Consider the following 144,179-nt stretch of genomic DNA (forward strand, 5'->3'; position numbering starts at 1 on the left):
ATATGCCTATTAAACCTAATGCAAATCCACTTAATAGGAATATACCTGTCATTTTACAAGACTTTGCTAAATTTTGGGTTAAAATGAAAAGATAGTATGTATTTTGAATTCTCTTGAATTTATTAAAAAACTTGATTAGGTTGGCATACATTTTTCTTAGTGATCATTTTATTTTTATAAATGTTAATTAACCATATGTTTAATGATTGTTTATAAAATGTTACTAGGGATGGAAGGTGAAAGTCTAGAACCTGTCCTTTTTTAAAAATTGAGATAATGTTAGCTCATGTTTATTTTTCTGTGCTTTTTTTCTTCCATTTTCTCTGATTTTTCAAGTGTCAGTGATTCATCTTGCCAAGATAGTGTGTATGAATGTCATCTTCTATGTATTAGTATATAATTCATTTGGGCCTAGAGGTCTGAGTTTATTTAAAGTGACTAAGAGAATGGAATACCTTTCTACTTCGAAAGCCTTAGCACCTCAGATTGCTAGATCTGAAAGGGACCTGAGAGATCACCTAGTTGAAACCCCTTATTTTATAAAAGCTTTCTATATAATATTTGGGACTAGCTAAGACAGAATCTTCCTGATTCCTAATTCAGTAGTCTATCTGATTTTTTTTTTCTGCCCTCATCTGTATTGGGACCAGAGTTATAGGTTTGTATTTTTTATCCTTTCCATGTTGGTGATTGTTTTCCTTCATAGAGATTATGGAAATAAAAAAAGGGTTAATTTACTATTCATTTTTTTAAAAAGTATATTATTATGTCATTTTTTAAAGCAGTAGGTCTTTCCTATCCCCTTTCAACGCCCCCCCACCATTTAAGACTTTAGTCTTGGCATCTCCCCCGCCCCCACACCAGTTTCAGATAACTTTTCCAATAATGTTATGCTAGAATCATGATACTAGTTTTCATCTGTGAGTTATCTGTTTCCTGCCAGGTCTTAGACAGCAAAATGGAGAGAGTCCAAAAGAAACCAGGACTGAGAGCCTAGCTGCCTGGTGATGTTTTGCTAATGAAGTCATTACCGAAGGTTAGCTCTAGATGGAAGGGTGCACTAGTACTTTCAAAGAGGTGAGAGGAGTTTAGGAGATATGTAGAAGCAGGAAGTGATAACCAGAGTGTTCGTATGAAGAACACTAATTTAAGGTATAGAATCAGTGGTTTAGCAGAGATGAGTAGACATAAACAGGTAGAGCGTTTGAGTTGATGTCATATATTTTGTGTTTGCCTGGCAGATTTTTTTAAACCTCTTTTCAATTATTTTTTAAACTTATAGGAATGAGGCAGAGTAATTCAAAGAATGATTGGTTCTTATCAGAAGAAGAATTTAAATTATGGAACAGACGATATAGATTAAGAGACACTGATGAAATTAAGGAAATAACATTGCCTCAAGTTCAGTTTCTATCTTTACAAAATGAGGAGAACAGACCAGTAAGTTGAACATGTTTTCAGATGCTCTTTATAGCGACTGTGAAATAGCTTTGGAAGTAAAGAGAATGAATGTTCATGATCAGAATGTCAACTTATGTAAAAATTAAGAATGTAAGCAGTGTAAAAAAGAATATTAAAGTCTAACTTGGTAAAACTACTAATTTTCTTGTATTCCTTATTGTATATATATTTCTACATGACTAATATATTTACATAAGTTCTGACTTTTCTTATTACTTTCTGCATATGAACATGTCTGTGTAGGTGTAATTTATCTGATTGTTATGTTACTCTGCAATATACCATAATTTGGCTCTTTCCCTGTCATGTTTTAGAATTATTTTCAGTATATTACTAATATAAAATTAGGCTGTCATGAGCATCTTTGTACAAACTTGTTTTCAATTTTTGTTTTGAAATTACAGTAAAACTTTAAATTGGATCTTAGACTTGTTTATTTTGTTTACTATGAACAAATTATTGATGAACTTAATGAAAGTCAAGAGAATTGAGCAAAGGTTACATATGAACCTAGAGAACTAGAAAAACAACCTCAAGGAAGATTCCTTTGGGAAGATTTATAGGGCTAGAAATATATGGCTCTTGAGAATTTGTATTTTATTCACTAACAGGGAAAGTGAGAAATGGCAGTAGGCATGAAGAGCTGGGATCAGTATCACTGACAGATTATGACTGCCTCTTTATTAGATTATAGAATATAAATCTAGCATAATAGTAATTTTGAAGCCACACATTTTCTTAAATATTTGCTCTTAACATGGGACTATATAAACAGGAATATGGCCAAGTAGTAACTCATATAACATTTATTTATTTGTGTATTTCTTTTTTTTTTTTTTTTTTTGCGGTACGCGGGCCTCTCACACAGGCTCCGGACGCGCAGGCTCAGCGGCCATGGCTCACGGGCCCAGCCGCTCCGCGGCATGTGGGATCTTCCCGGACCGGGGCATGAACCCGTGTCCCCTGCATTGGCAGGTGGACTCTCAACAACTGCGCCACCAGGGAAGCCCTGTATTTCATTTTTAATGACATTTATTGTTTTCTTTCTAATTTTAAAAGCAGTACATGTAACAGTTATTTTAAAAATGTATTTAAAATGGCATCTTTGTACTTTATAAAATTATTTTCTTTTTTCTCCTGAGATTTTAGTTGAAAATACCTAAATGAATTAAAATTATTTATGGTAGGCTATCTGTATATTAAGTATTTTTTAATCAGTATGTGAAATCTGAGTATGTGTGTTTTTATTATGTTAAATTATCATTAATCAAGACTCAAGAACCAACCACTGGAATTCATCAACTCTCTCTCTCTGAATGGAGACTGTGGCAGGATCATCCTTTACCTACATATCAAGTTGACCATTCAGATCGATGTCACCATTTCATAAACATTATGCAAATGATAGAAGGAATGAGACATGAAGAGGTAGGGTTCTACTGTAACTTTCTCTTGCCGGTACGCCAGTGAAACTAGAATACTTAATCTTTATTCTTCTTAATTTGAAGTCTTTATTATAAGAAACAAGTATTTATTATAAATAATCATAGCTAGACTATTTTTGTTTTTCTATATAGCTTCTTGTGATCTCAGTGAGGAACTAGTTTTCTGTCTTAGGAGAAGTAGACCTAGTTAGAAAAATGTCATCTGTGAATTTTTTTTTTTTTTTTTTTTGCGGTACGCGGGCCTCTCACCACCATGGCCTCCCCCATTGCAGAGCACAGGCTCCGGACGCGCAGGCCCAGCGGCCATGGCTCACAGGTCCAGCCACTCCATGGCATGTGGGATCCTCCCGGACTGGGGCACGAACCCATGCCCCCTGCATCGGCAGGCGGACTCTCAACCACTGCGCCACCAGGGAAGCCCCATCTGTGAATATTGATAGACCAGAGTAAAATTTTAATATATTTAATGATTTTTTAAAATTTTCTTTTATTTAAATTTTTTTTTTTGGCCATGCTGCATGGCTTGTAGGATCTTAATTCCCTGACCAGGGATTGAACCTGGGCCCCAGCAGTGAAAGCATCAAGTCCTAACCAATAGACCTCCAGGGAATTCCCATTTAATGATTTATATAAACTGTTTGTAAAGCTAATTTAGGATTATTGTTAGATTGGGATCTGCATAAATGTCCTCTATCATATAGGTCATTTGGTATGTCTCTTTTATCCTGGTGGTAGTTTAGAGATTTAGTGATTTCTTGAGCAGTTTCCTGATTATTCTTCCTTGAGAGAGTCAGAATGATGAACGTATTAAGAGTGTGAAATCCAAAATGCCTGGGTTAGAAGCCCAACTTTACCTCTTACTAATTGTGCATCTGTAAGTTACTTAACCTCTTTGTGCCTCAGTTTTATCTGTAAAATGGGGATAATGATAATACTTTCTTCATAAGATTGTTGTGAGGATTAAGTGGCTTAATACACATAAAACAATTAGAATAGAAACTGGCACATAGTAATTACTCAATAGATTGTAGCGGCTATTTTTATTAGCTGTTGTTCATGAATACATGTAAATAAAGTAATTATTTTTGGATCCCAGCAAAGCCTATGCGTCAAAGTAACACATTTACTTAGTGCCTTCTACATGGCATGGTTTGTTCTAGGCCCTGTGGCTACATTGGTGAAGAAGTCAGATAAAATATTCTATAGGGAGCATATATCCTAGCAGGGAGACAGACATTTTCACATTAATATTTACTGTATTTATTATTCAAAAAGTGGAGAATTAATTGCTTAAGTCTCTGAATAGTAGAAGAATCCGGACTAAAGTGGCATTCTTGGGCAAGAGGGAAGGATGAGTCAGGGATGGTGGGGACTGTAGTTTTAGATTTAGAGATAAGTAAGACTTGGAAATTCACTAGAAGTGTTCTTGGGAAATTGTTAAAAACAGTATATTCTAGCTTACAGCCTAGAAGACATACAGGTACCATTATTTCAGATGTTTCAAAAGCTATTCTTAGTTTACCTTCATCAAGAGAGTAAATTTAACATAGATATGCGTGTTTTTCATTTATATAAATTTCTTAAATATCTATTCTTAGGAAATTAGAATAATTGTTCAATTAAATGTCAGAAGTGAGAAAACAGTGTTTATAATCATATTCTATGTATTAATTTGTACTTTCTACAAATAGTCTCTCATGTACCGGGTACTGGGAATACAAAAATATTAACTGATGAAAGATAATTTATGATAATTTCACAGTAGTGTCATTTCTATTTTGTTTGACTTGGAATAAGTTTTTAAGGTATAAAAAATCATTTGAATAATGTAATATTGTTTAGAAAATATTTTAGCAGAGTAAAACTCATCCTTAGAATTGTTTTTTTTTGTCTTGTTTTCCTGTGACTTTTTCATTTTCCTTCTTTATAGGGAGAATGCAGCTATGAATTGGAAATTAAATCTTATTTACAAACGGAAGATGTTAGCTCAACATCTAGTGCTCCCAGGAATGAATATAATCCTTTTGCCAATGGCACCTTTACTAGTAACAAGAAATCTTCATTTACGAAGAATATAAATCAAGGCAAATCACTCTCAATGACGGAATCTGATGAAGAATGTGCTGAAAACTTTAAACAAATTCGTATCAAACCAACTGAAATTGCTTCTCTAAAAAAAAAAGCTTCCAAAGAACAGAAAAAAGATCAACCTGAAAAAGAACATAAGGAGGTTGTTATGGGGCCTTTAGGTACTGATGGCAGTTCTACTGCTGAAAATATTTTTCAGGTAGACCTACTAAATGATAAAAGGGTATCAGATGCAGATGAAGTTGCTGCCACATGTGCTATCAGTGAAAATGTAGGTAATCGGTCATGTGGATTATTAGCAAATTGTCAGTTTACAAATAAATCTACTAGCTCATTTACTGGAAATTTTTTAGATTCTGGTTATAACAGTTTCAGTGATGAGAAATCTCTTTCATCTAGCTTATTTTTTCCATTTGAGGATGAGCTTTATATAGCTAGAACAGATGACAAATTTTATAATTGTCATTCATTAACAAAAGAGGTGCTAACTAATGTAGAGAGATTTTTATCTCATTCTCCTCCGCCTCTTAGTGCACTCTCAAATGTGGAATATGAAATTTCTAAGGGTTCTGCACTTGAGAACTTGCTTTTTCTACCCTACACAGAGTGTTTACAAAATGATAAATCCACCTGTTTGATGTCACATTCAACTATAAATTCTCAACAGAATTTAGAATTGAGTTCACTTAAATTTATTACTCATCCTTCTGAAAAAAGTTGCCTTTATGGTACAATGAATGATAAGATTTCTGCTGAACCAAGCTTCTGTTACTATGATAAAGTACATAAAGATATTAAAAATGAACATTTAGTATCCAACCATCATATTCAAATAAACACTGGCCCTCCAAAGTATTTTGTTGAAGAAAAGAATCATGATGTTGATAACAGTGGCCTCCCAATATTACATACTGATCAGGATGAGAGTTTGCTATTATTTGAGGATGTTAGTACAGAGTGTAATGATGTGAACCTTCCTCCCTTGAACAGTGAATGCAAATCTTTATGTGTGTCAGACAAAACTGCTCTAAGTGAAATGGCACTGGGCTCTCAGTTCTTAATTTCTGATGAACTTTTGTTAGGCAATAATTCTGAACCCCAAGATCAAATTATCGGTGATACGAATAGTTGGAAATCTCATGAAGATATGAGAGGTGTACATGAGGAAAAACTGAAGAATGATGAATATGGTTTTGACTGCTCTAAGGATTTATTTTCTGTTACCTTTGATTTAGGATTCTGTAGTCCAGATACTGATGATGAAATACTAGAACATGCATCAGATACAAATAAGAATAAAATTTTAGATGATCTTTCTGGAGGGTGTTTAGACATTAAGGAGATAAATGATGCGAATTATGTTTCAAATCAAGCAGTAATATCAAGAGACCCTGTTGATAGTTCTATGGGTGTAACCATTACTAACCCATCAAGTGAAGATAAGCGGAGTCCAACTTTTGCATGTTTTCCAATGAATGCAACAAAAAATAAAGAATTTATGTCTCCTGGTTATTCTCAGTTTTCATTGCCAGTAGGAGAGAAAGTTATGAGTACACCACTTTCTCAGTCAAACACGCCGAACTCATTTTCTAAGAAGAGAATAGAAATGGCTAGGAAGTCAGATTCCAATAAGGGAAAAATAAATCTACAAAGTTTCAAAGAAACATTGAATTCAACTTTTGATGATTCGGGACTTTCTATAGAAAAGGCTAAAAGCAGGGAACAAATCAATCTGCATCAATCCTGCCGTTCTGCTAAAGGTAAGATTCCATCTTTATAAAATACAAATCTTTCTAGAATGATTACTTTGGATCATATTCTATAATTTTTCAAAATGTAGTTTCTCAGTATATGGTGTATTGAATTAGGTAATCGATGTATTATATATTTCTTAAGTTGATGCTTACTGATCCAGTATTTATTTTATCTGCATATACTTATGGCATGTATGCCATAGGAAAGGTATTATGCTAGACACTGTGAAATGTAGAAGTGTAAGATTTGGCTCTAGCCCTTTATTGTAAAACACAAACAACTGTGTGACATGTACATTTGAAAAGATACCAGTAAAACATGGAAATAACTACCAAGTGAATAATAAGATGGCAGACATCTAGGAGGTTCAGAAAATGAAAACATTTTGAACTGGATTAGATTGGAAATGTTGACTTTAAAGGTAGGTTTCCATTTTGGCTCCTCAGGAATATTCATGATTTGGATATGCTGAAAATAACCAGGAGGGAATTTGGATGTTATAAAATGATGAAAACAAAGGGAAAGAAGGAAAGTGTAAGATTTTGGTGGGATAGTATAGAGGATTTATATAGCAAAATTTAGAAATAAGACTGTATTTGGAAGATTGAGATAAGACCATAGCAGATCTATAGGAATCTTTGGATTTCTGTGATCTAATTCTACAGAAAACCCAGAAAATAGATGTTTAGTATTAAAATGATTTAAGTATCCTTTAGATCCTGTTATAGAACCCAACTCTAGTTTGTGTATAGATTATTATAGCAGGCCATTTATGAATTTTATTCTTTATGGCTGAGGAAAAAGAATAGTTGTAGGGTAAAATGAGAATTTCCTTTGTAAATCTTTTTCTTATCTGTTCTCATTAGCATCAAGGGCATGATTAATGAATGTTTTATTTAAGATAAAATCTTATTTAAAATAAGTTCTGGAAATACAGTTGATTTTTAAAAACTGACTATTCTGCATAGTTCTGGAGGTACTCTGACATGTGTATTTTTACTAAGTATGTTGCCTGTGATCCTTTAATATTTGCTTTAACACCTTTAAATTAAGTCTGTGTTAATGGGTGAGATAATTTTTCTTTGTGTCATATTTGCATTAAAACTTTTTTTCTAGCATTGTACTTAACTACTAGCCATGGGCAATATAATTCTGAATACATATACATTAAGGAACAATTTATTAGGGAATATTTACTTAGTATTTATTATTCCACTTAACTGAAATAGAAGACTTAGGATAATTTGCCATGTTATATATGTATACAATAATAGTTGATTAAAACACCACTAAAGCAGTTAAAAGGAAAACCTCCTGGAGTGATTTGCTTATTGTAGCTGAGCCCTGCATTTAACTGTGGCTTCCATAAAAGATAATGAAAAAAGGAAAATGAGTTGGATTATATAGTGATCATCTACAAAAGGGATTTATTCAAGTTTATCTGTCTGGGTAGATGTTTTATTAGTATAGAGTGTGAGGAGAAATTTACTCTGTGAGTTTGTATTAGTTTTTTATTGCTGTGTAAAAAATTACTCCCCTTAAATTAGTGGCTTAAAATAACATCTCACAGTTTCTGTAGTTTAGGAATTTGAGAGTTGCTTAACTGGGTCGTTCTGGCTTTCTCTTAGGGTTATAGTCAAGATTTCACTTGGGGTTGCAGTCATCTGAAGACTTGACTGGGCATGTAGAATCTGCTTCCAAGATGGCTTATTTGAAAGTGGGGGAGGGTGATGGGAGGCACACAGGAATCTCTGGTCCATAGCAATTCTAAAATCTAGCAGAGCTGAGATTGGAAGTTTCTTGATTAGTACTCAAAGTCTGCTAATAATTCTCCATGGTTCTTGGCTTTGTCCTCTGGATGCTCGGTTCAATTTCGTAACAGGTAGCACCTGTGGAGTTTTCTCAGCCTGCTTCCTTTTAGTGAAAATTTGGGGATCCAAAGGCCTCTTTTCATTTTGTACTGTCTCTGCCCCTTTTAGTTGTAGCTGGCTGTGTTTCTTCGCATATAATTCCTCATAAATCTTTGTGGATCTCTTGTGAATCTTATTTGAGGTTCATTCCATTAGACACTAGCTGTGCCCACAAATCTTTTGGAGGCAAGTCCTTCTCTACCTTTGGCTTCTCCAAAGCCAAAGATGTCTAGAGATAGTTCCTTAATCTTCTTAGAAGGCCTGTTATTTGAGAGGAAAAGTAAGAGACATCTTTCAAATGTTTGGAGGGCCTTTTATCTGACTGAATGGTACTCTAAGGTACCACCTTTGATCTTTCTGAGGTCTTAAAGCATTTACAGTTACACCTTCAGCACCATTTGCACAATAGCTTCTTAGCAGTCTTCTAGATTAGATCTTTGCCTGGAACATTTCTTAACTTAATATTGTTTGCCAGCTGGAGAAGCTGTTAATCTTCAAAACCAGCAAGTCTCAACTGTTTTCTGTTTAACAGTACTTTCTTTAGTTCCTCTCTCTCCTTTCACATTTTACTTAAATAGGAAGAAGCATAGGTACTACCTTAAACATTTTGTCTGGAAAAATTCTTACTTAGATCACCTCATTCATTAGGTATATTTTCATTTTTGGGTTTTTTTTTTTTTGGCCATGAGGCATGTGGGATCTTAGCTCCCAGACAGGGATCGAACCCGAACCCCCTGCATTGGAAGGCAAAGTCTTAACCACTGGACCGCCAGGGAAGTCCCATTAGGTACATTTGCTACTTTCTGTGTTACCACAATGTTGCTAAACTTTCTGGCGCTACATTAAGGATCCTCTTTCCTATAATTTCTAATAAGGTTTTTCTTATTTCTTTCTAAGCCCTCACCAATGGCCTCCTAAATGGCCATTAATCTTCCTACAAACAATTCCTTTGAGGCTCTTCAAGCTTTCACTAAAACTTTCCTCAAAAATCCTTTCAGGGTTTCCCTGGTGGCGCAGTGGTTGAGAGTCCGCCTGCCGATGCAGGGGACGCGGGTTCGTGCCCCGGTCCGGGAAGATCCCACATGCCGCAGAGCGGCTGGGCCCGTGAGCCATGGCTGCTGAGCCTGCGCGTCCGGAGCCTGTGCTCCGCAACGGGAGAGGCCACAACAGTGAGAGGCCCGCATACCGCAAAAAAAAAAAAAAAAATCCTTTCAGCTTCTGCCCACTCTCTAGTTCTAAATTTATGTCCACAGTTTCGGGTTTTGGTATGGTAATTCCCTATTTCTAGGTACCAAAATCTGTGTTATTTATCTCTTGCTGCATAACAGATTTCCTCCACAACTTAATGACTTAAAACAATATATATTATTTCACCATTCCTTTGGACAGCATATATTATTTCACCATTTCTTTGGACTCTTTAGCTGAGAGTTCTGACTACGGATATTTTATGAGGTTGCAGTCAAGACGTTGGCCAGGGCTACAGTTATCTGAAGGCTTGAATAAGCTTAGAGGATCACATTGCCATTGGTTAGGAGGCCTCAGTTTCTTGCCATGTTTGCCTCTCCATTGGGTTACTTCCTCTATTCTTAATATATAGCATTTGGCTTCCTCCAGAGTGAATGAGGCCAGAAAGAGAGCAAGGATGAGACCTCTTATGACCTCGACTCTGAAGTAACACACCTTCACTTCCATTATATTCTTCTGTTAGAAGCAAGTGACCAAGTGTGGCCCACCCTCAAGGGTAGAAGAATTATGATCCAACTCTTGAAAGGCAGGCATATCAGAGGATTTATGAACATATCTTAAAACAACCACAGGGCTTTTACAGAAGGTTTCATAAAAACACATAAGAGGTGTCTTCTGTCAAAATTTTATGAAAGTACGGAAATAGAACTTTCTTTAAGTACCTGAAAACTTGAAGGATTTGATTTCTCATGAGTGTTTTTTTTTTTTTTTTAACATTCTTTCTACCTGCGAATGTCTTGTTCCAATTACAACATTTGGGTGACTACCAATTTTTATTTTACACTTACAAACACATATGTATATGTACACATATGTACATACATACATTAAAAAATCTTTTCATATATTGTTTTGTAGCCTTCAACTAGAAAGAGAATAAGACACAAAGGGCAGAAAGACTATAGTAGATTTTAGAGATGAATTCTAGAACCAATAAGACTAATAAAATTGTATTTTGCACTCTTCTGGACTTTTTTCAGTTAATTTGTAAAACTGAACCTGAGTTAAATATATGTTTATTACCAAGAGTTATCATGTCTTAATTTCTTCACTGGTATTGTTTTTATTTTTCTGTTTTTTCCCATGCTGATTTTTGGGCCAAATTTCTAAAAAACTATCTTGTTTGAGAGTGAATAAATGTTGAGATTGCCAGAAACAATTCTTATTGGACCCATCAATAAAATAGATAGTTGTGGTTGGATAAACTTAAATCTGTTGACCAGATTCATTATTTTTTAATAAGTTATAGATGAACAGTTAACAAGCAGTGAAAGTGAAGATGATGAGATTTTCCGAAGAAAAAGTAAAAAGACAAAAGGAAATGTTTTGGAGTCCCCTGAGGTGAGTCATTCAATAATCACAATAACATGATCACATAAAGTTTTTTGTTACTCTTATTTTTTTTTTTGGCCATGCCGCGTGGCATGTGGGATCTTAGTTCCCCAACCAGGTATCGAACCCACACCCCCGGCCTTGGAAGCATGGAGTCTTAACCACTGGACCGCCAGGGAGGTCCTTCTGTTCCCCTTAAAACTATTTTTTTTTAACTTTTTACTTTATTTATCTACTTTTTCTAGAATCAGAAAAATAGCGAAGTTGATTCTCCACTTCATGCTGTCAAAAAGCACAGGGTTCCTCCAAACAGAGTAAGTAAATAACAAATAATGTATAGTAATTCCTTTTGAAATAAATATTACAAGAGAAATATGTGTATAGATGACCATAGGTATGTTTGATCTTATGGGTATATGTTTAACAGAAAAGTAGATAGTAAATCCTATGTGACTGGAATTTCTATTTTAATTTTAAACCCCTTCAAAAAACTATTCCTATTTTTGTCAGTACACTCCAGCAATTCAGATTAAATACCTACTTTGTATCTACTGTGTAAGATGTTGGGGATACTGTAAAGATTATTTCCTCATACTGTTAAGTCTGCAATCTAATAGGAAGGATAGATAGTAAGTGGATAATTTCCATATAATTTTTTAAGTTAAGTGATAAGAAAAGATAAACCCTTAACCTAGACCTTGGGAGTTCTGGCAAGCTTCTTGAAGATAACACCTTACTTAAATCTTAAAGCATCTGTGGCAGTTAGGGAAGAGAAGGGAGAATGGAAGGCATTACCAACAGCTTAAAGAAGGACACAGAGTGGGGAAACAGCATCTCTTGTGATTGGATTGTAAAGACAAAAAGTACCAGGAAGTAAAATTGGAGACAAATCTGGGTGAGTTTTTGGAAGGCCTTATTCTTTCATTTCCTTACTGAATGGGCTTGAAAGAAGGAAAAGAAGGAGTCCACGATGACTCTCTGGTTTTGGCTTGGCCTAGTTGGCAGATGTGTCACATCTTTAGAGAAAACAAGAAAGAGTGGTAAGTTCAGTGTTGAACAGTGTTGAAGTTCATGTGGGATAGTAAAGTGACAGTGTCTGGCAGGCATTGACAACTATGAGAATGTGAAATCTGGGTCGGCGGGCAGGTCTTAAGGCTAATAGTATTCATTTGTCATCAGTTTATAGCTGATAGCTAAATTTTGAGATTAGGAAATCTTGTCTGTTTTAATTCTCTAATACAAACTAGTATAATTTATGCAAAATTAATTGAAAATGCAGTCAGTCCATATTAACTTTGTATACTCATATAAAACTTCATTAGAAAAATTGCTTTAACTTGCTACTTGAACTAGAATGTCTGATTGACTTATTAGAAGTGAATTAAAATATTGATAATGCTGATGCTCAATCTACTTTAACCTAAAATTATTCCTGTTAATTGAAATTATTTTGATAAATTTCTTTTGATTCTTTTGATTGGTTTTATATTATTCTGTAAGAGATATTATAGTAGGTTTCATAGTTAAAATTTGTTGTTATATTGGTTTCTTAGTTTGAAAGGACTCATGTATGTTTGGACTGATTTTGATAGCTGTATTTACAGACTTAATTTTTTGTGTGTGAGGCCCTTCAGGGTCTTCTAAAGGAAAGAGTTAAACTAAAAACACAAGTTTTCATCAGGTACATTCAATTTCATACAAAATTGAATGAATACTATACTAGTATTATTTATATTACCTAATTTATTATTTTAGTACTTAGAATTACCTAACTTTTAAATTCTTAAGTATTGTGTATTTATAACATGGCTCTGAGTTGTAAGAGCATTTTATTTTTCTAACAAGAAAATGTTAGGTCAACTATTTAAAAAGGAAAAATGAAAACAGAAGCAATAACCCTTGAGAAACACATTGAGATACAACACTCCAATTATATTTTCTCATGTAAGAATTTTATTGAATTTTAGTTAGATTTATCATCTAGCGATGAGAGTGAGAATTTTAGCAAACGAGATCCACAATCAGCAGACTTCAAGGATCATAATAAAAGAGGCATCAAAGTCCAAAAGAGACTGAGTCGCCAAAAGGTAAACTTTTTTCAGTTTCTTATTTTTATATAAATATACTATATATTTTTTTATTAGTAAAGAACAGTAGATTTTACACAGAAGTAGATTTTTCTCTATAATTTCTTATAGGAAAAAATCTCAAAATTAAAAAATATTTTGACACGAATTTTACTTTTTGTATTGGAATTAAAATCTTAAGGTGTGGTATTTTAGTTTCTCTTTGTGTTTTGAAACTATCTTGCAGTGTTGTGTTATTTTGAATGACTAAATGAATAAACTTTAGTGTATTGAGGATTTAATATTCAAATTGAAGAAAATATAGAGACAGAAATCTGAGTTTTAGAATATTTGCTTTTGTAATAATTATATTGTTTTTCTTATCTCTATCCAATATTCACATTCTTGGAAAAGAATTCTCAGCACCTTTTTGTCTGATCAGTCTTTCTGTGGTACTGTATTTTTCCTGGCAAAAATTAATTAGCTGAAAGACTCAGGAGACTTTATGCTTATTAAGAAACATTCAGCAAGCTGACATGCTGACTTGTACTTTATTTTATTCATAACAAAATTAAAAGAAGAAATTTTAAATAAGTATACTACTTTATTATTTCTTCTTGCAGTTTTCTATTTTTATTATTTTTGATCTTAAAAGCACTGGCAAGAAATCCATTTTCCAGAACTGTTTCCAATTATTTGAAGAAATAAAATGATTTTCTTAAAGGCATCATCCTTTTTTCTCATTTATCTTAGCTTGTAGCTAGGAAGTTTTTAGATGATGAAGCAGAACTTTCCCAAGAAGATGCAGAATGTGTTTCATCAGATGAAAATGATGAGTCAGAAAATGAACAGGATTCCTCATTACTTGACTTTTTAAATGATGAGACTCAACTGTCACAGGCTATAAATGGTAAGTGATATAATGATGCTTCTTTTTCTTTTGATTTTCAATGCCTTTAATGTGGTTATACTTAAATATTCTAGTCAGTTTCCAAAGAACTTTGACTTTAAAGGGAATTAAATTTGTTGTGTGTAAAATACTTGGTCATTTTCATTCAAATTCTGTTAATATTTGCTTTATGTGAGAGTTGATTGTTTATAGACGTCTGCTAATTTGATTATGTCTCTCCAGAATGACCTAGTTGGCTCAATGTCAGATGTTCATTTAAACAAGTATTTAGTGCCTACTGTGTGCCCAGTACTATGTAAGGTTCTTGAGAAAGCTGCATCTGTGAGCAAAGCGGACAAAACCCCCTCCCCTTATGAAGCTTACATTTGAATGGAAGAAGACAAGCAATATACATAACTAAATTATTTAGTATAAGATGAAAACTTTACAGAAAAACAAAGAGTTGAGTAAGATGAAGATTTGGATTGGCAGCAGTTAGGGGTATTAACAGATAAGCTGCAAATTTAAGTAAGGTGATTAGGGGTAGCCCTCATTGAGAAGGTGACATTTAATCAAAGACTAGAAGGAGATGAGGAATCCAGCAGTGTGACACAAAGCTAAATTTAAAACCAGCTGAGACACAAAGCTAAATTTATTAAATTTGCTAAGGTAAGGGAGATCTACTTTTAGAAAACAGTCTCACCAAACAATGCTTGAGCAGGTCTTCTATACAGTATATTAAGAGCAGATGATTCAGATTGGCTTTAATAGAAATGGGAAAGATTGTGGTGGGCTCTTCTGTATTCTTATCCTTCACAAATCTTGCCATTATTCTGCTCCTGCAGTGCCTGATATGATTTGAAACAGCAAAGTTTCCCAAGGTCCGTGATTTTAAAGAAAAAAGGCTTTAAATACAAAGTTCTCGGTACCATCTCGCTGATACTGATATGATTTGCAGAATAAGGTTTCTTTTGCAGGTCTGTAGTATTATATAATCTGGTGGGCGAATGTTGATGCAAAGTTGACAACCAGTGTGAAGGCCCTGAAGCAGGAGTGTGCCTGGCTTGTTCAAGGGAACAGCATTGTGACTGGAATTGAATGAGTGAGAAGGGGAGTAGTAGGAAGTGAGACCAGAGAGTAATGAATGAGCAGCCAGCTCATATTATTTAAGTAGTATCACTCTAGCTTCTATGTTGAGAACAGCCTATTTGGGAGCAAAGGTGGAAAAAGACCATTTAGGAGGCCATCGCAGTAATCTAATCAAGGAATGTTAGCAGCTTCTACCAAGGTGGTGGCAGTGAGAGGGTGAGAAAGATTGGATTCTGGCTATGTACAGCTGATGGGATTTTCTGATGGATTAGAGAGAAAAAGAGGGAGTCTGGGCTTGAGCAGCAGGAAGGACTTTAGTTGCTGCAATTGGGAAGGTTGAAGGTGGAGCAGTTGGGATGGAGAGTAGGAAGATCTGAAACTCCATTTAGAAAGAGTATGTTTGAAACATAGGATTTCAAAGCTTTTTTTTTTTTTTAAGAAAATCTCAAAATCCACATTATCTTTTTTTTTAAAGCCTCATTTCTTAGGTACTCTTTGCTATATAACTTTTAAAAATGATAGTCCTATGAATCTCACATGAATTATGCTTTGTGGAAAAAGCCAGATTCAAAAGGTTACATACTATATACTTTGATTTATATGACATTCTGGAAAAGGTAAAACTATAGCGACAGCAAATAGAATAGTGGTTGCCATAACTATGCATTTGTCAAGACTCAGAACTATACCCTAAAGAGGATGAATTTTATTGTATATTCATTATACCAAAAAAAATCTATAAAACAAATGAAAAAAAATCTCTGAAAGCTCCTTGATTGAGTCCTTTTAAACAGTAAACTGGAAATAAAGATCTCACTAAATTTTGTAGGGATTTATCATGAGTAAGAAGTGGGTAGTTAAGTCAGGAGAATATCTAATAGTTGAAGCTAGCTATGGAATGGAGATAAGGGAAATATTATTCAAAGAAAAGCTTATACATCTTGTCCCAAGCATGATAGTCATTAAATTAGCAATGTTATCCCTCAAAATAATGTGTTAATTAATTTAATCACTCCAAAAATATGTAAGGGGAAATGAGAGACAAAAATAAAGTTGCTTTCTGATTACAACCTTAAAAAAAAAAGATAGGCATAAATAAAAACCTGTGTTTCCTAGTTTTTGCTTGACTGAAAATTATGAAACATACTTAGTATTGGCTGTGGCTTTTGATGTTTTTAAGTATAGGGTTTTTTTGCCTGGATTTTTTATGTTTTAGTTTTATAGAATGCTTTCTATAAATCAGATACAGTTCTAAGGTCTTTGTGTACATTTATTTTTAATGAAAAGGCACTCTCCTAATCTTCGTTATCAGAGGAGAGAGATAACTAAGGCAGAGAGCTTAAATAAATTGTCCATGATCACCCAACTAGATGGTCTGTCAAAGGCAAAACTCCTAACTTTGCATTTTTGAATAATTGTTTTTAAACATGTTTCAATATATATTAAATATCTTTTGTGTAAAATAATTCCACAAGTTTTGAATCATGTGACTTTGGGATAGGTCAAAGTTAAATACTTTGTTAGTTTTCATTTAAATAATTTTGCTATTTGAAAATTTTTTTTTATCTCTACACAGATTCTGAAATGAGAGCTATTTACATGAAATCTGTGCGAAGTCCACTTTTGAACAATGGGTACAAAATGGTCCATAAGAAACATAACAACATAAACATTTTCTCACAGGTATGAACTATAGAAATATCGTGGAGAATTTTCTGGTGGTGGTGTTGAAATATATTCCTGTTAATGAAGCCTTCATTTTGTTTCTAAAATTGGACCATCAAAACTATTTGCAATAATTTCTACCCTGAGTAAGGAAGGTGGGCTAAATGAATTCTCAAAATCCCTTTTAGTCCTAATTTGATCAAATTATCCTTTCGTTAACTTGAGCTAATTAGAATATACTCTTTAAAAAATTTTTTTTAAATTTATTTATATTTTGGCTGCATTGGGTCTTCATTGCTGCATGTGGGCTTTCTCTAGTTGCGGCGAGTGGGGGCTACTCTTTGTTGTGGTGTGCTGGCTTCTCATTGTGGTGGCTTCTCTTGTTGCGGAGCACGGGCTCTAGGCGCATTGGCTTCAGGAGTTGTGGCTCGTGGGCTCAGTAGTTGTGGCACACGGGCTTAGTTGCTCTGCGGCATGTGGGATCTTCCTGGACCAGGGCTCAAACCCGTGTCCCCTGCATTGGCAGGCGGATTCTCAACCACTGCGCCACCAGGGAAGCCCTAGAATATACTCTTAAATTGTTTTCCAATTAGGAGAATACTTAAAGGAAGTGAATAGAACTTTATCATCTACTAGTTAAAATTTTAATTCTTCTATGTTGTCATATTTCTCTTGAAAATTAATTTTTTCATAAAAATGGTATATCCTAAAAACCATAGATTATTTTTCATTTATGGATAACAATTTCATATTAGCCTTATTTGTTTATAAATTGCCATATTCACCTTGGAAATATGGTCATTCTTATCTTTGTACTTTCATTGTGTTTATTATATAGCATTTATCACATTGTTTATAAATTACTGTTTATTTTTCTGGCTACTTGCACTAGACTGTAAATTTCTAGAGGGTAAATCATTCTTTTTTTATTCCAAAACTCCCCACTTTCTTCCATAAAGAATATAATCAGAAATAAGATGTGGTATATATGTAAAATGGAATATTACTCAGACATAGAAAAGAATGAAATTTTGCCATTTGTGACAACATGGATGGACCTAGAGGGCATTACGCTAAGTGAAAGAAGTCAGACAGAGAAAGACAAATACTGTATGATTTCACTTATATGTGGAATCTGAAAAACAAATGAGCCAACATAAAAAAGAAACAATCATAGACACAGAGAACAAACAGGTGGTTGCCAGTGGGGAGCTGGGGGAGGAGAGAAATAGGTGAGGGAGATTAAGAGGTACAAATTTCCAGTTGCAAACTAAATGTCATAGGTATAAAATGTACAGTGTGGGGAATATAGTCAATAATTATGTATATATCTTTGTACAGATTGTAACTAGACTTATCCTGGTGATCATTTTGAAATGTATGTTATGTAACAGGAACTAACATTGTATTGTAGGTTAATTATACTTCAAAAACAAACAAACTCATACAAAAAGAGACCAAAGGGGAGTGGTGTAGGGGGAAGGAGAATTGGATGAGGGTAGTCAAAATGTACAAACTTCCAGTTATAAGATAAATAAGTACTTGGGATGTAATGTACAACATGATAAACATAATTAACAGTGCTGTAGGTTAAATATGAAAATTGTCAAGAGAGTAAATCCTAAGAGCTCTCACCCCAAGGAAAAAATTTTTTTTCTATTTCTTTAATTTTGTATCTGTATGAGATGCTGGATGTTCACTAAACTTAATTCATGATGTAATAAGTCAAATCATTATGCTGTACACCTTAGACTTATACAGTGTTGTATGTCAATTATATCTCAATAAAACTGGAAGTAAAAAAAGAATATGCTCAATATATGTTAGTGAGCAAGTGACTGACTTAATAAAGTAAGTGAAATAAATACTCAGAAAGATACCATGAACTTAAAAGAATATGTTAAGGGGCTTCCCTGGTGGCGCAGTGGTTGAGAGTCCGCCTGCCAATGCAGGGGACATGGGTTCGTGCCCCGGTCCAGGAGGATCCCACATGCCGTGAAGCGGCTGGGCCCGTGAGCCATGGCTGCTGAGCCTGCGCGTCTGGAGCCTGTGCTCCGCAACGGGAGAGGCCACAACAGTGAGAGGCCCGCGTACCGCAAAAAAAAAAAAAAAAAAAAAAAAGGATATGTTAAAATATGCTGATTTTATGAAATTTATAATATTCTTATTTTGTATTTGTATTGTAGATTCCTGAGCAAGATGAAACCTATTTAGAAGACAGTTTTTGTGTTGATGAAGAGGAGTCTTGCAAAAGCCAATCAAGTGAAGAAGTCTGTGTTGATTTTAACCTAATAACTGAAGATTGCTTTGCAAGTAGGAGTAAAAAATATAAAACCCGACGTGCAGTAAAGCTAAAAGAAATGAAGATGAGACAAAGCTATGCATCTTCAAAAAAAAAACTATTCAGAGTTATTTTACCAGATGATTCAAGTGAGGAGGAAAACGATGTAAATGATAAACAGGAATCCAGCGCTGTGATTAATCCAAGTGCAGTTACCAAGAGTGAACAACAAAACCACTGTTTGAATTTAGTGCCTTCTGGGTCTTCATTGCAGTCCAGGGACCACTCTAATCCAGTTGTTAATCAGTCGCCAAACCAGAGACAACAGACACCGCTTAATTTAAAGGTTACAGTTTCCGATGTCTCAGACTTCAAACCTCAGAGCCATACTAAAGTTGAATCTACCTCATCATCATTCACTACTGTTGATTCACAGAAAGACTGTAGAAAATTTCCAATTCAGTTGAAGGTATGAATCAGATTAGAGAAAAAAAGCCTTCGTATGTTTACCAAAAGGTTTTCTTTGGTTTTTCTTTCTTTTGTGTTAAATAACTAGGTCAAAGAAAAATTAGCAAGTGATAAAATTCTTCAGACAAGAAACCAGAACACTAAATTTTGTAGCTGATTTGTAGGATGCTTATTTTTAAAATGTGCTAATAGTTTTCTATAAGGAAACCTGCTAATTTTATAAAAAGGATAAAGGAAATGGGCTTTCTACAAGGTAAAATTAACAGAACTGAAAGCTCAGAACTAGTTTCCCCAGATTAACTTTTCTTTCCCCCTCTGAAGGCTTCTGGTATGTAACTCTCATCTGCTTATTGGGGTGAGGAGTTTAGGGGTACCACCTGATTTCCTTCCTTTGAATTTCTTTCCTTCCAGGATGGTTACTATTGATGAAGTAATCCATAAAATCATTTTCAGTTTTTAAGAGTTCATAGTTGCAGTAGTTTTGCTAAAATAGGGGTTAAAGTCATAGTAATAGGAATACCTAGAACTAGACTTAGATTTCTCTTTTATTCCAGGTGTTTCAGCCCATTCCACCTTAGCAACATGCTCCAGTGTCCACACAATGGCCCTCAAATTGGCATTTCTAGTTGTAAATTATCTCCAGGCTTTTTTTGCACAAAGTTATTTCTGGAAGGCATAATTAGATAAAATTGACTAGATTAAGTCTTATAAATAGATTGGAGAACAGCAAAGTACTTAATTTCCCTGAGCCTCGGTATTCTCAGCTGTATTAGAAAGGTAGTAATCCCAAGGGTCATAGTAGGTAATACTTGCACAGTACTTTCAAAACCAGTAAGCACTCTCTACATTTCTACTTTGCCATGCTGTAACTAAAAAAAAAATAGATATAGGCTAGTAATATTTTGAGGACTGTGAAACAGGATAAATAGAGTTTTAACAGAAATGTGTTTAACTTCTACTATCTAATACTATACATATAGTATGATTCTTCTTCAAATTAGGAGGGGAAGGAATTTGAGATAAATTTGAGAAGACAGAAACTAGACTAAATATCCTGTCAAAAACTGTTAGATACTAAAAATGTTAACATTTATTTTGTCATGTGTATTGCAGACAGTATTCCTTGTTTGCCATTTGCCTTTGTTTTTAATAGTGGGTTTTGCCACAGGAAAATTTAACTTTTTTATACAGTTCCAATTTTTTTCTTTATAGTTTCTGACATCAGTGTCATGTTTAAAAAGCCATTTTGTACTCCAAGATAACGAAATATTTCCAATATTTTCTTTTGGTTCTTTAGTGTTCAGTTCTTCCTTCATTACATTTATTCCTTTTCTTAAAAAATTGAATATTAAATATATTTTAAAGATTATTCTGAGTGATTAGGACTTCCTCTTTAGCTTAGAATACAGAAAGCTGGAAAGAGCATTGCTCCCATCCTTGTAACAACAGCAAAAAAAGCCAGATAATCTACAAAATCATAAGTTTACTTGGATCTGAGGTTGCAGGACAGCCAATTAGCCTGATATCTAAGGAGACAGGTGCCTCCAAGGAGAGACTTGCTGATTTGGGACAGTCACTGGGCACTGTATAATCTGGTAAGAAGAATTCAGCTAAAACGTTAATGGATTGCAAAAGGCAATAGGATAGCATGAGCGTTTAGAACCCCTGGGAGTTGCAGAGAAGGGTAATTCACACCCACTCGTGGGCTCTTTTCCACAGAGTCATCAGGTGGTCACAAGAAAGATTGAGAATCAGAGAAAACCTCCTTGCCAGTGCAGGCCTTGGGGAAGTGACCAGAAGCTACTGTGGAAAAGGCACCAAACCCCATCTAGTTCCTTCTCCCCTATTTCCCCTATGGAACAAATAGCATTAAACTACTGGGGGAAGAACAGCAAACCCTACAGCCTCCAGGGCTTAGGTGAAGACCCTTTGCAGATGGAGGAAAGGAATAAGAGAGAAATGCTCTACATCTGAGAAAGGGGCAGGAAAACATCTTGGGCCCAGAGCATTAGAGATCTCTAACCACTGGGGGCAGGGAGGGGGGGAGGATCATTGAGAAGTTCCCATCTCTGAGATCCAGGGACACAAGTCCTGCCCAAGATAGGCTGAACCAGGGCAGTAGAAACCCACCTCCCCCCACGTGTCCCCACACTCCTAGCACTCCCTCCAACCAGGCTAGCAAGCAGTAAGTGAGAAATAAAAGCAATCTACTGCTGAGAGAGAGACAAGAGTATGGGGAGAAAAACTCTCTGAGGCACAGGTTTACAAAGAAAAGTTAGAATATTTAGAAAAATCACCTAGCAAATGAGCCCAGACCTCAGCTCAGTTTGAAAGGACTTTGTGATGTTTTGTCATGGGTCCAAAGCTATTTCTGTACTTTGGTAGAGCTTATATTTACCTCAATGACTACTCTCCTACACAAGATGTTTGGCTTTCAACCAAAAGTTACAAGATACATAGAAGGAAGAAAAAAACACATTCTCAAGAACCAGACTCAGATATGACCCAGACATTGGAACTATCAGACAGGGAATTTAGAATAACCATGATTAACATGTTAAAGGCTCTAGTGGAAAAGTCAAACAAACATGCATGAACAGAAAGGGAATATCATCCAATAAATGGAATATATAAAGAACAATAAAGTGGAAATGCTAGAAATGGAAAACATGGTAAAAAAGATGAAGAATGTCTGCAATAGGCCCATCAGTAGACTCAATGCAGCCATGGAAAGAACCAACAAACTTAAAGCTAGGTCAATAAAATTACCCAATCAGAAATATAAAGAAAGAATGAAAAAACAGAATGGAGCATCCAAGAGCTGTGGGACTGTATGCAGTAGTCTAAGATACATGTAATTGGAATTAAGGAGAAAAGAGAGCGAGTAGAAGATATAGTTGAACAAGCAATGGCTGAGGATTTTCCAAAATTAATCAACATTGGCATACAAGTATCTGAGTCTCTGGTTTCAATTATTATGGGTATGTTACCTAGGAGTGGAATTCCTGGGCCATATGGTAATTCTTTAACTTTGAGAACTCTCCCCACAGTGGCCTCACCATTTTTGATTCCCACCAGCAATGTACATTCCAGTTTTTTCACATTCTCATCAACACATTTTCCTTTTTAAAAAATTCTAGCCATTCTACGAGGTGTTAAGTAGTAGCTTGGTCTTTCATCTACACAGTCACTTTGCTGATGCTGAAGGAAGAAAAAAAAAGTATCAATAAGAAAAATCAGCCTAGGTGTTAGAAGTTTATGGCGCTAACATATGTATAACTGATTGTGATTGATGTTTTCTGCTTTTCAGGATACTAGTGCTCTGGAGGATTCTGGCACTTCAGTGGCATACTGTTCCAACTCACGACCACACTTGGCTGGCACACATGCTTCTCTTAGACTTCCACAGGAAGGCCAAAGAACTTGTATTCTTGTAGATAGTCGTGAAATCACTTCTGGTTCAGAAGTAATTTCTTCCCTAAGAGCAGTTCATGGCTTACAGGTAGAGGTTTGTCCTCTTAATGGTTGTGACTATATTGTGAGTAACCGCATGGTGGTGGAAAGGAGGTCTCAATCTGAGATGTTAAATAGTGTCAATAAGAACAAGCTCATTGACCAGATCCAGCACCTACAGAGCATGTTTGAAAGAATATGTGTGATTGTGGAAAAGGACAGAGAAAAAACAGGTTTGTATTTTTAAATGGTTTTGTTTATAGAGCTGTAAAGGAACCTATTATTTGGTTCATTATCCTACTGTCAGGATGTGGGAAGCTCTTAAAATTTAAATACCTGACTCATGAATGTCATTTCATATTTACATAATGCCATAATGTTTTTAATTAGTCATTGTGTTTAAATGCAGCTTGTGAGAATCGAAGGGTGAGAAATTGAAGGCAAGTGAACCAATCATAAGTCTTTTTCTGGGAGCCCCAGAAAGGGTGAGGGGCCCTAAATAAGGCAGCAGTGGGGGAAAGGAGGAATCAGGAGGTAAGTGAAATCAGGAGGTAGCAGGAGTAAGTGGGAGCAATCAAGAATTACTGTTGAGCTGACCAATCTCTTGATTACTGGGCAGTTAGGTAGTGGTGCTGTTCATTGAAATTATGAATATCAGAGAAACAGCAGATTTGAGGGACAAAGAGGTGCTTAATTTTGAATATGTTGAGTTCTCAGTGGGTCACTAAAATGGATGCTTAGGATGTATTAAAAAATGCAGGCTTGGAGCTTCAGTTAGGGCATTTTTATGGGTAATGTTTAATTGTAATGGGGAGCCCCTGAGAATAGTGAAAAGGTCATAGGATATGGGATCAGAAGATGCAGTGAGTTCTGGTGTCTCTATAGCTATGTGACACTGTATTGACAAATCACTCGCTCTGAGAAGTTAATAATATACTTTTCCTACTCATCCCGGGGTGTTATGAGGATTAAGTGAAATCATGCAGCTGAAAGCCACTATGGAAGAATTCAAGGATTACACAGTCATTATGTAAAAGAAAATAATGTAGTTTACATAAAACACTGGTTCAATTTGAGCAACGTACCTTTCATCACCACTGTCACTACTGAACCATGTCACCTTGGATAAGTCATTCTTTCAGTTACCCAAATTTTTTTTCTTTTTTGATTTGACAAGTGAGGGCTTTAGTTTAAGTGATCTTTTGGGTCTTTCTAGTGTTAAAATTCTATAATTTACTCTTTACTAACATATCCTTTATAAAGGAAATAGATTTGGAATAAAAAGGAAGGTAATGTGGCAAAAGTTATGGAAAAACATCTTTTTTTTAGCTTAAGGAAGAATGCCAAAAAAAGGATGTAGGTAGAACATGGAAAGAAAATGAATGGGAAAAGTAGGGAAGTAAATTAATAGGCAGGAGTTAAAGTTATTATAATGGGTATGCAGGGTATTGAGTTACTCTTGGAATAAATACATAAGATAATTTTATATCAGTTAGAAGTAATACTTAACCCTTCGGCCATGCTACCATTATGAATTTTAGAGATAAGTAATATGGTCTTGGCCTTTAGGAATGAATTATCTAGGTATATAAACTCTCCCCTGCCTACTCACCTTCTTCTGTAGATTCCAATTTAAGACACTCATAAAGACAGTTCTTATTTTCTATTTGAGAATCACTTGAAATTTTTAGCGGTTGGGTTTCTCATTAGCATAATGTGGCACTAGTTTGCTTAATGATGTAGATCTTGGGATTTTAATAATAGTATTAATGGTCCTACTTAATGTAACTTACTAAGGTTTGCATTTTCCTAAATGTAAAATATTTAGGAGACACATCCAGGATGTTTAGGAGAACAAAGAGCTATGACAGCCTGCTGACTACCCTAACTGGTGCTGGAATCCGAATTCTTTTCAGTTCCTGCCAAGAAGAAACTGCAGATTTGCTAAAGGAATTGTCTTTAGTGGAACAAAGAAAGAATGTTGGTATTCATGTTTCAACAGTAGTGAACAGTAATAAATGTGAGGCACTTCCATTTTATCTAAGTATTCCCAATATAAGTTATATAGCTGCACTGAATATGTGTCACCAGTTTTCATCTGTGAAAAAGATGACAAATAGGTATGTGTTTTAATATTTATTTGGTTGTGCAGGGTCTTAGTTATGGCAGGCGGGCTCCTTAGTTGCAGCACGTGGGCTCCTTAGTTGCAGCACGTGGGCTCCTTAATTGTGGCATGCGAACCCTAGTTGTGGCATGCATGTGGGATCTAGTTCCCTGACCAGGGATCGAACCTGGGCCCCCTGCATTGGGAGCACGGAGTCCTATTCACTGCACCACCAGGAAAGTCCCTGATTTAATATTTTTAAATGGTTACTTTAAAATCATCCTTAAAGGCATTTCATGGGAATTTTAATATTTTTAAAAATAAAGAGGTATAGAGCCTGTTAGATTCTTTTATTCAGTAAAGACTTTGCTTGTCAACATGTTATCAGTCACTGCATTAAGCTGAGGACATTAATGGAAGGAAAAAAAAAACCCAAAACGTAGGCACTGTCTTTGAGTGGCTTAGAGCCCTGCGGGGAGGGAGACAGACAGCACTTAATTTGATCTTGCAGTCTCATATTTCTGGGCTGGTTAGTTCTGTAACTAGAAAAGTGTTCAAGTTGAAAATTTTAGTAGGCTCTAATGATTATATTGCTTGAAAATCAAACGAAGCCTTTAGAAAATAGGTTAAAGGCTCAAATAAGATGTTGAAATTACTATTATAAATGATTTTAAATATAGGGAATAGGCTTTTGTTTTATTTAAACTAATGCTAAGACATAATCCACTGAATGTAGAAAACTTGGGAAAAAATGATTTTCTTAAAGGATTTTATGTTTAGTATTCTTTAAGCAAGAATATTGAATTTTATAAGTCAGAAGTTTTAGTACAATGTTTTTGTTTATTTTTCAGCTCACCTCAGGAAATCTCCATGTATGCACAAGTCACTCATCAAAAAGCCGAGGAGATCTATAGATATATTCACTATATATTTGACATGCAAATGTTGCCAAAATGATCTTAACAAAGGTAGTTTTAAATCTGATGCATGATCAGACTGCTCAGCGTGGGTTATCAAAGAACCCTCACAATACTAAATGCACTTCAGTAATCATTGCTGTGGTTTGTGATTATCAGTTTAAAATATATAAATATTTCTATATCTGTTATTTTACACTATGTACATTTTTATTTATATAGAATATATAAATGATTAAAAACATCTGATGTTTAATAATCATTTTGGTTAGATAATGAAACTTTTTTATTGAACAAAAAGCTTATTGAAGGTACTATTAAGTAAAAGCTAGAGTGAAAGATATATTTTAGAATTTTCCCAAAGATTATAGTGCTATCATTGTCATTTGTTAGCATTATAGGTTGATGTGTCTGCTGCCAGCTTAATGGTCATAAACAATTTTTCTCATATATCAACTATATTGAATAGATGTGGGTCGTAGGTGTATTGTGAGATAATGCCCCAGTAACTAGGAAAGTAGAAAATTTAACTGAATCCTAGTAACAGTCTAATCCTAGTAGTATGAACTCTGATCTATACTACTTTTTTTTGGTTGAAGTACCATATTCAAAGAAGTGATATCTTGGAATTGGAAAATTTCAGTATAGATGAGCTATGGAATGTGGACTTTCATCGTGACCCATAACATTGTGTCTATTATGCTACTAATTGTTGGGCATTTGAACCAACCTCACAGCAGAGGGTTTCACTTAGACCTGGCATGGACTTCAAAGCTGATCTAATTCAAATTGCTTTTCTCTTTCCTTTCTTATCAGATGATAAACGTGAGGCCCAGAAACAAGTGACTTACTCAAGTTTAGACTGGGAAATCTAGAACAAGAACCCAGGAACTAGATACAGTTTTCTTTCACTAAAAAAGTTGCTCTGATTGTGAACTTAGCTCCTTTGGGATAGTATAAATTCTGAATTCTTCTAAAGCAGTTAATCTCTTATTTCTGCTGTTTAATAATTCTGTCAAAGCCAGAGAGAAAAGTTCTATAAATTATTGGCTCATGTGCAGTTCTCAGTTTGTTCTCTCTCAGGTTCAAATTCATCCTTCAGTATCTCGCTCCTTTATAATGGACTGGACTTTTTGAGCATTTCTCCCTAGTGAGCATGATTTAAGCTTTGTCAAATAGAAGGAGGAAAGGGGCTTCTTCTTCTGGTTCCAGTGTGTTTTTTTTGCTGCTACTCACTCCTGTTACATGGTGTCAGTGGTGCAGTGGGTAGGGACATCTGGCGGAGCTCTGTGCCCTGGCTGCACACCAGAAGCATGCAGTCCCTCAACAACCTCACATTGCCCTGGACTGATGACCTCCTTGCAGCACATCTCATGCAGACACCAATGTCCTCAGATTCTGTGTGTTCACCCAACAGACAAAATATTTCATAAATTGATATGGTTTGAGGGACATAACCTAGAGGATTTCATTTATTTATGCTTGCTGTGTAGAGACCTCTATCCATATTTAAGCTGCAACAGCCTCTTTCTATACTCTTCACAGGTTGCACTTAACTATCAACCCTATCGTTTATTGATCCATCTTACTGTCTGTCTTGAGCCCTTCAAGGCTTTCTTTTCCACTTTTAAGTCTCCTTTGGAGGTTACCTTAAACCTTACTAGTTTATCTAATGACCCAATGGAAAGAAACGGGAATAACCAGGTACCTGGAAGGTGGGACACAACAATTTTGACAGGACACATGGAATACGGGGAGTGGGGGTACGTTGTGGTTTGTGTCAAGTATATGCTATTTCAAAAATTATCTTTTTGTTTCGTATTACAGAATTTAACTACCTTCTAATTCTTTTTTAAAAAAATTTTTATTGGAGTATAGTTGATTTACAATGTTGTGAATACCTTCTAATTCTTAAAACGCTATCCACTAACATCAAGCAGCATGGTATTACACCAAATATTGGCAACTTAGAGTTCTACAACAGAATTTTTTAGAGCTACTCTAAAATAACCTTTTCATTTGTTTCATCCTTCATCTATCAAAAATCTGTGGCAGAAACTATCATGGTAGTTTAAAGGAGAGTGATCTGTTTGCTTGCACTATTCTTCTTAAATTTTGTGTTTCTACAAATCCTATAGTTCTTTAGCTGCTGATTATTACTGACTAAATTCTTAAGAAACAAGAAAATATACTTTTTCTAACAGTTCTGGTATTTTTCAAGGAAATGAACTGAACCATTAACAAACAAAATGCATTTTTTCTATGATCCAGTAATTAGAAAAACCAACTAAAACATGAATATTATAAAAGCAAATTTACTTTATTTGAACAACCTACCTGGAGAGAAAGTGGGTAAATATGTACTATAACCAGAGGGAAAAAAATTCTATGTCAAATTTTAAAGCATAATGGCATAATATGCTAAAAGAAGTTTATTTCTAAAGAAGCTGTCTGAAAGGAAAACAGTGTTTACTATGACATGACATAGTAACTTGACTCCTTACAATAGAAGAGCTATAACCTGAATGTTTGTCTAATCCAGTCTTTTAAATATTGAGACCAAATTTATGCCATGTCTGCTTAAGAATACAACAAAATCTGTTCTCTTATTCTACCTAATAAAAATACTGAAAAAGCAATAAATTAAATTTACATAGGTTTCATGGATGTGCCAATCACAAGTTTTAAGAAAAACAATCAGGAGAAAGCTTGTCAAATGGTTTAAACAACATGTACTGATAACTGAAACATTAGATCAACTCTGGCTTTTATACCAAGTGGTGACAACTGGTAACCTAAAGTTTTCATGAACTCAGTAGCTACCAATACAATCTATTTTTTAATTCTCCCCCACCTCTCCCCTTAAGGATAGCAACATTTTTTTAATGCTTCTAAAAAACATCTGTATGGAACATGATTTTCTTAAAGAGACTAAGATGCTTATGAGAGACATCTATATATACACATGAAACCTTTGAAAAAGAGTCTGCAATTTCATATGAAGCTACATTATAAAAAAAAAAAATACATCCTTCAAATGAAGATACAAATAAACATCCTGGAAATATTGCTTCTTGATAAACATCCTGGAAATATTCTCATTTTTACTATGCAGAATCAGAGTTCGAAAAGTAAGAATCTTTCTCTTCTTCCTCTAAAGACTCCATAGCATTAGTGAACAGTTTTCCAATACCAGAGTTTTCTGCTAATTCTGTAAAGAGAAGTTTAATAAAAAGATTAATATATTTCTAAAACAATTTCAATGAAATTGAAAATAACAGGAAACCAATTGGTAGATCTGCCCACTTGTGAGCAATTAATTTTAATACTATGTTAATAAAGAGACTACCCTATAATAGAACAGAGCTACAAAAGAAAGATGTAAGTATATTACCTTTGTTAAATGGGGTTTTTCTTCTTGATGGTGGAGTTGAAAAATCACTTTCAATCTACAAGAGAGTTCATATTAGCTAAGTGATGCCACCTCTGAAGCCTGCTTCATATGTAGACAAAATTCAGCATGCTTTATCCCAATAAAACATTACAAACTAATGCTACAGCAGTTAAAGGATAGCCTCTGAAAGTTGCCAAAATGTACTGAGTACTTATTCCATTACACTAGCAAAATTTGAATTCTCTGTACTTTAAATTCTTGGCTAAAATAGTAATTTATATGGCAAGTTTTAAGTATATAATGCATGCTTATATATACATCAGTGCTTTTTAAACTACTGGCCATGGCTATCTTTAAAAAATGAAAATAGAATAGAAAAGAAAATATGACAGAGTATACCCACTGTACTAAGGATAAGTATTATTGAAACAAACTTTTGATATACAAACTCGTGTTCATAGATTGCCATGGAAATGTATTTTTTCCTGTGAAATGAGTCAAAACACAACATCTAGCCCTCAAAAATCATTCAATGAGATAAACCAGTATCATCATGATCAAGAGGAGGAACCAAGATGGGGGAATAGAAGGACATGAAACTCACCTCTTCCCACAAATACATCAAAAATGCATCTACATGGGGAGTTTTCTCAGGATAGCTTACTGAACACTGACAAAAGATATCAGACACCCAGAAGTGCAAGAAATATCTCCATATAACCCAGTAGGATGAAAGAAAAAGGAATTGGGATGAGACCTGCGGTGCTGGAAGGGAGCTGGAAAAGGGGAAACGTTCCCGCACCCTGGGAAACCCCTTAACTGGTGGGAAGATCAGCTGGGACAGAAAGGGAGCTTCATAGGCTTGGAAGAGAGCACAGCAGCCAGCTGGTGGCAGGCAGAACAGACAGAGACAAGCACAGAGGATCTGTGCTACCTCGCTGCAATCCCCAGCCTGAGATGGTCGCCTGTCGGTGTGTGTGTGTGTGTGGGGGGGGGGGAAACTTGGGCTTCAGAGGACACACCTGGGGAGAGTACTGGGGTTGGCTGCACGGAGACAGCCTGAAGGGGCTGGAGAGTAGTTATGGGGCCTCAACCGAGGGTGTATGTGGAAGAAGCCCAGGCCGCCACAGAAGCAAAGCACTGTTGCTAAGGGTGGGGTGCATGAAGGAAGAGAGGGGCGGGGCCTGCCATAGCAGCCTCTTTCTTGGGCTCTGGGAGCAGGACAATGGGTGCTCCTGTGGCTGGGATGGGACTAGCCTCGCAGCTGTAGGCTTTGTGTGTGACTGCACGCAGAGGCAGGGCTGGGGTCTGGGCTGCTTCCATAGCTCCCATGGTGGGTCCAGGTATGTGACTGCTGCGGTCCTGGTACCTAACTTTAGTGGATCTGCGCTGGCGGCTTTCTGAACACAGTGTCTGAGGGACACCACAGCCGACTACCTGCATTCCCACGGTGGAGGCGGGGCCAAGGGCAGTGCCAGTGACAGTGTACTTTGTGGGCTTGCAGACGTGACACACAGAGCGTACTCCCCAGTGGACAGCTTGAGCAATGGAATACTCAGTGGCTCTTCTCTCAGTGGGAGAGCTCTAGTTTCACCTACTTCACACTGCAGCTCAGAAATGGATCTAGGGGCTTCTACTCCAACAACTGGGGAGCAGATGCTGCCCCCAACAGGGCTGTGACAACCGGAGAGCAAAGAAGAGACCCTGCTCAATATCCAGTGCAGGCTCTAGTCACCACACGAGTCATACCCCCTATGAAAGGGACACCGGCCAGCACACACTGAAGGAAAATGCAGCAGGCATCCCTACTAGAAACAGCCCATGCACCAAAAATATTAGACTTATGCAGGCTACAAACGGATGCTCCCACATAAAAACAGCCCTTCAAGGCCACAGTAAATAATTATTTCTCCTAAGCTCACAGAGTCAGAGAAGTAAAAGTAAAATGAAGAAGTAGTGGAACCACTCCCAATTAAAAGATCAAGAGAACTCTCCTGAAAGAACAAACAACAAAACAGACCTCTTCAGTCTAACAGACACTGAGTTCAGAAAGGAAATAATGTAAATACTGAAGGAATTAAGAAGGGCTATTGATAGACATGAAGATTACTGTAAAAAGAAACTATAAACTATAAAGAGGAACTAAGAAGAACTGGAAAACTTATTTGCCGAGATGAAAGCTGAGCTAAAGGCAATGAATAACAGAATGAATAATGCAAAGGAACAAAGAAGTGATCTGAAAGAATAAGAGAAATCACCCAATTAGAAGAGCAGAGAGCCAAATGAAAAATGAAACCAATAGAAGAGACCTATGGGATAATATAAAGCATGCCAATCTACACATAATAGGGATCCCAGAAGGAGAAGAAAGAAAAAAGGGGATTGAAAATGTATATGAAGAAATTATGGTTGAAAACTCCCCAAACCTAAAGAAGGAAACAGATATCCAGGTACAGGAAGCACAGAGGGTCCCAAACAAGATGAACCCAAACAGACTTACACCAAGACATAATTAAAATGACAAAAGTTAAAGAGAGGATTCTAAAGGCAGCAAGAGAAAAAGATTTAATTATAAGGAAACCCTCATAAGGCAATCAGCTGATTTCTCTATATAAACATTGCAGGCCAGAAGGGAATGGCAGGATATAAAGTCCTGAAAGGGAAAAACCTGCAACCTAGGATACTCTACCCAGCAAGATTATCATTTAGAATAGGAGAGATAAAGAATTGCTCAGACAAGCAAACACTAAGAGTACAGCAATACTAAACCTATCCTAAAGGAAATATTGAAAGGTCTTCTCTAAATAGAAAAGAAGCAAGAATCTATAGGAAAGAGAAAATCACAATTGGAAAGTAAATCAATCAAATAAGCCAGGACAGACTAAAAAAAAAAAATCAAAAAATTTCTGTGAAAGTGATGATAACCACAATGAACAGCAAAAGGATTAACATGAAGATGTAAAAGAAGACATCAAAATAATAAAGATGTGGGGGAGGAGAGTAAGAAAATGTACATTTTTTTTTCTATAATGTGTTTGAGCTTACATGACTACCAGTCTAAAGCAAGTAGATATAGGAAGGGGTTAACATACTTGAAAAACAGAGTAACAACAAATCAAGAACATACAATAGATGCACAAAAACCAAAAAGAACACAAGGATAAAGAAAACCATCAAACTGCAAAAGGAAAAACAAAAAGAAAAAGGGACAAAGAAGAAATATAAAATCAATGGGAAAACAAGGTTTAAACGGCAAGAAATTCATATCTATCAATAATTACCTTAAATGTCAATGCACCAAATGTTCCAATAAAAAGACACAGAGCGGCAGATGGGATAAAAAAAAAAAGAACCTACAATATGCTGCCTACAAAGAGACCCACTTTAGGGCAAAGAACACACATAGATTGAAAGCAAGGGAGTGGAAGAAGATATTTCATGGAAACGGGAATGAGAAGAAAGCAGGGGCCGCAATACTCATTATCAGACAAAACAGACTTTAAAACAAAGAAAGATAAAGAAAGACACTATAGATTTTGGAGATTAATCCTTTGTCAGTTGCTTCATTTGCAAAAATTTTCTCCCATTCTGAGGGTTGTCTTTTGGTCTTGTTTATGGTTTCCTTTGCTGTGCAAAAGCTTTTCAGTTTCATTAGGTCCCATTTGTTTATCTTTGTTTTTATTTCCATTTCTCTAGGAGGTGGGTCCAAAAGGATCTTGCTGTGATTTATGTCATAGAGTGTTCTGCCTATGTTTTCCTCTAAGAGTTTGATAGTTTCTGGCCTTACATTTAGGTCTTTAATCCATTTTGAGCTTATTTTTGTGTATGGTGTTAGGGAGTGATCTAATCTCGTACTTTTAAATGTCCCTGTCCAGTTTTCCCAGCACCACTTATTGAAGAGACTGTCCTTTCTCCACTGTACATTCCTGCCTCCTTTATCAAAGATAAGGTGACCATATGTGCGTGGGTTTATCTCTGGGCTTTCTATCCTGTTCCATTGATCTATCTTTCTGTTTTTGTGCCAGTACCACACTGTCTTGATTACTGTAGCTTTGTAGTATAGTCTGAGGTCAGGGAGTCTGATTCCTCCAGCTCCGTTTTTCGTTCTCATGCAGCTCAATAGCAAAAAAACAAACAACCCAATCCAAAAATGGGCAGAAGACTTAAATATACATTTCTCCAAAGAAGATATACAGACTGCCAACAAACACATGAAAGAATGCTCAACATCATTAATCATTAGAGAAATGCAAATCAAAACTACAATGAGATATCATCTCACACCAGTCAGAATGGCCATCATCAAGAAATCTAGAAACAATAAATGCTGGAGAGGGTGTGGAGAAAAGGGAACACTCTTGCACTGCTGGTGGGAATGTGAATTGGTACAGCCACTATGGAGAACGGTATGGAGGTTCCTTAAAAAACTACAAATAGAACTACCATATGACCCAGCAATCCCACTACTGGGCATATACCCTGAGAAAACCATAATTCCAAAAGAGACATGTACCAAAATGTTCATTGCAGCTCTATTCACAATAGCCCGGAGCTGGAAACAACCTAAGTGTCCATCATCGGATGAATGGATAAAGAAGATGTGGCACATATATACAATGGAATATTACTCAGCCATAAAAAGAAACGAAACTGAGCTATTTGTAATGAGGTGGATAGACCTAGAGTCTGTCATACAGAGTGAAGTTAGTCAGAAAGAGAAAGACAAATACCGTATGCTAACACATATATACGGAATTTAAAAAAAAAATGTCATGAAGAACCTAGGGGCAAAACGGGAATGAAGACGCAGACCTACTTGAGAATGGACTTGAGGATATGGGGAGGGGGAAGGGTGGGCTGTGACAAGGCGAAAGAGAGGCATGGACGTGTATACACTACCAAACGTCAGGTAGATAGATAGTGGGAAGCAGCCGCAGAGCACAGGGAGATCAGCTCGGTGCTTTGTGACCGCCTGGAGGGGTGGGATGGGGAGGGTGGGAGGGAGGGAGATGCATGAGGGAAGGGATGTGGGAACAGATGTATATGTATGACTGATTCACTTTGTTATAAAGCAGAAACTAATTAAAAAAATAAATAAATAAACTTAAAAAAAAAAAAAAAAAAAAAAAAAAAAAAAAAAAGAGACATGTACCAAAATGTTCATTGCAGCTCTATTCACAATAGCCCAGAGATGGAAACAACCTAAGTGTCCATCATCGGATGAATGGATAAAGAAGATGTGGCACATATACACAATGGAATATTACTCAGCCATAAAAAGAAACAAAACTGAGCTATTTGTAATGAGGTGGATAGACCTAGAGTCTGTCATACAGAGTGAAGTAAGTCAGAAAGAGAAAGACAAATACTGTATGCTAACACATATATATGGAATTTAAGAAAAAAAATGTCATGAAGAACCTAGGGGTAAAACAGGAATAAAGACACAGACCTACTGAGAATGGACTTGAGGATATGGGGAGGGGGAAGGGTAAGCTGTGACAAAGCGAAAGAGAGGCATGGACATATATACACTACCAAACGTAAGGTAGATAGATAGTGGGAAGCGGCCGCATAGCACAGGGAGATCAGCTCGGTGCTTTGTGACCACCTGGAGGGGTGGGATAGGGAGGGTGGGAGGGAGGGAGACGCAAGAGGGAAGGGATGTGAGAACAGATGTATATGTATGACTGATTCACTTTGTTATAAAGCAGAAACTAATAAAAAATGCAAAAAGAAAAAAAAAGAAAGACACTAAAAGGATCAATATAAGAAGAGGATATTACACTTGTCAATATATATGCACCCAATATAGAAGCACCCAGAGACATAAAACAAATACTAACAGATATAAAGAGAGAAACTGATGGGAATACAATAACAGTAGGAGACTTTAACACCTCACTCACATCAATGGACATATCTTCGAGACAGAAAATCAATAAGGCAACAGAGATGCTAAATGATAAAATATCATCATGATCCCCACTTCATAACACATATGAATAAAATGAGATTAGAAAGCTCAAATAGCTTGCCTTGTCATAAAGCTGGTATGGAGTCAGACTTTGAAATCAGAAGTTTTAATACTAAATCCTTTGCTCTTTCTATCCTCACACACTCACTGGCTACAAATGAAACCAAAATTTCATTCTTGTAAGGAATGGACTGGAAAAAGAAAATCTGAGAAACACTGAGAGGGCATCTGCCCACAACTTCAATTATGGAGTAGAGGTTTCTTTTGAAGAATTTAGTCTCCAGGCTGATTTTAAACCAAGGTTGCCAGAGGTATCTACCATTTCCTGGGAACAAATAAAGCCTACAAAGATTAGGTCTGATTAGGTAATCCTAATGTTAAGTTTAGAGACTCTCTGAGAGGAATTATACTCTAGCAGGTGTGCAGTATAAATATTTCAGTGTGGGTGAGGGAGAAAGATGGCCATAACCTGGTCAGAAGGAATATACCCTCAGGGAATAAGGTAGTCTCCCATTTTACCTCCATCCAGAAATTATCATTCTCTAAGACTGGCTATTTACTTTGAGGAAATTTGAGGTGAATTACCTTTTCCAGAATACTTATAGTTTTATCTGGATATAAATTATTCAGATTAAAATCAGAAATTAAAAATTTAAAAGTTAATTCAAGAGGATTCTCCTAATCTTTTCTCAAAGGGATACAGATCACTGTAAGGCAATTTTGAGTTAAAATTTTTTCTGTAATTAGATTTTGAGTTAAAATTTTTTCTGTTATGGACATACACACCATATAAAATCAAGTAGCTGAATCTGAAAAAATCTGAAACCATTTTGAATCTGCAGAGGATTTAATCAAATTTCTTATTCTATGACAATCACAACTCAATTAGTGTGGATTATTCCCCAATCATTGAATAGATATGCTTTTGTTTTGTGTGAAATGTCTCTAACCTATATGTGTTCTTTCCACCCTGCCAGATTCCTCAAATGAAAATTCTCACCTTGCTCAAATGCTTCAGTCTATGAGCTGCCATCCATAATCCTACAGCACTTACGTACTTACCTCCCTCATAGCCTCATAATTTACTTGTATTAGGCTGTAAGCAACTTGAAGGCAGGGACTGTTATATAACATAACTACAACAATTTGCCATATATTATAGTTGTACAATAGTTATGTGTTGAATAAATGAATGGTGAATAAAAATACTTACTGTTTTTTTCTTGATATTGCCCCAGACAGTGCCACCTTTACTTTTATGGGTTTTTTGCATATGAAAAACATATTTATCACAGTCAGCCCTGTTTAAATATAAAATAACAAGTCAACATTAACTACCATACTTTTATCCACAGGTTGAACAGCAACTGACAAAATGAATTCAAAATGTTTCAATATTTTAAAAGTAAATTTTCTTTTCCATTTTTAAAAATGGAAATACTGATGATCTAAGACTGTTTTGGAAAATGATGGTTTTACCCATTGTCTTTTGTCCCATTTGTGCTCTTTCCAATCTCTATCTTGCTGCCTGTCTTTTCTAAAACTCACAGAGACTTCTTGTCCCTTGATTCGCTTTTGTTATACCTTTCACTCCTTTCTCTTATTCATGTCTTCCTTCCCTCTCCAGGTTGAATCTTAAAAATTGATCATTTTAAAGGATAAGTCTGGTGATGAAAGCCCTCAATTAATTTATGGCTTCTAACTGTGTTTAGTCTTCAGTTCAGCTCATAAGCCTTTTATTTCTACATAGTTACATCTTTCTTATATCCCCCATACCAACTAAGACTTTTTTTTCATTTTTTTTTACCTTATCTCTCTCCCTTCTCATCCTTTGCAAATAAGCTTGACTCATAATTTACAGATGAAAACTGAAGCCACATGTAATGTTGTTCTCAATTTCCCCAACAATTACTTATGACAGTAAATACAGCTGAACACCAATTCTAATACTCTCTTTTGGCTTCAAGATCCTATATGATTGACTATCCCTTCCTTTATGACTATTTGGGAGCAACCTTAAAGGTATGACGTGTAGAAATGTGTAAATGTGTGACATATTAAGATATTAATGTGAACCACAAACTCTGCTGCATATCAAGTGAATAAGCCTAGCCAGTGGTTCAGGATCAGCACCTCATGGGTCTGTTGTCCTGAACAAACCAGAGACTTCGGGATTAATAAAAAAAAACTGTTTTGTTACTTAATATTGTTATGAGAAGGAAACTAACTGCTAGAGTTGGTGAAGTCAAGAGATTGAAGAGGTCTAGGAAACTCATATTTTAAAAATAAAGAAGTTTTAGGAAATATATTCTTGATATAAATGAGCCCATCATATGCTCTATAAGAAAAAAAACCCATTTTCCTTAATTGTAAAAGTGATACATATAAAAAAGTAATGTCACAACCTGTATCAGTGTAATTCTACAATATAGAGATAATGGCTGGTGATATTTTTGGTCAGGAAATTTCCTTTCTCTTATGAATACATGTTATGTAAACTGGGATCATACTGTATGTAGTTTTATTTCTTAGCTTTTAAAAATTATCCACTGAACATTATGTCATTAAAAATTCTTGAAGGCATCATTTTAAATTGTTATATATTATTCTATTATATGGACAAATCCTAATTTCTTCTTTATTTTTAAAATTTATTTTATTTTTTATTTTTGGCTGCGTTGGGTCCTTGTTGCTGCATGTGGGCTTTCTCTAGTTGTGGTGAGCAGGGGCTACTTTTCGTAGGGGTGCACAGGCTTCTCATTGCAGTGGCTTCTCCTGTTGCGGAGCAGGGGCTCTAGGCATGCAGGCTTCAGTAGCTGCGGCTCGCGGACTCGAGCGTGGGCTCAGTAGTTGTGGCACACAGGCTTAGTTGCTCCACGGCACGTGGGATCTTCCCAGATCAGGGCTCAAACCCGTGTCCCCTGCATTGGCAGGTAGATTCTTAACCACTGCGCCACCAGGGAAGTCTGACAAATCCTAATTTCTTGACTTTCCTTATTGTTGGACATTTAGGTCATTTCCAAATTTTCAGTATTGTTTTGTGGTGAACATCTTTGTTCATACAAATGTGCATACATACATACAACCTCACATTTCCTCAGAAATAAAATTCAAGGTCCAAAGGGATGACTATTTTAAAGCTAATGATTTGGCCAAAGTGCTTACTAAAAACTGTGTCCAAAATTATATGCTCCCCAGAAATAAACCCACACACCTCTGGGTCAATTAATCTTCAACAAAGGAGGCAAGAATATACAATGGAAAAAAGTCTCTTCAGCTAGTGGTGTTGAGAAAGTTGGACAGCTACATGTAAATCAATGAAGTTAGAACACACCCTCACACCATACACAAAAATAAACTCAATATGGCTTAAACTCTTAAATATAAGACATGACACCATAAAACTCCTAGAAGAGAACATAGGCAAAAACATTCTCTGACATAAATGATACCAATGTTTTCTTAATCAGTCTCCCAAAACAATAGAAATAAAAGCCAAAAATAAATAAATGGGACCTAATCAAACTTACAAGCTTTTGTAGAGCAAAGGGAACCATAAGCAAAACAAAAAGACAGCCTACAGACTGGGAGAAAATATTTGCAGATGATGTGACCAACAAGGGCTTTATTTCCAAAATATACAAACAGCTCATACAACTCAACCACGAAAAAAACAAACAACCCAATCGAAAAATGGGCAGAAGACCTAAATAGACATTTCTCCAAAGAAGACATATAGATGGCCAACAAACACATGAAAAGATGCTCAACATCACTAATTATTAGAGAAATGCAAATCAAAACTGCAATGAGGTATGACCTCACACCAGTCAGAATGGCCATCATCAAAAAATCTACAAACAATAAATGCTGGAGAGGGTTTGGAGAAAAGGGAACCCTCTTGCACTGTTGGTGGGAACGTAAACTGGTGCAGCCACTATGGAGAACAGTATGGAGGTTCCTCAAGAAACTAAAAATAGAGTTGCCATATGATCCAGCAATCCCACTCCTGGGCATATATCCAGACAAAACTATAATTCAAAAAGATAACATGCACCCCTGTGTTCATAGCAGCATTATTCACAATAGCCAAGACATGGAAGTAATCTAAATGTCCATCGACTGATGAATGATAAAGAAGATATGGTACATATACACAATGGAACACTACTCAGCCATGAAAAAGAATGAAATAATGCCATTTGCAGCAATATGGATGGACCTAGAGACTGTCATACAGAGTGGAGTTAAGTCAGAAAGAGAAAGACAAATACCATATGATATCACTTATATGTGGAATCTAAAATGTGACACAAATGAACCTATCTACCAAACAGAAACAGACTCACAGACAGAGAAAACATATTTGTGGTTGCCAAAGGGGAGAGGGGGTGTGGGAGGGATGGATTGGGAGTTTGCGATTAGCAGATGCAAACTATTATATATAGAGTGGATAAACAACAAAGTCCTACTGTATAGCACTGGGAACTATATTCAATAGCCTGTGATAAACTATAATGGAAAAGAATGTGAAAAAGAATATATATATGTATAACTGAATCACTTTGCTGTACAGCAGAAATTAACATTGTAAATCAACTATACTTTAATAAAATAAATTTAAAAAAATTTTAAAAATTATATGCTCAATATACTTTCACCTGCACTAAATACTAAAAGTAAAAAGTAATTTGTGGATTGCTAGGGAAAAATTATGTTTTTGCTGAGTAAATGCAAATTAAAATTTCACTAAGCTTCATGAGAGTACTAAGCGCTTTTTTTTTTCAGTCATGATCATCTGGCTTCTATCTCTCACACCCCATGGAAATTGCTCTTAACAAGATCAGCACTGGCCTGCTTAATTGCCAAATGAATAGCCTATTTTCAGGCCTCATTTTTACCATTTTCCATTTTTTTCTCTGTATTATATGACTGTTGGCCACCCATATGTTTTCTTAATTTTATTTATTTATATTTCAAAATAATGCTTATGTTCAAATCATGTGAAATTCAAGTCTTCCTCTTATTTGTCCCAAGCTTTCTTAGTTCTTCTCCCTAAGGATCACCAATGTTTTCAGTTGCTTATGTATCCCTTCAGAGATATTTAATCACATAAAAGTAATTATGTGATTTTAATCACATAAAAGCAATATATTTAAATCACATAAAAGCAATTGTTTTATATTTAATCACATAAAAGCACTCACAAGTATACACACACACACAGTCCCAATTTATACAAATGGTAACACATAATTAACCACATCTAACTTTTTGCATTTAATATACCTTGGACATTTTACCATAAGTACATAAAGAATTTCTTCATTAATTTCTATGGCTACATAATGTATCAGAATTTATTTGATTAGTCCCTAATTGATGGACATTTGTTTCCAGTCTTTTGTCATTATAAACAATACTGCAATGAATTAGTGGTACACTCAAAATTCTTGAAGTAGGATTGCTAAGTCAAAGAGCATATGCATTTATAATTTTGATAGATATCAACAAATTACTGCCTGCAGAGACTGAACTAATTTACCTTCTCACTAGTAATGCATGAGAATGGCTTTCCTTTTCTTGTTTATTTGTAGGAGTGTTATAACGGGGAAATTAGCCTTTTTCCTGTGATGAGTTCCACAGATTGTTTTCTCAGACTGTCATTTGTCTTTTGATTGTTTATGGTGGTTGGTACCAGGTAAAATGTTTTATTTTCTATATGGTTGACTTTATCATACTTTTTGTTAGTGGCTTCTGGTTCTTCTGAGGTTATAAAAAAATTCTCTAAGGTGTTTTTAAGGTATATTTTATAGTTTAATTCTTTACAGGCAAAACTTTGACCCATTTGGAATCTAATGTAAAGTGTCACTTGTGTACTGACACTATTGAATAACACCCCTCCTTGTGGAAACTGTCCATCCTTGAATTCTAGGAACTATTCTTTCATGATTTTTTTAAAATAATGATGACACCTTTCATTACTGACATCTACTCTCTTCAACTCATGGAATGTTAAAAGTTGATGCAGAGAATTACAGTATCATATGCACAAATACTTACCTATTTATGGAGGCTAGCATGCCAGGACTGACATGCTGACACTGAGGAGTTTTTGCCAGTGGAAAGATAACCGATGATGGAGTTGTTGGATTTCTGTCCATATTTGGCAGAATATCATCCTCTTCTTGACTGTCCCGGAAACTTGGTAACTAGAAAGCAAATATATATTACTGACAGGCACTCCTAAAAACGGAATTCCTCATTATCACGAATTGTTTTTTTGGGGGGATGATAAGTTGTTTTCTGTCTTATAATTTCACAACTGAGTAACTAATTCAATCAAGCAATTCAATCCTTAATTAAGATTTTACTTACCTTTATATTAAAACCTTAGAAAAAGTGGACTTCTGCCACAGAAAATGAACTAATTCACTGCTATTTCTATTGCTTTTAAAATGTTGCTACTGTTGCATTTAGGCCAAAACATATATAGAACCTGAAATGATGGGGGAATAATATAAAGGGTACAATGCCTAAAGGACCATGGTTTTTGTGCAGAGAACATAGTAAGAGTCTCAGATGGCTCCCTTAAAATACCTCCCTTCATAACCTGTGCAGGCAAAAAGAGAGCCCAGATAATGATGTTATTACTAAATTCTTAAATCACTGTGTAGCCTTTTAAAATTGGAGATGATTTAACAACATTGTGAAATGGGCAGAAGAAAAAAATTACCCTTAAGTGTAGCTCACTAAAACAAATCTCAGTTTTTATGCTTAATAGTCCAGTTGTCTATATCCATCCGTTCTTGCATTACTTTAATCTTAATATTCTTAACATTTTATATTTAGAGTCTAGAAAGTCTCAGATTTGCACTTAATATTTGCACTATATTTAACTGTGTTTATGAAGTACCTCCTTACTGGATATTGGATAGATTGTTTCCAGCTTTTTGCTGTGAAGATAAATGTACAAGGAGTACCTTTGTGAAGATTTTTGCCTTCTTTTGAATTTCTTAGGATAAACTCCCATGAATAGATATCTTTATGGCTCTCATATATTGCCATAATGCTTTCCAAAAGGTAAGATTCAATTATGTATACACTGACATATGACTATATCAACATGCCTACTGCTTTTTATTAGTGAATATTTTAACTTATTTTTTTTAAAGATTCTGAAATTTAGAAGGTATATATATAATTTACTTTGTTTTCCTTTGATAGCTAGTTAAAATGCCCCTAAGTGTTCATTCAGCCTTTTGAATTTCTTCTTGCCTGCTTCTTTCCTGTGAGTTTGATACTTTTTATTATTCCAGTAACATCTGAATGAGTTTTTCATATTATACATATTATTGTCTTTATCTCTTGCAAATATTTTATCCTAGTCACTGGGGTTTTTAGTTTTGTGATTTTTCATACTACAAAAATTCTTGTATACATTCAAATCTGTCAATCTCATGCTGTCACTTAATCCCTCCTCCCAATTTACTATGCAGTAGGTAATAATCTTTTCTTATCACCCCCCCTTTCTAAGTTTGCCTCACTGCATATGAATTCTAAATATATATGTTTGGTCTATCTCTGGATTTTCTATTTGGTTCTACAACCATTATTTCTGAACCCCACTGAAGGGGAGACTCTAGCCACTGATGAGAATGGCATCAGACTGCTTCTTCTACTATACTATACTTTACTATACTATACTTTGGCATATCAGTGAGGGCTATCAATCCTTGGCCTAAATATTAGGGATGAACACTAACCATACATAAAATGAAAGATACAAAAGTCAGTATAAAGAAAACAATGATTTCATACATTTAAGATGCTTACCAGTACTCTATGATGCTGCAAAGGTGTACTGAAAAAATCATCATGGTCATCTTTTGGCAACTGTTCCAGAAAATCCCTCATCTGCTGCTTCCTTTTAAGAGTTCCCACTTTGGCAGTTATCTTAATAGTTTGCTTCTTATCAGAATCACTGATCTTGCCTTAAGAGTCAGAAAAACATTTTGATAAGGATTTAGTCATTTATACTAACTGCTCTATAAGGTGAACAGCCTTTGTAAATTCTGAATTGTGTATTCACATTAAATAAACTCAGTCTCTGTTGTTAATATTTCCAAGCCTCTGATATAACAAATGATTCTTTCTACACTGGGATCTGCGCAATGTGATTAGATTACAAGACTACTCAGGAAGAAATTACATTAGGATTAGGTAGCGTGAGGATGAAAAGGTTCTTTACCTGTGAGAAAGGTTGCCTCTCACACTTCTCTCACTGACTACCTAACTTATTGATTTTGCTAAAATATAAACCTTATTGAATTAGGACAGGTATACTGAATATTCCCTAAAGCCTGTTACAGGACTTCTCTGGCAGAAACTCTGGCCAGGAGTGTGTACTCCTAGGGACTATAAAAACTAAATTTATTCTGAGTTTTATTATGAATTATTAGGGGGCCCTACCCAAGTGGCCTCAAATAAACTTAGACCCTTAGAACAATAATCCAGTTATTGAAATCTCCAGATCCAACTGCAGATTTCCTAGAACAAACTCAAAGCACAAGGCTGCTAAGGCTACTATTGATGTAAGTAGCTAGGTCAGACTGAAAAATTAAACAGATGATCCTTGGAGTTCTTCCTAGCTTTAAAATTTTAAAAACAACAAAAAATACCTATAATAAAACACATGGATAAATAGAAAATACATCTAATGAGTGATCAGAAATTGATACTGATCAGGAAACTTGCACAAGCCTTTTTAGATAGCCTCATCTACCAGAGGGCAGACAGGAGAAGCAAGAAGAACTACAATTCTGCAGCCTGTGGAACAAAAACTACATTCACAGATAGACAAGATGAAAAGGCAGAGGGTTATATACTAGAAGAAGGAACAAGATAAAACATTAGAAAAACAACTAAATGAAGTAGAGATAGGCAACCTTCCAGAAAAAGAATTCAGAAAAATGATAGTGAAGATGATCCAGGACCTCGGAAAAACAATGGAGGCAAACATATAGAAGATGCAAGAAATGTTTAACAAAGATCTAGAAGCATTAAAAAACAAACAAATAGAGATGAACAACACAATAACTGAAATGAAAAATACACTACAAGGAATCAATAGCAGAATAACTGAGGCAGAAGAACGGATAAGTGACCTGGCAGACAGAATGGTGGAATTCACTGCCGTGGAACAGAATAAAGAAAAAAGAATGAGGAAAAATGAAGACAGCCTAAGAGACCTCTGGGACAACATTAAACGCAACAACATTTGCACTATAGGGGTCGCAGAAGAAGAAGAGAGAAAGGAGCCGAGAAAATATTTGAAGAGATTATAATCAAAAACTTCCCTAACATGGGAAAAGAAATAGCCACCCAAGGCCAGGAAGGGCAGAGAGTCCCATATAGGATAAACCCAAGGAGAAACACGCCAAGACACACAGTAATCAAATTGGCAAAAATTAAAGACAAAGAAGAATTGAATGCAGCAAGGGAAAAACTACAAATAACATACAAGGGAACTCCCATAAGGTTAACAGCTGATTTCTCAGCAGAAACTCTACAAGCCAGAAGGGAGTGGCATGATATACTTACAGTGATGAAAGGGAAGAACCTACAACCAGGATTACTCTACCTGGCAAGGATCTCATTCAGATTTGATGGAGAAATCAAAAGCTTCACAGACAAGTAAAAGCTAAGAGAATTCAGCACCACCAAACCAGCTCTACAACAAATGCTAAAGGAACTTCTCTAAGTGGGAAACACAAGAGAAGAAAAGGACCTACAAAAACAAACCCAAAACAATTAAGAAAATGGTAAAAGGAACATACATATCAATAATTACCTTAAACGTGAATGGATTAAATGCTCCAGCCAAAAGACACAGGCTTACTGAATGGATACAAAAACAAGACCCATATATATGCTGTCTACAAGAGACCCACTTCAGACCAAGGGACACATTCAGACTGAAAGTGAGGGGATGGAAAAAGATATTCCATGCAAATGGAAATCAAAAGAAAGCTGGAGTAGCAATACTCATATCAGATAAAACAGACTTTAAAATAAAGAATGTTACAAGAGACAAGGAAGTACACTACATAATGATCAAGGGATCAATCCAAGAAGAAGATATAACAATTATAAATATATACGCACCCAACACAGGAGCACCTCAATACATAAGGCAACTGCTAACAGCTTTCAAAGAGGAAATCAAGAGTAACACAATAATAGTGGGGGATGTTAACACCTCACTTACACCAATGGACAGATCATCCAAACAGAAAATTAATAAGGAAACACAAACTTTAAAACACAATAGACCAGACAGATTTAATTGATATTTATAGGACATTCCATCCAAAAACAGGTTACACTTTCTTCTCAAGTGCGCACGGAACATTCTCCAGGATAGATCACATTTTGGGTTCCAAATCAAGCCTCAGTAAATTTAAGAAAATTGAACTCACATCAAGCATCTTTTCTGACCACAATGCTATGAGATTAGAAATCACTTACAGGGAAAATAATGTAAAACACACAAACACATGGAGGCTAAACAATACGTTACTAAATAACGAAGAGATCACTGAAGAAATCAAAGAGGAAATCAAAAAATACCTAGACAAATGATAATGAAAACACGATGATCCAAAACCTATGGGATGCAGCAAAGCAGTTCTAAGAGGGAAGTTTATAGCTATACAAGCCTATCTGAAGAAACAAGAAAAATCTCAAATAAACAATCTAACCTTACACCTAAAGGAACTAGAGAAAGAAGAACAAACAAAACCCAAAGTTAGCAGAAGGACAGAAATCATAAAGATCAGAGAAGAAATAAATGAAATAGAAACAAAGAAAACAACAAAGATCAATAAAACTAAAAGCTGGTTCTTTGAGAAGATAAACAAAATTGATAAACCATTAGCCAGACTCATCAAGAAAAAGGAGAGGACTCACATCAATAAAATTGGAAATGAAAAAGGAGAAGTTACAACAAATTCTTAGAAAGGTATAACCTTCTAAGACTAAACCAAGAAGAAATAGAAAATAGGAACAGACCAATCACAAGTAATGAAATTTGAAACTGTGATTAAAAATCTTCCAACAAACAAAAGTCCAGGACCAGATGGCTTCACAGGTGAATTCTATCAAACATTTAGAGAAGAGCTAACACCCATCCTTCTCAAACTCTTCCAAAAAATTGCAGAGGGAGGAACACCCCCAAACTCATTCTATGAGGCCACCATCACCCTGAAACCAAAACCAGACAAAGATAGTACAAAATAAGAAAATTACAGACCAATATCACCGATTAATATAAATGCAAAAGTCCTCAACAAAACACTAGCAAACAGAATCCAACAACACATTAAAAGGATCATACACCATGATCAAGTGGGATTTATCCCAGGGATGCAAGGATTCTTCAATATATGCAAATCAATGTGATATACCATATTAACAAATTGAAGAATAAAAACCATATGATCATCTCAATAGATGCAGAAAAAAAGCTTTTGACAAAATCCAACACTCATTTGTGATAAAAACTCTCCAGAAAGTGGGCATAGAGGGAACCTACCTCAACATAATAAAGGCCATATATGACAAACCCACAGCAAACATCATTCTCAATGGTGAAAAACTGAAAGCATTTCCTCTAAGATCAGGAACAAGACAAGGATGTCCACTCTCGCCACTATTATTCAACATAGTTTTGGAAGTCCTAGCCATGGCATTCAGAGAAGAAAAAGAAATAAAAGGAATACAAATAGGAAAGGAAGTAAAACTGTCACTGTTTGATACTATACATGATACTATACATAGAGAATACTAAAGATGCCACCAGAAAACTACTAGAGCTAATCAGTGAATTTGGTAAAGTTGCAGGATACAAAATTAATACACAGAAATCTCTTGCATCCCCATACATTAATGATGAAAAATCTGAAAGAGCAATTAAGGAAACACTCCCATTTACCACTGCAACAAAAAGAATAAAATACCGAGGAATAAACCTAGTTAGGGAGAAAAAAGACCTGTATGCAGAAAAGTATAAGACACTGATGAAAGAAATTAAAGATGATACAAACAGATGGAGAGATATACCATGTTTTTGGATTGGAAGAATCAATATTGTGAAAATGACTATACTACCCAAAGCAATCTACAGATTCAGTGAAATGCCTATCAAATTACCAATGACATTTTTCATAGAACTACAACAAAAAATCTTAAAATTTGTATGGAGGCACAAAAGACCCCCAATAGCCAAAGCAGTCTTGAGGGAAAAAAACGGAGCTGGAGGAATCAGACTCCCTGACTTCAGACTACACTACAAAGCTAGTAGACAATATAGTAGGGGTACAAAAACAGAAATATAGATCAATGGAACAGGATAGAAAGCACAGAGATAAACCCATGCACCTATGGTCAACTAATCTATGACAAAGGAGGCAAAGGATAAACAATGGAGAAAAGACAGCCTCTTCAATAAGTGGTGCTGGGAAAACTGGACAGCTACATGCAAAACAATGAAATTAGAACACTCCCTAACACCATACACAAAAATAAACTCAAAATAGATTAGAGACCTAAATGTAAGACTAGACAGTATAAATCTCTTAGAAGAAAGCATAGGAAGAACACTCTTTAACATAAATCACAGCAAGATGTTTTTTGATCCACCTCCTAGAATAATGGAAATAAAAATAAACAAATGGGACCTAATGAAACAAAAGCTTTTACAAAGTAAAGGAAACTACAAACAAGACGAAAATAGAACCCTAAGAATGGGAAATATATTTGCAAATGAATCAACGGACAAAGGATTAATCACCAAAATATATAAACAGCTCATGCAGCTCAATATTAAAGAAACAAACAACCCAATCCAAACATGGGCAGAAGACCTAAATAAACATTTCTCCAAAGACATACAGATGGCCAAGAAGCACATGAAAAGCTGCTCAACATCACTAATTATTAGAGAAATGCAAATCAAAACTACAATGAGTTATTACCTCACACCAGTTAGAATGGGCATCATCAGAAAATCTACAAACAAATGCTGGAAAGGGTGTGGAGAAAAGGGAACCCTCTTGCACTGTTGGTGGGAATGTAAATTGACAGAGCCACTATGGAGAACAGTATGGAGGTTCCTTAAAAAACTAAAAATAGAATTACCACATGACCCAGCAATCCCACTACTGGGCATATACCCAGAGGAAACCATAATTCAAAAAGACACATGCACCCCAATGTTCACTGCAGCACTATTTACAATAGCCAGGTCATGGAAGCAACCTAAATGACCCTCGACAGACGAATGATTAAAGATGTGGTACATATATACAATGGAATATTACTCAGCCATAAAAGGGAACAAAATTGGGTCATTTGTAGAGACGTGGATGAATCTACAGACTGTCATACAGAGTGAAGTAAGTCAGAAAGAGAAAAACAAATATCACATATTAACACATATATGTGGAACCTAGAAAAATGGTACAGATGAACCAGTTTGCAGGGCAGAAATTGAGACACAGATGTAGAGAACAAACGTATGGACACCAAGGGGGGAAAGCAGTGGCGGGTGGTGGTGCTAGTGTGATGAATTGGGCGATTGGGATTGACATATATTCACTGATGTGTATAAAATGGATGACAAATAAGAACCTGCTGTATAAAAAAATAAATAAAATAAAATTCAAAAAAAGAAATCGATACTGAGAATTAGGAAAAAACTATTTCCTACAAAGGTTACCTTTGGGGTCGACTGGCTTTTTCTTTGTGACATGTTTCTGAGATCTTTTTCCTCGGGGATCTTCCATGTATTTCCTCTGGCATTCACCAGCAGATCGAGAACCTACAGCCATAGCCACCTCTGTCCAGAAACCAGGTTTGTGCTTTGGAAGAGATGCAAAAGCACTATGGAAGACCAAAAAACAGTTAAAGAACAAGAAATTCAACTCAATAAAAAAATAACCTTCTGAAGGCATACCACTAAATCAAGGAGAATTACTGAGCTGAAGGAATTTTATCAAAATCATTCTAGATAACTATTTAGGAAGAAGACAGTATTGTCTCCACTTAATAACCTACTCTAATGCTTAAAACACAAAGATGTAAGTGTACATATCTAATAGATACCTTCTATTTTGTTGTAGTCTATTAAACCTAAAAAACCATGCCCAATCTTTCAATATTTTTTTCCTAAGTCCAACTAATCAGTGATTAGATCTTTGGGGGGACTCTAGCATGACTAACTTTTGTACACTGCTGCACAAATCTTACTGGTGCTAACTACATTGGAAGACAAGCTCCTAATTTCTATATACTCCGTGTTACAAACTCTTATTAAAAAGTGTTACGCTTGCTTTCATTCTATTATAATTTATAGAACACAATATTTTAGATATAATACTTAAGGGAAATGAAAATTGAAATAGAAAAAAACTAAGTCAATATAAGGTAGTTCCCCAACTTAACAAATGAGTTACATTCTAAAATCTCATTGCAAATGATTACAGTAAGTCCCCTACATATGAATGAATTTCGTTCCGAGACTGCATTTTTAAGTCCAATTTGTTGGTAAGTCCAACAAAGTTAGCCTAGGTATCCAACTAACACAATTGGCTATATAGTACTATACTGTAATACGCTTATATTACTTTTCACACAAATAATACATAAAAAACAAACACAGAAAATAAAGAAAACATTTTTACTCTTACACTAAAGTACCTTGAAAAGTACAGTAGTACCAGCTACATCACCACTGCTTTTACATTTGCTTCCGGACATCCTGGGCTTGAAATAAACATACTGTACTACTGTACTCGATACAGTATTGTACAGTAAAGCACACAAAAGCACAACTTGTAAAGGATGCACACACGTGACAGTATACACCAGACATGTGAAGTAACTTATGTGACTTGACATGTGAACACATGTTCGCATCTTCGAAAGTTCACAACTTGAAGGTTTGGATGTAGGGGACTTACTGTATTTAGAACCTGGTATACATATTACTGCCCTCCCCCTCCAAGAGATTTTATATATTGTGGTTAGGCTGATAGTTCTGCCAGAAAAGATCTACAGATGGCCTGACTTCAGACTACACTACACCAATTAACCTATGCAGTGTTATGCTGGTAAATTTTTAACAACTAGTTCTCTGGGGTTAAAAAGCCCCAATTTGTAGTGTATGTCAATTTCTGTATTGTAAATACTCCTATTGTGGCTGATTTCAAGTTACCAACATGGAGTAAGAAATGTGCAACAGCACACAATTATATAGAATTTCCACTACACAGATATGGCAGATGTAAAGAACCTCAAGGGCACAGATAATAAAATATAGTAAAATAATCAGGAAGTGATGAGTTTAGAGTTTTAGTTTGTTTCTAATAAATTTATTTAACCTTTAGTTTATATAATTTAATTTTTAATAATGATTCTGAAACATTTAATTTGTAAAATTCCTGAAAACTTAAGAATCAACTTTTGTGAACAGATATGATCTAACTACAGAATACCACTCACTCGATGCATAAAAGGAGAACAAATACTTATGGGCATTGAACACTTAACAAATGTTCTACTCTTGCATAACTAATCATTCCACATGTGTTCTAAAGTGGAGAACTATAGGGAGGGGGCTCAAGCTTCCCTATCTGTGTACATAGCTAACATTCAAGTCTAGGATTGCCTAAAAGGACTATTTTGTCATAATAAAAATACTTAATGCACTTAATAAGAAATTAGTCTGTAATGAACACATCTCCTCTAGTTAATCCCAGATAATTTAAAAAGGCAAATGTAATATATCACTCCAGTCCTACTTAAAAATCACTTCATCATTTTTAAGCATAAAAACCGAAATATGACCTATGTTCTTCCTTGCCTGTCTATTCTCATCCTCTACAGCTCTTCCCTCACTTTCTGTATGCCAGTCATTTTGGCCTTTAGTATTTTTAAATATGCTCTCTTACTTTCTACTTTTACATACACTGTCTTAATTTAAAACGTACTTATCATGAATCTTTGGCTTAAATACTTCTTATTTAACCTTCAAATCTTAGTTCTAGTATCTGCCTAAACTAAGTCAGATTTCCCTAATACTGTCATAAACTTCTTACAGGGATTATTTGCTAAGTATCTGTCTACCCTACTAGGTTATAAGCATGATGGGGGGTACAAAACAGTGGGCTGCAACCAAGAATCACTTAAGGAGCTTATAGCAAAATGCAAGCAAGCAAGTAAAATAAGCAAACAGATTCATAGACTCTATCCCTGAAGATTTCAATACAGTAGGTCTGGGGCGGCAATCCTTTGCATTTTCCAAAAGCTCCTCATGTGATTATTTTGCTTTGAAGTCAGCATTAGAATTGCTTTATGTTGTTTGTAAGAAAGAGGCATTATATCTAACTGAGTGGAAAGTAGGAATAGGTGATAACAAGGAAATGTTACAGGGAGGAGGTGACATGTGAGATAAAATTTGAAGGATGGATAAAAATATTACAGGTGAAAATGAGGCCACAATATTGGCAAAGAAATGAAGACAAGGAAGAACTACATATGGTTAGGGAATGATAAATAGGTCATATTTATAGTACAGTAAATTTCAAAGAAATAGCTGCAGGTCAAAGCTGTGAAAAACTAGAGAAGCCTAACCCAAACCCAAACCTGCCATATCTGAATATTTTAATAGTATGCAGTCTAGGCACTTTTTAAACATTTTTAAGTAAAATTGTCTTTTTGGGTATGGTTCTATGAATCTTAACAGATATGTAACAGAACAGATGGAACAGTTCCATCAGACTGAAAAAAACTCCCAGTGCTACCCCTCTGTGGTCTACCACTATAACCACTCGAAATCCCTGATCCATTTTCTTTGTTTTTAGTTTTGTCTTCTCCAGAACATAACATAAATGGAATCATATAGTATGTAACCTTTTGGGCTGGCACTTTTCACTCAGCATAATACCTCTGAAATTCATTCAAGTGGTTACAAGTATCAATAGTTCTTCCTTTTTATTACTCAGTAGTCCACTCACTATAAGATCATACCACAATTTCATTTATGAAAAAAGCATCATGAAAATCAGGCAGAGAAATGAGCTACGTAAAACCAAACTGTAACATTGTTTATGAACTTCTGGGCTCACACTGCAAATTTTGATATATTTTCTTTGTTGTTCAGTTCAGAATATTTTCCCTTGAGACTTCCTCTTTGACCCATGGATTATTTATAGGTGTGTTATTTATTTTTCAACCACTTGGAATTTTTTTGTTTTCTTTTACTGACTTGTAGTTTAATTCAATTATGGCCAGAGAACACCCTTTATATAACTTGTTATATTCAATTCGTTAAGATTTGTTTTATGACCTAGTAAATGTTCTTAGTGAATGATCCACCTATCCTTAGAAATAATGTGTTTTTTCCCTGTTGGGTACACTATTCCAAAATGTCAGCTAGCACAGCTGGTTGATGGTGTTGTTCAGTTCTTGTATACCCTAATTATCTGTCTACTACTGCCATCAATTACCAAGAGAAGAACACTGAAGTCTCCAACTATAATTGTGGATTTGACTCTTTTCGGTTCAGTATTTTCCTTTTAGTTCTGTCAGATTTTGATTCATGTATTTTGAGGTTTTGTTCTCAGGTGCATACACATTTAGGATTGTTAAGTCTTCCTGGTGAAATGGCACTTCTATCGTTTTGTAATGCCCTTCTTTACCCTCGATATTTTCTTCATACTGAAATCTTTGATTAGTATTAGTATAACCACTCCAGCTATCTACTGAATTTGCAAGAACTCAAGAGAAGTCTACTGTATTTACCCAGAGTTGCCATCTGTCTTCCTATTCCTCCATTCCTGATACTGACTGCCTCTTTCCTCTCTCATCTCATCTCATTCTACTGTTGAGCCTACCCAATGAGTTTTTAATTTTGATTATCTTATTTTTCAGTTCTAAAATTTCCATTTGATCCTTATTTACATTTTCTATTTCTTGCTGAGACATTATAAATTTCTGTTCAAGCATGTTTGCTTTTAGTTCCTGAAGCATTTTTATATACCTGCTTCAGAATCTTGTCAGATAATTCCAACATCTGTGTCAATCCCAGCATTCGCATCTGTTGATTATTTTTTCCATAAGAGTTGAAATTTTCCTGGTTCTTTGTATGCTAAGTAATTTTGGATTATTTCCTAGGCATTTTGAATGACAAAACTCTGGGTCTTATATATATTTTATAGAGAATATTAATATTTTTGTTTTAGCAGGCAACCAACCTGGCTGTAACCTGAGCTATAAATTCCAGTCAGTCTTCTGTGGTTGCAGTTTCAGTGTCAGTTCCATTTTTAAAGCTTTGCAGTGCTATTAGGATATACTGCATGTTGGACACTGGGTGCATGGCCTGGAAACTACGTGGTGGTCTCCCATTTAGTTCAGTTCTCAAAGTCTTGGGTATGCTGTTTAGGGTCAGATCCACAAATGGGCAACTCAAGGGTGAGCCTAAAAGTTCATAAACAACTTTATAGGGTTGCTTTCTCTAGGTCCTCCCTCTCTGCAATCTTTGGTTCCCTAGGGTTCCCATTTCTGATTCTCTGGCAGAAACCTGCGGTTTTAGTTACCCAGCTCTGCTGCACACTTTATACAATTGTATCTTTCTCCAGGGCCAAGCAGAGGACAGAAACAGAAAATTGCAAAATGGTTTGCCCCACCCTTTTGAGACCTCTACTCGAACTGGAGAGGAAGGTTCCGCACTTTCAGAGTTTTAGGTATGTGTGGGCCCCAACTGATGCTGTGATGCTTGCTCCTGCTGCATTGTATGGGTACTGTGTTATAAGAGAAAGGAGATAAGAAAAAGAAACAACTGAGAGATTTCCTCTACTGTTTCTGAGTGTTAGTAATCCCCCTTCCTGTTCAAGCCATAACTGAAGGGCTTCTCTTTGAACTCTCTTTGTCTTGCATCAATGCCCCCCCCCACTTCCTGGTTTTAGGTGCCTTGAGTTTAGCTTGGGGGAATATCTAGAGGAAAAACTGGAAATTCACTTCCAGTTTGGTGGTTCTTAAAATTCTAGTCTCCCCCTATCAACTTGTTATTATTATTTATCTTCCTGAGTCAACAAAAAGCTGTTCCAAGAATTCTGTCCAGGTGTTACAGCTGCATAGAAGAAACAGAGTGGAGTATGCTTACTCATCTTACTGGGAACTGGCATTTCTGTAGTCTAGGAACTTAAAAATTTCCTTGCAGGGCCTCCCTGGTGGCGCAGTGGTTGAGAGTCCGCCTGCCGATGCAGGGGATACGGGTTCGTGCCCCGGTCTGGGAGGATCCCATATGCCGCGGAGCGGCTGGGCCCGTGAGCCATGGCCGCTGAGCCTGCGCATCCGGAGCCTGTGCTCCGCAACGGGAGAGGCCACAACAGTGAGAGGCCCGCGTACCGCAAAAAAAAAAAAAAAAAAAAAAAAAAAAAAAAAAAATTTCCTTGCATGATCTGAACATACAGCAAAGGTTGACAACCTTTATTAAAGGAAATAATGGGGGATACAGCTGGAAAGGATAACTGAGGTCAACTATTACTCTCAATGCAAGGCAGAAGAAATCTTTATATAATTTGAATTTGAGCAAGAATGCAAGTGAAGGTTTTTGATGTGTCAGAACCACAACTATATATTAAGACTAATCTGGAGTTGTAGAAAACAGATTACTCAGATGAACAGAATAAAATACAAACACAAGGCTACTTCCACAGTTCAGGCAAAAGGTATTAAAGGTCTGAAAAAAAGAGTAGTGTTAAGAAAAAGGCTGTACAGGCATATCTCGTTTTATTGCCCTTTGCTTTACTGTGTTTTTTACAAACTGAAGGTTTGTGGCAACCCTGTGTCAAGCAAGTCTATTGGTGCCATATTTCCAACAGCATTTGCTCACTTCATGACTCTGTCACACACTTTTTCATTATTATTAATTTGTTATGTGATCTGTGATGCTACTCTTGTATTGTTTGGGGTGCCATGAACTGCGTGAATATAAGACAGTGAATTTAATTGATAAATGTTGTGTGTGTTCTGACTGCTCCACTGACCAGCCATTCCCATCTCTCTCTCTCCTTGAGCCTCCTTATTCTCCGAGGACGCAAGAGTGTTGAAATTGGGCCAATTAATAAGCCTACAATGGCCTCTAAATGTTCAAGTGAAAGGAAGAGTTGCAAGTCTCTCACTCTAAATCAAAAGCTAGAAATGATGAAGCTTAGTGAGGAAGGCATGTCAAGAGCTGACACAGGCTGAAAGCTAGGCCTCTTGTGCCAAACAGCAAAGTTGTGAATGCAAAGGAAAAAGTACTTGAAGGAAATTAAAAGTGCTACTCTAGTGAACACACAAATGATAACAAATAGCCTTATTGCTGATATGGAAAAAGTTTAGCGATCTGGATAGAAGATCAAACCAGTCACAAGATTCTTTTAAGCCAAAGTCTAATCTAGAGCAAGGTCTTAACTTTCTTTAATTCTATGAAGGGTGAGAGAGGTGAGGAAGCTGCAGATGAAAAGTCTGAAGCTTAGCAGAGGTTGGCTCATGAGGTTTAATGAAAGAAGTGTCTCCATAAAAGTACAAAGTGAAGCAGCAAGTGCTAATGTAAAAGCTGCAGCAAGTTATTCAGAAGCTCTAGCTAAGATCATCAATGAAGGTGGCTACACTACACAACAGATTTTCAATGCAGACAAAACAGTCTTCTATTGAAAGAAGATGCCATCTATGACTTTTATAGCTAAGGAGGAAAAGTCAAATGACAGGCTGACTCTCTTGATACAGGCTCATGTAGCAGGGGACTTGAAGTTGAAGCCAATGCTTATTTACCATTCTGAATATTCTAGGGTCCTTAGGTAGATTATGCTAAATCTCCTCTACCTGTGCTCTATAAATGGAACAAAGCCTGGAGGTCAGCACATCTATTTACAACAAGGTTTACAGAATCATTTTAAGCCCACTGTGTAGAGCTACTGTTCAGAAAGATTCTTTTCAAAATATTACTGCTCATTTACAGTGTACCTGGTCACCCAAGAGCTCTGATGGAGATGTACAAGATTTATGTTGTTTTCAGCCTGCTAACATAACATCCATTCTGCAGCTTACGAATCAAGTAGTAATTTTGATTTTCAAGTCTTATTATTTAAGAAATATATTTCCTAAGGCTACAGATGCCATAGATAGTGATTCCTCTGATGGATCAAAGTAAATTGAAAACCTTCTGGAAAGGATTCACCATTAAGATGCCATTAAGAATATTCGTGATTCATGGGAAGAGGTCTATTAAAATATCAACATTCACAGGAGTTTGGAAGAAGTTGATTCCAACCCTCATGAATGACTTGGAGGAGTTAAAGACTTCAGTGGATGAAGTCACTGCAGATGTAGTAGAAATAGCGAGAGAACTAGAATTAGAAGTGGAGTCTAAAGATGTGGCTGAATTGCTACAATCTCATGATAAAACTTGAACTTATGAGGAACTGCTTCTTATGGATGAGCAAAGAAAGTGATTTCATGAGATGAAATCTACTCCTGGTGAAGATGCTGTGAAGACTGTTGAAATGACAAAAAAGGATTTAGAATATTACATAAACTTAGTTGATAAAGCAGCAGCAGGGTTTGAGAGGACTGACTCCAATTTTGAAAGAAGTTCTACTGTGGGTGAAATGCTATCAAGGCAAGACCCTCCAACAGCAAAAGGATTACAACTTGCTGAGGGCTCAAATGATTAGCATTTTTAAGCAATAAATTATTTTTTTAACTAAGGTATATACACTGGTGTTTTTGACATAATGCTATTGCACACTTGAGACTACAGTATAATGTAAACATAATTTTCATATGCACCAGGAAACCAAAAAAATTAATGTGACTTTCTTTGTTGAGATATTCACTTTCTTCCAGTAGTCCAGAATTGAACCCACAATATTGCCTAAGTATAGCTGGCAGCTTCTTAATTTAAAAAAAAAAATAGATTTAAAAAATTAGATTAAAAATCAATAATAATAAAGAGTTTAAACCTAGTTGACTAGAAGAATTACATATTCAGAAACAGGAATGTCAGGCAAAGTGAACAGGCAGGGGAAAATAAGTTTGGTTTTTGACATATTAAGTTAGCTGTAGGTGAGATTTATGTAGAGATGTCCAGCAGGCAAAGGGAAAAACAAACCTAAGTACAAGAATTCAAGACCAGAGGCACAGATTTGGGAGTCCCTGTGCAAAAAGGAAAAGTAGAACTTTGGAATGAAAAGATCACTGAGGAATACACTATTGTTAGAAAGCAAGCAGCCAAAACCAAGAAGTCTGAAGAATAAGAAAACCTTCTCTGCCTGAAAATAAGATAGAGAAGGAAAATTTAGGAAATCGAGAAAGCAAGAGTACAGTGGCACAAAGATGCCTTAGGAAGAGAAGGTAGATTTAAAAATGAATTCCAAATGTTATAAAGTTGGGGGTACACAAGAGAATGGAACACTGAACATGGCGTGTTTCTATGTTATCCTTCCCTCTTTCATCAATCATATCTTCCTTTCTTTCTATTAGATCATTTCCAAGAACATACCATTATACCCTGGCATGAGTCACCTCACAAACAAGCAAGAAAGCAACTAAACATACATGTTCCCTTATCTTCACACTGTCTTCTATGACTATGCATTCTTCTGTTCCCTAACATTGCCAAATTTCTTGTGTTGTCCATCTAGGTTGTCTTTACTGTCTCATTCACTCTTCATCTCTCAACTATGATCTGACTTCCAATACTAACTACCACACTACTGAAACTGCTTTTCAAGTCTATGTAGCTAAATCCAATTCTCATCATACCTGATTTATCAAGCAGCACTAATTAAGAAACCTTGGACAAATCACTGAATTTTTGAGACTAATTTCTCTTCTATAAATGAGGGGGAAAAGACTGTATTAAATAATCTACAAATTTGGATTCAAATTTAAGGTTTTATAATAGTAAATTTACTTATAAAATATTCCTTAAAATGTGACGCTAAGTGAGAGAGCTGCATTTGTCTGTGTTGAAATTGTTTACCCCTGCTTTACTGAGGTATAATTGACAAAAAAAACTATATATTTAAAGTGTACATGTGATCATTTGACATACATATACATTGTGAAATGATTACCACAATCAAATTAATGAACACATCTGTCCCCTCACATAGTTACCCTTTTTAAGGGGGGAGGGGGAGGGGACTGTCTTGAACTATTAAATGGGAATGAAAAGAAAAGAGGGTCACTTTCACTTTCCTCACATGTAGGCTATATAGATGGCCACAAAGAACCTAGTTAGAAGTTACCTGTACACTCCCTCTACTCTCTATATCAATTTTAATTTCTCTCCATGTGTTTTTGGAGGACATCTTCCATATTAACAAATAGAAGTCATTAAATCAGCCCGTTATTGGAGTTTTTATGTTGTAAACTGTTTTGTGGCCACTCTAGATATTTCAGAGTCAAATCTGACTACTTACCAATGAAGTTTCTGTAATTCTTTCTTATTCCATTCCTCATCCTGAATTAAGCCAGGTAGACATGCTAAGGAATACCTGTTCGTCTTGCCAGATCCCATTGTCTCAATAACTGGAAGCTCATTGCTAGTATCAGATTTCTGAAGATTTTCTTTAGCAGAACATCTAGCTTTCTTTTGTTTCATATGAAGTTCATTTTCACTCTCTTCAGTTTCAGATTCAGACATCACTGGGATTGTCCTTGTTTTTCTTGTGCTTTTTCTCAAGTGAACCACTATTTCTTTGGTATTTCTTGCTCTGGTTTTCTTATCAACCCCAGCTTTCCTTCTAAATTCCTTTCCTTTTTCACTCTCTTCATCAGACAAATCTGATGAGGACTGATGCTTGTAAAATGACACAGTTACTTGATTTTCAGTTTTCTTCAATTTTGATAACCTTGTATTTTTCTTAAAGTCAGAGGTGACTGTTTGTTCCTTTTTAGGACTAGGTATTTTTATTTTCTGGTTGACAGTGAGTAAATCACATTCACTACAATCTTCCTTGTTTTTACTTTTATGACCCACACTATACTCAAATGTACTTTCTAAAGTCTTTGTGGGCTTGCTGATTGGACTTGTAGGTTCACTTAAGTTTGATTTACTTTCTTTTTCATGCTTTTGCACTGCAAAATCTGTTACTGCTTTAATGGTGCCAAGGGACAGATTATAATTCATGCATTTTTGCTCTATAATTTTTTTAGATTTGAGTGGTGTTACTAAAATATAAGGTTTCTTCTGATTAACAGCCATATATTTTCTTTCTTCGTCTGAGAAAAACTGTTCCCTTGATGTTAGAATATCAACGGATACTTTGGATTCTTCAGTCCTCTCTTTAATTTCATAAGACAAAACCAAAGATCAAAATTTCAAATTAGCTACAAACAAGATATAGAAAAAATATTTCCGAAATATACTGTTTCTTTCCCCACAAACTCCATTTTAAACACTACCGCCAAATTAATCTTCCTGAAGCACTGGTCTGTTCAGATCACTGCCCCTTCAATTGTAAACATTTACTAATTTTTATACCAATCTGTCCATGACGTCTCACAGTCTACTTAGTGTACACAGTTCCTCTGCCTGGTCTTCAATATAGTTCTAATCACTCACTGTACCCAAATCTGAATGATATTCTACGTCTGTTAATCCACTGCTTCTCAACTTTCATTAATGTCATTCACTCTACTTGGAAAGTTTCCTTCACTTACCACCTGCTTCAATTCTGTTCTATAACCTGCTTTATTTCTGTTTTCTAACCCACCTATCCACAAACTTTGTCTTGATTCCCTCAACTGAATGAAAGCTCTCCTTCAAATTTCCAGAATACTTTCAAATAATATGTTTGACAATGTGCCCTGAATTATAATTAACATACTTTTCTTATCTTTCAACAGAAAAAAATTCTTAATGGTAAGAATTGTCTTCGTTTTTTTTTTTTTGCTGGAGTTAATACAGTCTTTCACATATATAGCAGATGCTAAATATTTGTTAAATTTGGAAGTAAGATATTAAGAAGACATAAGGAAAACCACTAGGGTTGCTAAAACCTTACTAGGTATGTAATATATGGAACAGAAGCTATCATAGTTAAGGAGAGTTAGGAAAACATGGAACTCCATCTGCATGGCCCCATAGGCATCCCCAGCGGTGGTCACAGAGATATATTTTTGCTGAATCCCCCAAAACTCCATGAAGCATCATGGGCTAACAACCAAAGCAGAACTTGGGAATCTTTATTATACTGTGTCACTGGTTAAAGAAAGCAAATTAAAATGAGAGAAACTCTCCAATTTGAAACTTAGGAAACCAGAAGCCAAACTAATTTAATTTCTAACTTTAAATTATACAATTATAAATATATACAAATTGTAAATCATCACACCAATCATCATAGTGAAGTACTCCAACAACCTACACATATTATGTGACATTTTACAAGATGAATGACAAAATGAAAGACTGATGGGTAACACTGAATGCTGGGGAAAAAAGAAGCCTCTAAATTATAGTTCATGGAGAAGTGGCACTAGACAAAAGTAATCAAGAAAGTTTCTACATGATTTCTCAATAGAATTATGTATCTTCATATGATGAAGGAAGAGTTTTCTTCTAATTCCTCATATAAACATGATTCAAATGTTCAATTGGAAATGTGAAAATTTTGAACTTTCTAATTTTGAAAACCTTTTTATTCTGAATATTTTTATTCGTTTTATTAAATAATTTGAATAAAGATTCAGACCATTCTGGATACTTCAACCTAAGCTGTATGAAGTTAGTAGTGTTAGCATTATTTCCTCTCTACTTCTTTAAACACTTATAAATGTTCCTCACTTTCATTTCTTTTCACCTAGAAGAAATAAGATAGAAAAAAATGCTATTAAGCTGATGGATTTAACTCAACATGAAATTTTAAACTTGCAAATGTGTAGAGAAAAGATTCTTTAAATTCTGGTAGGCAGGATTTCAATGAAATTACTCTGAAAATCCACACTTACGCAAAACTAAATTATGGTATTAAGTTCATAGAAGTCTGTACTTGAAGATGCACAATGGGTGGTCCTCCTTGCTCTTGAGATTATTACAGTATGGTGAGGAAGGCTGATATTATAATCATTTACAATATACTGTTAAGTATAATAACAGAGATAAATAAAGTACTTTAAGAGCAATACTATAATATATAGACTACAGCACTAAATATACAAAACAGAACTTTAGGTAAATCATTAAAATACACACACACAATTATATCATCTTAAATTATCATTGGTTGGCACCTTTGCATAACCTCAGTTGTTTAATGTTAGATGTGGTTTTTTTAATATTTCAGTGGTTTTCCCATGGAAAGTGTAATGATAATGATAATAATACAAACAATAACAGCATCAAATACCACCATTCAAAATAATGTATGTGACAAGAAGACACTCACTGTCTTAAATAGTTTCATAAAACAATGATCTAATGAATCACACTGGAAAAATGATACATCCAAAACAGAATACAGTAATATCTTCCCCTAAACTGAGCTTCCCAAGGAGAAGCATCTCGTTTTATTCATCTCTAAGTTCCTAACAGCTAACATAGATCAAGGTTCATGGAAGATGCTTTAAAAATGTTTGTTGAACGATTTTCCTATGGACACAGCTGGCATGTAAATTACCAAACTTTAGTCTTTTACATTTGTATTCTCAAATACTTTACCAATAATATTCACAATTTGACTCAAATTCCTGAAAAACAGTACTATAGGTGAAAGGAAGGAGTCGGGGTAGGGAAATGATAAGACCTAAGACTGAAGAAGACTAATAAATAATTCAAAGTTAGATATACTTTTAGGGATCTTTTAAATTTCAGAGTAAAAAAGTATATAACAGGTGCTGTAGCCCCAGGACTCCAGAATACTGAAGAGGTCTAGCAATGACAACAAGCAGTATGCCTAATTCACGAGAAATAGGATGACTTTTGATAAAATGAAGGATTGAGAAGGAACTGGAGCAACAGTTAAGGAATGAAGTTTTGCTAGCTATATGCAAGCAGTCATCCACATATTTATTCCTTTCTCTGTACTACAAAGGATGAGCATAGTTTCAATGGGGGTGGGGGACAGGGAAATAGGGTATGGTGGGGTGGGGAGTGACATAAAGGTACATTTATATCCAGTATGGTGCTGTTTTTGGCAGAAGCAGTCCTGAACTCCTGAAGTTCTGTAAAACTCTTCATTTTAAGATCAAGGTAGAATTGGCATAAATTTATACAACAGAGTCTAGGAATTTTACTCATTATATTATCTAGAAAGGACTGTAAATACTTTTTCTCAGCTTGGGGTTGGGTGGATGTGAGGCAGATTATAGTTTTGGTAGAGTTGACACAGAACTGTTCTGCCAGCTACCTTCATAGCAATGGTCATTCAAAAAGACATGCCATTACCTCCATGAAAGCAAACTGGTTTTGTCTATTAACAGGAATAATATTTAGTACAAAAATATAGGTATCTGTAATATAGGTCTGAGGTAAGCTGGCAGCCTAAATACCTTGCGTCTAGAAAACTGAAAGAACAATCATTTTTCATTGTTATGTTGATCAGTGTTCTTGGTATTCTGATTAATTAAAAGGTATAATTTAATGAAGTAAGCTGAATGCTGACTACAGGCAGTCTAAATTGCAGTTTCTCCTCTTAAGCAGTGAAAAAAACCCAGGAATTTTAGGGCAGTATAAATCAAGAACTCAATACTAAATTCATTGTAAACAATTAAACAGTGTGGAGCTCAGGTAAAAATTTACCACTATACCAGAGAAGAAAAGAGCAAACATACCCAAATGATCACAATCAACGTCATAAGTGGCAGTGGCTCTTAGGAGGACATCTGTTTTTTTTTCCCCTGCATCATTTTTCATTGATTTTTGAATGTCAGGAACAACTCTTTCAGTTTTCTGTTTTCGTCTGGCCTTTCCTTCTTTCTTTTCACAAGACCTAAAAACAAGTATAGTATTTTTCCTCTAATATTGGTTCTCAAAAAACAAAAACGAAACCCATAAATAAATAAAACTCCCTCAGATAAGGCTTTTTTCTCCAGCAGATTACCTTTAATCTTACATTATTTAAGCTTTCATAGCTTCTACCCTTTTCCTCCCACAAACAACTTAAGTATAACATCTTAATGACCTCTTAAATTCTTCTTATCTATGCTCTTGTATTTCCCACTTAAGCTGATATTGTAAGAAAATTACAGGACAAATTCTGCCAGTTGTCTGTTCTTGTAAAGTTTATTGAAACAGCCACATTCATTCTTTTCAGTACTATCTATGTTGCTTTTCCACTACAAAGGCAGAGTCGAGTAGCTGTGATAGAGGCAGCATACCCATGAAAATACTATCTGCCCCTTTACAGAAAAAAATTGCCAGCCCCTGTTATACCTTATTACATTGTGACACGATTAGTCAACTTACACAACCTATCCCCTATGAGTTTTTAAGGGCAAGAATTAATCAAATTCAGACTTCCCTCATGGTCCAATGGTTAAGAATCCACCTGCCAAGGCAAGGGACACAGGGTCGATCCCTGGTCTGGGAAGCTCCCACATGCCGTGGAGCAACTAAGTCCGTACACCACAAGTACTGAGCCCGCAAGCTGCAACTACTGAGCCTGCGGGCCACAACTACTGAAGCCCGTGCACTCTAGGGCCCACATGCCACAACTACTGAGCCCACATGCTGCAACTACTGAAGCCCACGTGCCTAGAGCCCATGCTCCGCAAATAGAGAAGCCACCATGAAGAGAAGCCCGCACACCTCAACAAAGAGCAGCCCCCGCTCCCTGCAACTAGAGAAAGCCTGCGCGCAGTGAAGACCCAGAGCAGCCAAAAAAAAAAGAGTACAAAGAAAAAAAATAATAAACCAAGCTTTAAAAAAAAATTAATCAAATTCTTATTTGTTTGCCCAAGGCTGATACAGTGTCTGCTAAGCAAATGACACTTAGTAACTACTGAGGGAATGAATGAATTAAAAAAGGACCAGACCTCCCTGGAGGTCCAGTGGTTATGACTCCATGCTCCAATGCAGGGTACATGAGTTCGATCCCTGGTCAGGGAACTAAGATACCACACGCCATGTGGTGTGGCCAAATAAAATAATTAAAAAAAAAAAAAAAGATCAAGAACTTCAGACTCATGTTTAACAGCTACATGCCTCTTAAAGGGTAAGTGATTGTGGATGACTCCTTGAAATACATCAAAGGTTTTATTTTCCTTTTAGATTTATTCCACATGACAGAAGTTCTAGTAAAGTGTTACTGCCTTCTGAAAGTCTATGATCAAAGACAGCTTCAAAACTGGCATTTCCAAAAATACAAATTAAAACCACTTTACATTGGTTACATGAGTATATACATCTGTAAAAGCTCATCAAATTTTATTCCTAAAAGATAGTTTATCAAATGTAAATTATACATCAATAAAGTTGTTTTTTAAAAAGTTAAAAGGTACTTTACCTTAACTGTTCTAAAAAATTATCAATGTACTCTTTCCATTTTTCTGGAAATCCAAACATAAATTTCCTTATGAGATAATTTGGGTAACCTATTTAATGATAAACAAACAAAAATTACCTGAAAGTCTAGATTTTAAAGTGATGTCATTAATTCATTAAATAATTTAAAATTATATACTTATTGCTTACTATGTGCCAGGCACTGTCATAGATACTGAGGATTCAGCAGTTAACAAAACAAACAAAAATCCCTGCCTTCATGAAAACTGGCTTCTAAACAGAAAGCAAACCAATAAGTAAAACATCTCGTTTGTTAGATGGTCATCGATGCTATGGAGAAAATTATGCAGTTAAGGGGAATAGGGATACCAGTGTGTTCATTCTAGAGAAGGAGAAAGGGGGCAGGCAGCTTTTCAAAAAAGGACAGAGACATTCTCACAGAAATAGCATCATTTGAGTAAAGCCCTGAAGGACATGAAGGAGTGAGCAATGTGGCAACAAAGTGAAAGGGTATGAAGCAAGAGTGTGCCTGGCTTGTTTGTAGAATGACAAAGAAATCAGTGTAGTTGAAGTGGAGTGAGGAGAGGCTACTCAGATAGGTAACAGAGGTAGTTGGGGGAGATTATAAAGCCTTGAGGTCATTTTATAAACTGAGTGTTTCACTTTGGGTGAGATGGGAAGCTACAGAAAAATTCTGAGTGGAGGAGTCACAGAATTTGACTTACTTTAACAGGACTGAATTAGCTGCTATTTTGAGAACAATCTGTGGAAGTACATAGGGAGAAACAATGACACCAGTTAGGAGGTTACAGCAATGATTTAGACAAAAGATGAGGAAAGTCCAGACCACAGTGGTGCAACAGAGGCCTGGGTTCTGGATATATCATGGAGATAATGCCAGTAGGATGTACTGACATACTAGATGTGAGTGTGAGAGAAACTGAGGATTTAAGGGTGTCTCCTAGGAGTCTGGCTAGCCACTGGAACCATGGAAAGAGGGTAAGACTGTAGATTATACACATTTAAGGGAGAAGACCAGGTTTTAGACATATTAACTCTGAGACACCTGTAGACATCCTAGTGGAGATGTCAAATAAGCAGACAGAAAATGAGTTGAGCGGCTCAGGGACTATTCTTCGTTACAGATAAAATTTGGCATTTGTCAAAATATGAATGAGATTTAAGCCTAAAAGAAATCAGCACAGCACTGAGTATAGAAAGAGCCATAGTCTGTCCCATCACTTAGAGACAAAGAAGAAAGAGGAAAATAAGCAAAGAAACTCAGAAGGAACAGGGAATGAGGTAGCATGAAAATATGGTATTCCAGAAGCCAAGTAAAGAAAGTGTTTCAAGAAGGTAGGTGTGATTAACTGTGTCAAGTGTACACTGGATTTAGCAATGTGGGGGCCAACAGTGACTTAAAGGGCTGTTTCGGTGAAGAACTGAGGATTAATGTGTAATTAAAGAGAATTCAAGAAAAAATGAGAAAGAATTCAAGAGGAATTAGATCTAAGTATAACAAATCGTCTGAGCTGTTTTGCTGTAAATGAGAGCAACAGTGGCTGAAAGAAGTGTGGTTAAAAGAGGCCCCCCCTCCCAGTTTTATTGAGAAATAATTGACATACATTACAGTATAAACTTAAGGTGTACAGTATGATGGTTTGATTTACACATATTGTCAAATGATTACCACAATAGGTTTAGTTAACATCTAACATCTCATATAGATACAAAAAAAAGCAATTTTAAAATTTATAAATGTTATGAGATGAAGATTTAGCATCTGTGCCTCTCCTTCCTCACCCTCTCCCCACATTTTTTACAATAATTTTAATTATATCAAAGATTGTTTGCATCATTATAACAATGTGAATATTGTTCACTGCAGAACCTATTAGAATACTGTGACTATATGTCCTTTCCCCATGCTGTACATTTCATCACTGTGACTCATTTTGTAACTGAAAATTTGTATCTTTTAACCTCCCTTACCTATTTCACTCATTCCCTGACCTCCCTCCCTTCTGGCAAGCATCTGTTCTCTTTATCTGTGAGTCTGTTTCTGTTTCGGTTTGTTCATTTATTTTTTTAGATTACACATACAAGTGAAATCATATGTTATTTGTCTTTCTCTGATTTATTTCACTTAAAATTTAATACTTTCTAGGTCCAGCCATGTTGTCACAATAGCAAGATTTTATACATTTTTATGGCTGAACAATATTTTGTGTATATATATATATATATGTACATATATATGTATATATATATATATACATCCCACATCTTTTTTTTAATGAATTTATTTATTTATTTTTGGCTGCATTGGGTCTTCATTGCTGCACACGGGCTTTCTCTAGTTGCGGCGAGAGGGGGCTACTCTTTGTTGTGGCAGGTGGGCTTTTCATTTCAGTGGCTTCTCTTGTTGCAGAGCATGGGCTCTAGGCACGTGGGCGTCAGTAGTTGTGGCACGTGGGCTCAGTAGTTGTGGCTCGCAGGCTCTAGAGCGTAGGCTCAGTAGTTGTGGTGCACGGGCTCAGTTGCTCTGCAGCATGTGGGATCTTCCTGGACCAGGGCTCGAACCTGTGTCCCCTGCACTGGCAGGCGGATTCTTAGCCACTGCGCCACCAAGGAAGTCCCATTGCATCTTCTTTATCCACTCATCCATCTATGGACACTTAAGCTGTTTCTGTATCTTGGCTATTGTAAATAATGCTGCAATGAACACTGGGGTGCATTTGTCTTTTCAACTAGCACTTCTGTTTTCTTTGGAAAAATACCCAGAACTGGATTGCTGGATCATATGGTAGTCATACTTTTAATTTTTTGAGGAACTCCCATACTGTTTTTCCTAGTGGCTGTAAGGAATTTACTTTCCCACCAACACTGCATAAGGGTTCCCTTTTCTCCACATCCTCACCAACACATGTTATTTCTTGTCTTTTGGATAATAGCCATTCTCACAGGCATGAGGTGATATCGCATTACGGTTTGATTAGCATTTCCCTGATGATTAGTGATGTTAAGCATCTTTTCATATCTGTTGGCCATCTGTATGTCTTTTTTGGGAAAATATTTATTCTCTGCACATTTTTTAATAGGGTTGTTTCTTTTTGTGATATTGAGCTGTATGAGTTCTTTGTATATTTTGGGTATTAATCCCTTATCAGTAAAATAGTTTGCAAATATCTCCTCCTATTCAGTAGGTTGCCTTATTTTGTTGAGTTTCTTTTGCTGTACAGAAGTTTTTTAGTTTGATGTAGTCCCATTTGTTTATTTTTTGCTTTTGTTGCCCTTGCCTGAGGAGACATCTGGAAAAATACTAAGGCATATGTCAACGAGTTAACTGCCTGTGTTTTCTTCTAGGAGTTTTATGGTTTCAGGTCTTACATTTAAGTCTTTAATCCATTTTGGGTTTATTTTTGTACATGGTATGAGAAAGTAGTCTAGTTTGATTCATTTGCATGTAGCTATCTAGTTTTCCCAACATTTATTGAAGAGGCTGTCATTTCTCCATTATATTCTTACCTCCTTTGTTATAAATTAATTGACCAAATAAGCATGGGTTCATTTCTGGGGCCTCTAATCTGTTTAGTTGATCTATGTGGCTGTTTTGGTGCCAGTATCATACTGTCTTGATTACTGTAGCTTAGCAATATAGCTTGAAGTCAGGGAGTGTGGTGCCTCTAGCTTTGTTCTTTATGTATTTAGGCGTTCCTATGTTGGGTCCATATATATTTACAATTGTTATATCTTTTTTTTGGATTGCTCCCTTTACCATTATGTAATGTCCTTTTTTGTGTTGTTACAATCTTTGTTTTGAATTGTTTTGTCTGATATAAGTATCGCTAACTTGGCTTTCTTTTCATTTCCATTTGCATGGAATAACTTTTTCCATCCCCTTACTTTCTATCTGCATGTGTCTTTAGATCTGAAGTGAGTCTCTTGTAGGCAGCATATATATGGGTCTTGTGTTTCTATCCATTCAGCCACTCTATGTCTTTTGATTGGGACCATTTAGTCCATTTGCACTTAAAATGACATTTAAAGTAGTTACTGCCATTTTGTTAATTGTTTTCTGGTTGTGTTAGCAGTTTTTCTGGTTGTGTTTATAGTTTTTTGTTCCCTTCTTTTGATGGCTATCTTTAGTGTTATATTTGGATTCCTTTCTCTTTTTTTGTGTATCTATTACAGATTATTGGTTTGTGGTTACCATGAGGTTTATATATAGCATGTGTATATATATATATATATATATATATATATATATTACATAGTGTATATATATATAATATATATATAATTATTTTAAGTTGATGATCTCTTAAATACAAATGCATTCTAACAACCCTGATTTCTTACTCAAAAGAGGGTTTTTTGTTTTTCTTTCTTTTTTTTTTTCTTTGTTTTTGCGGTATGCGGGCCTCTCCTGTTGCGAAGCACAGGCTCCGGACACGCAGGCTCAGCGGCCATGGCTCACGGGCCCAGCCACTCCGCGGCATATGGGATCTTCCCGGACCGGGGCACAAACCTGTGTCCCCTGCATCGGCAAGCGGACTCTCAACCACTGTGCCACCAGGGAAGCCCCTTTCTTTCTTTCTTTTTTTTTTGAGAGGAGAAGAGAGAATTACTGGAGTAATATCCTTGAGTACAAGAGGATAGGAGCTGAAGCATAAATAGGTGGACACAGACAGGAACATGGAAAGTTTGTCCACAATAAAAGCAGGTACAGATACAAGCAGGTGAGCAAATGTGACAGAGATGTTTTCTTTTGATTGTTCCTATTGCTCAAGTCCTCTTCTTGCTCCCCTACCCACCCAGATGACAGAGGGAGGTAGGAGATGTGTAAAAATATGAAATAGTTATCAAGGATGATGGGAGAGTGAATGGATTAGGGAGCTGTGGTAGGAATACCAAGGGGCACTAAGTGACCACAACTTGTTGCTGGTAATCATAAATTTAAGGTGGACTATTCAGATGTGTTTTTCTTCAGTCACTTTAGCTGTGTACAAGGCATAGGCAGAAAATTAGACTGTATCAGGACTGGGGTTGTGCCGGGCAAGTTCAACAAAGAGAGGAATTGGGAAACTAAATTATATTCTTATAATTTATTCTTACAATTCCTCACAAACAAGGAACATTTCACTTGAATGTTTTTTAAATCACGGGACTTAAACTGTCAATAAGAGTGATTAAACCAGAGGAAAGGGTCAGCATACATAACAGTTTTACATAATGTGGGCAATTTTATTTTTAATTTTTAGTTTTGATATATAATTTTAAAACACCTAGTAAGAAGCAAAAAAATGTATATCACTGTTACACATATGGTTAATTGTTTCACTTAGTAAACTAATTCATCAATTAGTAATGACAGTTTTTACCTGCTTCTTTCATGGAAATCTGGTCTATCATTCCTTTTAATATATAAATGTTGCCTGATAAAGTCCTAAGTTTGTTGTGCTTAATCCGTTCTATAATTGCATTACTGTGCCAATATATGTTAGTGATGTCTCTAGGAGAAAAAATAGCTTAGTTAAAACCAAAACATTCACATTTTACCAGGAGTCACAATGTACATATATAAGCATATAAATTTATAACATAAAGTAATAAATTTTCCCTCCAGCTACAATACTATTAATCTAATTACAAAACATTTGAGGGCCGAACATTGCAACAGAACTCAACCTCTTGGCTAATGCGATCCTCAGAGTACCAAGCAACTGTATTGTGGCCAAACCATACCCCTAGTATAAAATATATCATTAGCAAGAAAGCAGAGCCTTCTCCATCTGGTGCTAACAACTGATGCTCAGCTTCCAAAGGATGATTTCGCTGTCCCTCTCCACAGGGGCTATACTGTGTTAGCTTTCACTCAGTTATATGGTTTGGATTATTCTAATCTTGTGTTTTTTCCCCTCACTACATAGCCAAATGTCTTTACCTTCCTCTTTGGAAAGTACCAAAAAGAGGTTCAAATTGGGAAAAAACAAACTGCAGTATCAAATCACTGACCCACAAATCTACTCTTCATACTTCCTTACGTGAAGCTAAGAATAAATAGAAAATAGAAAAAAAGAAAGTATGAAGATGTATTAGATAAATGTTGAACATTCTTTGATTCATTAGATAACTAATAAGAAACATTCTAAATATAAATTTAATAAATAAGAAAGTTAAGTTCTTTAGTTTGGTCAAATGGAATTAAATTCATACATTATACTTTAACACAATATTCTCATCTTCTGTTCTTTCTATATTTATTTTATTTAACAAATATTTAAATAGTACTTTAAAAGTACTGTTCTCAAAGTCTTATAAATATTAACTCATTTGATCCTCAAAATAACCCAAAAGGTAGGTTATACTATTATTGTCCCCATGCAAATGAAGAAAATGAGACTGAAAGAGGATAAGTAATTTGCCCAACTCATATAGCCAGTAAAGAGCAGTAATGGGATTCCAACAAAGGCAATCAATGCTTCCTCTGGATATTAAGGAAATGGGTGCAAGGCAGGCAGAAATAAAGTGAGCAAGACAGATTTTATACACTTAACTTATAAACTTGCAGGTAAGTATCTTGAACAGTGATACACTGTATTGTTTTATTACAACCTTTTATTACAATTTTTTTTAACTACTAAGAAAATGGGTTTTGAAGAATAGGAAATTGTGCTAATAGAGTAGCAGAACTAGGCAAAGCCCACTTACCAGATGATGCTTTCACTTTAGGGAGAACCAGAAAGTGCCAATGATTACTTAATATGTAGCTGTATGGCAAAGTGTTATATATTTTGATTTCTTTTCTGGATCAGTAATTTATATCTGGTTGTCCCAATTTAGATGTGAGAATCTGGACTGAAATGCATGTAGTAAATATTAACTAATCATATATAATTAAGCAGATAATACCAGTTCACTTATTAGAACCTCTGAAAAAATAAAGCACTGTGTATACAAATTTGAGCTGTCACTATTTTAAAAATAATTTGAGTTAACAGACAAAAGCAAGAAAGCTGGTTACAATCACAATGGTCATACTCATTTTACTTTACTGCCATCAGTTTGTAACCTCATTGGAAAGTCTTTGTTTTGTACCAAGATGCAATTTGTCACGCATCTCCTTTTAAGCTCTTACACACAAGTATATCTTATCACAAATTTTATTAAAAGAATACTGAAAAGTTACACTTACATCAATTTTCCTTCTACACATATAGCAGTGTTATCATTGATGACTTTAATCATCCATTCCTGTAGCTGGACTACCTAATTAAGCATAAAAATGAAGTATGTTATTTTTTGTATTATTGGTAGCATATGCATTAAAAAATCAATTTACAATAAATTAAAAGAAAAAACTTAAACGAGTAATCCAAAAGAGTTCTTAGTGTTCATCTACGTAAGAATCACATTCTATTTTAAATAGCAATAAGGTAAAAACTCTTATACATAATTGAACAAAAGATGAATGGAGGACTTCCCTGGTGGCACAGTGGTTAACAATCTGCCTGCCAGTGTGGGGACATGGGTTCAAGCCCTGGTCTGAAAGATCCCACATGCCACGGAGCAACTAAGCCACAACTACTGAGCCTGTGTTCTAGAGCCCGCGAGCCACAACTACTGAACCTGCGTGCCACAACTACTGAAGGCCGCACACCTAGAGCCTGTGCTCTGCAACAAGAAGTCAGACACCACAATGAGAAGCCTGTGCACTGCAGCAAAGAGTAGCCCCTGCTCTCCACAAGTAGAGGAAGCCCGTGCACAGCAACGAAGACACAATGCAGCCAAAAACAAAATATAAATAAATAAATTTAAAAAAAAGATGAATGGAGACTGAACTGAGGTTGTACTGCAGAGTTTGCTCTACAATCCAGAATCAATTATACATTAAATATTCTTATGTCAAATACTCTTAACCACTAGGGGAAAAAAACACACCTAAAATCCTAAGGTATCCATTAAAATACCAGAACTCACTAAAGACCCAATAACTTGGAGAAAGAAACAGTTGTGTAATATACATTTCACCATCACTCTTACCCTTATATAATTAGAGCTTTTTTTTTTTTGCAAAGTTGATTTGGAGTTGCATTCAATTTCCTATAAAGGTGACTGCTAGTAATCTATATTTAGTATTCTATTCCAAAGCAAACATCTGAACAGCTCAGAGAAGTCTTTATTTTAGGACAAGTAAAATCCTACATTACTATAAAGGAAGATTTCTGTGAACAACTGTGTTAAGAAATTATTGCTTTTATTGTGTAACAATCTAATAATGAACTATTTCTAATGAGAAATACATCCATAAAAGTCAAACCTTGAGTCGCCATTTTATATATAAAATTATAAACTTACATATAAAGACAAATTATTCTGTGGTAGTTTTATGCTGAGTCAGGCAACTAAAATGGAAGGGTATTCATTTAAAAAATTACAGGTAGGACTTGGGAAAGAGGCAATAAAATTTCTTTTTTTTTTCCTACTTCTGCATTTGGAACTATAAGATATATCAAAGAATCTATCAGATGGAGATGGTGTTAACAATAAAAGCTAACAGTAGGCAGTGTTCCAAGAATTTAAGATACATTGACTCATGTTATTCTCATAACACTAGGAGGCAGGTACAATTAACTTCATTTCATAGATAAAGAAACTCTGTAAAGTCTAGTTCAATAACTTGCCCGTATCACACAGAGCTAGTTAGTAGCACAGATGGGTTACAAATCTAGGAATTTTGGCTCCATGATCCTGTATCATACTGCTTACATAAAATACCAAGGGACTTCCCTGGTGGTCCAGTGAGTAAGACTCTGTGCTCCCAATGCAGGGGGCCAGGGTTCTATCCCTGGTTGGGGAACTAGATCCCTCCCGCATGCATGCTGCAACTGAGTCTGCATGCCGCAACTAAGAAGTCCTCACGCAGCAACTAAAGATCCGACATGCTGCAACTAAGAGCCCGCACAGCCAAAATAAAACAAAAAACAAAACAAAACAAACTATGTTGTTAAAAAAAAGAAAAGAAAAACTCGGAACTTCCCTGGTGTCGCAGCGGTTAAGAATCTGCCTGCCAATGCAGGGGACATGGGTTTGATACCTTGTCCAGGAAGATCCCACATGCTGTGAAGCAACTAAGCCCGGGCACCACAACTACTGAGCCTGTGCTCTAGAGCCCGGGAGCCACAACTACTGTAGCCTGCATGCCTAGAGCCTGTGCTCCGCAACAAGAGAAGCCACCGCAATGAGAAGCCCGTGCACTTCAATGAAGAATAACCTCCACTCACTGCAACTAGAGAACTCCCGCGCACAGCAAAACGAAGATGCAATGCAGTCAAAAATTAATTAATTATTTAAGAAAAAAAATCAAATATTCATTCTGCAAACATTTGTTGAGCTATACTATGCTCCAGGCACTGGTTTAGGCTTGGGATTCATCCAGAAACAGAATAAAAAGGCCACCCTCTTTAGAGCCAACATTTGTGTTGTATGTGTGGTGGTGGTGAGGGTTGGTGAGGGGTCTGGAAGCAAGCAGAGTGGTGGTGGTGATATTCAAATAAATGGACAAAAAAATAATAAAATGTCAGGCAGTGATAATATTAAAAATAAGTATAAATGGAGGATTTTTGTTTTTTAGACAGGATAGTCAGGGAAGGTCTTGGAACAGAGAACTGAATGAAGTAAGGGATGAGCCATATGGATATCTGGGAGTAATTCTTCCAGGCAGAGGGAACAAGTACAAAGGCCCTAAGTAGGTAGCAAGGAGGGCACAGTAGCTTGAAAAGAGTAAGCAAGAGAGATGAGATGAGGCTGGATATCTCCAGGATTGAATTACGTAGAGTCCTACAAGGTATGGTAAAGGTTTAGTGTTTCCTCTCTCTCTCTTTTTTTGGCTACCACGCGGCATGTGGGATCTTAGTTCCCCAACTAGGGATCGAACCCGTGCGCCCCATCATCCCTCACTCACAGCCAATGAAAGTGCTGTGGAGTCTTAACCACTGGACCACCAGGGAAGTCCCAGTGATTTCTCTTGAGGTGAGAAGTTACTAGAGGATTTTGAGCAGAGGAGTGACATAATTTAATATTCTATTAATGGGCTGCTGGGTAGAAATTGGCCTATATATAAAGATTCTGGCCTCTATTCAGAAAACAGACTGAAGGGGAGAGGCAATAGTGGAAACAGGGAGACTATAAGGCTACTGTAGTAATCCAAGAGATTACTGTGCCTTGGACTAGGAAGTAGTGGTTGAGCAATAAGGAGTGGTCATATTCAGGACAGTAGAGACAACAGGATTTCTTCATGGTATAGATGTGTAGTACGAGAGAGAGAGACAGAGACAGAGAGACAGAGAACGAGAGAGATAGAAAAAAAAGCCCAAAATGAACCTAAAATTTTTACCTAAGTATTTGGTGAAATGGTATTACTATGTACCAATATGGGATACAATGTTAAATTTGAGATGCCTATTAGGTACCAATAGAGAAGCTGTACAGATAATCGCATATGTGAGTAGGGTTTACAAGAATGTTCTGGGCTGGAGATATATATTTGGGAGCTATCAGCAGAGAAATGGAATTTAAAGCTATGGCACTGGATAATAATAGTCTAGAGAGTATGTGTAGAGAGAATCAGTTTCTAGGACTGATTCTAGGGAATCCAACCAACATTTACAGGTTGTTACAGGAGAAAGCAGCAAAGGGGAGTGAGAATGCCCAGTGAGGTAGCAGAAAATTAGGAGACAGTCCCTAGAACCTAAGCAAAAAAGCAATACAACATTTTGAGAAGGATGTTCTGATTCACTGTGTTAACCTCCTCCATGAGTGACAGAATAAGGAATAAGATAATCATTGGATTTAAGGATATGGAAATCATTGGTGAACCTGAAAAAAGCAATTTTCATGGAGTAGTGAATATGAATGTACAAAGTGGAACTTGTTCAATAGGGAATGAGATAAGAAGAAATGATCACTGTGAATACATATACCTCATTCAAGGTGTTTTGCTGTAACAAACAAACAAAAAAAGGGGTGGTAGCTGGAGTGGGATATGGAGTAAAAGGAAGGTAGACATTTTCTTCATATTTTTTAAAAAACACAGGTCATGTTTCAGCATGTTTATATACTAATGGGAATGATGCAGAAGAGAGGAAAAAATTGAGGGGAGAAGGACAAAGTCCTTTAGGTGGTAGGAGGAAATGAACTGGCCTTGAAAAGGAACACAAACTGTTCACCCATTTTAACAGAAGGAAACACAGAATATGTGGATATAGCAGCAAACAGACTGATAGATTTGGTGATGGGAATAGAGGTTCTCAGTGAACTGAGAATGAGGAGGAAAGAGAAGGTTTGGAGGTTTTAAGAGAGAATAAGAGTGGCATACTCCTCTAGGAAAGTCAGAGTGTGGGGTGGATCGACAAGTGAAACCTAGCAGGACTGATGGGCAATACTGAGAGCCCATTTAAGGTTTGTTGTCAAATTTAAAATGAGACTAGTCAACATTGTTGTGCATTTTGTTCCAGTCATCTTCTACTTCTCAGATACAGGTATATAGCAAAAAAAAAAAAAAAGAGTAAAATTTAACCAGGGTTACAATTTTGCCAGAGGAAGACAGAAGGAAAAGCAATAAACAGAACTGAGTTTAGTCAAGGGGATGATTATAATGATGGACCACGGACTCTATGTAAGGTAAGAGAAATGAGGACAGAAAAGATTTGATGAACTGAAGGTTGTCTTAGTGGGGTGGAGTATTGATGGTGGGGATGGGGGAAAAGTACTAGAGGTAGAATGATCTGAGCACACAGGATTTAATAGTGAGAGTGGGATGCTTGAAAGAGAGAAGCTGGTGAATGGACTGGCAAAGACAAGGGATAGGTATGACTAGAGTTGAGGGTATTGGTAGGGAGAAGGTCTCTGAAAATCAAGAATTCAAGGAGGCTGGATAGATTATCTACATGGATATTGATGTCACAAGAGTTGACGACAGAAGGAGTAGCAGAGGAAAAAGTAACAGGTGTCAAAACACTTCAACAGGATGCAAGCTCATGACTAGGAGGTTGCACTATAGATGACTACAGAAGGACAGAGGCAGTGGTAAAGCCTTATGGCACACGTTTCAAAAGTTAGGGAGGGGGAAGGAGTGGTTTTAGAGAGAAGGAAAAATGACCTGAAACAAGAATGAGGAACAAGAGGAATGCACATTATATCATCTCTAGGTCCAACAGAATATGGGATATGGGAGAAAAAAGAGCCTCCATTTAAGAGAAACAGCCATAATTTTAGTTAGAGCAAAGTTAAGAAATGTTCATAGAAGACTGAGAATATAACATTTTGCTAATGCTGTAACTCGAGTTCAAGAGAGCAATGTAATGTTGGGAGAGTTAGAGGTGAGTGAGAGACTGGGTCAGACTAAGGCAGAACTGTATAGAGATAAGAGACCTGGGAGGCTTGGACTTTGTGTAGTAGCTGAGGTAAACAGTACTATAGAGATGATGGAATTAATACTGTAGGGTCTCTTAGAACAGATGTCTTTAAATCTTTTACTTAACCCACCTCATATTTTTAAGACAACATCTAAAACTTTTCCTTTTAAGTCTAAACATTTGCAAATAATGCGATTTCCAATAAATACACTGAGATATGAAACTGTAACTGTTATATCGCTCTTTAAAATTTAGACAGGGACTTCCCTGGTGGCACAGTGGTTAAGAATCTGCCTGCCAATGCAGGGGACACAGGTTAGAGCCCTGGTCTGGGAAGATCCCACATGGCGTGGAGAAACTAAGCCCATGCGCCACAACTACTGAGCCTGTGCTCTAGAGCCCGCAAGCCACAACTACTGAGCCTGTGTGCCACAACTACTGAAGCCTGCACACCTAGAGCCTGTGCTCTGCAACAAAAGAAGCCACCACAATGAGAAGCACATGCACCGCAAAGAAGAGTAGCTCCCGCTCACCTCAACTAGAGAAAGCCCTCGCACAGCAATGAAGACCCAACGTAGCCGAAAATAAATAAAATAAATTTTAAAAAAATTTAGACAGAATTCAAATATCATCTCAGTCTGATACCTACAATCATCCTTTTAAAAATAAAGGCTCAAACCTTTACCCATTGGAAAGTTTACATTGTATCTTTCTCCTTGAACTTGCATTTCTATTACACTTCCTTCAGAGAACTTATCCTAATATAACATAGTTTGATGGTCTAAAGTCTTTCATTGATCCCTCTGTATTACAACAGAAAAACTTCTCAAATCTTCAGATGCTGTAACTCTTCTTTCAATTGCTCTGTTAACAGAAGCCCAAGAATCAGGGGAAAAAAATTTAAGAATACCTCACTGTTCATCCCCAAAGGGAGTTGAAGACTGTACTAGTAATAGAGCAAAGTAAGAGTTAATGCCTAGGTCTTACTTTTAATCCATTGTTCTTTTCACTAGGCCACACTGCCTCTACACGAAATAATAACAAAACCCCAAAATGAAGATACTGTTAATGAGAAAGCAAAAGAGCTCATACTCTTGAAGAATGGGGATAAAAACAAATATACATCTGCCTTAAAAGTTTTCCTACCTTATTTTTTTTAACTCCATTAGTAATAGTTTGGCATGTACTTGCAGAAAGCTTCCAGGCATTGCTTTTTGATCTCTGAGGTATTCCTGTATGAAACCTTGGAGTTGCAAGCACAATTTTACATGTATCATTCATGGAACCTGGAAGATCAGTCTCTCTGGGCATTGTTTTCTCATTTCCTTCCTTAATTTCCTGTTTTGAAGTGCCTTCTGTTGTAATCTTACTATCATCAGAAACCATTAATTGACTGCCGTTTTTAAAAGAAACACAGAGAGTCTCAATGGTGGGATTTTGGGATTTTTCACAGGTAGAATCAGTGCCTTCTAAAACAAATGTGTCCTTTTTGGACTTAGTGGTTGCAACTGTATTCTCCTTTGAGCGAAGAACTTGTCTAGCCAACTGAGCTCTAGTTAATGCCTTGTTTGAGACTCCTGCAGCTGAATCATTTTCATGTTCTTGGTTCAGAATTGGAAGCTCTGCAAAAAACACAAAACCAAACAAAATTTATAGAAGGATAATATGAAATTAAAAGAGAGCAACAGAACAGTTGAAAACTTTTAATATTTTTTCCTTTTTAAAACTGAAGTATAATTGACTTAAATATTAGCTTCAGGGTATATAACATAAGGATTCAGTATTTTTACACATTACAAATAATGCACAACATAGGATCACCACAATAACTAGTTACCATCTGTCACCATGCAAAGTTATTAAAATATGATTGGCCACATTCCCTATGCTGTACATGAAATCCCCGTGACTTATTTATTGTATAACTGGAAGCCTGTATTACTGATCTCCCTCATCTATTTCACTCATTTCCCTCTCCCCAGGCAACTACCAGTTTGTTCTGTATATCTATAGGTCTGTTTCTGTTTTGTTATGTTTGTTCATTTGTTTTGTAAAACTGTTTATATTAAAGTCTTCAGGTTAGAAATGTTCCACCCTCCTGCCCAGTCTTTCTCTGAGTGCCCCTGGCTTTTACAACTCAATCTTTTATCCACAGTCAATGCTTGTTGCCTACATAGGGGAAATAATTTTCTCTAGAATATGTAGCCATACATTAAAATAACAAACTAAAAACAAACAAAACAAAACAAAAAGCGCTTTACCGTAAGTTAAATTGCACAGAGGTGCCTTCTTTTCCTGCTGATATTGAATCTTTTGCTTGACTGACAGGAAAATATTATTTGATGATTCTGAAGGAACTTCTTGGACTGAGGCTGTGTTGTTTTTTTTTTTTTTTAAAGAAAGAAGTTGAGTTGTATTAGTCACTGAGAAGAAAAAAATGCCTTTAAAAAAATCTTGGAATAGACTTAGGTTCAGTAATGATCTGACCAATAGTGTATACTTATGGAATATATGACAATTACATTAAGTTTTGTCCCTTTATTATTGTCTCATGCCTTCAACATATTCCCTATACCTACATTATGCTGAGAAAGATTTTTTTTAAAACTTCTCCACATTACTTGCCAACTAAAGTATACTATTGAACTTAGAAGCCTAGACATCTGGAATAACATTGTTTCTGCCACAAATCAGTGTTAAGGTTATATATGAAGTGCCATCCAGCCTTGAAAATTCTGATTTTGCTTCTGGTTGCTGGAAATTTCTAAAATGTGGAAGAACAGTTGAAAAGTTGTAACTTATACTTTAAAAATCAAAATGTTGAGATTCAGTAGCAGACTAAACCATAATTTATACTTCTTTGATATCTCTTTAGCAGGTCTTCAAAGGCACAAATCTGGTAGGCTTATCAACTAGAAAAACAGGAACTATTAGTTCCTATAGTTACTTACATTTTATTCTGCTTTACGTCCTAGATGGTTAGTTTTGTTTCTTGAATACAGAAATGAATTTCTTTCACACAAAAAGGGGAAGGTAATCGACTTAATTTGTACCAGAGAAGGAAAAACTGAATTATTTTATATGTTTAATTTTAAATATTATACTTGAAAAAATTGGTAGTGATTATACTTTAGTAAGTATGCCACTTTGGCCTTAGAAACCTTAATATAAAGATTTTATTATAATGATGTGTCATAAAAGAAGGATAAGTTTCTATTTCTTTAATTCATTCTACTAGAAATGACAAGGCAATGTAGTAAAGATGAGTAGGTAATTCAATCAAATATAACATGCTATATAGAAATTGGGCCATTTATTTGAGAGTCCAAGGATCCATGCAGAGACTCTCCAAAAGATCTCTGAAATTATATACAAAATCTGTGTTTGTATATATGTGTATTTTCTGGGGAAAGATTCATCAGATTCTCAAAGTAGTCAGTTACTTCTTCTCTCTAATGCCACTTTACATATAAAACATGCTTTAATATACATTATTTCATTTGCTTCTCCCTTTTCTCCTAGACTGTATGAGATTATTTTGTATACCCCCCAACCTCTATCCTAAACTCCCTTAGAAAACTCTGCTTTTTGTGTCAAAATATACCACTGTCTTTGAAATGCAACAATATACCCACAATCTACTGTATAGTAGTTAAGAGCATGGGCTTTCTAATAGATACCTGTATTTAATTCTCAGCCTATCACTTATTACCTGTGAGACACAGAGCAGATGTGACATACTTAAAAGCTCCATCTCCAAGACTATTAAATAAGCATATAACCATAGTGTTTGCTAAAGAATCAAAAGAAATAATGCATGTAAAGTATCTTCATCAATTATTACAACTCATTAAAATCTCAATTTCAAGTGTCCCAATTTCTGATCACCTTATATCTTTCCAGATCATTCTCTCAAATTCACTGACTATCCCAACAAGACATACACTTCTTCCCACTTCTTCACCTCCTTCAGGTCTTCTTTTCTCTGTCTAACCAACTTAAATTTCACGGCCAATTGTGACCACCCCCTTGCACACACACCCCAACTCCTTTGTCCTTTTTTCACATCATCCTACAGGCACACCTCAGAAATATTGTGGGTTGAGTTCCAGACCATGGCAATAAAGTGAGTATCACAATAAAGTGAGTCATGTGAATTTTATTTCCCAATGTATATAGAAGTTATATTTATATTATATTGTAGTCTATTAAGAGTGCAACAGTCTTATGTCTAAGAAAAAATGTACATACCTTAATTTAAAAAATTATTGCTAAAAACACAATTTTTTTATAGCAACTTTACTGTTAAAAAATAGTAACCATTATCTGACAACACAGGATTGCCACAAACCTTCAATTTATAAAAACCGCAATATCTGTGAAGAGCAATAAAGTGAACTGCAATAAAATGAGGATGACTGTATTTGGCAAAATTACAGTCCTGATAAAATCCAACCCCCTTCCTATTCCCCACCAGCACCTATGCAGCTAGAGGAAAACTCACAACCATAGTGATTGGTCTTATCTAAATTCATGTCCACAAATCTCAAGTAAGTCCTTAACATTGCCCAGGAAATCAGGCCTAGGCCATTTACTCTTATGCTCTCCTACACTATTCAAACCTCCTCAAACTTCAATACCTGCTTCCCATTCTTGCTCTCAACTGATGACTTGACTTCCTATTTCAGATTATTTCTGAAGTCACTTAACACTGCCTACCTTCTTGTTTGATGTTCTGTTTATGTTCCTAGCGAAGGCCAAACATCCACTTTTAGATTCTATTCCCTCTCAACTACTCAAGAATATCATACTACAAATCTCAGTTTTTCCTTCCCTAGTGGATCATTCCCAAAAGCACACCAAGATGATGTTATTTCACCAATCATTAAAAACAACAAGATCTTCTTAAACCATACGTCCCATATTTCTCTGCTCCCCTCAAAAAGAACTGTCTACGTTCACCATCATCAATTTCTCTCCTCACACTCTCTCTTGAACCCTCCTGAATCACGCTTTTGCTCCTATCACTCCACCAAAACTGCCCACATCAGTCATCAATGATTTCCACGTTGCTAAATCCAATAGTCAAATCCCAGCCTTCATCTTTCTTGACTGATTAGCAGCATTAGACACAGCTAATGACAACTTCCTCAAAAGCATTTTGTTTTCTTGGGTTTTTCTTCTTCCTCATCTTCTCAGTGGCCTTCAGTACTTCCTACTCTTTCTTCTAACTTCTAACTTTCAGGGTGCCCCAGGACTCATCCTTGAATGTTTTTTCTGTGTACACTTACTCCCTGATGATCTCATCTAATCTCATAGCTTTAAATACCATTTAGGTGCTAATGACTCTCAAATGTATTTTTCACACCTGGACCACTTCCCTAAATTCCAACTAATTTTTTCAAAAGCCTAATTCACAACTACACTTCAATTTTTAACAGACATATCAAAATTGACATGACAAAAAACATAATTGCTGAGCCCCCAACCCCACTCCACCTCTGTCTGCCCCACCTCAGTTAAATCGTTCCAGTTGCTCGAGCAAAAAAACAAAACAAAACAAAACAAAACAAACAAATTACCCTTTATAGCTCTTATATTCCACATCCAATCTCTAAGCTAATGCTATTGGCTCTTCCTTCAAAATATATCTGGAATTCAGCCACTCCTTATTATCTTCACTGCTACCACCTGACCAAGCCAACACCCTCTCTCAACTGAATTACTTCATTAACTATTTCAAATTTAAAAATGTAAGTCACGGGCTTCCCTGGTGGCGCAGTGGTTGAGAGTCCGCCTGCCGATGCAGGGGACACGGGTTCGTGCCCCGGTCCGGGAAGATCCCACATGCCGCAGAGCGGCTGGGCCCGTGAGCCACGGCCGTTGAGCCTGCGCGTCCGGAGCCTGTGCTCCGCAACGGGAGAGGTAACAACAGTGAGAGGCCCGCGTACCGCAAAAAAAAAAAAAAAAAAAAAAGTAAGTCAGATCGTGTCATTCCTCTGCTCAAAACTCTCCAGTGGCTCCTTAATTTGTTCACAATAAAAGCCCAAACTCTAACATTCACCTATAAGGCCCTGCGTTATCTGACCCTCTCTTTATCCGCTCCTTCCCAGCTCTGTACGCTCACTCCATGACAATCTCACAGCTAGTCCACATGCTTCTATTTCAGGGCATTTGTACCAGCTGAAGGATCATCCTTTCCCATTCAGTCCCCAAGATATCTGTATCTAGTGCCTCCTTCAATTTTTGGCTCAAATGCCACCTTATTGAAACACTGACCACCCCACTGAAAACTACAACCTCCTTCAACTCTCCCCATCATGCTTACTCTTTTTCTTTCCAGAGCATTTTTCTTCTATTATACCCTAAAAAATACTTATTTGGTGATCTGTCTCCCAGCAACTGAATGTAAGCTGGCTTCATGAGGGCAGAGATTTTTGTTCATTTTGTTCACTGCTGTATCCTGCCCAAGTGCCTAAAACAGTATCAGACACAATAAACACTTTTTAAACCAACACGTAATAAAACTAACCTCTTAGTGAACTGTCTTCTGGCTGGAATGATTTGTTGTTTTCCTTTTCTTCACAGAGGTAGGTATGCTGTAATACTCCTTCCTCAGCTCCGTTAGGAGTGAAAATTTTATTACTTTCATTTTTTGGTGGTTCCAACAAACTGTTTCTTGATGCTTGTTCTTGCTTGTTACGTAGTACTTTTTCTTTCATTCTTTGAAATATTTTCCCTGGTGATTCATAGATTGCTTTATTTTTTAATCCATCCTTGTTGGGCTTTATAGCACTGATATCAAGAGAACTGTTAGAGGTAGTAGCCTCTGCTAGCATGGTAGATTGAAATATATTTTTATTATTAAACACTGTTATTTCTAGGAACTGACTCTTTTTATGGTCATTCCCTTTTAAAGAGGACTTCTGATATTTCACCAAATCTTTTACCGGAGTAAGTGTGCCTGAAGGAATGCTGTCAAAAAAGACTGCATGCATGGGCATATTTCTCCTCTGAGAAGACGTCTCTGAAGACAAGTGAATTCCTGGATGTTTCAAAGGTGTTGCAATCATCTTGATAAACAGTAGCAACAAATTTCCTCTAACAGAATATTCACTTAAACACAATTTTCAGGATAGACCTTCAGCAGGGGGCCAGAAGAACCTGTAGTTCAATGTGAAATCAACCTTTACCATGCTTTGGTACAGAAAAAGTTAAGTTTATTTGCTTTCCATAACAACATTATACTAATTAAAAGGTTTAATCGGTTCATAACAACACTGGATAATCTATAGCTCACAAATCAGACTAAGATTTATATTTTTGTTAAAGCCTCGTTTTACTATTTTTCAATGATAAACAGTTTGGCTTTTAAATGTACTTCTCTAAGAAAAAGCAGCTTTCACCAAGTCTTCTACTTAATCGCTCTAGGGGCTGAATTTTGAATATCTGTTTTTGAAATTTATTTGAACCTCAAGTCCTGGAAGTTCCAATCTAATATTTGCATCAAAAACCATTAATCGACATTTGCATATGGCACTACATTAAGTTATAAAAGATTAAATTTCACCAATATGGTTTTTCCTTTTAGGCGCTTAAATTTTAAGGCAGCAGCTACAATGATATATCCTAATGAAGGCTAAAAATCCATTCAATTTTTAAGTTAAATAATCTCCAATCCTGATTTTGTTATGCTGCAGAACATTTTAATTGTGAGGTTTTTGTTTTAAAAAATCCTCAAATCAAAAGTAAATTATATACATTCTAATTTTCTAAACATTTACTGCTACTTAGAATTTTTAGAGGAAATCATGCACTTGGGCATACATGGTCTTAGACTTGTTTTAGCTTGCTTCTTACATATAAATTTTATTTCCCACACCTAGAAATTAAGATTCTAGGTGATGAACCATACAGTTACATTCTGTAATACCTGGTAAATTAACAAAATATTTCAACCTGAGGAGCTCAGAACTTGAAAATCTAGATTTATAGCATCTCTGATCAATGAATTTATAACTACTCCAATCAGTCTTTGACATCATATAAACATAAAAAGCCTATTTCAGAAAATACAAATGCAATCAGACCAAAGACATCAAGTATCTTTATCTACAGTAACTTCTGTGAGAAACAAATACGAAAGTTAAAAATTCATATACGAATTACCATTCTATCCGATATTTATAAGAGAAAAAAACAAGGAAATATTCCTCGATAACAAAAGCTGACAAAAAAGGGTTATCCTGGGAATGACACAAAAACCACTGAATTCAGCAAATATGTATTAATGTATATATTTATGCACTTGGCAATGTGCTTGTGACAGGAACGCTGTGCTGAGAGTTGTAATACTCACTAGTCATTCTCTTTAAGCTCTCAAAACAAAAATGAATAAACTGGGACAATTGCATGGAAAGAAGGCAAAGTATGTGCAGGTTTACACAATCTCAATTCCTTAGAACCTAATGAAATGCTCAGCAGGAAGTATAAACTGCAAATAAACTAGCAGAACTAAGAACAGGCCCAATCTGTAGCACAACAGTCCTCCCCCCCACCCCACTTCTCCCAGGGGTGGATACATTATAAGACCCCCAGTGGATGCCTGAACCTGTGGATAGTGCCAAGCCCCATATATATACACTACGTTTTTTCCTTTACGTACATACGTATGATAAAGTTTAATTTGTAAATTAGGCACAGTATAAAATAAAACAATTATAACAATATACTGTAATAGGGACTTCCCTGGCGGTCCAGTGGTTAAGACTCCGCACTTCCAATGCCGCAGGGTGCGGGGTCGATCTTGGTTGGGGAGCTAGGATCCCACAGGCCACGCGGCACAGCAAAAATAAATAAAAAATAATAAAAAGTAATAAAAGTTATGTGAATGTCATCTCTCTCACTCAAAATATCTTATCGCACAAATTTAATGCCTTTCCAACTTAACTAAGCATTTATCATGCACTGTGGCTGTAAACTTTTGCAGTTTCGGGTGCAATCGCAAAACCTGCATGCATTTCTTTTTCCTTCTTCACAGTTTTACAAATAGAAGATTCGGTTTTAACCCAGACCTTAACAACCTCAGCATACAATTTTTTTTCCCTCATTAAGTCAGGAGCTTTCAACTTTTCACTTAAAGGAAGCACTTTACAGCTTCTCTTTGGCATATCCAAATTGCCAGCACCACTACTCTGGTGCTTTGGGGCAATTATTAAGTAAAATTAGGGTTACTTGAACACAAGCACTATGATACCTCGACAGTCCAAGAGGGCTGCTAAGTGACTGATGGGTAGGATGCTGGACAAAGGGATGATTAACATCCCTAGCAGGACAGTGTGAGATTTCATCATGCTACTAAGAAAAGCATGCAATTTAAAATTTATGAATTGTTTGTTTTTGGAATTTCTCATTTAATATATTCAGACTGCAGTTGACTGAAGGTAACTGAAACTGTGGGCCGAGGAAAGTGAAACTGCGGGTAATGGGTCGGGGTGGGGACTACTGTACACACACAGAACTGTTTTCATCTAAAGGCAGATAATTACAGTCACGGTGAAAGTCTCCAAGAACCAGCACACAACTCCTCTCTTTCATGTTGCCCAACTTCTTCCTTCTCAATTCAAACATGTAGTAGGATTGAGAGGTGTGTAGATTCTGAAAATCCTCAAATTCCACTCACCCTCCCCAAAAGATGCAGCAAGTTCCTCTTTAAATAAGAAAGAGAAGCACCTCTTTCTCATTTATGTGATAAAGAGCAACTCAATAGAAGCGAAAAGAGTTGCCAATAGTTGCCAGGTTTCAGTGCGGTTGGTGGAAAAGAGAAGGGTATAGAGAAAAAAAAATCACCCAGGATTTTCTCTGACCGTAGAGGCTTTGCAGAATAGATAAAGAAGAAAAACAAAAAGCCACTGGGTAGAGGCCACTCAATAAACACCTGAAGCCCCATTCTCTTCCTAGTTAACAGAAAAGCAAAACAAAGAAAATAAATCATGATGCTCAGACTCTAGGACTGAAGAAGAGAAGGTGAATTCTAAAATGGTATGCTTGTGCCTTCATTAACTGCTTAAAACTATTGGAAAATCTAATACTTGTAATTTATTCTGAAAACTGACAAATGCTGATGTACTAGGAAAAAATGGCTATTTATTCAAAATAAATACTCAGGTGTGGGAAAACCACTATATAAAAAAGCTAGCTATGAGCATTTATAGTATGTAAAAGGCAGGCTAAACAACTGTTATCATGGATATGATACTGAAAGTAATTTTTACTCTTCTTCCTAAGAAGACATGAAAAGTTCTAGGAATTTACTGTTGTGGTAGTATTAATAATTATAATGGAATGGATCAAATCTCCCAAGGCACACTAACCAAAACTGGGAGATAGAGTTCAGAAAAAAATGAGAGGAACAGTAAGTTAACTGGCAAATGATACCTTTGGGGGGAAAAATGCAGCACATGACACACTGAGGGCCAGTATAGATAACATTCAAAGAAACCAAATGAATCAATTTAAAGAAATGATCAACACAAAAAAATGGCCAAAGGACATTTATGGCAATTAATGGAATACAAAAGGCCAATAAATGAGTCAAAAGGACACTCCATTTTACTAATAAATGAAGAGATGCAAATTAAAACAGTGAGCCTTCTTATGCTTATCAGATTGGTAAACATTAATTTCAAAATATAGGTGTGCATGCCAATGGTCAAGAAATTCTACTTAAAATTCTTTTTCTTATAGAAACATCTACATAAGAATGCAAATATATATGTGGTAATAACAGTCAACATCTACTGTACATACATCAGATACTACTTAATTTTACAGCAATTCTTAAGAGTTAAATACTGTCATTATTCCCATTTTGAAGATGAGGAACCTAAGGGATTGAGTGGTTAAATAACCAGTCCAAGGTCCCACTTACAATGATTAAGAGCAGGACCTCAGCCTATCTGATTTCAAAGCCGAAGTTCTTAAACAGGCCCTATACAAGGATGTTCACTGAAGTACTGAGCTAATTAGAAAGAATCTAGATGTCTACCAAGATGGGACAAAATTCTACTGTTCACTGAAGTACCAGGCTAACTAAAAACAACCTAGATGCCTATAAATATGGGGCAAAATTCTGCTACATCCATACAACTGAATTCTATGTATTCAATAAAAGGATACACACTCACACGCATATACTGACATAGAAAGTAGCTAGGATACACTAAATTTAAAAAGCAGAACAGGACTTACAATTGAATTTCTGTTAAAAAAAAAAAAGTCAAAAATAAACAAACACATCCAGGAGCATAAGCGTAGAGCAAAAAATCTGTAAGTGAGTATACCAAATTGTAAACAGCGTTTATCTTTGAAGAGCAGCGTTTATCTTTGATGAAGGGGCCTCCCACTACCTAAATAATTTTACTTACATCTGAAAGTATTTGCAACTAATATGTAATTTAATCAGAAGAAAACAGAAGCTGGATGGATCAATTGTTTCTTTAGCTCTGTGGATGCTGGGTTCCAAGGTGAAGAATCGGGCAGTGACGCACACAATTCTCCTACTTGGTAATATTCTAAAAAAAAATTTTTTTTTCTATTAGTGATTTTAGAAGAAAAGCCTGGAGCGCTCACCATCGAAACGAATCTGAAGGAAAGCAGTCTACTCTCTTGATAACTACCGTAGACACGCAACAAATACATACCGAATGAGTGAGTAGTTGTGATACTACAGCCAAAGCCAGAAACGTACAAATATCCGCGAGAGCCCAGAATGCTGAAGTGCTGAGACTCGCGGCGCCAGAAAGCACCGGAGGCAAGAGGCGAGGGAAGAGGGGCGGGGTGGCCGTACCTTGGGCGAAGGGCCTGGCATGGCAAGACGGCTGCAGTCTGGGCTCGGCTTCGTGCTGGGGAGAGGGGGACCTGGGTGCCCCAAGACTCGCGCCTCTGGCCCAAGTCGGCCCCAGCTCGCAGCGGTCTAGCCCCAGGTGACGCTCACTTTCTCGGTGAGGTTCCCTAACACCTAAACAGCTTGGGAATTCAAATTTGAAGAGCCCGCCCTCCCAGCCAGCCCGGGATTGGCGCGCCCAGGAACTGCGTCACCGTGCGTCTCACTGGGACTCAGGAAAACTTGGGGGTGGTCCCCGCTCCGCGTGAGCAATGCTGTTTCCGTAAAAACTGGGCAACCCCAAGCTGCCGCGGGTACTGGGCACGCACCTATAGTCGTTCTCGGACTTCGTTTCTTCTTCAGAGGGGCTCCAGCCCTACGTTCCGCCGCTCCTCCCGAAATGCTCTGCGGCAGGAGGGCCTACGCCAGACGTCGCCTGCGCGCTCCCGCGCTACTGCAGTTTAAGAAGTTTGGCCCTTCCCGGCTACCCTCCTGCTCTATGTGCGAAAGCTTACAGCTTTTGGTTAGGGCTTCCTTCCTAGTGTGAGGAAACGGCTTGCTGAATACGTTTGAGAGAGCTTTTAGTTTTCTCAGACCGTGAGATATTTGAGGCCGAGAAGGAACGTTGTTCTTAGGGGATAATGGACTGAATGCAAAGTTATACTTGCAATGGGATGTTTAGTTTGAGCTATTCCCCCCAGGAAGTGTGATTTTTTTTTTTATACCTGATCATCTCGAATACTACTCTGGGTTGCGATGCAGTTCGTGACAGTCGCGTTTAGACTTATCCCTGCCTTAAGTTACTCCCAGTGATGCTCTGCTCTGCCTAACCACCGCGGAGTACTGTGTATCCTTCGCCTCAGCGCCCCGGCACGACGCGGTTGCTGGCTGGAAGCATTGTGTAGGGTACCTTGTTTCAGTCTTGGCGGAGGAGGAGCCAGAGGAGTAACTAGTGTTTTCAGCCTTAAATCCCTTCCAGCTCCAATCCTGCATCTTCTGTTCATGGACTCCGCCCCCCTCCCCCACCAAGTCAGCATTTAGGACAGGAGAGTTTATTTTTTGCCTCATCCAAGAAAATTCTCAACATCCTAGAGTCATGTATCGCATTTGTCCGTGAAGACTGGACTGAAATGGTTATAATGGATTAATTTTTTAAAAGTGTTTTGCGATTCCCTCTTCTAAATCTTGTATCCACTAAGTCTTGTGCTCACCGAATATTCAGAATCTAAAATATAAATTTAAAACATCAAATGAATGCAAGTAAGGAAAAGAAACCAGTTGGGGGTAGAAGGTGGGAAGCAAATCATAGATCAAGTGAAGTTTCTGTCTGTGCAGCATAATGAGAAAATGGCCAGACATGGATTTGCACCAAATTTATGGGAAAAACCAGACTTAAAATATATGTGTAGCGTCGTCTATGAAATACACTTTGTGGGATAGAAGGACTTTGAAAAGACAGGCATGCATACTTCAAAGTATCTGAAGTAGAGGTATGAAAGGTTTCTGTTCCCGGTGATGGAGATAGCCATGGCTCACACATTCAGCCAAAACAGGAACCTTGAAATATTAACGACAGACCCTCAGAATTACAGACTTTAATTTTTTTAATTAGCCACTTCTCATGTGAGAAATAACTAGGATCTAGCATGCTCCAGGGTGAACAGCAACAGGAATTTACATAAAGGTGACTAACAATTTTCCAAGGAAAACTGGATAACAGTTTGGGATAAAAAGTGCAATGAGAAGGCATACAGGCCAAGCGACAATGTTCATCTGTCCAAAGGGACATCAACATGCTGCCCTAGATGGACCCTCTAAGTTTGTGTCTGCCAGGAGACAAGCAGACAAGCTTCTTATCGTCACAGCCAGGCACCTGGGATAAACTGTCCTAAAGCTGTAACTCCTGGGAACACATACAGACTCACTTAGGGTCCAGAAGACAGACATAGGAGGAGAAGACTGGAATCCTCATGTTGTGTGGGAGTTGCTGCCAAGACATCTGGGTCTGCTTAGCCTGGAAGAATATTCCTAGGACAATGGTAAGTTCCCACAGGGGTACTAATTGACCATATAGCGTTTTGAGGAGAATTATAAAAAAGATGCTCTTTCCTCAAGGTCAGTGGTTCTCAACCAGGGATCATTTTGCACCCCAGGGGACATTTGGCAATGTCTGGAAATATAAATGTCACAACTGAGAAGGGTGCCACTGCCAGCTGGTGAGTAGAGGACAGGAATGCTATGAAACATCCTATAATGCACAGGACAGCTCTTCCACTACAAAGAATTATCAAATCTAAAATGTCAGTAATGACAAGGTTGAGAAATCCTACGTTTGGAAAATGTAGCCCTGAATTAGGATTTTAGTCGCCTCTCACTCTCTCAGCTGTGTTCCCAATGTAAGGCACAAGTGTGCAACCACTATGTCCTCTCTGGACTTAGAGGAGGGATGAGGATGGAGTCAACAGTGACGTTATTGAGGCTTTTTAGAGGAGGACCCTTCAGTAGAAAAACCTGCCAACGAGATTATTTTGTGATAGAGACAGTATACAAACACACAAATATATATAAACATACCGTTACAAATTGTAATAAGTGCTATGAAGATGTATCAGTTTGGGTCCTGCAGGAAGCTGATGGTGAGATGCAGTTAGGAGTATAAGAGATTTATTGGGAGATAAGGCCTGTGAAAGTTTAAAGGGGTGGAAAAAGAATTGGGCCTGGTAAATCTTCAGGCTTTGATGCAAATCAGACATTTGTGAAAGAAAAAGGGAGAAGGAAGCAGAATTGGGCAGAGGGAGCCAAAGATTGCAATACAGATTGACAGAGTGTTGGCTAATGCAGTAGGGAGTTTTGGGGTGTCCCATCAGAGGACTCCCGCAGTGGGCAGAAGTAGGCAGGCCCTGAAATCCGTCATGCTGGAGATGGGAAGAACATGCCTTGGCTCAAAGGCTTAAAAAATTTTTTTTTAGCTGAGATATAATTGACATATAACATTATATTAGTTTCAAGTATACAACAAAATGATTTGAATATATATGTATTGTGAAATGATCACCACACTATGTCTAGTTAACATCCATTACTACACATAGATACAATTTTGTTTTTCTTGTGATGAGAACTTGTAAGATCTACACTTTTAGCAACTTTTTTTTAGTTAATTTTTTTCTAAGATCTACCCTTTTAGCAACTTTCAAATATACAGTTCAATATTTTTAACGGTAGTCATAATGTTGTAAATTATACCCACAAGACTTCTTTATTTTATAACAGAAAGTTTATACGTTTTGACCACCTTCCTCCACCTCTCCAACGCCAGCCCACACCTCTGGCAACCACCAATCTGTTCTTTGAGTTCTCAATCAATCTATGAGTTTAGTTGTTGTTGTTTAATTTCACTATTAATTGTGAGATCATACAGTACTTGTCTTTCTCTGTCTGACCTATTTCACTTAGCATAATGCTCTCCAGCTCCATCCATGTTGTTGCAAAGGCAAGATTTCCTTCTCTTTTACAGCTGAATAATATTCCATTATATATATATATATGTATATATATATATATGTATATATATATATATATATATATACATCACATTTTCTTTATCCATTCATTCATCAGTGGACACTTAGGTTCTTTCCATGTCTTGCGTTTTGTAAATAATGCTGCAGTGAACACGGGGGTACAAATATCTTAGTCTTTTTTTATTTGGTTAAATACCCAACAGTGGAATTGCTGGACTATGTAGTAGTTCTATTTTTATTTAATTTTTGGAGGAATCTCCATACTGTTTTCTATAGTGGCTGCACCAATTTACATTCCCTCCAGGGGCGCACAAGGGTTGTCCTTTCTCCATATCCTTCTCAACACTTATCTCTGGTGTGCCGCTTGTGGAATCTTAATTCCCTGACCAGGGACCAAACCCGAGCCCCCTGCAGTGGAAGCTCAGAGTCTTAACCATCGGACCGCCAGGGAAGTCCCATGACAACATTTCTAACAGGTGTGAGGTGGTAGCTCACTGTGGTTTCGATTTACATTTCCCTAAGGATTAGTGAAGTTGGGCACCTTTTCCTATACCTATCGGCAATTTGTATGTCTTCTTTAGAAAAATGTCTATTCAGTTTCCCTGCCGATTTTAAAATCATATTTGTTTTGCTATTGAGCTATGAGTTCTTCATATATTTTGGATGTTAACCCCTTATCAGGTTTATGATTTAGAAATATTTTCTCCCATTCTGTAGGTTGCTTTTTCATTTTGTTGATTGTTTCCTTTGCTGTGCAAAAGCTTTTTAGTTTGATCTAGTTCCACTCGTTTATTTTTCCTTTTGTTGCCTTTGCTTTTGGTGTCAAATCCAAAAAATCATTGTCAAGAACGATGTCAAGGAGCTTACTGCCTATGTTTTCTTTTAGACGTTTTATGGTTTCAGGTCTTATGCTCTTTAACCATTCTTTTCAGGTCTTTCACCATTTTGAGTTAATTTTTGTATATGGTGTAAGACAGTGGTCCAATTTCATTTGTGTGTGTGTGTGTTTGTGTGTGTGTGTGTGTGTTAGTTTTAGGTGTATAGCAAAGTGATTCAGACATATATATACTTGTATATATATATATTTTTTATATATTATATAAGATTATTCAGTTTCTTTTCCTTTATTGGTTATTACAAAATATTTAGTATAGTTCCCTGGGCTATACAGTAGGTCCTTACTGGTTATCTACTTTATATATAGTAGTATGTATATGTTAATTCCAAACTCCTAATTTAGCCCTACCCCCCTTCCCCTTTGGTAACCATAAGTTTGTTTTCTATGTCTGTGGGTCTATTTCTGTTTTATATATAAGCTCATTTATATCTTTTTTAAAATTCCACATATAAGCAATATCATATGATATATGTCTTTCTCTGTCTGGCTTACTTCACTTAGTGTGATAATCTCTTGGTCCATCCATGTTTCTGAAAATGGCATTATTTCATTCTTTTTTATGGCTGAGCAATATTTCATCATATATATATGCCACATCTTCTTTATCCATTCATCTGTGAATGGACATTTTTGTTGCTTCCATGTCTTGGCTACTGTAAATAGTGCTGCAGTGAATATTGGGGTTCATGTACCTTTTCAGATTATGGTTTTCTCTGGATATATGCCCAGCAGTGGGATTGCAGGACCATATGCTAACTCTATTTTTAGTTTTTTAAGGAACCCCCATACTGTACTCTATATTGGCTGTACCAATTTACATTTCCTCCAACAATGTAGGAGAGTTCCCCTTTCTCCACACCCTCTCCAGCATTTATTGTTTGTAGACTTTTTGATGATGGCCATTCTAACTGGTGTGAGGTGATACCTCATTGTAGTTTTGATTTTCATTTCTCTAATAATTAGTGATGTTGAGCATCTTTTCATGTGTTTGTTGGCCATCCATATGTTTTCTTTGGAGTAGTGTCTATTTAGGTAAGTTGCTTCATTGGCAAATATTTTCTCCTGTTCTGAAGGTTGTCGTTTTGTCTCATTTATGGTTTCCTTTGCTGTGCAAAAGCTTTTAAGTTTCATTAGGTACCATTTGTTTATTTTTGTTTTTATTACTCTAGGAGATGGGTCGAAAAAGATCCTGCTGTGATTTATGTCACAGAGTGTTCTGCCTATATTTTCCTCTAAGAGTTTTATATTATCTGGTCTTGCATTTAGGTCTTTAATCCATTTTGAGCTTATTTTTGTGTATGGTGTTAGGGAGTGTTCTAATTTCATTCTTTTACATGTAACTGTCCAGTTTCACCAGCCCGACTTATTGAAGAGGCTGTCTTTTCTCCATTGTATATTTTTGCCTCCTTTGTCATAGATTAGGTGATCATAGGTGCATGGGTTTACCTCTGTGCTTTCTATCCTGTTCCATTGATCTATATTTCTGTTTTGTGTGCCAGTACCATACTGTCTTGATTACTGTAGTTTTCTAGTATAGTCTGAAGTCAGGAGCTTGATTCCTCCATCTCTATTTTTCTTTCTCAAGATTGCTTTGACTATTCGGGGTCTTTTGTGTTTCCATACAAATTGTAAAATTATTTGTTTTAGTTCTGTGAAGAATGCCATTGGTAATTTGATAGGGATTGCACTGAATCTGTAGATTGCTTTGGTTAATATAGTCATTTTCACAATATTGATTCTTGCAATCCAAGAACATGGTATATCCTCCATCTGTTTGTGTCATCTTTGATTTCTTTCATCAGTATCTTATAGTTTTCTGCATACAGGTCTTTTGCCTCCTTAGGTAAGTTTATTCCTAGGTATTGTATTCTTTTTGTTGCGATGGTGGATGAGATTGTTTTCTTAATTTCTCTTTCTGATATTTTGTTGTCAGTGTATAGAAATGCAACAGACTTCTGTGTATTAATTTTGTATTCTGCAACTTTACTGAATTCATCGATGAGCTCTAGTAGTTTCCTGGTAGCCTCTTTAGGAGTTCTGTGTGTAGTATCATGTTTCTGCAAACAGTGACAATTTTACTTCTTTTCCGATTTGGATTCCTTTTATTTCTTTTTCTTCTCTATTGCTGTGGCTAGGACTCCCAATTTCACTCTTTCGTATGTGGCTGTCCAGTTTTCTCAGCACCATTTATTGAAGTCAAAGGCTTTATTAGATCCTGAAGTCCATGCAGTTAAAGTCTGTCAGATAACCATACTCTTCATATAGCAGTGACACTCTTTCATGAAAGGAGATTAGAATTGCACACTTCCATGCCTATCATAGGAGGATAATTAAAAGGTCATAACAGAAGTTTCTTTTCTTTTTAAAAAAAAACATAGTTATTTATTTATTTATTTAGCTGTGCCAGGTCTTAGTTGTAGCATGTGGGATCTCTTTTTTTGTTTTTTTTTTCCTGTTTTTTTTCTTTAACATCTTTATTGGAGTGTAATTGCTTTACAATCGTGTGTTAGTTTCTGCTTTATAACAATCAGCTATATGTATACATATATCCACATATCTCCTCCCTCTTGCATCTCCCTCCCACCCTCCCTATCCCACCCCTCTAGGTGGTCACAAAGCACTGAGCTGATCTCCCTGTGCTATGCGGCTGCTTCCCACTAGCTATCTATTTTACATTTTGTGGTATTTATAAGTCAAGGCCACTGTCTCCCAACTTACCCTTCCCCCTCCCCGTGTCCTCAAGTCCATTCTCTATGTCTGCATCTTTATTCCTGTCCTGCCCCTAGATTCTTCAGAACCTTTTTTTTTTTTCAGATTCCATATATATGTGTTAGCATATGGTATTTGTTTTTCTCTTTCTGACTTACTTCACTCTGTATGACAGACTCTAGGTCTATCCACCTCACTACAAATAACTCAATTTTGTTTCTTTTTATGGCTGAGTAATAATATTCCATTGTATATATGTGCCACATCTTCTTTATCCATTCATCTGTTGAAGGATACTTAGGTTGCTTCCACGTCCTGGCTACTGTAAATAGAGCTGCAATGAACATTGTGGTACATGACTCTTTTTGAATAATGTTTTTCTCAAGGTATATGCCCAGTAGTGGGATTGCTGGGTCGTATAGTAGTTCTATTTTTAGTTTTTTTTTTTCTTTTTGCGGTACGAGGGCCCCTCACCACCACAACCTCTCCCGTTGCGGAGCACAGGCTCCGACGCGCAGGCTCAATGACCATGGCTCATGGGCCCAGCCACTCCGCGGCATGTGGGACCCTCCTGGACTGGGGCATGAACCCGTGGTCCCTACATCGGCAGGCAGACTGTCAACCACTGCACCACCAGGGAAGCCCTATTTTTAGTTTTTTAAGGAACCTCCATACTGTTCTCCATAGTGGCTGTATCAATTTACATTCCCACCAACAGTGCAAGAGGGTTCCCTTTTCTCCAAACCCTCTCCAGCATTTATTGTTTGTACATATTTTTATGATACCCATTCTAATGGGCGTGAGGTGATACCTCATTGTAGTTTTGCTTTTCATTTCTCTAATGATTAGTGATGTTGAGCATTCTTTCATGTGTTTGTTGGAAATCTGTATATCTTCTTTGGAGAAATGTCTATTTAGGTCTTCTTGCCATTTTTGGATTGGGTTGTTTGTTTTCTGATATTGAGTTGTGTGAGCTACTTGTAAATTTTGGAGATTAAATCTTAGTCAGTTGCTTCATTTGCAAATATTTTCTCCCATTCTGAGGGTTGTCTTTTGGTCTTCTTTATGGTTTCCTTTGCTGTGCAAAAGCTTTTAAGTTTCATTAGGTCCCATTTGTTTATTTTTATTTTTATTTCCATTTCTCTAGGAGGTGGGTCAAAAAGGACCTTGCTGTGATTTATGTCATAGAGTGTTCTGCCTATGTTTTCCTCTAAGAGTTTGATAGTTTCTGGCCTTACATTTAGGTCTTTAATCCATTTTGAGTTTATTTTTGTGTGTGGTGTTAGGGAGTGTTCTAATTTCATTCTTTTACATGTAGCTGTCCTTTTTCCCAGCACCACTTATTGAAGAGATTGTCTTTTCCCCATTGTATATTCTTGCCTACTTTATCAAAAATAAGGTGACCATACGTGCGTGGGTCTATCTCTGGGCTTTCTATCCTGTTCCATTGATCTATATTACTGTTTTTTTGCCAGTACCATACTGTCTTGATTACTGTAGCTTTGTAGTATAGTCTGAAGCTGGGAGCCTGATTCCTCCAGCTCCATTTTTCTTTCTCAAGATTGCTTTGGCTATTCGGGGTGTTTTGTGTTTCCATAGAAATTGTGAAAGTTTTTGTTCTACTTCTGCGAAAAATGCCAGTGGTAGTTTGATAGGGATTGCGTTGAATCTGTAGATTGCTTCGAGTGGTATAGTCATTTTCACAATGTTGATTCTTCCAATCCAAGAACATGGTGTATCTCTCCATCTGTTTGTATCATCTTTAATTTCTCTCTTCAGTTTCTTTTAGTTTTCTGCATACAGTTCTTTTGTCTCCTTAGGTAGGTTTATTTCTAGGTATTTTATTCTTCTTGTTGCAATGGTAAATGGGAGTGTTTCCTTAATTTCTCTTTCAGATTTTTCATCATTTGTATATAGGAATGCAACAAATTTCTGTGCATTTTGTTTCCTGCTACTTTACCAAATTCGTTGATTAGCTCTAGTAGTTTTCTAGTAGCATCTTTAAGATTCTCTGTGTATAATGTCATGTCATCTGTATACAGTGACAGTTTTACTTCTTTTTTTCCGATTTGAATTCCTTTTATTTCTGGTTCTTCTCTGATTGCTGTAGCTAAAACTTCCAAAACTATGTGGAATAATAGTGGTGAGAGTGGAAAACCTTGTGTTGTTCCTGATCTTAGTGGGAGTGGTTTCAGTTTTTCACCATTGAGAATGATGCTGGCTGTGGGTTTGTCATATATGGCCTTTATTATGTTGAGGTAAGTTCCCTCTATGCCTACTTTCTGGAGTAGTTTTATCATAAATGGGTGTTGAATTTTGTTGAAAGCTTTTTCTGCATCTATTGAGGTGATCATATGGTTTTTCTCCTTCAAGTTGTTAATATGGTGTATCACATTGATTGATTTGCATATATTGAAGAATCCTTGCATTCCTGGGATAAACCACACTTGATCATGGTGTATGATCCTTTTAATGTGCTGTTGGATTCTGCGTGGCAGTATTTTGTTGAGGATTTTTGCATCTACATTCATTAGTGATATTGGCCCGTAGTTTTCTTTCTTTGTGACATCTTTGTCTGATTTTGGTATCAGGGTGATGGTGACCTCATAAATGAGTTTGGGAGTGTTCCTCCCTCTGCTATATTTTGGAAGAGTTTGAGCAGGATAGGTGTTAGCTCTTCTCTAAATGTTTGATAGAATTCGCCTGTGAAGCCATCTGGTCGTGGGCTTTTGTTTGTTGGAAGATTTTAAATCACAGTATGAATTTCAGTGCTTGTGATTGCTCTCTTTATATTTTCTATTTATTCCTGGCTCAGTCTCAGAAGGTTGTGCTTTTCTAAGAATTTGTCCATTTCTTCCAGGTTGTCCATTTTATTGGCATAGAGTTGCTTATAGTAATCTCTCATGATCCTTTGTATTTCTGAAGTGTCATTTGTTGCTTCTCCTTTTTTCATTTCTAATTCTATTGATTTGAGTCTTCTCCCTTTTTTTCTTGATAAGTCTGGCTAATGGTTTATCAATTTTGTTAATCTTCTCAAAGCACCAGCTTTTAGTTTTATTGATCTTTGCTATCGTTTCCTTCATTTCTTTTTCATTTATTTCTGCTCTGATCTTTAGGATTTCTTTCCTTCTTCTAACTTTGGGTTTCGTTTGTTCTTCCCTCTATAGTCCTTTTAGGTGTAAGGTTAGGTTGTTTATTTGAGATTTTTCTTGTTTCTTCCAGTAGGCTTGTATAGCTATAAACTTCCCTCTTAGAACTGCTTTTGCTGCATCCCATAGGTTTTTGGTCATCGTGTTTTCATTGTCATTTGTTTCTATGTATTTTTTTTTTTTTTTTTTTAAAGGTGTGTGTATTTTATTTATTTATTTACGGCTGTGTTGGGTCTTCGTTTCTGTGCGAGGGCTTTCTCTAATTGCGGCGAGCGGGGGCCACTCTTCATTGCGGTGCGCAGGCCTCTCACTATCGCGGCCTCTCCTGTCGCGGAGCACAGGCTCTAGACGCGCAGGCTCAGTAATTGTGGCTCACGGGGCCGGCCGCTCCGCGGCACGTGGGATCCTCCCAGACCAGGGCTCGAACCCATGTCCCCTGCACCGGCAGGCAGACTCTCAACCACTGCACCACCAGGGAAGCCCTCTATGTATTTTTTGATTTCCTCTTTGACTTCTTCAATGATCTCTTGGTTATCAAGTTGTGTATTGTTTAGTCTGCATGTGTTTGTATTTTTTACAGATTTTTTCCCTGTAATTGATATCTAGTCTCATAGCGTTGTGGTCAGAAAAGATACTTGATACGATTTCAATTTTCTTAAATTTACCAAGGCTTGGTTGGTAGCCCAAGATACGATGTATCCTGGAGAATGTTGCATGAGCACTTGAGAGGAAAGTGTATTCTGTTGTTTTTGGATGGAATGTCCTATAAATATCAATTAAGTCCATCTTGTTTAATGTATCATTTAAAGCTTGTGTTTCCTTATTTATTTTCATTTTGGGTGATCTGTCCATTGGTGAAAGTGGGGTGTTAAAGTCCCCTACTATGATTGTGTTACTGTTGATTTCTCCTTTTATGACTGCTAGCATTTGCCTTATGTACTGAGGTGCTACTATGTTGGGTGCATAAATATTTACAATTGTTATATCTTCTTCTTGGATTGATCCCTTGATCATTATGTAGTGTTCTTCTTTGTCTCTTGTAATAGTCTTTATTTTAAAGTCTATTTTGTCTGATATGAGAATTGCTACTCCAGCTTTCTTTTGATTTCCATTTGCATGGAATATCTTTTTCCATCCCCTCACTTTCAGTCTGTATGTGTCTCTAGGTCTGAAGTGGGTCTCTTGTAGACAGCATATATATGGGTCTTGTTTTTGTATCCATTCAGCCATTCTGTGTGTTTTGGTGGGAGCATTTAGTCCATTTACATTTAAGGTAATTATCGATATGTATGTTCCTATTCCCATTTCCTTAATTGTTTTGGGTTCGTTATTGTAGGTATTTTCCTTCTGTTGTGTTTCTTGCCTAGAGAAGTTCCTTTAGCAGTTGCTGTAAAGCTGGTTTGGTGGTGCTGAATTCTCTTAGCTTTCGCTTGTCTGTAAAAGTTTTAATTTCTCTGTTGAATCTGATTGAGATCCTAGCTGGGTAGACTAATCTTGGTTGTAGGTTTTTCCCTTTCATCACTTTAAATATGTCCTGTGACTCCCTTCCGGCCTGCAGAGTTTCTGCTGAAAGATCAGCTGTTAAGCTCATGGGGATTTCTTTGTATGTTATTCGTTGTTTTTCCCTTGCTGCTTTTAATATTTTTTCTTTGTATTTAATTTTTGATAGTTTGATTAATATGTGCCTTGACATGTTTCTCTTTGGATTTATCTTTTATGGGACTCTCGCAGCTTCCTGGACTTGATTGACTATTTCCTTTCCCATATTAGGGAAGTTTTCAACTATAATCTCTTCAAATGTTTCCTCAGTCCCTTTCTTTTTCTCTTCTTCTCCTGGGACCCCTATAATTCAAATGTTGGTGCATTTAGTGTTGTCCCAGAGGTCTCTAAGACTGTCCTCAATTTTTTTCATTCTTTTTTCTTTATTCTGCTCTGCAGTAGTTATTTCCACTATTTTATCTTCCAGGTCACTTATCCGTTCTTCTGCCTCAGTTAGTCTGCTATTGATTCCTTCTAGAGAATTTTTCATTTCATTTTTTGTTTTGTTCATCATTTTCTCCTTTTTAGTTCTTCTTGGTCTTTGTTAAACGTTTCTTGTATTTTCTCCATTCTATTCCCAAGATTTTGGATATCTTTACTGTCATTACTCTGAATTCTTTTTCAGGTAGACTGCCTATTTCCTCTTCATTTGTTAGGTCTGGTGGGTTTTTACGTTGCTTCTTCATCTGCTGTGTGTTTCTCTGTCTTCTCATTTTGCTTCACTTACTGCGTTTGGGGGTCTCCTTTTCACAGGCTGCAGGTTCGTAGTTCCTGTTGTTTTTGGTGTTTGCCCGCAGTGGCTAAGGTTGGTTCAGTGGGTTGTGTACACTTGGTGATGGAGGGGACTAGTGCCTTTGCTCTGGTGGATGAGGCTGGATCTTGTCTTTTTGGTGAACAGGACTGCATCCAGTGGTGTGTTTTGTGGTATCTGTGAACTTATTATGACTTTAGGCAGCCTCTCTGCTAATGGGTGGGGTTGTGTTCTTGTCTTGCTAGTTGTTTGTCATAGGGTGTCCAGCAGTGTAGCTTGCTGGTCGTTGAGTGGATCTGGGTCGTAGCTTTGAGATGGAGATCTCTGGGAGAGCTTTCGCTGTTTGATATTACGTGGAGCCGGGAGGTCTCTGGTGGACCAATGTCCTGAACTCAGCTCTCCCTCCTTAGAGGCACAGGCCTGACCCCTGGCAGGAGCAGCAAGACCCTGTCAGCCACACAGCTCAGAGGAAAAGGGAGAAAAAAGGAAAGAAAGAAAGAAAGAAAAATAATAAAATAAAATAAAGTTATTAAAAATAAAAAGTAATAAAAAAAGAAAAAAAAAGAAAGAAAGAAGAGAGCAACCAAACCATAAAACAAATCCACCAATGATAAAAGCACTAAAAACTATACAAAAACAAAACAAAACAAAAAAGAAACGAACAGACAGAACCCTAGGACAAATGCTAAAAGCAAAGCTCTACGGACAAAATCACAAAAAGAAGCATACACATACACACTCACAAAAAGAGAAAAAGGAAAATAAAAAATATATTTATATATTAAAAAAATGAAGAAAGAGAGCAGCCAAATCAATAAGAAATCTACCAATGGTAATTAACTCTAAATACTAAACTAAGATAAACATAAAGCCAGGAACAAATTAGATGCAGAAAGCAAACCCCAAGTCTACAGTTGCTCCCAAAGTCCTCCACCTCAATTTTGGAATGATTCGTTGTCTATTCAGGTATTCCACAGATGCAGGGTTCATCAAGTTGATTGTGGAGATTGAGTCCACTGCTCCTGAGGCTGCTGGGAGAAACTTCCCTTTGTCTTCTTTGTTCGCACAGCTCCTGAGGTTCAGCTTTGGATTTGGCCCCACCTTTGCATGTAGGTCACCTGAGGCCATCTGTTCTACACTCAGACAGGAGGACGGGGTTAAAGGAGCACCTGATTTGGGGGCTCTGTCTCACTCAGGCTGGTGGGAGGGAGGTGTACGGAATACGGGGCGAGCCTGTGGCGGCAGAGGCCAGTGTTATGTTGCAACAGCCTGAGGCGCGCTTTGTGTTCTTCTGGGGAAGTTGTCCCTGGATCACGGGACCCTGTCAGTGGTGGGCTGAATAGGCTCCTGGGAGGGGAGGTGGGGATAGTGACCTGTGCTTGCACACAGGCTTCTTGGTGGTTGCAGGAGCAGCCTTAGCATCTCATTACCGTCTCTGATGTCAGCGCTGATAGCTGCCGCTTGCGCCCGTCTCTGGAGCTCATTTAGGAAGTGCTCTGAATCTCCTCTCCTCGCGCACCCAAAACAATGGTCTCTTGCCTCTTAGGCAGGTCCAGACTTTTTCCTGGATTCTCTCCCAGCTAGCTGTGGGGCACTAGTCCCCTTCAGGCTGTGTTCATGCAGACAACCCCAGTCTCTCCCTGGGATCTGACCCCTCAGCTCCCAGCCCCCACCCGCCCTGGTGGGTGAGCAGACAAGCCTCTCTGACTGGTGAGTGCTTGCCAGCACCAATCCTCCGTGTGGGAATCTCTCCACTTTGCCCTTTGCACCCTTGTTGCTGTGCTCTCCTCCGTGGCTCCGAAGCTTCCCCCCACCACCTCCTGTCTCAGCCAGTGAAGGGGCTTCCTAGTGTGTGGAAACTTTTCCTCCCTCACAGCTCCGTCTCAGAGGTGCAGGTCCCGTCCCTATTCTTTTGTCTCTTTTTTTTTTATTGTGCCCTACCCAGGTATGTGGGGAGTTTCTTGCCTTTTGGGAAGTCTGAAGTCTTCTGCAAGCATTCAGTAGGTGTTCTGTAGGAGTTGTTCCTCATGTAGATGTATTTCTGATGTATTTGTGGGGAGGAAGGTGATCTCCACGTGTTACTCCTCCTCCATCTTGAAGGTGTCCTCAGCATGTAGGATCATTAGTTGCACCGTGCAAACTCTTAGTTGTGGCATGTGGGATCTAGTTCCCTGACCAGGGATTGAACCTGGGCCCCCTGCATTGGGAGCATGGAGTCTTAGCCACTGGACCACTAGGGAAGTACCAGAATTTATTTTCAATGGGTTTCAATTTTTTTTGTTGCAACCCACAGTAAGAAATATGTTTTACACTGTAACCTAATAAATATAAAAATACATATAACTAAAAAAAGTTTTTGAAACATTACTTACCCTTACTGTGTGCAATGCATGCTGATATTTTCCTTTTATATATCCTGTTTTTTAGTGTTTGTGTATAATTATAGGACAATGTGAATATTTCCATGTTTCTGTATGATTAGGGCTTCTTTTTTCTTTTTAAAAAATTAAGACAAAACTCACATAACTTAGAATTAACCATTAAAAAAAACTAACCATTTTAAATTATACAATCTAATGGCATTTAGTACATTCAGAATGTGTACAACTACCACCTACAAAAAATTTTTATTACCCCCCAAAGGGAATCCCATACCAATGTCATTCCCTATTCTCCCCACCCCTTCTGTCTCTATAAATTTACCTATTCTGGATATTTCATATAAATGGAATCATACAATATGTGACCACTTGTGTCTGGCTTCTGTCACTCAGCATAATTTTTTGAGGTTCATACACATTGTAGCATGTTTCAGTATTTCATTCCATCTTATGGCTGAGTAATATTCCATTGTATATATTCAATATATATCACATTCTGTTTATCCATTTCTCCATTGACATTTGGGTTGTTTCCACCTAAATATATAACAATCTAATTTGAATTGTTAACAAATTAGCTTCAGTAGCATACAAAATTCTGCTTCTATAAAGCTCTGTCCCCTCTTTTATGTTGTTATTGTCACAAATTATATCATTTAACACCATATGCCCATTATCATAGATTTAAAATTATTGTTTTATGCATTTGTCTTTTAAATCATATAGGGAAAAAAGACCTAAAAACCAAAATACAATAATACTGGCTTTTATATTCACCTTTGTTGTTACATTTGTCTGAGTTCTTGATTTCTTCTTGCTTCAAGTTGCTATCTAGTGTCCCTTCATTTCAGCCTGAGGGACTCCTTTTAGCATTCCTTATAAAGCAGATCTGCTAGTGACAAACTCCCTCAGCTTTTGTTTACCTGGGAATGTCTAACTTTCTCCTTCATTTTTGAAAAATAGTTTTGCCAGATATAGAATTCTTCTTAAACAGTCTTTTTCCTCTCTGAATATGGCATTCCACTGCTTTCTGGTCTCCATAGTTTCTCATGAGAACTCAGATGTTAATGTTATTGAGGACCTCTTGTATGTGACAAATCTCTCATTTCACAGCTTTCAAGATTCTGTTTTTGTCTTTGTCTTTTGATATCAAGTCCCCGTTCTTTCTCTAACTCTCTCTGTATCTATTGGCAAGTTACTTTATCTCCATTTCCTCATTTATGAAATATGATAATTGTGAGGATTAAATAAAATGATATATGTAAAACACTTAGCACAGAGTCTGGCATATATTAAGTACTCAGTAAATGAAGTTTTTATTATTATAGATTTGTGATTTTGAACCATTTTCTCTAATGGCAAATGCTGCCCAAAAGACAAATGTGGTAAGGACTAAAATGCACTCTTTAGATTTAACAATGAGGCCTTAGGACAACAGATTTAGTAGGGCAGAAGCTCAGTTATAGTAGGTTAGGGAATGATTGGGAAGAGAGTGCCTGAAAATAGCCACAGAGACATTTCTCTCCTCCCCTCCTTGCTAAGAAATGTGTAAAGAGGAGGAGAGAGAACCCTAACTAGAACATTTGGGGTTCAGGAAAATCCACAGCCCCCCCCACCAGGGTTGGAGAGACTTGACTTTGGCTTAGGTGGGATTATTATTATTACTATTATTATTATTTTCTTGGAGCAAAGGTTGGTGAATTATTAGCCTTGTACAAGTGGAGGGATATTATTTTTAGAATAACTAGCTGGAAGGAAGGAAGGAATGGTTGGTAGAGGTGTGAGGGATTTTTTAGGTAGGGAATAGTCTTAAAGTTAAAACCTTCTCATGGCCTATATTTTTGCCTTTGTTGTAGGAAAAGAGATCATTGGCTAAAAGAGCTAGGAGGTATAGAAGTGTTTAATCTTCAATATAATTCCTCTGTGAGAAGAGTGGTTAAATTTTGGAACCGATGTTAATGGAAAATATGAGAGAACTGACTCGAGAGAACAGAGAGATTGCTGGAATGTATTGAGAATCAAGCTAAAGTTGGAGTCAAGATTTAAGTAACACCAGTTTTCAGGATTGACAATTTGTTTCTAACACATTTTGTAAGAGAAAATGTTAATCCAGGGCTGGGATTGTTTTGGAGTGAGTATATAACAGAATGATAATAACACAAAGGAGTTATGTTTTTTGATAGGAGAGTTGTTGAAATGATAGACTATGTTTTTTGTTTTAGTTGGATGGGATTAAAAATAAAGGTAAGAGGGCTGTTGGGAGAGTTAGAGAGGTAAACAGACAATAGGAGCTTGAAGACAATAGGAGTTAAGCAAATAAGAGAACTGGAAGGCTGGGTGGTAAGCATGTGAGATATTAGAGTAACAGAGATGGGGGCATTCCTAGGTGACTCTGAAGTTTAGGAGATAGTTATTCACATGGATAGTCTAGCTGGTTGTAGGCTGAGGTTGGGGTAACATGAGAGGCCTGATGGTATTAACAGTTAGTAACTATGTCTATAATACCTGTTATAACTAGTATTAATATTTTTAGTATAGCTAAAAGTGAAATGAGGTGTCTGTGATTTAATATGATGTGACTTGATAAGCTGTATTGTGTTCCTCTTTGTCAGTTCATACTAATAGGTACAGAAACTACACTGAAGCCTGCTTGAAGTCAAAGACAGAAATGGAGCCAGTTTATTAAAGAGTCTCAAATTATTATGAAGTAAATAGAGGATGGTTTGATTTCCCCAATCCTTGCTTCCAACTGTAGTCTGTCAAATATCTCATTCTCTAAATAGTGGCTATCTTGAAAACATCTTGGCCTCATTCTGGCACCTGAAGATCCCTGCCACTCAAAGGAAACCACAATATCCCAGGCCCTTCCCGGTCTTTGGGGAAATGCTCCAAATCTGTCTAACTCTAGTCCTGCTGCTTCCATCTCCTCCCCATGCTGAGATTATTCCTAGGAAATATATTAGGGATGACGGAATTTCATCTCTTCCTTGCTAACAGAAACAAACAAAATGTACCACACCATAAGTGACAGCTTTGTCCATTGAAGGAAGGTCTGACTAGGGCTCTGCTTAGCTTATCTCTCATGCCATCTTGTGGTTAAATAGGTGGCTGCACTGGGAGCCTTTTATTCTGGTCATGCCTGCTGCTTTAAGGTTAAGGGCAATTTTATCTGCCTTTTTTCCTGTGGTTTTGGATCTGGATTCCAGGGTTAAGGAGAGAGGCAAACTGAGTCTAGTGTCCTCCACACCGACCAGGTTCAATGGGTTGAAGGGAGGCTCTTTCCCTGTGACTAGATTTCACTTAGGTTTCCCACAGGTATTTTCTTTGTTTTTTGGGTTTTTTTTTTTTTTTTTTTTTTTTTTTTGCGGTATGCGGGCCTCTCACTGCTGTGGCCTCTCCCGTTGCGGAGCACAGGCTCCAGACGCGCAGGCTTAGCGGCCATGGCTCACGGGCCCAGCCACTCCGCGGCATGTGGGATCCTCCCGGACCAGGGCACGAACCCGTGTTCCCCGCATCGGCAGGCGGACTCTCAACCACTGCGCCACCAGGGAAGCCCTCCCACAGGTATTTAAAATTTAACATATTCATAATAGAACTACATCAATCTGCTTCCCCTCACCCTTCTGTATCCCCCTCCTTACCTTCACCCCAAGCTTCCCCTCAGTGACTCCCAATCTTAAACTCTCTTCTTCTCTGCTCTTTATCACACTGAAAGACTGTTTATCCACTGCTAAATCAGAGCCTAAAGCCATTCTAGATTTCCCCTCCTCCCCTTCATTTCCTTTTTCTGGCTCCCAGTTCCAAATGGTCACTAATCTCCTGTCCATTTCCTACATTCTTCTGCCACTGTTTGAGTTATAGCCTTCAGTATTTTTCACTGAAACTATTGCAGTTGTTTGTCTCTATCATGTTTCCCATTTTACAGCCTTGCCCATCTCAGAATTTTCCTTCATATTGCCTGCAGCTTGACTGATCTGAAACTCAAATTTGAAATCCTTTAATATTGCCGAAGAGCCTACAGGGTAAAGTCCAAGATCCTTGATGTGTCTTAAAAGGTACCCTGTGAGTTGGCATTTGTCTGCTTTTAAGCCTCCTCTCTAATCACTCCTCATTTCACACATAACAACTAGTAACACTTATAGTTCCTGGAACACATTGAGTTTTGTCATGCTCTGGGCATTTGTTCATATTGTTTCCTTTTGTTTACGAACAAACATCTGTAGGTCTTATCTCAGGTCCAGTAGAGGCATCCTGCAAAATTTCTGTGGGGTATGTATCTGTTTGGGCCTGTAAGAAGCAGATGAATCACTCAATGGGGTAATGGAAGAGAATAATAGAAGGGTCCCTTGAAGAGAATTTAATAAGGGGAATATTTATCAACATAACCATCAAGGGATGGTGAAATACCCAAGGACTAAAAAACAGGTAGAAGCGTTTATCCCCCCTAGACCTAAAGGGGCAAGGGGAAGGAACAGCATTTTGGAGCTGGGAGAGATCTATAACTCTATGTGAGAGTGCACCCAACAGTTACAATGTCTGAAAGCAGAGGAATGTGGCCACTGCCAAAAAAGCGTGGGGGTGGGGGATGTAGAATAAATAGCCCAACTCCTCTCTCCTTCCACCTTTTTTTCTTCTGCTGGTTCTTCTCATTGGCTGATTCCAAATGAAAGCCAAAGTCTAAGGAAGCCAAGGTAAAGCAGTCCATAGAGGTTATCCTCCCAGGGTAGGGCAGAGAATGGTAAAGGATCAGGAGAATTTAACAGAGAACAATTAGCACAGAGGGAAAACCTGTCTGCTAGTGTTCTGTGAGAGGAACGGGGCAAGAGGGCTAGGGATGTCACCTTTCATTTTGAAAATGTTCAATTAATCTCCTGTTTTCAGATGGCAGCTAATCTCTTAGCTTTGATAGGTATCCCCAAGTCTTAGGCTGGGGAGGAGGTCTAGGAAACTATTTTGTTAAAATATAGACTTTCAACCATCTCTCCTGTTTTCAGCTTGACTCCACACTTTGCCTTCAAACGTACCTGCAGCCTCTAATCCCTGAAACCTTCTGTGATTTGCAATTCAAATCAGCTTACTTCTCATTAGCTTCCTTCCCCCTGCAGGTTCGATGTCTGACATCCCCTCTCCACTAGGTCAGTTTTCGCTAAAACATTTCACTAAAAACATTATTTTTACTATCCTGGTCAGGAAACAAATCTGCCTTCTGCTTTAGAGGGAGACATCATTTCTGTCTTTCTAAACTGTTTTCCACACAAATATCCTTGAAAAGATAGTCTGGAGCAAAAGCTGTCAATGCTTCTTTACAACACAGGCAGAAATACAGGAGACCACTGAAAATTGCCTCCCAACAGTAAGGAAGAAAGAGAGAGTCAATTCATGGTTTGGCCCTTTTAAAAAAAGGAATGATTTTCTAAATTTCTGGTTGGTGGAGACCCTGTATCCCTGACTTCAGAAACAGACAGTGGTAAATTATGCTTTATATTCTAACTCCTTTTCAGGCAGTCTGTTTCATGAAGCAGAATTTAAGTGCTTTTTTCCATCAAAGTTCTATCTCTCTCATAGTAAGTATGATGTCTCTTCGACTCCAGCATTGAAATACCTATCAGTCTTAGTTTTTGGTATTGATGAGTTTTGGTCTTTTTTTTGGTCATTTCATAGGTATTTATTTGTTTAGGCTGTGCTGTGCAGCTTGCAGGATCCTATTTCCCCGACCAGGGATTGAACCAAGGGCCCTGGCAGTGAGAGCGCTGAGCCGTAACCACTGGACTGCCAGGGAATTCTCCCATAGGTATTCTAAATAGGAAGTTGGGAAAGGCTTTGTAGAAAGCATGTGTAAAGGTTAGCAAAACCTTTTCTCTTTCTTTGTGGGCAAATGTGACCTTGGGTTAACTTTCTAATTATGTTTCTCTGGAATCCTGATAAAGTAGAATGTCAACTGTCTAACTAGCAATATTGTTTATGGTAAAAATGACCCTGATTGGGGTAATTTTGCTAGGCCAGGAAGGTTCCTGGTGTGAAGCCAAAACTTTGGGCTTTCCTAAATAATTCAGTATATCTTTTGGGGCAGGGGCGGATCTGGAAGCTATGCTCATGAATGTTAGTTCCTATCTGGGACATGGGCCTTCTAATCCAGGATGACTATTGCACATGTCCATGTGGGTCTCATTCACTTCCACTTGAGCTGTTATTCGGGGGAAGACAAGCACCTGGGCTGGTGGATTGCTTTGAGTACTCCTACATAAGGAGAATGCCTGATACTGCCCTGCTCGCTTGCTGTCCTTGCATACTTTTGGCTCCAAGTGTGACCTGTTCTGGTCTTGTGAGACTAAATATCTAGATGAATTAAGAGATAAACAAGAGGAAGCACTGCTGAGCATCTTTAAGAAGATATAATTTCTCTGTGTGTTTTTTGTTTTTAGTATGATTTATTTAATGGTAAGTTTATAAATAAATTTATTTTATTGAGGTATAATTGACATACAATATTATATTAGTTTCAGGTGTACAACATAATGATTCGACATTTGTATATATTACAAAATGATCACGACAGTAGGTCTAGGTTACATCTGTCACCATACGTAGCTACTGATTTTTTTTTCTTGTGATAAGATCTTTTAAGATTTACTCTCAAAAAAAAAAAAGATTTACTCTCAGCAACTTTCAAATACACACTACAGTATTGTTATGTATAGTCGCCACGCTGTACTTTACATGCCCATGAATTATTTACTTTATAACCAGAAGTTTCTACCTTGTGATTCCCTTTGCCCATCTGCCCATCCCCCAACCCTTGCCTCTGGCCACCACCAATCTGTCCTCTATCTGTGAGCTTTTTTTTTTGTTTTATTCTTTTGTTTTTTTCTTTTAGATTCCACATACAAGTGAGATCATAACGTATGTGTGTCTCTCTCTGGCTTACTTCACTTAGCATAATGCCCTTCAGCTCCATCCATGTTGTCACAAATGGCAAGATTTCATTCTTTTTAAGCCTGAATAATATTCTATTGTGTGTGTGTGTGTATATGTATATATATATATATATATATATATATATATATACCACAATTTCTTTATCCATTCATCCATCAATGGACACTTAAGTTGTTTCCATGTCTTGGCTATTGTAAATAATGCTGCAGTGAACATGCGGGTACAAATATCTTTTCGAGTTAGTCTATTTTTCTTTTTTTTTTATTATTAGTTTCTGCTTTATAACAAAGTGAATCAGTTATACATCTGTTCCCATATCCCTTCCCTCTTGTGTCTCCCTCCCTCACACCCTCCCTATCCCACCCCTCCAGGCGTCACAAAACACCGAGCTGAACTCACTATGCTATGCGGCTGCTTCCCACTATCTATCAACCTTACATTTGGTACTGTATATATGTCCATGCCTCTCTCTCGCTTTGTCACAGCTTACCCTTCCCCTTCCCATATCCTCAAGTCCATTCTCAAGTAGGTCTGTGTCTTTATTCCTGTTTTACCCCTAGGTTCTTCATGACATTTTTTTTCTTAAATTCCATATATATGTGTTAGCATACGGTATTTTTTTTTTTTTTTTGCGGTATGCGGGCCTCTTACTGTTGTGGCCTCTCGCGTTGCGGAGCACAGGCTCCGGACGCGCAGGCTCAGCGGCCATGGCACACGGGCCCAGCCGCTCCGCGGCATGCGGGATCCTCCTGGACCGGGGCACGAACCCGTGTCCCCTGCATCGGCAGGCGGAATCTCAACCACTGCGCCACCAGGGAAGCCCTAGCATACGGTATTTGTCTTTCTCTTTCTGACTTACTTCACTCTGTATGACAGACTCTAGGTCTATCCACCTCATTACAAATAGCACAGTTTCGTTTCTTTTTATGGCTGAGTAATATTCCATTGTATATATGTGCCACATCTTCTTTATCCATTCATCTGATGATGGACACTTAGGTTGTTTCCATCTCCTGGCTATTGTAAATAGAGCTACAATACACATTTTGGTACATGTCTCTTTTTGAATTATGGTTTTCTCAGGGTATATGCCTAGTAGTGGGATTGCTGGGTCATATGGTAGTTCTATTTGTAGTTTTTTAAGGAACCTCCATACTGTTCTCCATAGTGGCTGTACCAACTCAAATTCCCACCAGCAGTGCAAGAGTGTTCCCTTTTCTCCATACCCTCTCCAACATTTATTATTTCTAGATTTTTTGATGATGGCCATTCTGACTGGTGTGAGATGATATCTCATTGTAGTTTTGATTTGCATTTCTCTAATGATTAATGATGTTGAGCATTCTTTCATGTGTTTGTTGGCAGTCTGTATATCTTCTTTGGAGAAATGCCTATTTAAGTCTTCTGCCCATTTTTGGATTGGGTTGTTTGTTTTTTTGCTATTGAGCTGCATGAGCTGCTTATAAATTTTGGAGATTAATCCTTTGTCAGTTGCTTCATTTGCAAATATTTTCTCCCATTCTGAGGGTTGTCTTTTGATCTTGTTTATGGTTTCCTTTGATGTGCAATAGCTTTGAAGTTTCATTAGGTCCCATTTGTTTATCTTTGTTTTTATTTCCATTTCTCTAGGAGGTGGGTCCAAAAGGATCTTGCTGTGATTTATATCGTACAGTGTTCTGCCGATGTTTTCCTCTAAGAGTTTGATAGTTTCTGGCCTTACATTTAGGTCTTTGATCCATTTTGAGCTTATTTTTGTGTATGGTGTTAGGGAATGATCTAATCTCATACTTTTACATGTCCCTGTCCAGTTTTCCCAGCACCACTTATTGAAGAGGCTGTCCTTTCTCCACTGTACATTCCTGCCTCCTTTATCAAAGGTAAGTTGACCATATGTGCGTGGGTTTATCTCTGGGCTTTCTATCCTGTCCCACTGATCTATCTTTCTGTTTTTGTGCCAGTACCACACTGTCTTGATTACTGTAGCTTTGTAGTATAGTCTGAAGTCAGGGAGCCTGATTCCTACAGCTCCGTTTTTCGTTCTCAAGATTGCTTTGGCTATTCGGGGTCTTTTGTTTTTCCAAACAAATTTTGAAATTTTTTGTTCTAGTTCTGTGAAAAATGCCAGTGATAGTTTGATAGGGATTGCATTGAACCTGTAGATTGCTTTGGGTAGTAGAGTCATTTTCACAATATTGATTCTTCCAATCCAGGAATATGGTATATCTCTCCATCTATTTGTATCATCTTTAATTTCTTTCATCAGTGTCTTATAATTTTCTGCATACAGGTCTTTTGTCTCCTTAGGTAGGTTTATTCCTAGATATTTTATTCTTTTTGTTGCAATGGTAAATGGGAGTGTTTTCTTGATTTCACTTTCAGATTTTTCATCATTAGTGTACAGGAATGCCAGAGAATTCTGTGCATTAATTTTGTATCCTGCTACTTTACCAAATTCATTGATTAGCTCTAGTAGTTTTCTGGTAGCATCTTTAGGATTCTCTATGTATAGTATCATGTCATCTGCAAACAGTGACAGCTTTACTTCTTCTTTTCCAATTTGGATTCCTTTTATTTCCTTTTCTTCTCTGATTGCTATGGCTAAAACTGCCAAAAGTATGTTGAATAAGAGTGGTGAGAGTGGGCAGGCTTGTCTTGTTCCTGATCTTAGTGGAAATGGTTTCAGTTTTTCACCATTGAGGACGATGTTGGCTGCGGGTTCATCATATATGGCCTTTATTATGTTGAGGAAAGTTCCCTCTATGCCTACTTTCTGCAGGGTTTTTATCATAAATGGGTGTTGAATTTTATCGAAAGCTTTCTCTGCATCTATTGAGATGATCATATGGTTTTTCTCCTTCAATTTGTTAATATGGTGTATCATATTGATTGATTTGCATATATTGAAGAATCCTTGCATTCCTGGAATAAACCCCACTTGATCATGGTGTATGATCCTTTTAATGTGCTGTTGGATTCTGTTTGCTAGTATTTTGTTGAGGATTTTTGCATCTATGTTCATCAGTGATATTGGCCTGTAGTTTTCTTTCTTTGTGACATCCTTGTCTGGTTTTGGTATCAAGGTGGTGGTGGCCTCGTAGAATGAGTTTGGGAGTGTTCCTCCCTCTGCTGTATTTTGGAAGAGTTTGAGAAGGATAGGTGTTAGCTCTTCTCTAAATGTTTGGTAGAATTCACCTGTGAAGCCATCTGGTCCTGGGCTTTTGTTTGTTGGAAGATTTTTAATCACAGTTTCAATTTCAGTGCTTGTGATTGGTCTATTCATATTTTCTATTTCTTCCTGATTCAGTCTTGGCAGGTTGTGCATTTCTAAGAATTTGTCCATTTCTTCCAGGTTGTCCATTTTATTGTCATAGAGTTGCTTGTAGTAATCTGTCATGATCTTTTGTATTTCTGCAGTGTCAGTTGTTACTTCTCCTTTTTCATTTCTAATTCTATTGATTTGAGTCTTCTCCCTTTTTTTCTTCATGAGTCTGGCTAATGGTTTATCAATTTTGTTAATCTTCTCAAAGCACCAGCTTTTAGTTTTATTGATCTTTGCTATCGTTTCCTTCATTTCTTTTTCATTTATTTCTGCTCTGATCTTTATGATTTCTTTCCTTCTTCTAACTTTGGGTTTTGTTTGTTCTTCTTTCTCTAGTTCTTTTAGGTGTAAGGTTAGGTTGTTTATTTAAGATTTTTCTTGTTTCTTCTGGTAAGCTTGTATAGCTACAAACTTCACTCTTAGAACTGCTTTTGCTGCATCCCATAGGTTTTTGGTCATCGTGTTTTCATTGTCATTTGTTTCTATGTATTTTTTGATTTCCTCTTTGATTTCTTCAATGATCTCTTGGTTATCAAGTAGTATATTGTTTAGGCTCCATGTGTTTGTATTTTTTACAGATTTTTTCCTGTAATTGATATCTAGTCTCATAGCATTGTGGTCGGAAAAGATACTTGATACAATTTCAATTTTCTTAAATTTACCAAGGCTTGGTTTGTAGCCCAAGATATGATGTATCATGGAGAATGTTGCATGAGCACTTGAGAAGAAAGTGTATTCTGTTGTTTTTGGATGGAATGTCCTATAAATATCAATTAAGTCCATCTTGTTTAATGTATCATTTAAAGCTTGTGTTTCCTTATTTATTTTCATTTTGGGTGATCTGTCCATTGGTGAAAGTGGGGTGTTAAAGTCCCCTACTATGATTGTGTTACTGTTGATTTCTCCTTTTATGACTGCTAGCATTTGCCTTATGTACTGAGGTGCTACTATGTTGGGTGCATAAATATTTACAATTGTTGTATCTTCTTCTTGGATATATCCCTTGATCATTATGTAGTGTCCTTCTTTGTCTCTTGTAATAGTCTTTATTTTAAAGTCTATTTTGTCTGATATAAGAATTGCTACTCTAGCTTTCTTTTGATTTCCATTTGCATGGAATATCTTTTTCCATCCCCTCACTTTCAGTCTGTATGTGTCCCTAGGTCTGAAGTGGGTCTCTTGTAGACAGCATATATATGGGTCTTGTTTTTGTATCCATTCAGCCATTCTGTGTGTTTTGGTGGGAGCATTTAGTCCATTTACATTTAAGGTAATTATCGATATGTATGTTCCTATTCCCATTTCCTTAATTGTTTTGGGTTCGTTATTGTAGGTATTTTCCTTCTGTTGTGTTTCTTGCCTAGAGAAGTTTCTTTAGCATTTGTTGTAAAGCTGGTTTGGTGGTGCTGAACTCTCTCAGCTTTTGCTTGTCTGTAAACGTTTTAATTTCTCCATCAAATCTGAATGAGATCCTTGCTGGGTAGAGTAATCTTGGTTGCAGGTTTTTCTCCTTTGTCACTTTAATTATGTCCTGCCACTCCCTTCTGGCTTGTAGAGTTTCTGCTGAGAGATCAGCTATTATCCTGATGGGGATTCCCTTGTGTGTTATTTGTTGTTTTTGCCTTGCTGCTTTTAATATGATTTCTTTGTGTTTAATTTTTGACAGTTTTATTAATATGTGTCTTGGCATATTTCTCCTTGGATTTATTCTGTATGGGACTCTCTGTGCCTCTTGGACTTGATTAACTATTTCCTTTCCCATATTAGGGAAATTTTCAACTATAATCTCTTCAAATATTTTCTCAGTCCCTTTCTTTTTCTCTTCTTCTTCTGGAACCCCTATAATTCGAATGTTGGTGCGTTTAATGTTGTCCCAGAGGTCTCTGAGACTGTCCTCTGTTCTTTTCATTCTTTTTTCTTTATTTTGCTCTGCATCAGTTATTTCCACTATTTTATCTTCCACCTCACTTATCCGTTCTTCTGCCTCAGTTATTCTGCTATTGATCCCATCTAGAGTATTTTTTATTTCATTTATTGTGTTTTTAATCGATGCTTGATTCATCTTTAGTTCTTCTAGGTCCTTGTTAACTGTTTCTTGCATTTTATCTATTCTATTTCCAAGATTTTGGATCATGGAAATAGAATCTTGGATCATCTTTACCATCATTATTCTGAATTCTTTTTCAGGTAGACTGCCTATTACCTCTTCATTTGTTAGGTGTGGTGGGTTTTTATCTTGCTCCTTCTCCTGCTGTGTGTTTTTCTGTCTTCTCATTTTGCTTATCTTACTGTGTTTGGGGTCTCCTTTTTGCAGGCTCCAGATTCATAGTTCCCGTTGTTTTTGGTGTCTGTCCCCAGTGGCTAAGGTTGTTTCAGTGGGTTGTGTAGGCTTCCTGGTGGAGGGGACTAGTGCCTGTGTTTTGGTGGATGAGGCTCGATCTTGTCTTTCTGCTGGACACGTCCACGTCTGGTGGTGTGTTTTGGGGTGCCTGTGGCCTTATTATGGTTTTTTAGGCAACCTCTCTGATAATGGGTGGGGTTGTGTTCCTGTCTTTCTAGTTGCTTGGCATAGGGTGACCAGCACTGTAGCTTGCTGGTCGTTGAGTGAAGCTGGGTGCTGGTGTTGAGATGGAGATCTCTGGGAGATTTTCGCCACTTGATATTATGTGGAGCTGGGAGGTCTGTTGTGGACCCGTGTCCTGAAGTTGGCTCTCCCACTTCAGAGGCACAGCACTGACTCCTGGCTGCAGCACCAAGAGCCTTTCATCTACCCGGCTCAGAATAAAAGGGAGAAAAATTAGAAAGAAAGAATTAGTGGAAGAAAGAAAGAGAGAAAGAAAGAAAGAAAGAAGGAAAGAAAGGAAGGAAGGAAGGAACGATGGAAGGAAGAAAAGAAAGAAGGGAGGGAGGGAGGAAGGAAAGAAAGGAGGGTGGAGGGAGGGAGGAGGAAGGGAATGTAGGAAAAAGAGAAAAGAAAAAAGAAAGAGAGGAGATAAAGTAAAATAGAATAAAGTATGATAAAATATAGTAGCGTTATTAAAATAAAAAACTAATTTAAAAAAAAATAAAAAAATAAACGGACGAATAGAACCCTGTGACAAATGGTGTAAGCAAAGCTATACAGAGAAAATCTCACACAGAAGCATACACATACACATTCACCAAAAGAGAACAAGGGGAAAAAAATCGTAAATCTTGCTCTCACAGTCCACCTCCTCAATTTGGGATGATTCGTTGTCTATTCATGTATTCCACAGATGCAGGGTACATCAAGTTGATTGTGGAGCTTTAATCCGCTGCTTCTGAGGCTGCTGGGAGAGATTTCCCTTTCTTTTCTTTGTTCTCACATCTCCCGGGTCTCAGCTTTGGATTTCGCCCCGCCTTTGTGTGTAGGTCGCTGGAGGGCGTCTGTTCTTCGCTCAGACAGGACGGGTTTAAAGGAGCCGCTTCGGGGACTCTGACTCACTCAGGCTGAGGGGAGGGAGGGGCACGGAGTGCGGGGCGAGCCTGCGGCGGCACAGGCCGGCGCGATGTTGCACCAGCCTGAGGCGCTCCGTGCGCTTTCCCGGGGAAGCTGTCCCTGGATCCTGGGACCCCGGCAGTGACGGGCTGCACAGGCTCCCCGGAAAGGGGGCGTGGCCAGTGACCTGCGCTCGCACACAGGCCTCTTGGCGGCGGCGGCAGCAGCAGCCCCAGCGTCCCACGCCCGTCTCCGGCATCCGTGCCTTTAGCCGCGGCTCGCGCCCGTCTCTGGAGCTCCTTTAAGCAGCGCTCTTAATCCCCTCTCCTCGCGCACCAGGAAACAAAGAGGGAAGAAAAAGTCTCTTGCCTCTTCGGCAGCTCCAGCTGCCTTTTCCCGGACTCCCTCCAGGCTAGCTGTGGTGCACTAACCCCTTCAGGCTCTCTTCCCGCCGCCAGCCCCAGTCCTCTCACTGCGCTCCGACTGAAACCCGATACCCGAGCCTCAGCTCCCAGCCCCGCCCGCCCCGGCGGCTGAGCAGACAAGCCTCTCGGGCTGGTGAGTGCCTGTCGGCACAGATCCCGTGTGCGGGAATCTCTCTGCTTTGCCCTCCGCACCCCTGTTGCTGCGCTCTTCTCCGCTACTCCGAAGCTTTCCCCCTCCGCCACCCGCAGTCTCCGCCCACGAAGGGGCTTCCTAGTGTGTGGAAACCATTCCTCCTTCACGGCTCCCTCCCACTGGTGCAGGTCCTGTCCCTATCCTTTTGTCTCTGTTTATTCTTTTTTCTTTTGCCCTACCCAGGTATGTGGGGAGTTTCTTGCCTTTTGGGGGGTCTGAGGTCTTCTGTCGGTGTTCAGTAGGTGTTCTGTAGGAGTTGTTCCACGTGTAGATGAATTTCTGATGTATCTGTGGGGAGGAAGGTGATCTCCGCGTCTTACTCTTCCGCCATGTTCCCCCGGGTCTGAGTTAGTCTATTTTTCTTTGGTTAAATACCCAGCCGTGGAATTGCTGGATCAGATGGTAGTTCTATTTTTAATTTTTTGAGGTATCTCTATACTGCTTTCTACAGTGGTTGCACCAATTCACATTTCTATCAACAGTGCACAGGGTTCCCTTTTCTCCACATCTTTACCAACACTTGTTATTTTTTGTCTTTTTGATAATTGCCATTCTTTCTAACAGGTGTAAGGTGATATCTCATTGTTGTTTTGATTTGCATTTCCCTATTATTAGGCATATTGAGCATCTTGTCGCCTGTTGACCAGTTGTTTGTCTTCTTTGAAAAAATGCCTATTAAGATCCTCTGACCATTATTGGATTGGTTGCTTTTTTACTGTAGGTTACCTTTTTATTTTGTTGATGGTTTCCTTTGCTGTGCAGAAACTTTTTAGTTTGATGTAATCCTAATTGTTTACTTTTGCTTTTGTTGCCTTTGCTTTTGGTGTCAAATTTAAAAAATCATCTCCAAGACTGATGTCAAGGAGCTTACTGCCTTTGTTTTCTTCTAGGAGTTTTATGGTTTCAGGTCTTTAATCCATTTGAGTTAATTGTTGTGTATGTTGTAAGACAGTGGTCCAGTTTCATTCTTTTGTATGTGGCTGTCCAGTTTTCCCAATACCATTTATTGAAGAGACTGTCTGTAAATTAATTTACTATATTTATGTAGGTTTATTTCTGGGTTCTCTCTTCTGTTCCATTGATCTATGTGTCTGTTTTTATGCCAATACCTACTGTTCCGATTACTGTAACTATGTAATATAGTTTGAAGTCAGGGAGTGTGATGCCTCCAGCTGTGTTCTTCTTTTCAAGATTGCTTTGGCTATTTGGGATCAAGAAGATATCATTTTAAATGAAAACTCTGATCTTAGTCTGTAAAGTGGTTTAGAACCATCATGCTGACAGGGAAAATAATCCTGGCTCAGGATTCCTTTCTGTTAGTCATTATCTGCAGAGAAAATTCTCAGACAAATTTCAAACATCTTTAAATTGATGGGGTGACTCATCAGGATGATCAAGAAAATGCTAGAGCAGTATTAATGGGCATTTGACAAGAATTTCTTAAATTTAAGAACATGGGGTGATATGTGTATAATTTCTAAAATAACAACTCTCTGAATGATACCCACTAGTGGTTATTTTGACAGCTCTTTCTTCCCTAACCTTGTGAGACTTAACATTTTTATTAAAGATTTTGATGAGAATGATAAAGAAAGGCTAATCAAATGTGCCATCACTATGACTCTAGGGTAGAGGGTATATTATATGATAAAATTAGGATCCAAAATATCTTCTAAAAGCTTGAGTAATGAGCTAAATAAACCAAATAGAATTTAAATGGGATAGTTATGGGTCTTATGGGATAGAAATAAGGTCTTATATTTGAGTTCCTCAAAACAATAACCAACTGCAGAACTATAAGATAGAAAAGTGGCATAAAAGTAACATGTGTATTCTAAATATTCTCAAATATTATCACCAGCCTTCTGGGGTTACCCTTTTGTTTAACAGTCAAATAAAATTTGTCTATACTCTTTATTGTTTAACTTTAGGAAATCCAAGGATTTTGGCATGGGGAGGGAGGTGGGGGTTGGGGAGCTTACGTTCTCCTTATTATCTTCAATAAATTCGTGCTCTGAACTTCTGCTTTTTGCTCAATTTTTCTAGTGAATTCTCTGTTTTTCCTATTTCTTTTACTTTCTTTCCATTTTCAAAAGAAGGAGGGGATACAAGTCCTGACTGAGATGCCAAGTTCTCTGGATTCCTTCTGGTCCCTGATGTGGAGCAGCTGGTTGATTTTGCTCTTTGGACTGGAAACTGTTGAGGTATGTGTCTGTTTTTGTGCCAGCACAATACAGTTTTGAATACTGTAGATTTGTAGTATAGTTTAAAGTCAGGGCGTGTGATACCTCCAGCTTATTCTTCTTTCTTAAGATTGTTTTGGCTATTCGGGGTTGTGTTTCCATACAAAATTTAAGATTATTTGTTCTAATACCATGAAAAAATGTCACTGGTATTTTGATAGGGATTGCATTGAATCTGTAGATTACTTTGGGGATTATGGCCATTTTAATAATATTAATTCTTCCAATCCATGAACATGATATATCTTTAAATTTGTCTGTGTCATCTTCAATTTCTTGCCATTTGTGACAACATGGGTAGACCTAGAGGGTATTATGTGATAAGTGAATTAAATCAGATAGAGAAAGACAAATACTGTATGATGTCACTTATTTGTGGAATCTAGAAAACAAGATAAATGAACAGACATAACAAGACAGAAACAGAGTCACAGATACAGAGGACAAACAGGTGGTTTCCAGAGGGGTGGGGGATAGGAGAATATGAGTGAAATAGGTGAGGGAGATTAAGAGGTACAAATTTACAGTTACAATATAAATAAGCCACAGGAATGTAATGTACAGCATGGAAAATATAGTCAATAATAATGTAATATCTTCATATGTTGACAGATGGTAACTAGACTTATCATGGTGATCATTTTATAATGTATAGGAATATCTAATCACTATGTTGTGCACCAGGAACTAACATAGTATTGTACGTAGGTCATTTATACTTCAAAATACAAACAAACTTATAGAAAAAGAAATCAAATTGTGGTTACTGTAGACAGGGTAGGAGGAGAGGGAACTGGATGAAGGTGGTCAAAAGGTACACACTTCCAGTTATAAGATAAATAAGTTCTAGGAATATAATGTACAACATGATTAATATAATAAAAATTTCTGTATGTTATATATGAAAGTTGTTAAGAGAGTAAATCCTGAGTTCTCATCATAAGAAAAAATATTTTTTTCTTTGCTTTTGTATCTATATGAGATGATGGATGTTCACTAAACTTATATCATGATATAAGTCAAATCATTGTGCTGTATACCTTAAACTTATATAGTACTGTATGTCAAATAAAAATCTCAATAAAACTGGAGGAAAAAACCCCACATATAATATTTGGCAGCATTATTCTAAATTTCAGGAGTATTTAGAATAAATGCAGTGATTGATATCCCTGCCCTGCTCTGGGCCTCATGTATCTCTTTCCTCAAAGAAAGAGGTGGAGGAAGAGGCAGAGTAGGAAGAAAAAAAAACGAAGAGAAAGAAGTATAAATATAAATGGTCAAAGGGAAAAAATGCTCAATTTTCCTAACAATTAAATAAGTGAAAATAAAAACAGCAATGAGACAGCATATTTGACTATCATATAGATAAAGATTAAATTGTGATTATGTCCAGTGCTGGTGAGGGTGTGTAGTGGTAGACCCTTGAACATATAGTTGCTAGAAATAGAAATGTTTATAACTTTTCTAGAGGGAAATTTGATAACTATTAAAGTTTTAAAGGTACATATATTTTGAACAAACAATCCAATTTTTAGTAATTTATTCTAAATAAATAATCATGCAAGTATGAAATAAAATCTATATATAAGGATAAGCACAGTATTATTTGTACTAATGAAATGAAAACTTATCTAAATTTTTTTCAATGTGATTGATTAAATAAAAAATGGTACCTTATGCAAATGAATGCTTATACAGCCATTAAAACTGGTAAGACATGTAGAGGTTTTGCCATAGAAGGAAGACCATGACTATTTTATTTTATTTTTTTAATTTTTTTTTAGCTGCACCATGCGACATGCGGGATCTTAGTACCCCAACCAGGGATCGAACCCGTGCCCCCTGCATTGGAAGCATGGAGTCTTAACCACTGGGCCTCCAGGGAAGTCCTAGACCATGACTATTTTAAAGTTAAGAAGCAAAACAAGGTAAAGGACAGTAATTGTACTATAACCCCACTTATTTGAATATATTTTTGATACCTGAAAGGATATTCTTTGAATTAGCCAAGAACTCCTTTGGTGCCAAATCTAGTCAAATTAGTTTATGTAGAAAAGGAGATTTGTTGAAATGACTGAGGTAGCTCACACTAAAAAAAAATTGCTTCCAGAACCAAAGAAGTTTTAGGGAATTCAGAGACTAGAGTGTGGAGCCTGAACACTGCCAGCCTTTTTTTTTTTACTTTTTCATCTCTTTCTCTCTCTATCTTGTTTTTGGCTTCATTCTCTCTTACTGCAGACAGGATTCCTCCATGTTGTGAGAAACATGGCTGCCAGCTACTTCTACAGATACAAATGGTACAACTCTAAAACTAGTGTGGCAAAAGAGATTCCTCTTTCTCAGCTTCCCATTGTGAAACCAGAATATACAATGGGGAAAGGACAGTCTGTTTAATAAATGGAGTTGGGAAAACTGGACAGACACATGCAAAAGAATCAATCTGGACTACTATCTTACACGATATACAAAAATAAACTCAAATTGAATTAAAGACTTAAACCTAAGACCTGAAACCATAAAAATTCTGGAAGTAAACATAGGCAGTAAGCTCCCTGACATAGGTCATGGTGATGATTTTCTGAATCTGACACCAAAAGCAAAGACAACTAAAGCAAAAATAAACAAGTGGAAATACATCAAACTAAAAAGCTTCTGCATATCAAAGGAAACCATCATCAGAATGAAAAAGCAACCTACTGAATGGGAGAAAATATTTGCAAGTTACTTATCTGATAAGTGGTTAATAGTAAAAATATACAAAGAACTCATACAACTTACTAGTAAAAAAAAGAGAACCTGTTAAAAAAATGGGCAGGCTATCTGAAGCAGACGTTTTTCCAATGATGACATACAAATGGCCAGCAGGTACGTGAAAAGATGTTCAACATTACTAATTATCTGGGAAATGCAAATCAAAACCACAATGAGTTATCACCTCATACCTATTAGAATGGTTATTATCAAAAGACAAGAAATAACAAGTATTGGAAAGGATGTAGAGAAAAGGGAACGCTTATGCACTGTTAGTGGGAAATTGGAGTAACCACTATGGAAAACAGTATGGAAGGTCCTCAAAAAAAGTAAATAGGACCATCATATGATCTGACTATTCCACTGCTGGATATCTATCCAAAGAAAATGAAAACACTAACTCAAAAACATATATGCAACCCGATGTTCATTGCAGCGTTATTTATAATAGCCAAGACATGGAAATGAGTTGTGTCCACTGATGGATAGATGGATAAAGAAACTGTGATTATGCACACACGTGTACACACACACACACAAATATATATGATGGAATATTATTCAGCCATAGATAGAATGAAATCTTGCCATTTGGGATATCATGGATAAACCTTGAGGGTATTATGCTGAGTGAAATAAGTCAGAGAAAGGCAAATACCATGTGATCTCTCTTATACATGAAACCTAAACTCTCTCCTCACCCTCCCACTCCCCTCAAAAACCCAAGCTCACAGATACGGAGAACAGATTGCTGGTTGCCAGAGGTAGGGGATGAAGAGGTGGGACAAATGGGTGAAGGGGCATTAAAAAATAAAACAAAACCACTTCAAGGAAAAAATTAATTTGGAGCCCCACAATTATGATTAGTGTTAGATTATGCTATGTTAGAGGGAACCATGTAAGGAGTAAATTTCCCCGGGAAATTAGAGAACAACCATGCACTAATATCTAGGCTCTGACTGTGAAATCTATGTGTGAAAAAAAGTTTTTTTTTTTTTTTTTTTTCTTTTTTTTTTTTTTAATTTTTTGCTTTATAACAAATTTAATCAGTTATACATATACATATGTTTCCATATCCCCTCCCTTTTGCGTCTCCCTCCCACCCTCCCTATCCCACCCCTCCAGGCGGTCACAAAGCACCGAGCTGATCTCCCTGTGCTATGCGGCTGCTTCCCACTAGCTATCTACCTTACGTTTGGTAGTGTATATATGTCCATGCCGCTCTTTCACTTTGTCACAGCTTACCCTTCCCCCTCCCCATATCCTCAAGTCCATTCTCTAGTAGGTCTGTGTCTTTACTCCTGTCTTACCCCTATGTTCTTCATGACATTTTTTTTTCTTAAATTCCATATATATGTGTTAGCATACAGTATTTGTCTTTCTCTTGCTGACTTACTTCACTCTGTATGACAGACTCTAGGTCTATCCACCTCATTACAAATAGCTCAATTTCATTTCTTTTTATGGCTGAGTAATATTCCATTGTATATATGTGCCACATCTTCTTTATCCATTCATCCGATGATGGACACTTAGGTTGTTTCCATCTCCGGGCTATTGTAAATAGGGCTGCTATGAACATTTTAGTACATGTCTCTTTTTGAATTATGGTTTTCTCAGGGTATATGCCCAGTAGTGGGATTGCTGGGTCATATGGTAGTTCTATTTGTAGTTTTTTAAGGAACCTCCATACCGTTCTCCATAGCGGCTGTACCAATTCACATTCCCACCAGCAGTGCAAGAGGGTTCCCTTTTTTCCACACCCTCTCCAGCATTTATTGTTTCTAGATTTTTTGATGATGGCCATTCTGACTGGTGTGAGATGATATCTCATTGTAGTTTTGATTTGCATTTCTCTAATGAGTAAAGATGTTGAGCATCCTTTCATGTGTTTGTTGGCAGTCTGTATATCTTCTGTGGAGAAATGTCTATGTAGGTCTTCTGCCCATTTTTGGATTGGGTTGTTTGGTTTTTTGTTATTGAGCTGCATGAGCTGCTTATAAATTTTGGAGATTAATCCTTTGTCAGTTGCTTCATTTGCAAATATTTTCTCCCATTCTGAGGGTTGTCTTTTGGTCTTGTTTATGGTTTCCTTTGCTGTGCAAAAGCTTTTAAGTCTCATTAGGTCCCATGTGTTTATTTTTGTCTTTATTTCCATTTCTCTAGGAGGTGGGTCAAAAAGGATCTTGCTGTGATTTATGTCATAGAGTGTTCTGCCTATCTTTTCCTCTAAGAGTTTGATAGTGTCTGGACTTACATTTAGGTCTTTAATCCATTTTGAGCTTATTTTTGTGTATGGTGTTAGGGAGTGATCTAATCTCATACTTTTACATGTCCCTATCCAGTTTTCCCAGCACCACTTATTGAAGAGACTGTCCTTTCTCCACTGTACATTCCTGCCTCCTTTATCAAAGATAAGGTGACCATATGTCCGTGGGTTTAACTCTGGGCTTTCTATCCTGTTCCATTGATCTATCTTTCTGTTTTTGTGCCAGTACCATACTGTCTTGATTACTGTAGCTTTGTAGTATAGTCTGAAGTCAGGGAGCCTGATTCCTCCAGCTCCGTTTTTCGTTCTCAAGATTGCTTTGGCTATTCGGGGTCTTTTGTGTTTCCATACAAATTGTGAAATTTTTTGTTCTAGTTCTGTGAAAAATGCCAGTGGTAGTTTGATAGGGATTGCATTGAACCTGTAGATTGCTTTGGGTAGTAGAGTCATTTTCACAATGTTGATTCTTCCAATCCAAGAACATGGTACATCTCTCCATCTATTTGTATCATCTTTAATTTCTTTCATCAGGGTCTTATAATTTTCTGCATAGAAAAGCATAAAAGAATCAAGACACACATAGACATCCTTTACATTTTTACAACATTGATATTGTACAATTTCTCTGTAATTCTAATGTCAAATGTATACTGAACACTTAAGATATTTGTTAATGTTTCCAGAAATGTTGTCATGTTTTCTTTGCATTCCCTGGACTGTTCTGTATTTTTAATTTACGCTCAACAGCAAGAAGAATTATTCTGTCTTCTTAAAGTAATTCAGTAACTATATAAACTAATGGGTTTATTTGAGAATTTAAAGCACTAAAATATGAGGAAATTTCCAAAGCAAAGAATAAAACAATAGCATATTGCCAAAAAGAAAAATTGTTGGGAGTTCCCTGGTGGTCTAGTGGTTAGAATTCCAGGCGTTCACTGCCATGGCCCGGGTTCAATCCCTGGTCGGGGATTTGAGATCCCTCAAGCTGTGCTGCATGGCAACAAAGAAAAATTGTTTACTCATTTATAAATTAGGGATGTTAATACCTACTTGGTAGAGTTGTTGTGATAATTAAATAAGATGCTTTTTATAAAAGTCAAAGTCATGTTTGGACTTGAAACATTTCTTTGCTAGTTTCAAGATCTTGAGGTATCTCATGGTAATAATAATTGCAGTAGAGGAAATATTTTTGAGTTTTCTTTTCTTCTGGTAGTTATACACTTGACCTATTTTATTCCTAATCTCAGATGGTCCCTCTTGTGATTAACTGATGTATTTTGAATGAAAATTGGGTCTGAGTAGTATTAGCAAGTGTGATACACACATAGGGGGACTTACATAACACAGAATTAATGACACTTTGACCAGGTGTAATGAGGAACAGAACTAAGAAACATCCATTCAGCCAAAGGAGAAAGGTGATCCAAAATATTTCCTTTTACCCAGGAAAAAAAAAACAGAAGAAAATTAAACTGTTTATATTCATATGGAATGGATAATAATATCCATTTATAGGTTTGTCCAGGGCAGTCTTTTTTTAAAATAAATTTATTTAGTTATTTATTTTTTGCTGCATTGGGTCTTTGTTGCTGCGCGCAGCTTTCTCTAGTTGCAGCAAGTGGGGGCTACTCTTCCTTGTGGTGCGTGGGCTTCTCATTGCTGTGGCTTCTCTTGTTGCGGAGCGTGGGCTCTAGGCATGCAGGCTTCAGTAGTTGTGGCACGCAGGCTCAGTAGTTGTGGTGCACGGGCTTAGTTGTTCTGCAGCATGTGGGATGTTCCCGGACTAGGGCTCGAACCCATGTCCCCTGCATTGGCAGGCGGATTCTTAACCACTGAGGCACCCAGGAAGTCCCTATCCAGGGCCGTTTTAAGTCTCCTGCCTCCTGTCATAATATAGTCTGAGAAGATATGGACCATTTTGACATTCTGCACTATACAACTTTAATTAATTACTTTGATGACATTATGTTGATTGGATTGGATTTGCAAGAAATAGCACAGTGAGGGCATTGATAAGACATGGTGCGGGAATGTGGGAGACAAATTCTATGAAGATTCAAATGTCTGCAACATTTGTAAATATTTTAGAGATCCTTGATCAGTAATATTAAACTCAAACCTGGATATCTCTTCCAAAGTAAAAGGCAAATTATTGCATCTTTATATTACGAAGAAAGCACAATACCTGGTGGGCTCTTGAGTTCTGGAGGCAGCATAATTCTATACCTAGGAATACTTCTCTGGCCCATATACATAAAAGGCTAACAACTTTAATTGGGATCTAGAGTAGGAAAGAGTTCAGCAACAGGTCCAGGCTGTGGTGCAAGCAGCCCTGCCACTTGGGTCATACAATTGGGCAGACTGTATGATGTTAAAGGTGTTGGTGAGAAAAGATGCTGGCATGGAATTTGTGGCAGACCCCAGTGGGCAAATCATAATGTAAGCCCTTTGAGTTCTGGAGCAAGACCATGCCATTTTCAGTGGAGAATTACATGCCTTTTGATATGCCCCGGTCCCTGGTGGAGGTAGGATGCCTGGCCATGGAGCATCAAGTAACTTTCTGTCTAGAAGTGAGTCCTGTCAGACTCCCCAAATGATAAGGTCAGACAGGCCCAGCAACAGTACATTGCAAGATGGAAGTGGTACATTTGGGAGTAAGTATAAGCATGACTAGATGGCATAAACATTCTTCATGAGTAGGTATCATAGACCCCCCATGGCGTAGTGATATCAGTGCCCTTCCCTCATCTCATGCCTATGATTCTTTGGGGAATTCTCTATGACTACCTGAAGGGTAACTAAAAAACTCAAGCTTGGTTTATGGATAAGTCAGTTCAGTATGTAGATGAAAGTAAAAAAGAGCCTCACTTAAAGGTCATGCTGAAAGATAGATGGTCCTGGGAACTATTGTCTACTCTATGCTTTGCACAAATACATTTCTACCTGTCTCACTGGCACTCTTTTTCCCCCTCCTAACCATAGCTCCTGCCTCATTATATTTTAAAACTATTAACCTTTCAAATAGTTTTATGGAATCCACTTAATTGCCTCTTTTAAGAACTATCACCTATAACTTTGTCAAGTTTTTTCATTTTTAGAGAGAAGGAACCTTATTCAACATGTAGATTAGTTACACTTTTGACCCAAGAACTGTACATCATTGCCACAGCTCATGATCCTACGAGTGTAATTTGTTTCTTGAGATGTGAGTTAGTTTCATAAGACTTGGCTACTTCAGGGTTTTGTCTCTATGGTGATTAAAGGAGTAATATTAAACTCAAACCAAGAAATACTTATTAAACATGATATCTGTTAAGAAAAAAGAATTATTTAGGGTATGTTTGGATGGTAAAAGGAAGTGATTTCTCAAAAGACAAAATCAGTTGGAACTTCATGTTCAGACTTTCATTCACAAAAAGATAAGTGCAGAAAGAAAAAAATGGAGACTACTTACAGAAAAACTGGGCCTTAAAACCAGATAGAAACCTGGGAGCATAAATCTACTTATATTCTTGACTCTTCTACCTGGGGACTGTGGAAGAAATGCTGGTAACTGCTTAAACAAGTATGTGTCTTTTCTATTGTTGATTATTTCCTGGAATTTTCTTTCAAGCCTGACTTAAAAATACTGTAATATACATAATGTTATCTTATAAAGCAGATCTTGTTTGATCAAAGGATAGTTTGAGACTTATGATGCTGATACTGATGCTCATCATCATCATTATTTTGCTCTACCACAGAGCATTTTACCCCTATAAATCTACGCAAAAAAAAATATGAAGGAAGTTTCTCACAAAAGATGTAAAATGAACAATTCACTTGAAACCAAGAGTTTACCAGAACTCAGAAGCAACACTAGAATTTAACAGGTTTCCACTAGATGGCAAGCATTCTCTTTCAATTTCTCAGTTTCATCCAGCTAAAAAATTGCTGCTATTTTAAATCTAGTCTTTGCATGAGACAGAGGCACTTGTATCAAAAAATGACAAAGACCCTGATTCACGAATTTAGTCAAATGTAGAATCAACTTATTCAAACTGAAATGGAAAATATTTATGATGTTTAAATGTTTTGTTTGGAGAATATATATTCATTCATTCATTTGACAAACATTAAATGCCTCATATGTATCTTTCATACTTTGTTTCATTTACTTCCCCCTACCCTAGCAATGAGATTAGGTGTTTTTATTAGTCTCATTTTAGAGACTGGGAAACTGAGGCTTAGAGAGATTAAACAATTATTAACCCAAGATAAATTGTCTAGGATTAAGCCTAGACAGTTTGATCCAGAGCCTATTCTCCTAACCACTACATCTTTTTGTTTTTGATTGAAGTATAGTTGATTTACAGTGTTTCAGGTGTGCAGCAAAGTGATTCAGCTATATATATACATGTCCATATATATGCATATATATGTATATATATAGAATATATATATATTCTTTTTCAGATTCTTTTCTATAATAGGTTATACAAGATATTATAGTTCCCTGTGCTATACAGTAGGTCCTTGTTTATCTATTTTATATATAGTAGCATGTATCTGTTAATCCCAAAGTCCTAATTTGTCCCTCTCTCACCCTCCCCCTTTCCCCTTTGGTAACCATTAATTTGTTTTCTATGTCTGTGAGTCTATTTCTGTTTTGTAAATAAGTTCATTTCTATCATATTTTTAGATTCCACATATAAGTGATATCATATATTTGTATGACTTCACTTAGTATGATAATCTCTAGGACCATCCATGTTCCTGCAAATGACATTATTTTGTTATTTTTTATGGCTGAGTAATATTCCATGTGTGTGTGTGTGTGTGTGTGTGTGTGTATATATATATATATATATATATATATATATATATATATATATATATATACCACATTTTCTTTATCCATTCATCTGTCAATGGACATTTAGGTTGTTTCTGAAAAAAAAAAAAAGAGAAAAAAAGTTCCACCAAGGTCTCATCAAAATAGAGGACCCAGGAATGGAGACACACACCTAGTGCCTGGCAGTGTACTAGGTACTGGGGTTACAAAGATGAGTAAAGCATTTCTGTGCTCAAGGAACTTATTAGCCTAGTGGAAGAAAAGAAGATGTCAATAAATTCAAGTACAACATATTAAGTGCTGCTACACTGGTAGAACAGAGGAAAGAGTTATCCACTGAAATCTGGGACCTGGAGGATGAGCACCCAGAAGATTAGAGGAAAGCAAGAGCAATGACTTTATGAGGAAGGGAGAACAGTATAAAGGCTCAGTGATTTGAGTTGGCAGTGTGGAATGGCTGTGTGGTGGGGCATGTGGAAGTGGCAGGATATGGGCCTGGAAAGTCATGAGCCTCTCATGAAGGGATCTGTGTAATTGCTAAGTGGTTTGGACCACTGAAGAGTTTAATCTGGGAAATAATTTTTTTTGCACTAAAAAAATCACTCTGGCAATAGTATAGAGAAGAATTAAAGATGTTTGTACAAAGTCCTGAAGTGGTCAATTATTTGAGGTTGTTTAGGAGCAGTTTTGCCCAGAGACTGGGACACAGGGTTCTCCCTACAACATACAGGCAGGGTGAGGCAGAACACAAAAGGGAGGGATGTTAGTAAGACCTACCTCATAATTTTCTATCCCACCATAATTCCCACAAAAATCTGCATAAAAATTCTGCTTCCTATTTCAAATGAAACTTTGCATTTGACATTATGATTTTCTTCTTGCCTTTGTCTTTGATGTGATTCTTTGATTTCAGTATAGCTGCTTCATTTGATCTTATTTAGTAGCATCCTTTGCAACTTACAAGTAGTAAGCACACTGAATGTTACATCCATCAGATTTGTTTTCCCTGGTCAACTACAATTTTGATGTAACCCTCATTCTTGTCACTACAATCAGTTATTCATTATTTGACAACCTCCTAAAAATTTTTATTCCAGTTAATTTAAAAAGAATGCAGGACTCAACAACACATTTATTATTAATGTGTTACAGTTATAATATTTAAATGGGAGTATCGGGTTCTGGTTGTGGGAGATCAGAGCTAGAAGAGACTTTTTTTTTCTTTTTTTTTTTGGCGGTACGCGGGCCTCTCACTGTTGTGGCCTCTCCCGTTGCGGAGCACAGGCTCCGGACGCGCAGGCTCAGCGACCATGGCTCACGGGCCCAGCCACTCCGCGGCATGTGGGATCTTCCCGGACTGGGGCACGAACCCGTGTCCCCTGCATTGGCAGGCGGACTCTCAACCACTGCGCCACCAGGGAAGCCCTAGAAGAGACTTTTAAAGTCTACTGTGACAGTGTTTCTGAAACTTTAATGTGCATAGTAATCACCTGGGCATCTGTTTAAGATGCAGATTCTGATTCAGGAGGTAGGAGTGGGATCCAAGATTCCTCATTTTTAACAAGCTTCTAGCTGAAGCCACTGGCTGAAGCCATTTGCTACTGGTCTACAAATCACACTTTGAGTAGCAAGGTGCTATGATACAGGTAAAAATACCCAAATATCTTATTCCTGTAATTATATAATGAATATTTACAATTAAAAATTTTTCTATTTGATCATATCTTGCAGATGAGCCATGAATCCAACAGGTAGCTCCGGAAATGCTACTGATATAGTATGCCGTTTAAATTAAAAATGAACAATTTTCTTCTGAGTATTGTGTTTGCTTTATAAGTTATACTAAAGTTAATTTTACTGAGTGATTTTTTTTTTCCTCCCACAATGTCTTGAGATGATGTCACTCTCTGGCAGCTGAGGCTGTCTTTTTTTTTTTTTTTTTTTGCGGTACGCAGGCCTCTCACTGTTGCGGCCTCTCCCGTTGCGGAGCACAGGCTCTGGACGCGCAGGCTCAGCGGCCATGGCTCACGGGCCCAGCGGCTCCGCGGCACGTGGGATCTTCCCGGACCGTGGCACGAACCCGTGTCCCCTGCATCGGCAGGCGGACTCTCAACCACTGCGCCACCAGGGAAGCCCTGAGGCTGTCTTTTTTTGGGGTCAGTCCCCCTCACTTATTAGGCCCTACGTAGTTACATACTTTCCCAAGGTAAAGAAAAACCTTTTACTGAGCTATAGTTGTCTCAGGTACCTACAAATAAACATTCATTGTGATGTAAAAATAAAGCCTGATATTATGTGATTTCATCCATATGAAATTCATGTGAAAGGAAAAAAACCACTTGAACTGTGCAGTAATATTTTAAGTTCAGGTTTAATTTATATTCAATTCTTACCACAGTCTGGCAAATAGAAGGTAGCTAAAGTAGAAATAATTATTGGCAAACATTTTGTTACCCAAGTAGGTAGCTTGCACTTTAAAAATAGCTTTAGAGTCTTGTTTGGAACCCATTTTTTGACATGCTTCAATTTAGCATAATTTTAGCACATTTTTGTCATCTCTGATAAGAGGGTTTGTTTTGTCTGGAAAGGAGACACTCTGTTTTTCTTTTCCCCCATGCATCTCACAGACAGCCTATGAGTAATGGAAATGAAATTGTGTGGTAGACTCCTCACCTGGCTCATGAATGTGGTGTTCTTCTTTTGCCATTTGTGCCTTTTGTCACACTGAAAAAGGCATCAGAAAAGCGCAGAGTACATGTTTTCTCCTGAAAGTGTCATGCTGCCCCCTCTCTGTTGACATGTATTAAAATTCAGGCAATGGGAGACACTCTCTTTATGGTGTAAAGGAGTGTTATTTTGGCTTTACAAGGGTTTTTTTTTGTTTCTGAACATCTGCAACTCCCTCAAGATTATGCTTCGCACTAAAAATAAAACAAGTATAGCTTGTGATTCACCTCTTTTTCACTGAGTCAGGGTTGTAGATTGTAGGGAAGATTCAGTGACTAAGAGAGTTGTAAAAATGGAAATAAAATTGCTGAATCCAAAATGAATGTAGACGATGATCATAGCAACCTGTGTATGCCACGAACCAAGCCTAGTATCTGGAAGTTCTTCTTCCAGATTTTGCATGAGGAAAATCATTTTATGTTGTATTGTCATAGCCGGCATGATTACCTGGAACCCTTAGGGATTTTTTGTGTGGAGCTGCTCACCACAGATGTTAGCATGAGAAATAACATGCATTAGAGTTTATGTTTAAAAAAATCATTAGGTGATATCTCCCCCAAATCAGTTTCACTCATGGCAATACTTTTAATAAATCTTCAGCACAACTCAACTACCATTGTGAAAAGAAGGATTAACAACTTAGGCAAGGATGATATTAGCTAGTATAGGCTTATGAATAGACAGACAACTAAAATAGAAGAACTCTCCCAGTAGAAAACTTTCTCCTCCAACTCTAAAATTTCATCATTAGTAATTAATTTCTATTGGCCTTGTAGGCTCTTGGTTTTTTAAAGGTTTTATACTAAAATACAAGCATGCTTTCAAGGCATGGTACATTAAAAACACAGAGATTGGATTTGTAACTGGCTTGAAGGCTGTGCTCAAATAGTGCCTAAGGTATATCTCTGGTAATGTGCCTTCTAAAATGTTGGATCCAATATTTTAGAATTATTTTATTAAAATGACATACTCATTAAACTAGCAAATGATGAAGCTGGGAGACAGCTAATATGTCAAAAGATAGAATTAAAATCTAAATGATCCTGACTAGTTGGAATGGGAGATGGGAGGTTAAGTCTAAGAAAATGAAATTTCCTAACACTCAATGTAAAGTGCTGCACTTAAGCGAATAAAAGGACAACAAAAAACCCTGTGTATAATGTAGCACGTTAGGGGTGTTGTTGATAGTAAGCTTCAAATAAGTTGACAGTGTAATGTAGTTGCAGAAAAACAAAACAAAACAAACTAGTAATCATTGGTCCTATCACAAGGAAATAATACCCTCCCTACCTTGTAAATTGCTCACATCTGGTGGATTGTATTTAGTTCTGGGTGTCATATTTTGAAAATGACTTTGACAAACAGGAGTATATTGACAGAAGTGTGAGCTAAAACTACATCATACAAGGTATAGTTGAGGGAATGAAAAATGTACATAACGCAGGAGAAAAACTTAGATGGACTTGATTCTACCTTTAAGTAGCTGAAAGACTGTCATGTAGAAGAATTAAATTTATTTTGGGAAGCCTCAGCGGCAGACCTAGAAGTACAAGAGGGTGTTGGAGAGAGAGGGAAACTTTGGTTAAAGAATTATCTGAAAATGGAGGTGTTGCTTTAGGAGAAAGTCCTCCATCACTAAAAATTCAAGTGTTTACACAGAGACTTGTCAACTACTTGTCAGGGATCTTGTGGAAGATATTCTATGTTTAATGCTTTGTACTGTTGTGAATACACATCTTAAAGGAGATTGAGGTGCCAGTCAATAGTGGGACACAAAATAGGGGCTTGGAGTTAGGGAGAAATAGTGCCAGGAGGAGGAAGCACTAAGAGACAGCACCAAGTCCAACTCTCTCCTATGCGATTGTTGCCAAGAGTCAGCCTATGTGGCAGGCTGGGGTTGAGGTGAAGAGGAGGGTGATGATGCACGGTGGTGTAGAATGTCTTCCATTCATTCACTCATTGAACAAAATGCCATGTATGAGATCTTAGACTAGGTACCTGTGATGGAGATTAATAAGATGTAATTCCTGCCTATTGGAGCTTATATTCTTATGGGGACAGAAATATAGAAAAATAATTCACAGCACAACATGGTAAGTGCTTTGGCAGTAGATGGTAGGCAGTTGACTAGGGGTCAGCATTTGGGATAGACTGATAAGTGAGTTTATAAACATGCAACAATTCAAACGATTCAAATTGGCAACAAGAAAATCATGATGATGCTGTATTGATTTTTTTGCCAACTAACACATATACTCAAGAAAGTGTTTTAAGGTCAGTCTGTGGAAAATTTGTAATAAGAGGATCTTCCCTTAACAACAGTTCATGCAAAACACCAGGGGATTTTATTTGCCTGCAAGCTTAGTGTGAGTTTACAGTGTGATATGGCAGCCAAAAAACCCTATGCTTTTAAAAATGAAACAATAGATGCATTTAAAGTGAGAATGATGAGAATAATGGAAGTAACATAAGACCATATTTGACACCTAGAAAGTACTATGATTTAAAGGGGAATATTGATGGTATAAGCAATATCATTTTTCAAATGATATGAAATACAGTAGAAGGAACTGAATGGTAGGTTTTTTTTTAGCTTGCAAAAGATGATTTATGAGGAACCTAATCTAATATTTTAATGGTACTTAATGTCATGTGGAAGAATGATTAGACTTACATAGTTGTAGCTCTGGAGAATTAACTAGAACAAATAAGAGAAGTTAAAGAGAGGGAAGTTTTGGCTCAGCCCCAAGTATAACTGTCTGATAATTGCAAAGGACTGACTTTTGATCTAGTTAACTCCCTGTGTATGATAGCAGTGGTGACGTAACTTTTCACTACTCCCTGTATCCACATCCTTTCCCATGTAACTTAGCAGTTCCTCCCACTGTGGGAAGGTTAATCTTCCCTGCCCCCTAACTCTGGGCTGAACCATGTGACTTGCTTGGCCAATGGGATATTAGCAGACATTACACAGCAGAAGATTGAAATAGGCTTGCACACTGGGTTTGTTTTCTCCTGCACCTTTGCCAGCACCATGAGCACATGCTTGGGCTCGACTGTTGGAGAATGAAATACACATAGGCAGAGTGAGTCATCCTAGTCATCCAGTTGAGGCTTCCTAAATTAGCTGAGGGCCAGCTGACATCCAGACATCTGATTTGAATACAACGAAGTCCAAGACTGCTCAGACAAGCCCAGACTAAATTGCTGTCCCAGTTGTTTATTGTGAGCTAAATAAATTCTTATAGTTTTAAGTCACTGTATTTTTAGGTGGTTTGTTATGCACTTTTATTGTTGTAAAAGATAGCTGACACATTCTCTGTTGGTTGGTCTTGTTCAAGAAGGGGATGGCTGGTTGTCTGTCAAGATTACTATGAAAAAGGATACTTGGATTGATCTTAGACTAATAAATTCCAAAGGTAGTTCCCTTCTCAGGGATTACAATGGTAATATCAACATAACAATGAATGAGCAGTTACTACCTGCCAGGCATTGTTTTAAGGGCTTTATGTGTGTTAGTGTTTACTCCTATGACATAGTTACTCATATTATTTCCATTATACTATTAAGGAAACAAGCGCAGATAACAACTAGTAAGCAGTGGACCTAGGATTGAACCTAGGCATCTGGTTCCAGAAATCACACCCTTTATCAGCATGTCATGCTCACACTGGCCCATGAGCTATGTTCAGTTTTCCTAAAGCCCACTGGAAATTTTAGCCCCATATATTTACTAAGAGTGGGAAAATTAATCACTTCTCTAAATGCATTTTTTTGGATATAGGAAAACTTTCAAACATGAGATATATTAGATAAAATTAAAAAGAGGTCCTTAGTGGCAAAAACGTTGACAACCACTGCTCTAAGCAGCCTTCCAACCTTAAGATTCTATGATTCTTAGATAATATCTATTCTAATGCTAATATACAAGAATTTTCTTCTCTTCAAAATAATAATTTAGTGAAAAGCATTGCATACAAATTTCCTTAGACCACTTTCTTTATAATAAGTACTTCATAGGGCCATTCATGAAGAAAATATAGATTTGTAGGTGATAGTAGAAATGTTCTGCTCATATACCAAAAAAGATGTTACAACATAAGAAAAATTAAAAAGAAAATGCATATTAGCCAAACTGGGGGTGGTAGCATTGTATTGTAATAAAACCCCTGTATTATACTGGATGTGGCATTAGAGTTAGCAATAACTTTCAGTTGATAAGTTAAACGTGGTGTGTGAGTTTTTGTTTATGTAGATTTTTGTGGGAACATAGCTTAATCTTTCATGTCTTACTGGATGCTGTAATTAACTGTGCTACTTTAATGGAAACAAAATGCATATTTTGATACATTCTCTGTAGCTGAAGATAAATATTGAACAGGATTCAATCTGAACTGTTGGAAAACATCTTTTTTCTAAATCTAATGAACTTAATATGAGTTTAGCAGATGAGCTCTGTTTTTAAAGTTGTTTTAAAAATTATGTTCTCTTCTGCATTGCTTGCTTTTCTAAAATCATACCTATTTTTAAACTAAAGAAGTTGGCAGTAGGGTGGTAGAATGTGGAGCTTATGGCTGATCTCTTTTGAATGTTTATTTCATTTCTTGAAAAAAATCACCACTGTTCAAAAACTACCTTAATGCAAGTGATCTCCAGCTTCCCTCACACATTTCAAAAAGGAACACACACATTATTTTTCAATATGTACAACATTTTGACCTAATGTTTATATATATGTATTTATTTTAAAATATAATTGTATATTGTGATGATTTGTCAGTCAGCTGAACCTTCTTGGCAGGTTTTATTGGCAGGTTGAATTGGAATATCCCGGACCAAAGCTGATTTAGTAATTTTCTGCAGATTTGCCCACAGTTGTTTGTTTACATTTGTGGGTAGATTTTCCTATTCACACGAAGGTAAACTAAGTGAAGCAAAAATGTTCATCAACAGGAAATATTACCTATATGACAGCACATACTTCGTTATACTGTGGATGGAAACATGGCTATTACCCCATTCTGGGCCATTAAGTAGAGAGTACTAATTGATAACTCTTTTTCCCTGAGTCCAGACTTAGATTTGGAGAATCGTATTGATTTTGAAATTATGTAATTAGTTGTTATAATATATTAAAAATACTCTTCTCTTTTATTAAGCAAATATAACCTTTCCTGGGTGTGAAACTATCTTTTATTGGTTATTCTTAATACAATGCTCCAAGCAGATGCTGCCAATTGATGGCAGCTATATATAAGTTCAAACATATTATATTTATTATCCTGGAGTTACACTGAATTTATGCTGATTACACTTTTATGAAGAACTGGCTTGTCCTCTGGAAGTCGGGTAGAAGAACTGTTGTTTTTGTTGTGAAGGAAACAAATGAGCCAGGAAGCACATTATAGTAATAGTTTTTTATAGCACAGCATTGGGAATTTAGAATATCTTAATGATTTTTAAGTTTTGTAAGAAGTTGTCTTAATATATTAAAAAATACTCCGCCTTTAAAATTAAGCATATGTAATGTTTTCTTGGTTTGAAACAATGCTTCATTGGTTATGAAAGATAGCTTAGTAAGAATTAAATACTACCCTTCCACATGGATTAAGAAATGTAACCAAAACCTTAAATAGCACGCTAACGTGCTTTGTAAACCAACGTTGTGTGTAGTCCTGGAAAATACTAATTCATAAAGAATAATAGATGTTAATGCTCTGCTTAGCATTTCAATGTCACAATTAAAAATTCTACAGGATAGTTAATTGAATATTTCATGCTTCTAGAAAGGGCCTTGATCCTCAGAATTGCATACTAATCCTCAAATTCCTTTTATATAACTCAGAATCCCTTTAAGGAATTAAACATTCATTTATATTTCAGATGAGGGCATTATATACTTTTACCAACTTTTTTACAAAAGATATCTAGTGTTAATATGTTAACTTCAGATTCTGTGGTTAAGTCAGACTTTTGAAGCTTAAGATATCCATGCAAATTATCATAATTCTCCCATGTAAGAGGGTCCCCTTTATATGAGAAATTATTATTATTTTATTTTTCTAACTATCATATTACCGAGTTGCCAGATGAGGATGTAAAATATTACATGCCCCAATTTTCACTTATTAATAATCTTATATGGTCCTTTCCCTTTTCCATTTTGTGAGTTTTGAGCTTCTCACCCTAGTCTTTATTTTTCTCTTGATGCTAATTAATGAAATTCTGGTATACTAGCAGTAAAACTGTAGGGACTTTTAACAGCTGATGAAAATCTCAGCAAGATAAGAAGGATAAAATATTCCCTCTTCCTCTATATCTGCAGAAACATACACAGAATTTTGTTTTTGCCATAAAACTATCCTTGCAAATTTTATTTTTAACAAAGGAGTCTTGTAAAATGTCTGAATTTCATGCATTGTTGCTCTGTTCTGGAAAGTGAACCTCTAAAAAGTCTGTAATTATGTTGTTAATCTTACATAAGAATTTGTTGTTCTGAAGATAATATTTAAACCAACATTTCTGTTTTCTGAAAGGTAAAAATACTTGAAAATTGAAAAGCTTGAAAAGGTTACGTCAGAAGGAATTATTGCTACTTCCTTCACCTCTCATACGCTGAGAGAAAAAACATAAAACCTACTGGATTCCTTATTTGAACAAAAAGTTTGAGAGTCTGATTTATTTGATTATAATTGTTTGTTAAATTTATAATTATGTCTTACTGAAAGAGAGAGATTGAAAAGCTCTTATGGATTATTGCAGTGTATGCAATGCCTGCAGAGTAGAGAGAAGACGTTTGTCATAAATCTGGTGTCTGTGATTTAGGCACCAAATGCCAGATTTTTCTCATTTGAAGAAGTAGGACTGCTACTTAGTAAAACATATCAGCCCAGCTCACTTCAGGCTGGGAGACAAACAGTTGTGGCACTGAGGAAAGGTCAGGCACAAGTCAGGGCCTGAGCTCCCCTTGCAGATGCGACTCTGGGATGTTGCTTCATTGCTGGCCCACCGGGCTTTGCATGTGCCATGGCCTTAAGAGGAGCTGAACAATGGAGGAGTATTCTCTTTTGGCGTTAGGGTCTCTCTTTCTATCTTTTCTCCAACACTAAATTTCTTCCCTTTCTAATTTAAGATCACTTTGTATTAATCTGACCTTGACCTAGAGAAGCAGGAAACCTTCTGAGGAATTCTGAATTTTCCCATCTTCTCATGAAATGCTTTCTCTCATTCTCATTCTCTCATTCTCTTTGCTTTCCCTTCAGCCCTGGGAAAGCAGAATTTAAGGCATAAAAATCAGCCTCTCTCTAGACCACTGAGGAACTTTGTCAAGGGAGAGGTTAATAGCCCATTCCCTTTTCCTTTTATTATCTCTCATTCCCTCTCTGAAAAGAATCAAGAAAGAAAACAAGTGGCTGGTTTTTTTGAGACTTTCAGTTAATAAGGTGTGGATGGGTTAGAATCTAACTTTACCTAAGCCTGATGAGAGTAACTCTCTAAGTTGAGCCTTCTAAATCAGAGAAGTTTCCATGCACACCATTATGGCATGTGCTGTTCCAGAAATGCGAAGCAGTTTTCAATATGCATACATCTCAGTCTTGGTTCACTTATGGTAACATAATGTTTTTGGATGATAGATTGAGGTCAGAAAGAAAGAGCAGTATCTCAGACCATTAGGTTGTGCCTTTTCACACCAACTTAGGTTGTCAGTTTTTATTTTCTTGTGAGGAATACTATCTGTAAGAAGCAGATACTGAATTGTTGAGGTCCTTGTTGCATCTGTAACGCATTACTGGGCCACTTGGAATGAGCAATAATGAGATGGATCAAGACAGTTATGTAGTGTTTTCAGTCAATTTAACATGAAATGTTTATGGACACACAGTCCACCCGATTTGTAGTGTAGCAACTGATTGTGAATATGGAACTTCAAAATGACCCATCAGTTATGAACACAGTCAACATGAAATCCAATATATGAAATTTCAACTTCATGCCTTGCTACAAATATTCACTTTGCAAAAATATTTACCACAGGATAACTTTAAGTATTGTGTTCCTAATTCATTTAAAATGATTAGAATAGAAAATTTGTTTGGAATGCACAATAAAAACTGCTTTCAAACAATAGTATTTCTGTTTGTTAAAGACTAAATAGTATCACAGGATGAATAATCCCTAATATGACAGAAAATATCAATATGGTAATAAAGAAAAGATAAAGACTTTATTAATTATAATAAGTATATTTTACTCTCTGATGTCTCTTTTATGTTTTTCCTTTTAGATCTTGATTAATTTGAATTTGTAATATTTTGTGTGTATGTAATCTCATATGTCATTCTTGGGAATTTGTTTCTGTTACTAAACTCTATTGTATAGCGTTCCAATTGTAAAAAAACAAAACTAAACTAAACAATAACAAAGCCAACCAAACAAACAAAAATCAAAGCAAACAACAACAACAAAGACACAAACAAACCTCCCATGCCCCCCAAATGGGATAACTGAACATAATTTAAAAACCCTTTGGAGTTGTTACCTGTTAAATCAGGGCAAGAGGGTGATTCAGAGTTGTTCTTTTTGTGACACTGTGCATATGAGTGGTCCCAAATAGGAACTTTTATTCTGAATCAGATTTATAGCCTGTTATTATGGGTAAGAAAGCAAGAGAGTGAGAAAAAAAGGGAGCATCAGGACAAGATATCAAAGAACATTTATTGTCCATTTGCCAGGAGCTTGGACCACAGAATCTCTGAAGCTCTACCACCATCACTATTTTTGTGGTGGTGTGACAGGCACAGCCTTGCATACACATTAGAGATGTTCAATAACTTTTAAAGTAAAATGCCATATTCATCAAAGTGATCTTCTTTCAATAGCTTAACATCTTTCTATCACATTCTTGTACATAGGAGATTGGGAAAGATTGAGTTGCTGGGGAAGCTGTTTCTTTTCACATCTACACTGATTTTCCTAGTAAATAAACTCATGTAAGTAGGAGGATTGTCTTAAGGCAACCCTAACTTGGGTTCTTTGGTTACCCTGTATTTATATTTATAGATAGAATAAACATGAAAAATTTTCCTGATTTTGACCCTGAATTTTTTTTAAAGATTTCTTTTTTTTTTTAATGTGGACCATTTTTAAAGTCTTAATTGAATTTGTTACAATATTGCTTCTGATTTATGTTTTGGTTTTTTGGCTATGAGGCATGTGCGATCTTAGCTCCCTGACCAGGGATCTAACCTGCACCCCTGCATTGGAAGGCGAAGTCTTAACCACTGGACCACCAGGGAAGTCCCTTGACCCTGAATTTTGAATATTATATCTAGTTAATTGTTAGGTTCAGATATAGAAATTAGGTTTGCTGCTGAGAACAGGGGAAAGTAGAGTATTGGCCCTGTTCTAGACAGTCATTACTACTGCTTTGGATGGCTATGGAAGGTGATAATTAGTAGTTAGCAGAGACCTGTGACCAGAGCAGATATTAATGAGGCCTTTGCAACATTATGTAGAATTATAGGTAAAGTCAAATGGGGGATTGAAAAGATATATTAGCCTATACGTTTTTTTTAATTTTTATTTTTTAAGGATTTCAATTCATCATCCATTTTGAACAAGCTCCAAACGTCTTGAGGCAGTAGAGAAGCAGTGTGTAAATATAAGGATCTGATGGACCGTGTTTGAATCTTGGCTTTGTTTTTACGTTTCTGAGCCTCCATTCCTTATTTGAAAAATGAAGACAAATAATATTGTCTACAGAGCCAAAATGTAGTCTGAATTAAATGTTATGATGTATATGTAAGTGCTTTTGTGAAATTGCTAAGAGCTATGAAAATTGCATTTAATAGTATTTCCACCCAGCCTCTCCTCCCTCATGCATTTCTTTCTCCTATTTATGTCAGTTCTAGGTAGTGTAATGACCATATTTGGGGATAAAAAGGTGAGACTAAAGTGAAATCGATATATTCTGCTCTGTGGGAAGTTCTGTATGCTTCCCTTAGCATTTCCATTTCCTTTAGATTTAGAGTTTGTGTGGATGAAAAATGTGTGGATGAGAAAATGATTTTTTTAATGAAGATGCTATTTGAATAACTTTACACATACAGACTGAAAATGTAGCAAACAATTTTATGAATTTGTCAGTTTAGCATATATGTATATAACATATAATACACATCATCTAAAAGAAGGGAGAAAGACAAAAGGTAAAATAATGAGCAGAAGTGGCAGTGAAGGCAACTGCTCCACCTGTTCCTGGATTAATATTCAGGGCAGTGTGGGCACCAGTGGGGTTGACCTTTCTAGGGTGTGTAAGCAAGAAAGAGCAGAATAGGAATGAACGAGGAAGCCATTTCACACATACATTGGTCAGTATTCCTTGTCAGCTATCCTATTGGGCACCTGGCTGCCGGCCTTTTATCCAGTGCTTACAGACCGCTCATCATAACTTGTAGCTTGTTTCTTTAGGGCATCCTCCCCCACATGCCTATGCTGCATGTGTTCCACCAGATAAAGTCTCCTTAACAAACTTCATTATGGACAGATCCAGTATTGCCCATATTAACAAGAAATACCATTTTACACTTACACATTCTGTACATAGATACATAACTTCTACAGCTACATATTTTGTGCATAGACACACATAAACTCATCAGCA

General features: G+C 36.9%; 2 protein-coding genes across 3 annotated transcripts; one reads left to right on the top strand and one right to left on the bottom strand.

Moving 5' to 3' along the window:
- Positions 1-1,284: 1,284 nt before the first annotated feature.
- On the top strand, positions 1,285-26,245 carry LOC308614082 (Fanconi anemia group M protein-like; the record flags this gene model as incomplete). The annotated part of the gene is given in 12 exon segments (XM_081228287.1): positions 1,285-1,440; positions 4,837-6,603; positions 6,698-6,754; positions 11,485-11,553; positions 13,207-13,326; positions 14,059-14,215; positions 16,860-16,966; positions 19,135-19,698; positions 23,008-23,383; positions 24,979-25,270; positions 26,106-26,205; positions 26,207-26,245. Coding segments are annotated over 12 exon segments (3,804 nt in total).
- A 472-nt stretch (positions 26,246-26,717) lies between these two features.
- On the bottom strand, positions 26,718-89,872 carry MIS18BP1 (MIS18 binding protein 1). 2 transcript variants are annotated; one of them, XM_081230256.1, is made up of 15 exons: positions 89,735-89,872; positions 84,054-84,685; positions 79,783-79,893; positions 78,668-79,143; positions 72,301-72,374; positions 70,487-70,617; positions 65,104-65,191; positions 63,431-63,588; positions 59,077-59,941; positions 49,323-49,486; positions 43,379-43,536; positions 41,606-41,754; positions 36,756-36,843; positions 29,566-29,620; positions 26,718-29,382 (listed from the first exon to the last, which is right to left on the bottom strand). In XM_081230256.1, the coding sequence occupies exons 2-15, from the start codon at positions 84,592-84,594 to the stop codon at positions 29,279-29,281; spliced, it is 3,162 nt and encodes a 1,053-aa protein (XP_081086382.1). In that variant the 5' UTR covers positions 84,595-84,685; positions 89,735-89,872; the 3' UTR covers positions 26,718-29,278. The 2 variants fall into 2 exon arrangements, with proteins under 2 accessions (XP_081086382.1, XP_081086381.1); XM_081230255.1 differs by lacking the exon at positions 89,735-89,872 and adding an exon at positions 89,370-89,727.
- Positions 89,873-144,179: the final 54,307 nt, after the last annotated feature.

The sequence above is a fragment of the Mesoplodon bidens genome (genome assembly GCF_964165515.1).
Source record: "Mesoplodon bidens genome assembly, chromosome: 3".
NCBI lineage: Eukaryota > Metazoa > Chordata > Mammalia > Artiodactyla > Ziphiidae > Mesoplodon > Mesoplodon bidens.

Coding starts and splice junctions, on each gene's coding strand:
- MIS18BP1 (XM_081230256.1), bottom strand. CDS start 84,594: ATGATTGCAACACCTTTGAAACATCCAGGAATTCACTTGTCTTCAGAG. Junction 70,618..72,300: donor TGTGTAGAAGGAAAATTGAT/GTAAGTGTAACT, acceptor TTTTTCTCCTAG/AGACATCACTAACATATATT. Junction 41,755..43,378: donor TGCAGCATCATAGAGTACTG/GTAAGCATCTTA, acceptor TTTGCTTTCTAG/TTACCAAGTTTCCGGGACAG.